This window comes from Oryctolagus cuniculus, chromosome 8 (assembly GCF_051225735.1).
Source record: "Oryctolagus cuniculus isolate XC-2025 breed Fujian yellow rabbit chromosome 8, ASM5122573v1, whole genome shotgun sequence".
Classification (NCBI taxonomy): Eukaryota; Metazoa; Chordata; class Mammalia; order Lagomorpha; family Leporidae; genus Oryctolagus; species Oryctolagus cuniculus.
Genome location: NC_142874.1, coordinates 105774400 through 105918578, shown reverse-complemented (window position 1 = coordinate 105918578; position 144179 = coordinate 105774400). Strand labels below are relative to the sequence as shown.

General features: G+C 41.0%; 1 protein-coding gene across 5 annotated transcripts; it reads right to left on the bottom strand.

Moving 5' to 3' along the window:
* Positions 1-44146: 44146 nt before the first annotated feature.
* Positions 44147-125995, bottom strand: GPRIN3 (GPRIN family member 3). 5 transcript variants are annotated; one of them, XM_051819568.3, is made up of 3 exons: positions 125577-125995; positions 117353-117414; positions 44147-53057 (listed from the first exon to the last, which is right to left on the bottom strand). In XM_051819568.3, exon 3 carries the CDS (start codon positions 52944-52946, stop codon positions 50658-50660), a length of 2289 nt encoding a protein of 762 aa, XP_051675528.3. In that variant the 5' UTR covers positions 52947-53057; positions 117353-117414; positions 125577-125995; the 3' UTR covers positions 44147-50657. The 5 variants fall into 5 exon arrangements, with proteins under 5 accessions (XP_051675528.3, XP_089158757.1, XP_008265829.3 ...); XM_089302631.1 differs by lacking the exon at positions 125577-125995 and adding an exon at positions 125327-125553; XM_008267607.5 differs by lacking the exon at positions 117353-117414.
* Between the last annotated feature and the right edge of the window lie 18184 nt (positions 125996-144179).

Here is a 144179-nt window from a genome sequence, read left to right as displayed (position 1 = left end):
TTGGCATGTTGTATTGATACCTTCGTTCATTTATGGCAGTTTTTTAAATTTTCATTTTGATTTCTTCTATGACCCACTGATCATTTAGGAGCATGTTTTTCAGTGTCCATGTGTTTGCATATTTTCTAGATTCCAGTGTTGGTAATTTCCAAAGATACATGGTATGATTCCAAATTTTTTTTTTAATTTGCTAAGACATGCTTTGGACTATCCTACAGAAAATTGTATACACTGTTGAAAAGGATGTGTATTTTGCAACTGTGGGGTGAAATGTTTGTAGATATCAGTCAGATCCATTTGGTCTAGTGTCAAACAGCTCTGCTGTTTCTTTGTTGATTTTCTGTGTAGTTGATCTGTCCATTGATGAAAGTGGGGTATTCAATTCCCCATTACTATTGTATTTGAGTCTATGTCTTCCTTTAGATCCATTAACATTTCTTTTAAAAAGCCAGGCACCCTGGCATTGGGTGCATATACATTCATTGTAGTCACAATTTCCTGCTGAATTGATTCCTTAATCATTACATGCTGCTATTCTTTGTCTGTTAACAGTTTTTGAGTTAATGTTTTTTGTCTATTATTAGGATTGCTGCTCCTGCTCTTTTTTGCATTCCATTAGCATGGAATAACTGTTTCCATCCTTTCACTTTCAGTCTGTGAGTATCTTTGCTGGTGAGATGTTTTGCTTGTAGGCAGTGAATAGTTGGGTCCATTTGGCCAGTCTGTATCTTTTAACTGGAGTGTTTAGGCCATTTACATTCAGAGTGACTATTGAAAAGTAATGTCTTTGCCCAGGAATTTTTCCATAAATATTTGTATTCTTTGCTTTGGATTTTCTTTGTACTTTCTCTGGAAGATTTTCTGCCTTTACATTCTTTCATAATGATGACTATCTTTCTGTGTTTGTGTGTGTAGCACATCCTTATGCATTATTTGTAAGGCTGGATGAGTGGTGACAAATTCTTTAATTTCTGTTTGTTATGGAAGGTCTTTATTTCACCTTCATTCATAAATGAGAACTTTGCAGGATACAGTATTCTGAGTTGCAAGTTTATTTTTTTTTAAGACTTGGACTATGTCTCTCCATTCTCCCCTAGCCTTTAGGGTTTCTGATGAGAAACCAGCTGTAAGTATAATTGGGGATCCTCTGAAAGTAACCTGGCATTTCTTTCATGAACATTTTAGAAACCTTTCTCTATGTTTTATTGTTGAAAGCTTGACTACAATGTGTGGTGGTGAAGATCTTTTCTGGTTATGTCTATTAGGAGTTCTATGTACTTCCTGTTCTTGGAGTTCTCTTGCTTTTTCCAAATTAGGGAAGTTTTCTGTTACTATATATAATTGAATAGGCCTTCTAATACATTCTTTCCAAACTTTCATGAACTCCTAAGATCCATTTGTTGGGTCATTTGATAGTATATCATAAATCTTAAATATTGTTTTTAATTTTGCTAATAAACTACAGACCAATACCACTGATGAACATAGATGTAAAAATCCTCAACAAAATACTTGCTAATTTATTCGAACAGCACATCAGAAAGATCATTCACCTGGACCAAGTGAGATTTATCCTTGGTATGCTGGGATGATTTAACTTGTACAAATCAATAATTGTGATATATCACATTAACAAAATAAGAATAAAAAGCATATTATTATCTCAGTAGAAATAGAGAAAGAATTTGATAAAATATAGCATCCTTTAATGATATAAACCTAAGCAAATTGGGTTTATAAGGAACATTCCTCAACACAATCAAGATAATTTATGTAAACCAACAGCCAGCATCATATTTAATGTGGAAACGTTTGAAGCATTTACAGTAAGATCTGGGACCACACAAGGATGCCCACTTTCACCATTGCTATTCAGTGTAGTCCTAGAAGTTTTAACCAGAGCCACTAGGCAAAAAAAGAATTCAAAGGGATACAAATTGGAAAGGATAAAAGTCAAATTATCCGTTTGCAGATGACATGATTCTATATATATCGGGGAACCAAAAGGCTCCACTAAGAGACTATTGGAACTCTTGAGAGAGTTTGGTAAAGTTGCAGGATATAAATTTAACACACAAAAATCAATAGACAATAGACAATGCCACAGCTGAGAAAGAACTAGCAAGGTCAGTCCCATTTACGATAACTACAGAAAATTAAATACCTTGGAATAAATTTATTCAGTGAGGTGAAGATCTGTATAAGTAAAATTAGAAAACACTAAAGAAACAGAAGAAGACACAAAACAGTGGAAATACCTTTCATGTCCATGGATTAGGAGAATTAATATAATCAAAATGTCCATTCTACCGAAAGCAATTTATAGATTCAGCGCAATCGCAATCAAAATACCAATGACATTTTTTTTTTTTTTTTTTTTTTTTTTTTTTTTTTTTTGACAGGCAGAGTGGACAGTGAGAGAGAGAGACAGAGAGAAAGGTCTTCCTTTGCCGTTGGTTCACCCTCCAATGGCTGCCGCGGCCAATGCACCGTGCTGATTCAATGGCAGGAGCCAGGTACTTCTCCTGGTCTCCCATGGGGTGCAGGGCCCAAGCACTTGGGCCATCCTCCACTGCACTCCCGGGCCATAGCAGAGAGCTGGCCTGGAAGAGGGGCAACCAGGACAGAATCCAGCGCCCCGACCGGGACTAGAACCCTGTGTGCCGGCGCTGCAAGGCGGAGGATTAGCCTAGTGAGCCGCAGCACCGGCCCAATGACATTCTTTTTAGATCTACAAAAACTGATGCTAAAATTCACGTGAAAACATAACAGACCCCAAATAACTAAAGCAATCTTAAGCAATAAAAACAAAGCATGAGGCATCAATATCATATTTAAAGACATACTACAGGGCAGTTATAATCAGAATAGCATGATACTGGCACAAAAACAGACACATAGGCCATGGAACCGAATAGAAACTCCAGAAATCAATCCTTGCATATACAACCAGCTAATCTTTTCTAAAGGAGCAAAATCAATCCCTGTGTAAAGTAAAATCCCTTTAACAAATGTTGCTGGGAAAATTGGATGTCCATATGCAGAAGTAAGAAACAGGACCCACACCTTATAGTTTATAGAAAAATCAACCCAAAATGGATCAAGATCTAAGTCTAAGATCTGATACCATTAAATTACTAGAAGAGTACATTGGGGAACCTCTGCAAGACCTTGCATATGCAAAGACTTTTTGGAAAAGACTCCAGAGGCACAGGCAATCAAAGCAAAATTGGAAAAATGTGAGTATATCAAGCTAAGAAGCTTTTGCACTATAAAGAAAACACTTAGCAAAATGAAAAGACAACTGACAGAATGGGAGAAAACGTTTGTGAACCATGTAACTGGTAAAGGATTAATATCCAGAATCTATAAGGATCTCAAGAAACTCAACAACAACTAAGCAAAAAATCCAGTTAAGAATTGGGCAAAGGACTTGAACAGATGTTTTTCAAAAAAGGAAATCCAAATGGCTAACAGACACATGAAAAAATGCTCAGGATCACTAGCCATCAGGGAAATGTAAATTAAAACCACAATGAGGTTTCGTCTCACCCCAGTTAGAATGGCTTTCATAAAGAAATCAACAAACAATAAATGCTAGTGAGAATGTTGGGAAAAAGTTACCCTAATCCACTGTTGGTGAGAATGTAAACTAGTACAGACATCGTGGATGGCAGTAAAGAGATACCTCAGAAAGCTGAAAATAGATATACCATATGACCCAACAATCCCACTTCTGGAAATTTACCCAAATGAAATGAAATCAGCATATGAGAGAGTTATCTGTATTCCCATGTTTATTGCAGCTCAATTCATAATAGGTATGATATGGAATCAACTCAGATGTCCAGCAACTGATAACTCGATAAATAAACTGCAATATATATATTCTATATATATATATATATATTCCATACTATATATAGTGTGGAATACTGTTCACCATAAAAAATGAAATCCTGTCTTTTGAAACAAAATGGATGCAAGTGGAAACCTTTGTACTTAGTGAAATAAGCCTGTCCCAAAATGAGAAATGCCATATTTTTTCTCTGATATGTGGTAACCAATGGAATATCAAAAAGTGTTATGTATATGAGTGAAATTGACATTTTGAGATTCAATGATCCTTCGCAGTCCTTGTTTCTACTGTTGAGGAACAGTGTTTTTTCTTCTTAGTATTTGTTGAACTCTTTAGTTAGTGTAGGGTTAAGCTTATGAGTATAAAAGAGAGAGGAGATCATTGTAAAATTAAAAAGAATGTGAAAGGAAGGAGGGGCAGGGGGGTGGGAGGGTCGGCTGGGAAGTGTCACTATGCTCATAAATCTGTATATATAATACATATGAAATTTGTTCACTTTTAACAAGTTAAAGATAGAACCTTAAGATTAACTGCAGTAACTTGGAGAAAATACTATTTTTAAACTTAATAAAATGTTTCCACAGATTCCCCCTAAAAAGTAATAACTACAACTACACATTTATAAGAATGAATTTATAGATACTCATATATGCTATGTAGAGACATCACCAATGACTTCCATTTCATCAACTGGAAAAAATACTTGTGTAAATTTACAAATCTGGGGCCAGCGCCGCGCCTCACTAGGCTAATCCTCTGCCTTGCGCTGCTGGCACACCGGGTTCTAGTCCCAGTGGGAGCGCCGGATTCTGTCCCAGTTGCCCCTCTTCCAGGCCAGCTCTCTGCTATGGCCCGGGAGTGCAGTGGAGGATGGCCCAAGTCCTTGGGCCCTGCACCTGCATGGAAGACCAGGAGAAGCACCTGGCTCCTGGCTTCACACCAGCGCGATGCGCCGGCCATAGCGTGCTGGCCACGGTGGCCATTGGAGGGTGAACCAACAGCAAAAGGAAGACTTTTCTCTCTGTCTCTCTCTCTCACTGTCCACTCTGCCTGTCCAAAAAAAAAAAAAAAAAATTACAAAGCTTAGCTGGTAAATAGGACTTGTAAGGAAATGCTTGTGTATTCATTTCCAATTTATTTAAAGGCAGAGAGAGAGAGAGAGAGAGAGACAGAGAAGGAGAAAGAATCAGAATGAGAATATCTTCCATCCACTGATTGACTCCCCAGATGCCACAGCCTCTGGGCTGGATCAGGTTGAAGCCAGGAGCCAGGAACTTTGTGTCTCCCATGTGGGTGGAGGAACTCAGGCACTTGAGTCATCAGTTGGGTACCTCCCAGGTTCATTATCAGGGAGCTGGAGCAGAAGCAGAGACAGGAGGACTTTTTTTTTTTTTTTTTTTTTTTTAGAGAAAATAATGTCAGCTGTTTGCCCTCCTCTCTGGTGGGAAACAAACTAAACAGTTTGCTGAATAGTATCCTGTGGCCATTAGCTGAGAGAATTGTAAATCTGGGGTTCTGAGCCCAGCAGTCATTCCTGTCCTTGGACAAGTCATTCAGTTATTGGTCTCCTTCTTTCACCTTCAGAATGATGGAAAATCATGCCTGTGGTTCAAATATGTTCTCTCTCACAAATATGCTGGTGGGCTGGAGTAAGCAAAGGTATTAAAAGGGCTGGCAATTTTATAACTTAAATGAAAGGCAACACTCTAATATTATACAGATTATTTTTCATAATTAGCTTAACAGCATTCCTTGGAAGCTGTAATTTCAATATACTGTACATTAACTAAAAAATAAACACCAGATGAGCCTGGGACAAGCACATCCTCAAGAGCAAATAAAACACTTACCTCCAAATCTCCCCTGCAATTAAGAATCCGCCATCTTACATTCAATCCTCTGATTAAAATGAAGTCCCTTTTATTAAGAAAAATTAACTTTTGTACAAGAGTGGCTTATGAGATGAATGGATCAAAGCCTGTAAGAGTAGATATTCTCATGGTCCCTGGTGTCAAGGCTTTGGAGAACAGCATTGCAATTATGGCACCAGTATCAGTGTAGGAAACAGACACCATGTAAATAAACAAAGCCAACCAGATCTTAGCCTGTTATCTTCTGAGAAATGATGGATAGATCTGTAAAAGATAATGCTCATCATCGTTAGTACGAGTGCTCTTCTTTCCTCAACATCTTGAGTAGGATTTGGGTCTAGAGAGAAGATAGAACTCTTTATGCAGAAACTTGTTCTTCCAGATCTTCTGTGCCAAGAGTCATGAATGGGACTGCTGTTTCTAGATCTTGGCCATTTTACCATTGGGAAGCTTAGGTCTAATTATAGCCTTAAAACTTCCCTTTTCTGTCAGCGACCTGATGTTCTGACTTACCATTGTTTATTAAACATCTTGGAACCTTGCTGACCTATCCACCTCACCTCCTGTAACTGAACATCCTGAAATATGTCTACATTATTACAGTGCTAAGCTTAGAGGGGCCCATTGCATTGCTGAATGCTGTGTTATTGCTGTCTTGGAGTTCTTAATTTATGAAGAATGTGTCTCCAGTTTTATTTTGCTCTGGGTGTTATGAATTATATATGTTCAGCACACAATTTCCTCTTTCTGAGGATGAAGGAAGACTAATTTCCCTTGTATTAAGGTTGCAAAGGAATCCTTGTCAGTAGAAATGTGAATGGATATCATATGTCACTTCCCATCTGAGATGATTGACAATAAATGTGTTGCTTCATGCTCTCTTTCTCCTCTCCCTTCATGGAGCATAAAGATCTCCAAGGTGGCAGATTTGTGAGGGGGAGTAGCCCTTGTTTGCTTGTGAGCCACTTTTAGAGGAGAGTCTTGAAAGAGAAACACCTCTCCTGTATTGGACTGATGAAAGTGACTGAAGCACTGCTCTTCCACCTTAAAACAAACCTAATGAAACCAAACCAACCCCCCAACAGACACTTCTCCCCTCACTCAAAAAAATCCCTTCTAGGATCTCAATTTCTGTATTTTTTTGGTAAGGCTTTTCTCTTTTGGTGATTGGCCTTTAAAAAGTTTTAAGTCTGCAAATCACAGTTGGTTTTGAAGAATGATCTTTTATCCATACCCTTTCCTCTTACTGCATTCTCTTAGGAAAATGGTAAGTCAGGAAAATCCCAGTGAAGTAGCACCTTGACAGTAGGGACTCCATTTTGAAGCACTTGAGACTGCATTCTGAGAAAGTAACCCCCACCGTGAGACTCTGGTTTGCAACCATGATCTCAAATAGTCGGACAATAGCAGTGCACTACATCACCCTTGGCAGAGCACAAAAACCCCCTAGCATGATTGCTCAAGCTTGAAAGTAGAAAGGTTGCATCTGGGTTAATGATAAAGATGTGATTTGTCTATGTCTTACACATAATTTGAATTAATGTCAAGATCATAAATGATAATTGTACGATTGTAACTGGTATTGTCAAGATTATGATGGATATTAATTTCACCTAGGTCTTAGGTTATGTTGACCCCAGTAACTATGTACTTTGGATTTTTTGTATTCTCTTTTGATCTTAGCAACCGTGTATAGCAACCGTGCATTCCCCCCCTCCCGATTTTGCGGTTTTTGCCTTTATAAACCCTATGCTGTAGTTCCTCGGGGCTGCTCTGTTCTGGTTTGATCAGAGAGCCCCAGCATGCTGAAAAAATAAAATAAAAAAACCCTTTGCAATTTGCATGAGAGAGGTCTTTTGGAGTCGTCCCTTGGGCAGTGGGCGTTCTCGACCTTAACACCAGCAAGCCACTTGCACTCTCCCATACCAGAATGACTGAGTGCTGTTAGACAATCACCTCCATCAACTCACTATGGGAAAACCTCATGATTTCCATTCTCAACTGGGCTTTATGCACTGTCTGAAAGTCCTGGGTTAGGTCCTCCCAGGGACCTCCAGAACTTCTCCCTGATTCCTCTTTCTCCACATCCTTCCTATCCAGGTTTAATCCTAGTGGAACCCTAACTTTCTTTCCAGTAAACGAAAATCTCTGTGAAAAATTTTTCTCTAACTTCCTTTAGCAATAAACTTTTAGACAATACTCAAGACAGTCATGGAGTAGAAGGCACACTTTTTCCCCTTTGTATTTTTCTCCTTTGTTTTTCTAAATTGCAAATTAAACTTGACTTCAGGTCCCTATTCACCACAGTTGTGCAAAATTCTGTTGTATCCTTGTTCTGAGGTTGTACAGGGACCCTGGGTGCTTGTCTGAGACATGGAAACACCCATCTGTTATTGTGCTATTGCTGCTTCTGAGTCCAGACTTAAACAGCAACCTGGAGAGTGGCAGCTCTATCACTTTGCTTATATTCTGCTGGTTCTTGCAGAGATGGCGCACATTTCTACCTGCCACCAGGTTCCCTGTTTGGCCCATTTTTCATTCTCCTCTGAATTTCAGCCATTTCCTGTTTTCACAGGCAGGGAGCCCTGATCTGACCTTCTCCAATGATGCACCCAAACCTCTATGCCTTTCTAGCTTAGGGAATTCCATATCCATCCCTTTGTTTAATGTTTCAACCTCTCCCGCTAATGTTTCTCTGCTGTCTTTTTACTACCCTAAGGGAATGTCCTATCATAATCCCTTCAGCAAGTCTCTATGTTCAAAAACACAAAATCCAAGGGGTAGTTCACCTTTAGGACACTTCTGCTTGTTATTGCCCCTTTGCAAGTATCCCTGAAGAAGTGAGTACAAGTGCCCTACCACCTCAGTGGAAAGAAAAATTTAGTGAGAAAAATCCAGGTTTATAAATTCACTGCGAGTTGGCTGCGCAGGTGTGGCTGGCCGTGCGCAGTTGCGGGCTATCGAAGGCCACTTTTGGGGTGATCACAGCCCTCGGGACCAGTCCGAGCCTTGGATCGAGATGATGTCAAACATCAACGTTGGGAGGGGCGGAGCCAAGATGGCGGAATAGTGAGGGCGCGCACCGATAGTCCGGGAAAATTTAGTTTAATAAAAGGGGAGTTACGGTAGCCGCAGAAAAAAGAACCAGGAAAAAATTGCACGGGAATCGTGAATCGGAGGACCTACTGGGAGAACAAGGTCGCCCACCGCGCGGAAGACAAGTCGTGGGACCGAGCCGCAGAAGCCCCAGTGCTCCAAGGGGAGTGCATGCCACACAGACAACAGCGGGGAGACTTGGGACGCTCAGGGCTCCGAGTCCACACATCGGCGCTGGAAGGGGAGGTGAGCTCAATAACCCGAGACATTGGTGGGGAAACGGGGGTCAGAATCTAGAGGGGGGCCAGAAAGTGCAGCAAACTCACTACCGGAAAGAAGGAAAAAAAAGCTTCGGGGTTTCTCTTCCCCCTAACCTAGCAAAGGTTACAAGACTGGGAGGCTAGAAGAATTCCCAAGAGACAAAGAGCAGGCCTGCTCTCTGGATTTACATATCAATGGGGGAGAGCTAAGGAACTGAGTCACTACAATTCAGTAGCCTAGGCAACCCAGTGGGAGTCCAGAGGAGCCAAAGACTGGAAGCTAAATACCATCAATTCTGCACAGCCATGCCCTGCGGTGTTACTTACCCCCTGAATAAATAAAATAAATAAATAAATAAAAAGAGAGAGATTTACCACGCATAACCTGAGGGTGTCACCTTTGCACACCCTTAACCTGGAAGAACCAGGCAGAGCTCTCAGGCCGCACCCATCTCAAGCCTCCAAGGCTCCTCCAACAGCAGGCAGTCCACTTAACACGGACACAGTATAAAAAAAAAAAAAAACGCACAGTGACGCAAGAAGAATTAACTATGCCGAGTAACAAACACAGAAATAGAGGGAGCAAGATCAACGATGACACTATGATGCCTCCAAATAAGCAAAACACCCCAAGCCAAGAGTATGAAGATGATGAGATAGAAGAAATGCAAGATACGGATTTCAAAAAATTTATGATAAGAACATTTAGAAGTTTTCAAAAGCAAATCCTTGAACTACAGAAATCCTTATTGGACAGGATTGAAAATCTCTCTCGTGAAAACGAAATTTTAAGGAAGAGTCAAAATGAAACTCAGAAACTAGTAGAACAGGAAAGTGTTATAGTGAAGAGAAATCAAAATGAAATGAAGAGCTCAATAGATCAAATGACAAACACATTAGAAAGCCTTAAAAACAGAATGGGTGAAGCAGAAGAGAGAATATCGGACTTAGAAGATAGAGCACAGGAAAACATACAGTCAAACCAAAGAAAAGAAGAGGAAATTAGAAACCTAAAAAATATTGTTGGGAATCTACAGGATACTATTAAAAAAAACAACATTCGCGTTCTAGGAGTTCCTGAAGGCATGGAGAGAGAGAAAGGATTGGAAGGCCTTTTTAGTGAGATACTAGCAGAGAACTTTCCAGGTTTGGAGAAGGACAGAGATATCCTAGTACAGGAAGCTCATAGAACCCCCAATAAACACGACCAAAAGAGATCCTCACCACGACACGTGGTAATTAAACTTACCACAGTGAAACATAAAGAAAAGATCCTAAAATGTGCAAGAGAGAAACGTCAGATTACTCTCAGAGGATCTCCAATCAGACTCACAGCTGACTTCTCATCAGAAACCCTACAAGCTAGGAGGGAATGGCGAGACATAGCACAGGTGCTAAGAGAGAAAAATTGCCAGCCCAGAATATTATATCCTGCCAAGCTCTCATTTGTGAATGAAGGTGAAATAAAGACCTTTCATAGCAAACAGAAATTGAAAGACTTTGTGGCCACTCGTCCGGCCCTACAAAATATACTTAAAGATGTGCTACACTCAGAAACACAGAAACACGGCCATCAATATGAAAGAAGGGAAAGAAAGAACACCTACCAGTAAAAGAGCATGGGAAGCTCAAAGCATATACTAGAAAATATTTCCGGGAAAATGGCAGGGCAAAGTCACTACGTATCAATAGTCACATTGAACATTAATGGTCTGAATTCTTCAGTTAAAAGACACCGTTTAGCTGACTGGCTCACAGAACACAACCCAACTATTTGTTGCCTACAAGAAACACATCTCTCTAACAAAGAGGCATGCAGACTGAAAGTGAAAGGTTGGAAAAAGATATTCCATGCCAACAGAAACCAAAAAAAAGCAGGTGTAGCCATATTAATATCAGACAAAATAAACTTTAATACAAAAACTGTTAAGAGAGACAAAGAGGGACACTATATAATGATTAAGGGTTCAATTCAACAGGAAGATGTAACTATTATAAATGTATATGCACCTAATTACAGGGCACCGGTCTATTTAAAAGATATGTTAAGGGACTTAAAGGGAGATTTAGATTCCAATACAATAGTACTGGGGGACTTCAATACTCCACTCTCAGAAATAGACAGATCATCCGGACAGAAGATCAACAAGGAAACAGCAGATTTAATTGACACTATTGCCCAAATGGATCTAACAGATATCTACAGAACTTTCAACCCTACATCTACAGACTTCACATTCTTCTCAGCAGCGCATGGAACCTTCTCTAGGATTGACCACATACTAGGCCATAAAGCAAGTCTCAGCAAATTTAAAAGAATTAGAATCATACCATGCAGCTTCTCAGACCACAGCGGGATGAAGCTGGAAATTAGCAACTCAGGAAACCCCAGAAAGTATGCAAACACATGGAGACTGAACAACATGCTCCTGAATGAACACTGGGTCATTCAAGAAATCAAAAGAGAAATCAAAAACTTTCTGGAAGTAAATGAAGACAACAACACAACATATCAAAACTTATGGGATACAGCAAAAGCAGTATTGAGAGGCAAATTTATAGCAATAGGTGCCTATACCAAGAAATTGGAAAGGTACCAAATAAATGAGCTTTCAGCGCACCTCAAGGACCTAGAAAAACTGCAGCAAACCAAACCCAAATCTAGTAGGAGAAGAGAAATAATTAAAACCAGAGAAGAAATTAACAGGATTGAATCCAAAAAAACATTACAAAAAATCAGCCAAGCGAGAAGCTGGTTTTTTGAAAAAATAAACAAAATTGACACCCCATTGGCCCAACTAACTAAAAAAAGAAGAGAAAAGACCCAAATCAATAAAATCAGAGATGAAAAAGGAAACGTAACAACAGACACCACAGAAATAAAAAGAATCATCAGAAATTACTACAAGGACCTGTATGCCAGCAAACAGGAAAACCTATCAGAAATGGATAGATTCCTGGACACATGCAATCTACCAAAATTGAACCATGAAGACATCGAAAACCTAAATAGACCCATAACTGAAACAGAAATTGAAACAGTAATAAAGGCCCTCCCAACAAAGAAAAGCCCAGGACCAGATGGATTCACTGCTGAATTCTACCAGACATTTAAAGAAGAACTAATCCCATTTCTTCTCAAACTATTCAGAACAATCGAAAAAGAGGGAATCCTCCCAAATTCTTTCTATGAAGCCAGCATCACCTTAATCCCTAAGCCAGAGAAAGATGCAGCACTGAAAGAAAATTACAGACCAATATCCCTGATGAACATAGACGCAAAAATCCTCAATAAAATTCTGGCCAATAGAATACAACAACACATCAGGAAAATCATCCACCCAGACCAAGTGGGATTCATCCCTGGTATGCAGGGATGGTTCAACATTCGCAAATCAATCAATGTGATTCACCACATTAACAGACTGCAGAAGAAAAACCATATGATTATCTCAATTGATGCAGAGAAAGCATTTGATAAAATTCAACACCCTTTCATGATGAAAACTCTAAGCAAATTGGGTATAGAAGGAACATTCCTCAATATAATCAAAGCAATTTATAAAAAACCCACAGCCAGCATCCTATTGAATGGGGAAAAATTGGAAGCATTTCCACTGAAATCTGGCACCAGGCAGGGATGCCCACTCTCACCACTGCTATTTAACATAGTTCTGGAAGTTTTAGCCAGAGCCATCAGACAAGAAAAAGAAATCAAAGGAATACAAATCAAGAAGGAAGAAGTCAAACTATCCCTCTTTGCAGACGATATGATTCTGTACTTAGAGGATCCAAAGAACTCTACTAAGAGACTATTGGAACTCATAGAGGAGTTTGGCAAAGTGGCAGGATATAAAATCAATGCACAAAAATCAACAGCCTTTGTATACACAAGCAATGCCATGACTGAGAAAGAGCTGCTAAGATCAATCCCATTCACAATAGCTACAAAAACAATCAAATACCTTGGAATAAACTTAACCAAGGACGTTAAAGATCTCTACGATGAAAATTACAAAACCTTAAAGAAAGAAATAGAAGAGGATACCAAAAAATGGAAAAATCTTCCATGCTCATGGATTGGAAGAATCAACATCATCAAAATGTCCATTCTCCCAAAAGCAATTTATAGATTCAATGCAATCCCAATCAAGATACCAAAGACATTCTTCGCAGATCTAGAAAAAATGATGCTGAAATTCATATGGAGGCACAAGAGACCTCGAATAGCTAAAGCAATCTTGTACAACAAAAACAAAGCCGGAGGCATCACAATACCAGACTTCAGGACATACTACAGGGCAGTTGTAATCAAAACAGCATGGTACTGGTACAGAAACAGATGGATAGACCAATGGAACAGAATTGAAACACCAGAAATCAACCCAAACATCTACAGCCAACTTATATTTGATCAAGGATCTAAAACTAATTCCTGGAGCAAGGACAGTCTATTCAATAAATGGTGCTGGGAAAACTGGATTTCCACGTGCAGAAGCATGAAGCAAGACCCCTACCTTACACCTTACACAAAAATTCACTCAACGTGGATTAAAGACCTAAATCTACGTCCTGACACCATTAAGTTATTAGAGAACATTGGAGAAACCCTTCAAGATATTGGCACAGGCAAAGAATTTCTGGAAAAGACCCGGGAGGCACAGACAGTCAAAGCCAAAATCAACTATTGGGATTGCATCAAATTGAGAAGTTTCTGTACTGCAAAAGAAACAGTCAGGAGAGTGAAGAGACAACCGACAGAATGGGAAAAAATATTTGCAAACTATGCAACAGATAAAGGGTTAATAACCAGAATCTACAAAGAGATCAAGAAACTCCACAAAAACAAAACCAACAACCCACTTAAGAGATGGGCCAAGGACTTCAATAGACATTTTTCAAAAGAGGAAATCCAAATGGCCAACAGGCACATGAAAAAATGTTCAAGGTCACTAGCAATCAGGGAAATGCAAATCAAAACCACAATGAGGTTTCACCTCACCCCGGTTAGAATGGCTCACATACAGAAATCTACCAACAACAGATGCTGGCGAGGATGTGGGGAAAAAGGGACACTAACCCACTGTTGGTGGGAATGCAAACTGGTCAAGCCACTATGGAAATCAGTCTGGAGATTCCTCAGAAACCTGAATATAACCCTACCGTTCGACCCAGCCATCCCACTCCTTGGAATTTACCCAAAGGAGTTTAAATTGATAAACAAAAAAGCGGTCTGCACCCTAATGTTTATTGCAGCACAATTCACAATAGCCAAGACCTGGAACCAACCTAAATGCCCATCAACGGTAGACTGGATAAAGAAATTATGGGATATGTATTCTTTAGAGTACTATACCGCAGTAAGAAACAACGAAATCCAGTCATTTGCAACAAAATGGAGGAATCTGGAACACATCATGCTGAGTGAAGTAAGCCAGTCCCAAAGGGACAAATACCATATGTTCTCCCTGATCGGTGACAACTGACTGAACACCAAAAAGGAAACCTCCTGAAGTGAAATGGACACTATGAGAAATGGTGACTTGATCAGCATAGCCCTGACTGCTAATGGACAACTTAATACATTATCCCTCATAGTATTTTTTTTTTGTCTGTTCTACTTAATATGACTGGTTTAATTCTGTAATTATCACACAGTTATTCTTAAGTGTTGAAAATTAACTGAAATGTGATCCCTGTTAAACATAAGAGTGGGAATAAGAGAGGGAAGAGATGTATAATTTGGGGCATGCTCGGGCTGACTTGCCCCAATTGGTAGAGTTGGAAACATACCAGGGGATTCCAATTCAATCCCATCAAGGTGGCATGTGCCAATGCCATCTCACTACTGCAAGTGATCAATTTCAGTTCACAATTGATCATAATGAAAGGACTAAGAGTCAAAGGGAGCACATAAACAAGTCTAGTATCTGCTAACACCAACCGATAGAATAAATAAAGGGGAGAGTGATCCAACATGGGAAGTGAGATACTCAGCAGACTCATAGAATGGCGGATGTCCTAAATAGCACTCTGGCCTCAGAATCAGCCCTAAAGGCACTCGGATCTGGCTGAAAAGCCCATGAGAGTATTTCAGGCATGGAAAGCCAAGACACTCTGGCAAAAAGATCTCTGTGAGTGAGATCCCAGTGGAAAGAACAGGTCTTCAAAGAGGGAGGTGCCTTTCTCTGAAGGGAGGAGAGAACCTCCACTTTGACTATGACCGTGTCTAAACAAGATAAGAGTCGGAGAACTCAAGGGGCTTCCATAGCCTTGGAAACTCATAACGGGTGCATAGGGAGATTACTGATGCCATAAACAGGAGTGTCAATTGGTAAAGTCAACAACAGGAGTCACTGTGCACTTACTCCTCATGTAGGATCTCTGTCCTTAACGTGCTGTACACTGAGGCTTAATGCTATAACGAGTACTCAAACAGTATATTTCATTTTGTGTTTCTATGGGGGTGCAAACGACTGAAATCTTTACTTAATGTACACTAAACTGATCTTCTGTAAAAAAAAAAAAAAAAAAAAAAAGAAAGAAATTATCAATTCCCAACTTGACTCTCACTGGGATTAAACATGACAATAGGTCTGATCTGATTTCATCATCATTTAAAAAAAATCATCTATTATTTTTCACTTTATGTTTCTGTGTGGGAGCAAACTGTTGAAATACTTACTTAAGGTATACTAAGCTGATCTTCTGTATATTAAGATAATCGAAAATGAATCTTGATGTGAATGGAAGGGGAGAGGGAGTGGGAAAGGGGAGGGTTGTGGGTGGGAGGGACGGTATGGGGGGAAGCCATTGTAACACATGAGTCGTACTTTGGAAATTTATATTCATTAAATAAAAGATTTAAAAAAAAAAAATAAATTCACTGCTACTTTTTTGCCACTCTTCATTGCATCTCCCTTCCTTATTTTCTTTTATTTTCAAGATAACATATCTTTAATTTACATTATCGTCAAAGGCTTAATGCTCCACTGAATAAAGAGTTCAACAGTAAAAAGGCTATATCTCAGCGGGAATATAGGCAAGAGCTATAAATAATAATCCAATGACAAAGTGTCAATTTTACTCATATTCAGTAAATTTTAAAATAATCACAGATCATTAGAAGTATAGTAGTATATCATTGTTAATCATTGGTTTGATAAAAGTATAAAACAAATTTTAATAAAGCTATATTTGCAGCAATATTGATATAGACAGACATTTCTTTCTTTTTTGTTTTATGATTTTTTTTTCTTTTTAAATTTTAACTCCCACATATAATAGAGAACATGTGGTATTTGTCTTTCCATGTCTGGCTTATTTCTCTCAATATGATGTCCTCTAGTTGAATCCATTTTGACACAAATCTTAGAATTTCATTCTTTTATTTTTGTAGCTGAATAATATTCAAATAATATGTATGCATGTATATGTATGCATATACATACATATGTATATATGCACAGTTTCTTCATCCATTCATCTAAAGATGGACACCTTGTTTGATTTCCATATTTTGGCTATTGTGAAGATTACTGCTATACAAAGGATGGGCAGGTATCTCTTTGATACAGTGTGTTCATTTCTTTTGTATATATACCTAGAAGTAGGATTGCTGGGTAATATAGCAACTCTATTTCTAGTTTCTGAGGAATCTCCATACTCTGGTCTATAGTAGTTTCACTAATTTACATTCCCACCAAGAGTGTATAAGGGCTTCCCATTATCTACATATCCCAACATTAGTTACTTCCTGTCTTCCTGATTTTAGTCATTCTGATGTAGGTGAGGTGATATATCATTGTGGTTTTCATCTGCATTTCCATGATGTTGAGATTTTTTCACATATTTATTGGTCATTTGTATTTCTTCTTATGAGAACTGTCTGTTGAAATCCTTTGCCCATTTCTTCACTGGATTTGTTAATTTTTTGCTGTTGAATTTTTTTGAGTTGCTGATGTATTTTGGATATTTATACTTTGTCAGATAGGTAGCTTGCAAGTGTTTTTCCCGCTCGTTGGATATCTCTTCATTCTGTTGATTGTTTCTTTCACTGTGCGGAAGCTTCTGAGTTTGATACAGTCCCATTTGGTTAGTTTAGCTTTTGTTTCCTGTACTTTGGGCATCTTTTACAAGAAGCCATCACTTATACCAATATCTTGAAGTATTTCTTTTGTATTTCTGTATTTTCTTCCACAAACTTCATAGTTTCAGGTCTTAAATTTAAGTCTTTGATCTATCTTGAATTGATTTTTGTATATGGTGAAAAGTAGGGATCTAATTTCATTCATATATATATATTATATATATATATAGTTCTGTCAGCACCATTTATTGAAGAGATTATCCTTTTTCTTTTTCTTTTTTAAAAGTTTTTTTAAATTATTTATTTGACAGAGTTACAGACAATGAGACGGATAGACAGAAAGGTCTTCCTTCCATTGGTTCACTCCCCAAATGGCTGCAATGGCTGGAGCTGTGCCTATCTGAAGCCAGGAGCCAGGTGCTTCTTCCCAATCTCCCATGTGGGTACAGGGACCCAAGGACTTGGGATATCCTCTACTGCTTTCCCAGACCACAGCAGAGAGCTGGATTGGAAGAGGAGCAACCGGGACTAGAACCGGCGCCCACATGTAATGCCAGTGGAGGATTAACCTGCTGTGCCACAGGGCTGGCCCCGATTATCCTTTTTCAATGTATGATCTGAGCTTTTTTTTCAAAAATCAGTTGGCTGTATATATGTGGATTATTTTATGGACTCTCTATTATGTTCCATTGATTGATGTGTAGCTTTTTATGCCACTAGTACCATCTATAATTACTATCACTTTGTAGTATGAGTTGGAGTGAGATATTGTGATGCCTCCAGCTTGATTTTATTTTTTGTTCAATATCTCTTTGGCTATTCACCATCTTTAGTGATTCCATATGAATTTTAGGATTTTTTTTCTAATTCTGTAAAGAATGTCATTGATACTGTGATAGGGACTGCACTGAATCTGTAGATTGCTTTAGGGAGTATAGCATCAAAAACCAGCCATGAAAAAAGCCATCATGGCTGTCTGGTCCAATCTGTTCTCCACATTCCAAGCAGATATGACTCCTGAAAGATTTCAGGGAAGAACAGCTCAGCTGAGATTGGTCACACCTCAGAGCAGGAGAGATAACAAGTTGTTTTTTAAAAAGTCCAAGCATGGTGGGTTGTTAGGAACATCAACCAGGCCAGAACATCAATGAATGTCTGTCTAGGGCACATCCTGATGTGAGACTTGCTTTGTTTACAATCCAGTATTGAAGTTGTGGGGCAGCCTGGCCCTTATCTGCTTGCCCATAGTATTGTTTGTCACTGACATAAAATCAAAGAACCAAGAGTTATACAGAACCAAATTGACTTGAATGGATAAGGGATTTTCCTCAGGGGATGCCCAGCAAGAATATCAAGGATCAGACCCCAGATATTTGGCCTGTGGGCATGTGATTTGTGGAGTAGCAAATTTGTGGCTTCAAATGTTACCCTAAATTACTGGGTGCTGCCATTGCTGAGAGTATAAATCAGCATGCCTACTGATCTCTCATTCTTTTGTCCCAGGGGACAAAATGTCCATATGGAGTGCTAAGAAGTTGTATTTGCAATGTATGTCTTTAGGATAAAAGAGGAAGCCATTTGCATCCCTAACTTTGAAGTACTTATTTGTTGCTCTAGAAGCAAGCTAAAGCAATAATAATCTTAAAAGAGTCTTAAAAAAGTCTTAAGAGTCCAAACCAATATTCTCAGCCATCCATAAACCTGTACAAACTGGCCTAATGCCATATATCCTCCTGAACACTTCACAGGCATCTCCAATTCACTGTGTTTAAACTGAGGGTATCACATTTCCTTCTAAACCTATTACTACTACTCCCTGCTCTGTCTCAGTAGGTATTGATCTTCATCCACTTGATCTTTCTTCCTCACTCACCACATTCGAACAATACAGAGGCCATCTAATGTGACTTCCTGAGCAGCTTTTAAGAGTCTCTCCCCAATGCCATTTCATGATTCTGCTCTTCAACAGGCCTCACTTGAATCTCTTCCTTGGTCTCCTGCCTACACTCAGTAGAGTAAGCTATCCATGATGAAAATCTGACCAGACTGTTTCCATGCCCCAGAGCTGCTGTGTGAAGGCAGCATGGTGACTTCTCCATGTGACTTCCTTGACTCTTCACCCACCACAGCCATTGTTTGTATTCTTGCAATCCTGGTACGTGTGCCCTATGCCTCCCACACAGTGAAGCTGTGTCTTGCATAATTCCTTTGCTCATGCTGTGTGTGTGTGTGTGTGTGTGTGTGTGTGTGGGGTGTATTTTCTTTCCATGCTCCTTTCACTTTCATTGTCTTCAGGTTGACTAGTTTCTATTTGTTCTTTGGAATGTTGGAACATTAAAAAGTCCTGACGCCTAGGGAAGACCTCAGGACAATTACAAGAGAACTTATGTGACCAGGGTCAGTATTTTTGAAGGTCTCCTTGTCACTTCCATGGTGGCGATGGCTGAGAATGCTGTTTCAGAGTCAGTTCAGTTGTCATCTCGCCACAAATTCCTTGCTGATCTGAAGTTCATTGTCTCTCCAGATTGAAGTGCACGTTTATGTTCCCCCAATGTTCTGTAGCATCTCTATTATTGCACATTCCACAATGCATTATAATGAGCTGTTTACAAGTTTTTGTTTCCAGAGGACATAAGCTCCTTTAGGGTAGAGACTGCAGTTTCACTGTAGCTTATATTTTCAGGATGTAGCTTAGTGGCTGGTAAATTCTAAATGTTCAACACTCCTTTATGGAAGAGTGAACCAATGAGAGAACAACTAAACTTATGCTAATAAACAATTTTGGAATAGTTGTGTAAAAGTAAATGAAACCGTCATCTTGTTCTACTCTAGCACTTTCTATTTTTTTGTAAGTTCCAAAGCACGTGGGTAAGAATAAAGTTGGAAAAAACAAAGATTGACTTGGAAATGAAGATGCTAACCCATGCTAGCACTGAGGCCTTTGAGCAAGATCCTCTAGAAGAGGTACTGAGAGCCCTAAGGATGTGGCAGGAGCCAGTGATCTGGCAGTGGGATGTAAATTCCTGCTTCATAAAGACATAAAGGAAAGGGGACTCTTCAGTATTCACCCAATAATTGTAGAAAAAAGGCCTGTTCTCCTATTTGGTGTTACATTGACAAGAAACTTTGATGCCTTTTGCCAGGTATGATACAGGTGTGTGTTTCTGAGATGTGAACGCACAGAAAAAGGGCAATGATAGTTTAGAGCAGACCATGGAGTAGATGAGAATGTCTGACACACATACAGATCTGAAAACTCATACTCTCAAACAGCTTCAATTCACCAACGTAATTTTGAATATCCACATTTCACATTTCTGTAAACTTGAACAACAAAGTCCTTGTGCTGAGAAACTCAGTTTGATAGTAATGGCAGTAATGGTAGTAATTTGATCAAACATTACTATCAAACTCAGTAATGTTTAGTAACAGAAATGAGTATTTTGAGCACTAACTATGTGCCAGGCTTTGTTTAAAGACTTTTGTAGGGAAATGTCATTTAATCTTCACAATAACTTATGTTTAACTTATTAACCTCACTTTTAAATTATTTATCTACTAGATCAAATTATTAAATTTAAATCAATTAAACAAAGAGAGCTACCATCCACTGGTTCCCTTTGCAAATGCCAGCAATGGCTAGGGTTGGGCTTGAACTGAAGCTGAGAGGCAGGAACTCAATCCAGGTCTCCCTCGTGGGTGGCAAGAACCCAACTACTAGAGCTATTATTGCTGCCTTCCTGAGGCTGCATCAGCAGGAATCGGCCATCAGGAGCAGGAGCCAGGAATCAAACCCAGTTACTCTAATACGGGATGCAGATGTCCCAACCTACAACTTAACCAGTGTACCAAGCACTCCCCCATCTCACTTTTTTAGATGAAGATACTAAGGCTCAGGGAGGGTAAATCATTTGACTAAGGTTGATAGAACTAGGATTTAAAATTACATTTTCCTGGGTCTAACCCATTCTGCTTTTTTTTTTATAAAGATTTATTTATTTATTTGAAATGCAGAGTTACAGAGAGGCAGAGGCAAAGAGAAAGAGAGAGAGAGAGAAGAAGAGAGAGAGAGGTCTTCCATCCGCTGGTTCATTCCCAAATTGGCCACAATGGCCAGAGCTGTGCCAATCCAAAGCCAGGAGCCAAGAGCTTCCTCCAGGTCTCCCATACGGGTGAAGGGGCCCAGGACTTGGGCCATCTTCCACGGCCTTCCTAGGCCATAGCAGGGAGCTGAATCGGAAATGGAGTACCTGGGACTCGAACCGGCGCCTATATGGGATGCTGGTACTGCAGGCGGTGGCTTTACCTGCTATGCCACAGTGCCAGCCCCTTGGCTTTTCTATAAATGTGATTAAACATGTACATCAGTGATAAAAGTTAGAAGGTGACATGTGCTATAACAAAACAAGGAGCTGGGACCAACATTGTGCCACAGTGGGTTAAGTCCTAACCTGGGATGTCAACATCCTGTGTTGAGTCCTGGCTGCTCTACTTCCAATTCAGCTCCCTGTTAATGCGCCTGGGAGAATAGCAGAAAAGGCCCAAGTACTTGGGCCTCTGAAACCATGTGGGAGACCTGGATGAAGCTCCTGGATCCTGGCTTCAGCTTGATCCAACCCCAGTGGTTGCGGCCATTTGGGGAGTGAACCCATGGATGGAAGATTTCTCTGTCTCTCCCACTCTTTTTGTAACTCTGCCTTTCAAATAAATAAATAAATCTTAGAAAAAAGAAAACAAAGAGCTATGGGAGGATATAACATTTGGCTTCTCGGTGGGGCTATAAAAGCAGGCAGATCTAGATAAGGAGCAGAATTTTTGTTGTTCTGATTAGTAGCTCTCCCGAAGATTGTCTCTGTAGTGTTTTCATTTGGAAATGTTTGGATATGTATGGAATCCAGTCATGTGCCTCCCCATAGCATGAAGGCAGGCAGAGCTGTGACAGTTACCAACAGGATAGAGGCAAACTCTCTGCCCTGCCTCTATTTGCCTAAAAGCCGAATGCAGGTTTACAAAGGCATAAAGTATCCTGCTCCCTTTCTACCAGAAAGATCAAGGCTGATCCCTGAAGACAGCTGTAGATCCTCAATGAGGGGAAGATGACCCCAGAGGAATTGATATCAATGGGCTTTACCAAGAAGTCTGCATCTGGATTTGTTTGTCTTTCCCCGTGCCGCAGGCTTCAGGGTTTCTCAGGCTCTGTATCTTGTCGCTTCTTGAAAACTTATTGCTCTTTGTTGAAGATGCTGCAAACACTGGAATTCCGAGCCACTTGGTTGAGAGCTCCTTATTCTCTGGGTGTCTCCCATGTATATATGAAATATACAGACTAATAAACTTCCGCTTGTTTCTCTCTTGTTAATCTGTGCATGGTAGCCAAAATCTGTCCTAATTACAACCTTGTTTTCTCCTAAACTTGCAAAAATATCTCAGAATTCTCGTGTATCCTTCATGGAGTTCCCTCTTGTGTTAATAATTTTCCCTCATCTTACATACCTCAGCAAAATGACCCAAACTAGGACATTAACATTGATACAATACTAGTCCTTAAAATACAGATTTTATTCAGATTTCCCTCCCAATAATGTCCTTTTTCTGTTTCTGCATTGAAGGAATAGAATTTTTAAAAAAGATATTTATTTGAAAGGCAAGGTGACAAAGACAGACGGAGAGAGAGAGAGAGAGAGAGAGAGAGAGAGAGAGAGAGAGAAACCTTCCATCCGCTGTTCACTCCCAGAATGGTCACCCTCACTGAAGCTAGGCCAGGCTGAAGCCAGGGGCCAGGAACTCTATCTGGGTCCCCAGCACGGGTGACAGGGGCTGCCTGCCACTGCTTTCCCAGGTACATTAACAGGGAGCTGGATTGGAAGTAAAGCATCTGGGACTCAAACTGGCACCCCAATATGAGATGCTGGTGTTGCAAGTGGCAGCTTAACTCACTGTACCGCAACACTTGCTCCCAAGGAATAGGATTTTCTCAGGAGAAGGTAGAAGATATTACAGGAAAACTGAAGTACCTGAGCTGTAAAATGCAGGGTCCAGGGTATCTAGATGATGAGCAGTCGTGGTTATTCAATCTAAATTCTTCTATTAGCAAGTGGAGAGTTCTCTGTTGCTGTTTTCCTTCCTGCCAGTCAGTGCCATTAGGCTGAACAGAAAGAGATAAAGAGAGAAATAATTCATTGTGCAGCCCTTGCTGCACTGCTGTGTTTTCCCACTGCACCAGCAGTAATAGAAAATTAGGCTGTGAGTGTTCCCGTGTTAATGCACTCTCAATGGCTTTTCTGCCTCCATCTGACAGTTCTGGCCTCATCACAACACATCACTGATCAGGGAAAAATATGTCAGTCTATGCTGTGTTTCTCTAAATAACTTTTTCATTTTGCAGAGTAGAACAAACCTATGGTAAGCTGCTCTACCGGAAAGGAAAAAAAAAAAAAAGACATTAAGTTCCTACTAGGCATTCTTTCTAAAAGGCTTTCAAAACAGCCTGTTACAAAAAAACCCATACACCTGTAAACCCCACACAGCAATAGCACCACTAGACAGGAATATGAAGAGTATCAATTAAGTCAGAAATATTTACTTGAGTCTATGGGAAAATGTAAAAGACAGAAAAAATGTGAACCTGGCCAAGTGCTATAAGATCCAAATTAATACTGTCTTGGAGGAAGAGCAAATATATTTGCAGGTTAATCTTCTTTGTTCTTATAGGATTTGATATGCTTCAGTCATGTTCATCTGGTTTTCCATCTTGCCCTGTAGAGAGATCAACTGTATCTATCTAATCTTAATCTACCATTTATTTCTCTATTTATATACCTATATATATATATATCATCTATAATCTCTCTATCCACTGTCTGTTTTTAAAAGATGAATCAAGAAAAATAGATAAGTTTTTTAAATTAATTTTTAATATATACTCGAGTAACTTAAAAACTTTATCTTTTTTGTGGTGAGAACACTTAAGACCTGTCTTAGCAAATTTCAAGAATAAAATATAGCTTTATTACGTATAGTCCTCATACAATACTTTAGATTTAGATCCCTAGAACTTACCCATCTTGTTATTGTAAGTTTGAGCAACATCCCTCTTCTCCCACCCTCCTGCCCCGCAACCACAGTTCTACTTCTTTTTTGTTTTTTATTTGATGAGTTTGAGTTCCTGAAGTTTCATATGTAAAGGAGATAATACAGAATTTATTTTTTTCTGATTGATTCTTTAACTAGAAGGGCTATCATCAGCTTTCTTTAACTTGACAATAGAAAGTGGATGTATTGTGACTTGAAGCAGTGCAGAGGCAGGGCTGCAAGCTGGATGCACCCATGTTACCACAGACAATGATGCAAAGGTCATTGGTTGTCACTGTTTGCCCTTGTTGGTGGGACTGCAAAGTAGCACATTTTTAGTGACATTACTCATAGCCACACTGTGGTTGTTTAAATTGGTAGGGATGATAATGAGAGTAATTTGTGGGTAATTAAGCTTCTTTTTTCCACCTGACAGTTATGCAAACCAGAAGGAGATGAACAGCATAGTCATGTGTTGCTTCAATTAAGAAACATTTCATGAGGACTTTGAGTATGTGGGTAGATGATTAAAATGTTAAAGAGGAAAAAGTTGAAATATGCTATGCTTAAAAATGGTTTTATTGAGATATAATTTAATACCATAAATTTATCTGTTTTAAATGTACAATTCAGTGACTTTAAGTATATTTACATTGTTGTGCCATCATCACCACAATCTATTTTTAGAACATTTACATCTCTCTAAAAAGAAGTGTGCCATTTACAGTCATTACCTATTCCCACCTCTAGCCCTAGGCAACCACTGATCTATTTTCTATTTGTATATATTTGCATTCTTAAGATTTTTCATGAAATAGAATAATAAGTGTTCTTTCATGTTTGGCTTCTTTCACTGATATTAATGCTTAGCATATATATCAAGACTTCATTCCTGGGGTCAGCATTGTACAGTAGTGGATTAAGCTACTGCCTACAGCACTGGCATCCTATATGGGTGCCAGTTCGAATCCTGGTTGCTCCACTTATGATTCAGCTGTTAATGTTGTGCCTGAGCGAGTGCTGACAGAGGAGTGCCACACACTGAAAAGTTTTAGAGTCCTTTATTGCCGGCGGCCAAGAGTGGGCTCATGCCCCAAAGAACTCTTAACTCCAAGGCCCAAAGCTACAGGGTTTATAAAGGCAAAAACCGCAAAATCGGGAGGGGAATACATGGTTGCTAAGATCAAGAGGGAGTACGTAGTTACTGGGGTCAAGCTAACCTAACACCTATGTGAAATTAATATCCATTATAATCTTGACAGTACCAGTTACAATCTTAACAATTATCAATTATAATCTTGACATTAATCCAATCATGGTTTTATTTATATGTAGGACATAGACAAATCACATCTTTATCATTAACCCAGGTGCAAGCTTTCTACTTTCAAGCTTGAGTGATCATGCTAGGGGGTTTCTGTGCTCTGCCAAGTGTGATGTAGTGCACTGCTATCGTCTGACTGTTTTAGATCATAGTTTCAGACTAGAGTCTCACAGTGGGGGAGGGGTTGCTTTCCCAGAATGGAGTCTCAAGCGCTCCAAAATGGAATCCCTACTGTCAAGGTGCTACTTCATTAATATGCCTGGGAAAGCAGTGGAGATGGCTCAAGTGCTTGGGCCCCTGTGCCCCTGTGGGAGACCTGGATGAAGCTCCTGGCTTCTGGCTTCGGCCTGGCCCAGTCCTGGCTGTTGTTGTCATTTGGGAACTGAACTAGCAGACAGAAGACTTCTCTCTGTGTCTCTTCTTCCCCCTCTCTCTGTAACTCTGCGTTTCAAATAAATAAAATAAATCTTAAAAGAAATAAAAGACAATTCCTTTTCATGGCTAAATAACTATCCATTCTATAGACATAACACATTTTGTTTACCTCTTCACCTGTTTGTAGACATTGAGTTATTTTTGAGCATTGTGAACAATGCTGCCATGAGTGTTTGGACACAGGTATTTATGTGGACACACGTGTTTTTATTTCTCTTGGGGAGATAGTTAAGAGTGGAATTGTTAGGTCATATGGTAGGCTAATGTAGATGTTTATCTTTTTTTTTTTTAAAAAAAAGATTTATTTTATGTATTTGAAAGGGAGAGTTACAGAGATAGAGAGATAGATAGATAGATAGATAGATAGAGATCTTCCAGGCATTGATTCACTCTCAAATGGCTGCAATGACTGGGGCTGTGCCAGGCCAAAACCAGGAACCAGGAGGTTCATCCAGGTCTCCTATGTGGGTGCAGGGGCCCAAGCACTTGGGCCATCCTCTGTTGCTTTCCCAGGCACATTAGCAGGGAGCTGGGTCAGAAGTGGAGCGTCTAGAGGCTCGAATCTGCACCCAAACAGGATGCCGGCATTGCAGGCAGCAGTTTAACCTGCTATGCCACAATGCTGGCGTAGATGTTTTTCTTTTTTTAAAGAAATGTGCAAGCTGTTTTTCAAAGTGGCTGCACCATTTTATATTCTCACCAACAATGGAAGAGATTTCAGTTTCTCTACATCTTTGGCAACACTTGTTGTTGCCTTTTTTTTTTTTTTAAGATTTTATTTATTTATTTGAGAGGTAGAGTTAGAGACACTGAGAGGAAGAAAGAGAGAGAGATTTTCCATCCACTGATTCACTCCCCAATTGGCTGCAACGGACAGAGCAGAGTCAATCCGAAGCCAGAAGCAGGAGCTTCCTCAGGGTCTCCTGCATGGGTACAAGGGCCCAAGTGCTTGGGCCATCTTCTATTGTTTTCCAGGCCACGGCAGAGAGCTGGATCAGAAGTAGAGCAGCTGGGACTTGAACCGGAGCCCATATGGGATGCTGGCGCCGCAGGCAGAGGATTGACCTACTGCGCCACAGCGCCAGCCCCTGTTGTTACCTTTTTTATTATGTCCATTTTAGTTGGAAAAGAATGTTATCTCATGGCTTTGACTTTCACTTCCCTAATGAATAATGATGAGCATCTTTTCACATGTTCCATTGGTTTATTGTGTAGGTTCTTTGATTGAATGTCTATTCATATACTTTGCTCATTTTTAATTGAGTTATTTGCTTGTTGTATGTCCCTGTTACCCCCTGGAAGGAAGCACTGCCTTAAATTTCAGTAACATTATTCCTTTACATTAAAAATTGTTATCATGTATCACTGAATAATGCATGATTTTTTTGCTTCTTTGACCTTTATTTAAAATGGATTCATACTGAATATAATCTTTAATAACAGAATCCCGACTATCCTAAATTCAGTTTTCATGGCAGGAAAAACTGACTGTTTTCCAATAGTACTAGGATAATTAAATCAGAAAGTTATTGTTAAGAAAAAAAGGTATAAATGAGAACATGTGGCTGCTTATTCTTATTTATTGGGAGATTTATTGGAGTTACTGTAAGCAGAGTATAAGGTTGGCAAAAGGATGTCCCTAGAGTTAATGAGCATTAACTATTGCACTAATATGATGTTAGAATGTACAGCCATTTGCTTTTAAGTAATCTTATCCTGATGGGATTTTTATTCTCAGTTTTTGAGAGTAATTTTTGTAGTTTTCTTGTCTCTTCCTGACTCTCAATCTGTTAATTACATCTCTTATACCTCTCACTGCTTTCAACATGCTAGATCCTATCTGACATGGATTTTGAAAACAGAAAATCTACAATTGTGATTAATATTAGAGTGAATAGACTCTGATTATGAGTTAGAGGGACTTCCTAGGGGGTGAGTTAATGAGTTTTAGTTCATGGAATTTATGACATTTATTTTAGTTATAGAGGCCTTTCTTTGTTTCCTTTGTTTTCAGCTTTTTTTCTGAACAGAAAGAGATGAACTTAAATTTTTAAAAATATTATTAAGAAATGCATGGGGCTGGCACTGTGGCATGGCAGATTAAGCTGCTGCCCACAGTGCCAGCATCCCATATGAGCTCCAGTTTGAGTTTTCCCTGCTGATGGCTTTGAGTTGTTCTGTTGTCTTATTGGTTAAGAATAAAATACTCTGGTTTAAAAATCAACTAAATGGGCATTTATCACAGTATGACATGAAATAAGATGATATCTCTAAGGTGCTCAATAACTTTTAGATATTATCATCAAAGGGCCTTATCAGTATCAAACTCTTAAATTACTCTTTGGTAATATCTGAAAATAGGAAAAATAAAGAAGTTTAGATAGTAAAGATTGTACTTCATAGATGAGATATATAATGATTGTTGGGATAAGAGAGGAAAGAACAGAATAAGTATTGGGTTGGTGGAGTTGGAAGGCGACTGGAAAAGCTAGATAAGGGAAAAAACAAATAAACAAACAAACAAGCAACAACAAAAAAGACCTCCACATTGCTGGTAGGGATAAGTTGAGAAAGTTCTGGAAGAGGGCTTCATCTTAACCCAGCTCAGACTTCATAGCTGTGTGTTTCAAGTTGATCATCATCAAGATTTTCTGTTACTTTTATTCCATTGAGCAAATCAGTTTACCAAGAGATCTGATGCTTCAGTGAATTAACTAATGCATGTGAGAATGAAGATGAGAAGGACTTTTCCCCCTTCTCTTTTCCAGAGAATGAAGAGAGCACAGGCTGAGGCTGCAGAGACTGTCAGAGGGTGAGGGCAAGTGAACCGTTAACCTGGCCAGGATCCCCAGCTTTGTCTAAGCTTCATGTAGAAAAGCCATTTTTTCCTCTTCTGTCCTGAGCAAGGCTTCCCTTAAGTGAATAGAACTACAGGGTTCATTAGCTCTAGGATCTTGTAGCATTAGAAGGTCAGGGAAAGCACTTCATGGGCTGGGCAGACATTCCCGGAAAGTGCCTGCAGCTGAGATGATGCTTTGCAGGCAGTAGACATCACACAGGAGACAAAAGGGGGGAGAATATGATAACATTGGCTTGTGGGCATTTTAGTAACTGTGCAGGGATATTCAGAGATACGATTAAGGAGGTAGTCGATAGCTACACAGATGAGTGTAATGAATCAGATATAGTTTCGTTTAAATAATGAAGTCTTTCAAATCCGCAGAGAGGTAAGAGCCCAAGATTTTTGAATTATGTATTTCATGTCCCCAAATACATGAATCTAGGATAAAAGTAATCAGAATTGTATATTTTGTTCTAATTATATAATTATGATTAAATTCCTTAGGAAGATGCTGTTTTAGTTAGCACATGCATTGTCATGCATGCAAAGGTCTGTTGAAAGCAGAGATCCTGTCTATTACCTGCTCCAATTTTTAGGGGTCTGGGAACTTTGAATTGGGACTAGTGATATAGTTTATCGTTCTCCATTCAGATATGTGAGGTCTAGAATGATAAGGCTGGCATCAGAACTCAGCTTTTTCCAACTCAGCGGTTTTTTCATTCCTGTATTCCATTTCTTGTAGTCATTTTATATTGCTAGCCCATAGCTATGGATTTTAAGATGATAACTCAGCAAATGTGGACAGTGATCAGAGGGTCGTACTGCAGTCATCTATGCTGGTAAGGCTGTTTTGCTCATCTTAGTTCTAGAGTTGGACATTTTGGATTTTGGGTGGAACCTGGAAAGACTGATGTCTCAGGCTTATGGCAGGCTGTCATCTGGGATAATTAATGGGGAGAGGAAAGATCAAGGGCTTACTTGCCACTACTTAGGAAGCCACAGTAGAGATCTAAGGAGAAGAGTGAGCTGGCATGGAAGTAACTTGGAGCAGGAAAAGTGGAGGTTGTAGCAACTACCCTAGTGAGAATGCAAGAATTGTCACTTTCGGCCTTTTGGCTAAGATCAAGTGGAGAATGCAAGGCCTTAGTGGGCAGGAGAAAGAGTGGATGGGGACTGGCCTCTGGGTGTGAGTAAGATTTCGGCTGTGAAATTCATGATGGACTTTAAGCCCCAAAGCCCTAAGCTAATGGTACTAAGAAGGTGGAAACTTAATCTAATTTTGGTGTTCTGTAGGTGGGTCTAGTCACTGGGCATGTACCTTACATGTTAATTCTTGTGAAAGGGTTGGTTATGAAGGCCTGAGTAGGGCCCAGCTGTTCTCTCTGCCTCTTGCCTTGCTTTGTACTCTTACCTCTAACCTGCACTCAGCTCCCACTTGCTTTGTGATACTCTGCCTTGGCTCTCTGCCAGCAAGAATGCCATCACCAGACCCCAAACCAACTAGGATGCCTGATGTTGGACTGTGAATCTCCAAAACTGTCGCTCCCCCTCTTCGTGGAGGAACGACACTAAGCCCTGCCTAGGTTTCCTATCCGAGTCACGGCACCATTATGTCGCTCCCCCTCTTCGTGGAGGAACGACACAGGACCCTGCGCTGTTCTTTCGTCTGCTCGGCCCTCCCCGGGTTTGCTGCTGGTTCTTCCCGGGTTGGCTACTATCCCTTCCACCTCCGTGGAAGGGCAGTTCCCCCTGGCCGCATTCCCCACTTCCGCAGGGGAGCGGCACACCGCCGGCCGGCTTTCTCGGGGGCTGCACGGGTTCCCTTAGATGTTCCTCTTAGATGTTCCTGGTGCATGCCGTCTCTCTCCTCCTTTATAGTCCTCCTCCGCCAATCCCAACTCGGCTGCCCACACGCCGAGTACGCTGCTCTCCTCCAATCAGGAGCAAGTCCTACAGTTTATTAGTTGAACTGGAGGCAGCTGTGCGGAAGCTGTTTACTTCTCTCCCAGCGCCATATTGTGGGAGAGCAGATGCATAGAATAAGTCTTAATTCCAGTAACTCAGTCTAGTCCGGGCTGCTCCCCACACAAAACCATGAGGTGAAGTAACCCTCCTTCCTTCATAAGTTGTTTGTCTTAGGTATTTTGTTGTAGTAACAAAAAGCTGACCATGATAGAGCCTGAGTCTCAGGCAGATCATGTAGGCCTTTCCAGCAGGGGGCAGTCACAGCTTGGGTTTTCCCAGGCAGTTGGTACTTTCATTCCTTGATCAAGGTCAAGGCTGACTAACTCTGGGTCCCCAGCTTAAGGCAGGCAGCTCCCTCTCTTTCGTAAAGGACTTTGATGGAGGTGTGGCTGCATTTTTTCATGTAGGGAACAGAACTGTAGTTCCATCCACATGGATTGTTTTTCCTAGCTTCCATGTTCTCAAATTTGATAATTTTGCTCCTTGGAATTCCTGTTCAGAATCTGATATGATGTAGACAAAGTCCTTTTTTTTTTTTAAAGATTTATTTTATTTATTTGAAAGACAGAATTATAGAGAGAGGTAGAGAGAGAGAGAGAGAGAGAGAGAGAGGTCTTCCATCCGCTGGTTCACTCCCCAGATGGCTGTAACGGCCGGAGCTGAGCTGATCCAAAGCCAGGAGCCAGGAGCTTCTTCTGGGTCTCCCATGTGGGTGCAGGGGCCCTAAGACTTGGGCCATCTTCTACTGCTATCCCAGGCCATAGCAGAGAGCTGGATTGGAAGAGGAGCAGCCAGGACTAGAACTGGCACCCATATGGGATGCAGGCGCTTCAGGCCAGGGCTTTAACCCGCTATGCCACAGCACCGGCCCTGAGACAAAGTCTTGATTGAAGTTGTAGTTGTTAACTAAAAGTTGCAAGAAAGAAAGAAATATTAATACTAAAGGTGGAAAATTTAAAATATTTAAGAGATTAAGATATAAATGAAGGAAAATGCCCCTCCCCCTGCATCAACTATTTAAGGGACTCCAAACACCTGGACAACATTTACTCTTCAAATAATGCTCTTGTTTGTGATTCTTGATATTTTATTAAAGTCCATGGTCTACAATTCTGTTTATTAGTTTTTAAAAATCAAATCTTTTTTAATTTTTTAATTTATTTACTTGTTTTTTTTGAGACAGAGAGGGGGATAACCTCTGTTCTTCATGATCCACATGTTTGCAACAGCTGGGTCTGAGACAGTAACACAATCTGCATCTCCTACATGAGTGGCAGGAACCCAGCTACCTGAGTTATCCCTTCTGCCTCCCAGGGTGAGCATTAGCAGGAAGCTGGGATCAGGAATGGAGCCAGGACTCGCTGGAAGCCAGGAACTCTGATGCAGAGCACAGGTATCCTAAGTGGTGTTTTACCTGCTAAGCCAAATGCCCAACCCTCTCTGTTAATTAACTTTGTTTTTAAAAATAAGAAATTAGAATGCTATGCCATTCTTAGTAACAACTAAGTTTTAGAAAATGATGTGACTTAAGTGATTTCAATTGCTATTTCTTTCTCTTCTTTTATTTGCATTTAGGATTCAAAGTTTATTTTTGCCAAATTATCCAAACCATTTTCCTGTTCTAAAAGGGAAGTTAACAAGAGGTTTACTTCCCAGTATCAGCCCAACCAAACAGTTTAACACACAAAGTCTTACATGTTACATTCTTTATTTGAATGTTGTACATTTCCTGCCATAATTTCTTGACTGATGTAAGGTTTCTAGTAACTTAGCAAAGTAAGTCTTTGGTTCCAAATTACAATATAAGTCAATCATAAACTCCAGCCTACAATCTATCTACTAATGGGAAATTCTTGATAATCTTGGTTTAAAGATTTAAAAGATGGTAGAATAAGTTTATTTATATCTGGCTGGATATAATATGCAGTTTTTATTTTTTAGTGGAACTACCTTGCCCATTTTTTCCAAAAGGACAAATAAAAGTATTGTCTTTATTCTTTAGCCTAGAGAGAAAGGTCCTTACATTGGTAAGGACTGGGTTTTTAAATAGCGCATGCTTTTCTGACTAGGTGATTGATACCCCTCTGAATGGGGTTTATGTTCCTTCTCCTTGAGCCTAGGCAGGGCTTGTGACATCTTTGCCTAATAGAGTATTTCAGAGGGAATGCTGTACAATTTTTAATGCAAAGTCATTCAAAAGGTGCTTCTGTCTCTATTGGAAGAGTATAGGAGTTGCATTACAGATACAGGGAGGGCCCAGGAATGGTGCTGATAGCTGCAAACTCCAACATTTCTCAGGTTCCACCTTATAGTTTCACCAGCATCTGAACTCAGGGGACTTTGATATTAAACCTCTTCATGTTACGTGGGGCAAAATAGAAAATCTATAGATCAAATGAATAATCAGATCATGAAATGAGGCCTGTTCCTCTCTAGTCCCTTTAACTTAACTAAGAATTTTCATTTTGACAACTTTCCAGTATCTCAAGAATAGAAATAGAAACTGCAAAAGAAAGTCCAGTCTCCAGTAATCTTGCCCATTTTCAGGGCTAAGACCTGCATTCAACTTAAGATAAGCATCATGAAAACAAACTGCACAAACAACCATGTAGCACAAGGCCAGAAAATGAATGCTGTTTCTCAAGAACTTGAAAGGATGCGTTAGAGATTTTTTGATTAATGGTAAAATTTCTTACTCATTCCTAGTGCTTCTTTGATGTTCACCAACAGCCAGCTAAGACAGGGACAAGGAGTCCGGTCTTTGATCAGCACTACTGACATGACTGGAATGTCCCACCACTGGAGCACATCGGAGATTTCTTCTGCCTCAAATCCTGACACCAAGTTCCTGATGGCTATGTGAGGACCCCCTCTCTAACCCCTTACTCTGTAATTCCTGGGTGGGGTGGGGGATACTGGGCACCTCAGGGTGGCATATATTAGAAAACCCCAAGCTGAACACAATAAGTAGACGCTCCTGTTTTACCCCAGGAAGCAGATCAATCACTCAGCTCTTCATTGTGGTGACTCATGACTTCTCCACTCAAGAATATCATGTGACTTACTGTTTCCATATTCATAAACATTGAGCACTAGTAAGCCATTTGTTTTCTCTCCCGACATCTGGCATTCTTTGTTATATTTGTGATCCAGGGATCACAAACACAATAAGTAAAACTGAAAGGAAACAATGAGTCTCAAAGGTTTCACCGGGGTGGGGGTGGGGCAGCACTCTTCAGAATTATCTGGGATTAGATGTTTGCTTTGTCAACTGCTGGCTCCAAATAAGATTTAAGGGTTCTGGATAATGAAGGTCCATCTCTCCCTGTATATGAGTATCATTTATACAATATATCATATATTTTATATGTGTATGTATCATACATAATATCTATTATTATTTTCAGTGTTCATTCATGCAATCATTTTTCATGATAGTATCCACTTAAAACTGTCACATCATAACTAATTATGTTTTTTTAAATGTATTATTAAAATTGACCCATGTGGTAGTATTACATGTCTAGTAACAAATTATCGTGACATTTTAGTACAGAAGACTAACAACAGAGGACTGAATACATGCTCACACATTCTGGGCCCTGTGCTTGCTTGTTCCCATTCTTTGTCTTCCTGACTGAACTCTAGAAACAAGGTCAGTCTCATGGACTCCTTTGGGCACTGATTTAGAGCTCTTTGTGGCCTTTTTTCAACTGTATGTTTAGTGGCTGACATACCTAGGCACCTATGGGGGGTAACCCCTAGGGTTGTTCATTTTCCAACACCTGCGTGTGGTTCTTGCATTGGCACAGGTACTTAATACATGTCTATGGAATGAAAGAATGCTTCTTCTTATGTCATTTTTCTGGAATTTATTTTGGATTCTAGGATTCTGATTCTGGCTGACATTTGACCTAGTTTGGAAAAATGTTCCCAATTATAGGCGAAGCTGATTATTACGCCCTGGAAAATCCTCAGAAGAAGATAGGATCTGTCTCTGATTTTCAATATTGAGAAGTTATCTGCCAAGTCATCTGTGTCAGTGCTTATTTCTTCATTATTTCTAATATTTCACCCAGAGCAGAAGTATTAATACATTGTGTCTGTGACTGTCTTTCTTTCTTTTTAAAAACAAGTTGTTAAAAATTTTTTATTCAGCTTTACTAAGATATAACTAACAAAGAAAAATTGTATATATTTAATAAGCTGTGCAATAAGGTGTCTCGATGTCCTTATACTTTGAGAAGTGCTTTACTACAATCAAATCTTGCATCTTCATCCTTGCCAGCCATGCTGACAGTTCCTCTTTCACTGTAACATACCTCCTTTGCAGATAGATACTATTCTCAAAACAAAATGATTGTATTGCTTATAAATTCATAATGGCTTTAGTGTCTTGGTCCACACAGTTGGTCAGAGTTACTAGGATTAATATCTTTAGATGAGGATTTCACTTTTAAAAGAAAAAGATAGTTATACCAGGCCTCAGTTCTTTCCTAAAGGAGGCTGGTGATAAAATTAAAAATTTATACATTCCAATGATTTTATTAATTATTTTCAAACATGCTCAAGGCTTATTCATATGTTTTATGAGTTGCATTTATAAAGCTCATAAAAATTTAACTTAATAATTAATTATTAAAACACTAGTGAAGGGAGAAACCCATTTCATTTGCTACAATCTCATTTGCTATAGGAGATGATAAAAAACTTTCAGTTAATTTGTGCCATCTTTTTTTTTCTTTCTCAAGCAAAGGACAAGTAATTTTATACAGTTTTGGTAAATATTTTCCTTTTTTTTTGCTGGCTTGGCATAAAATTAATTGTTGTTAATGTGAATATGAGATTTCATAGAGTATGAGTAAATATTTTGATACCTTAACCTGTTTTCTATTTTTCTTCCTGCCATTATTTACAGCATTTAGGGAAAATATAGTGGAGTGAACCTCATTCATCTTCTTGAAGTTGTTCTTGTTTTTATTATTATTATGTGAGGGGCAGAGAGACAGAGAGCTCCAGTCTGCTGGTTTACTCCACAAATGCCTCCAGTGGCAGAGGCTGGGCTGAGAATGCAGTCCAGGTCTCCCACAACCAGACAATTTGACTCACTACCTGCTGCCCTCCAGGGTGCTCATAGGCAGGAAGCTGGAATTGAGAGCCAGACTTGGGAATAGAATCTAGGTACTCCAGTACATAATGCAGAGGTCTTAACTGATAGGCCCAATACTCACCCCCTGTTCCAGTTTCATACATACTCTGACCCTGATTTGGGGAGATTTGTTACTTTATAAGTGATACCAAAAAATTCTCTAGTACCCTGAATTAATAAAACTCTGTAGTGGACAATAGGAGAATGAATTAGACCACAAGGAGAAAATCAGTTAATTTTATTTTAATGATATCAAACACTATCATCACTTTCTTGGGTCATCATCACATTGGTGTACAGTAAATCTGCTGTTGTAAACTAGTCAGGTGTCTGGATATTGACTGCCAGCTTGAGTGGGTTTGCATTTTGGCGACACCATTGTCTTGTGGTATGCACTTACTTTCTATGCATTTTGGTTTTCTTATCTGTGAGGGCATGATGATAATAAAAATGCTTACATAACATTAGGAATATTAAGTTCATGTGTGCAAGAAACTTAGAATAATGTTTAGTATGTAGTACACATTCAATATATCTTAGCCTTTATTAACACTAACAGCCTAGAAAACATGCTGTATACTATGTATTATCACATATGTAAGTTTGTAGGCAAAGGAGAAATATTATTATACCATTTTGTGAATGGGGAAAATGAGGCATATATATACCTGAAGACTTCTCATGACAATTTGGTTTCCATTTCATGCCAGTAATCTTCTCCTTTACTGAAAATGACACTTGATCATATAGGAAAGAAAACTTACGTGCATATGTGCTACATTATTTATATAAACAAATGCTTTGAAAATTTTATGCAGTATTATTCTTAAGGCAGGTTAAAATAATAAACCAACAGTATTGGAGGGATAAGAGACAAAAACGAAAGAAACCAGCCAGAGAGAAATGTCGGAAATCTTTCATTTTCTTGTTTATTGTAAGTTTGTCCTTGGCTTCTGCATCAGGCAAATTCTGGCAAGTAACAGTTTATTTTCAAATCAGATAATTGAGGGGAGTTTTTAGAAACAATTATTTATGAAGGCATTGGTAGATTTTAGGGCAATCACCTAGGCAAAGCGCTAGGATCCTGGGTCTTAGGACAGGTTGGGGTCAGGTATATCACTCCTACGCTGGATGAGGCTGGGACGGAAGGAGGAACCAAGCTCCAGTGTATTGGAGTCATCTGCCTAGTAGTAATTCTGGTTTCTTTGAGCTTGACACAGCCAACATGAGGCGCCTTGGTAGGAGGGCATCTGAGAAATAAATGCTCCAATCTTACTCTCCTTCCCACCTTCCATCTCCAGCCAGCATCTGTGATAGGTGAATGTACTGGGTAGAGGAGAGCAAAGGAGCCTGTTGAGCGTGCCAATGCAGGTCAGCCTCCATTCGCAGGGATAGGAAAAATAAACCGAAGAGTGTACAGAGAAGAGCAGATGAAAGATATCCAGTGTAGCATATTTTACAAGATTTTTATTTATATGAGGTGCACAGAGATACAGACACAGGCACAGACACCATGCTGCACATATGTACACACACACACACACACACACTCATGGGAGAGGAGAGAGAGAGAGAAAGAGAGAGAAGGAGATATCTTCCATCTGCTGTTCACTCCCCAAATGTTTGCAGTAGCTGAAGCTGAGTTGTATCAAAGCTGGGAACCAGGAATTCAATCAGGATATCCCATGAGAGTAGCTGAGATACAAGTACTGGAGCCATCACCTTCTACCTGCCAAGGTGTGTATTAGCAGAAATCTGGAACCAGAAGTGGAACCGGGACTCAAATCTAGGCACTCGGATATGGGATGCAGGTTTCTCAGGTAGCGTTTTTAGGCCACATGCTTGCCTCTAGTGTAATCAATTTACATTAGGTTCAATGTTAAATGACTTAAGTATTTACCCAAATGACTGCCAGATAGTTGAGCAGAATTGGTGCTTAAGAGGGAAGGGTTGTGTGTCCTACTTTGGGTGGCACACAAATGAGCAAGCCCTTGACTACAAAATTGATCTTTGGCAATTTTGACTCTCCAGTGGAGTGGAATGGCTGCCTCAGTGTTTTACTGCTGCATAACAATATCATCATAAACTTAATAATAATATTTATCAGCTAATTTCTCTAAGTCAGAAGTCTAGGTACAGGATGACTTGATTCCTGGCTCAGGGTTTTGATAACTGAAATCAAGATGTTGGTCAGGGCTGTGGTCTTAGTTGGTAGAGTTGTATGACTGGGTTCCTGTTTCCCTTTTAACTGTCAGCAGGGGACCACTTTCAACTGCTAGAGGGTATCTGCATTCCTGCAAATGTGACCTCCACAGTTCACAGAATAGATGCAGCAATCAGGTAAGTAATAGTGAAAAACTTGGTGACAAATGAGGGTTAACCCCTACCAGTGTTATAGACTTACATGGGGAAGGAAATCATGGTTTTGATCCTTTTCTCTCTGCTCTTAGAGAGCCTATTTCTGTCAAATAATCAGGTTGAAGATCAGGGAGGGAGAGGAACAAGATCTGGGACATTCGTAAGTTTCTGAGTGTTTCATGCTGTAGGTGTGGCAGGTGTTTACCTCCAACTTGCTGTAGTTGTTTTCTGTGTATTCTTGAGAGAACCCTCTTCCTATAGCTTCACATAAACTCACAAATCACCAGGGATCTCCAGCTTGCATCTCTTGACACAGGGGAAGTATTCTTTTGTGATTCTTGGATGTGAGACTTCTCATTGAGTCTCCTTAATTGGTAGGATCTCCTCCAGCAGCATTAAGCTGCAGGAATTAGAGATTTGTAAGTGAAATTGAACATATTTTCATATGCTTATGAAGATGATGCTTGCATACACCGTTTGACTAATCTTTTTGTTGTATTGCTCATCTATAAAACTGATTTGTAGGTGTTCTTCCTATTTCCAAGATTCTAATATTTTGTCAGGTGTATGCCTTCTCTTTTAATTTGCATATGGAATCTTTCATACTGTCTAAGTTTTAAATTTTAATGGAATCAAATTTACCAATTTCAACTTCCCTTTCCCATCCTTTTTGACTTGGCCATATTTTTATTAGTATTTAACTTCCTGCATTTACAATCTATTTGATGTGATAAAGTTAAACTTACTCCAAATCTTTTCCTAATTCTTAAAGATATGCCAGTTCTGAATGCTTAACTACATTGCCCTCATGCTTCAAACAGAAAAGGGAAATATGTTTAATTTTCAAAGATGTATTTGAGAGACACACAGAAAAGGAGAGCTCCTATCCACTGGTTCCCTCACCAAACACCCGCATTGGCCCCGCAGAGAGGCCAGCGCTGAGGTTGGAAACTCAGTGCAGGTGTCCCGTGTGGGTGGCAGGAATCCATTCACTTGAGCCCTCACTGCTGCCTTTCAGGATCTGTTTTAGCAGGATGCTAGATTTAGAGTCTGAACTGAGAATGGAACCTAGGTTCTCTGATGTCTTAATCATTTGGCTGAATGCCTACCCCCGGAAATACTTTTTTTTTTTTTTTTTTTGACAGGCAGAGTGGACAGTGAGAGAGAGACAGAGAGAAAGGTCTTCCTTTGCCGTTGGTTCACCCTCCAATGGTCACCGCGGCCGGCGCGCTGCAGCCGGTGCACCGCGCTGATCCGATGGCAGGAGCCAGGTGCTTCTCCTGGTCTCCCATGGGGTGCAGGGCCCAAGCACCTGGGCCATCCTCCACTGCACTCCCTGGCCACAGCAGAGGGCTGGCCTGGAAGAGGGGCAACCGGGACAGAATCCGGCTCCCCGACCGGGACTAGAACCCGGTGTGCCGGCGCCGCAAGGCGGAGGATTAGCCTAGTGAGCCGCGGCGCCAGCCCGGAAATACTTTTAAGGTCACATTTTATGTATTTTATAGTCATATCTAAGATCATTCTGAGTACTTGTCTAGATTCAGAAAAAGTTTAAATAATTAGAAGCAAATGGCAAAATTCCAGCCTTGTAAGTTCAAGCAAAGAATGCAAAACTCAAAAGAATAGGGGAAGAAACATGCCTTGCACATGTCATTTAATTGTCACAATGGTGTGAAGCAAGCAACGTTATTCTCAATTTAAAGATGAATACAGTGATTCTCAGAAAGATTAAATGACTTAGCCAAGGAGCTTAGTTTGATTCAAACCTGAGATTTGAACACAGGGTCTTTTGATTCTAAGCTATATCTCTTTGATCATCCAATGCATGTCTCAAATATTTGCCACTGGAAAAAATGTATGGGAAAACAGTGTGCATATATACAAAATATCTTCCAAAGTGGAGATGTATGTGGGAAGTGCCCAGTGGGTGATTGGGCGCATAGCTATTATTTTATTATTACTATTATTTTAGGCTAAAAGAATTTAGACAAACAAATATTTTACAGCCCTTTGAGAATTTTTATCTTGCTTTCAAGTGTGTATATCTTTGGCAATGACATTCTGCTTAGTTTTTTTTTTTTTTTTTTAAATGATAGGCTTAGGGTTTTGGGAAGTTTGATTGAGACATGTCAAGGGGCACTAAAATGAGGTGTAGGGAGATAGCATTCCCGAGATGTTGATACTCCCACTAGAAATCTCTACAAGCACTTTTAGTTTCCATCAGACAATCTGAATTTCAACGATGTTAGTCCTCTATATTTAGAAAAACCAGCTGCAGAACATTATTAAGATAGTTAGAAGGTCCAAACATTTTAGAATTATATAAACTAGCTCACTGATAGTCTCAAATATGTTAAGGAAAATTAAGTAATGTTGGCACTCATGAGTTGATTAATGTGTATGTGGTATGGTGTGAACATTTGTGTTCATCCAAAATTGATGTTAAAATCCTAACCCTAGGGTGAAGGCATTAAGAGGTGGTGGTGGGGAAGCCCTTGGGAGGTGATTAAGTTGTGAGAACAGAGGTTCCTATGAATGGGGTTAGCGCTCTTGGAAAAAAAACCCAAGAAAGGCCTTTCGCCCCTTCTACCACAGAGAGGACCTATTACAAAGCCACTGCCAGTGAGCCAGAAATTAGACCCTCATCAGATACCAAGCATGCCTTGATGTTGGACTTACCAGCTTCTGGAATTGTGAGAAATAAATTTCTGTTGTTTGTGTAAGTTATCAATTTATGTTTTGTTAAAGCAGTCCAGTGGTTCAAGGTGGTGTAGTAGGCTAGAAGTGATCCTATATGGTTTCAAAAAACAGCTCCTTTCTGAGAAACCAGAGATCTTTGAGTTCACAACTAGTCCAGTGAAGTCAGATTATGCTAAAAAAGCCTGTTCTTTTGTGAACTACTCAACCTAGATGATCTGGATGAGTGAGAACAGTTGGCTGTAAAAGGCACCTAAGGAGACAAACACCTGCTGGCAGGGCATAAACAGCTATCGCCTAAGACAAACTGGTCCAGCCCCCTGAGGACTGAGGCCTGACCTAATTCTCCATGAATGGAAATGCATGAGACTTAATTTTGCCAAGAACAAAGGTCAAGTTTATAAGAATTAGATAATGGCAGCTGCAGGGACCATTTAAGGCTGAATACACATGCACGGTAGTTAGAGCATGGCTTTTAGAAAGTTTGAAACACTTTTGGAAAATTCACAAAATCATTTTTTTGTTCTAGATTTTGGGATCATAATTATTTTACTTCTCTTTTACTGAAGTTCATCCAGGAACAAAAGACAGATTTAAGAAGCAAAAAGGTATCAAATTATAGTGTTAGTTTTATGAATGGCTAAACCAGATTGGAGGACCTGGCTGATTTCTATCTGATTCTAGGAATCTAAGACCGCAGGATGCCAATTCACCTACTCAGCAGTGGCGAGAGAGTATGGCATTGCACGGCAGACACCTGAATGCCATTTACAAGAAATAGCCAAGCCTGGACATGACACAGTCTAAATGCTTCATACCTTCACTCCTTGTCTGTATTTCCATGAAAGCTGAGCTTCCATCACCTTTAACAGCAAAAGAAAACACGTGCACACACAAGCATGCATGCACTCACATACATACACTGCTGTGCCATCTGGAGTCGTGCTTGGGTCCATGGGAATTCTATTTTAATGAAAGAAGAAAAGCTCTTTTATTCTGAACACTTACAGCTCCAAATGGAGATTCCTAACAGAAAGTGTCACATGGAAAATACTGATTCTTTACTCACCCAGGGCTGAAAGGACAATTGCAACAGCAGTGGCAACAGCAACAACAACAACAACAGAAAACAGGAAATTTTATTCTATATCACATTTATTATGGAACGTGAGATGCAAAAAAAAAATCATATTCTAAGGTTTTTGAAGGTAAAGTTGTCATCAGTTAAATTCCAGTACTTTAAACATCCATTCAAAATTCAAATCCAAAATGAATGTGGAAGCCTATGTAATTCTAAAATCTTTTAACTTGTATTATAACCTTTCACCTTTTTGCTAAGAAATGAAGTTTTATTGGTGAATATCTGGAAGATGGGATCTTTCTTAAATAAACAGTTTGTGATCTTTGTATGTGGACATAAAAAGGTGGAACTTTAGGTTCTAACATTGACATTTATAAGTGGACTTTTCATTTTGAATATTACCACTTCTTCAGTGATTTAACTTCACACTGCAATTTTGGTATATCTTAGCTGAGTATTTACATACAAATTATTTCATATTGACAGCTGTTAATTTTTCTGGTATCATTTCATTTAAATTAATACATGTCTTCCAAAATAATTACATAAATTTATCTTTTAAGCAACAATAAATATTGACAAACATCAGGATTTCAGATATGCTGCACTTATAATCAAGTATGTATTTAGTAGGTAAAAAAACACCAACAGCTATAGTTGTAGTTTTTTTTATACTTGGCTATAACTTTTATTTAACATATAAAGACAGCACATTGATTCTATAAAACATAAATATATATTTGAATACTATTCTTAACTTTCTACTGAGAAGTGGTTATATTAGTACTTTGCCAAATGGAATTCCTTTTCAAGGGGTGACTCTCATATTTCCATTCCTTTCATCAACCCAACACTCAGCAAAGATAATTTTTAGTGTCAAAGAACTAGGGTTAAATTGCTTTAGGTTTTAGGAACCTTTTTGATCCCTAATGACAAGATCGATTCACTGATTGGAACTGTGACAAAGTGATAAATCTTGCCCAGTGTGGAAATTTGCTGGCAACTCTCCTAACTTGGTCATCTCTTCTCCACATTGCCATTGTCATCAACAACAGTAATTTTTTATTTAAGTTCATCTTAAGGAACTCATAGCTGCTTTTATCCTACAACAGTATCTGGACTTTTTGTTTTCATTCTTGGTGTTGGGAGATACTTCTTTGCTGATCTCAAGAGAAGAATGCCTACAAAATTGTTTTCTACTTTTAGTGACTACATACTTTTTTGAAATCTAGGGATACATCTTCCAAAAAAAAAAAAAAAAAAAAAAGGAGAGAGAGACTTTAATCAGTCAGCACATGCAAATAAACACAATGATAAATGACCAAATAGAATTTCCATATATAAAAGTAGGTGCATAAGGAACAGCATTTATACTTCAAAATTGCTCAGGTACTAGCCTTAGTAAGGATTTTCAAAGCTCAGTGAACCTCAACTTTCCTAAGCAGGAAATCTGCTACCAGAGAGTAATACTACCTAATAGGGAGAATCTGTTCCAATGGTAATATTTGGATTATAGACTTATCATAGTTGTCACTTCAGTTTGTCATTTTAATTTTTGATTTACTTAAATATACTAGCGTGAATAAAATGTGCTTCTGTGTGCATGGATGTGGATAAGCTTTTATAGTTATGCTGGGTATTTTTTTATGTGTAGAAAATGAAGAAACATTTTGATTAGCCCTTTTGAGGCTTCTGAACAGCTTCTTCTTCCCTTTTTCCTGTAACTGCTTTGAGGATTTAGATAATTCATACAAGGTATGTACACAATCACACCCATAGTATGTACATCCTAGTCACACACGTAACACAGAGAGGATGTGTGAGGAATGCAAATCATCCTGGCGGTCAAAAAATTGACCTTACCTGTGCCTAATGGTGTGGTTAATTAGCCCTGGCAGATTTAATAACATGCCAATCTACTGATTACTATATTCAATCTTTGTGATAATTATGTTGTCTACTTTCATAGGTGATAAAAAGGTGAAGCAATAAACAGCCCTTTCTGACCTTCACAAATGAAAGGACAAATTCCATTACCGAACACACATGCAAACTTTTGTTAGCTTTATTCATTTTCATACATGTGCCTACCCGATGGCAGTAATTGGCCTTTACGTGGGTTACAGCATGTTGTTTTTTTCTACACATAAAAATAGAAAACCAATCACTCACAGACTGTATACACTTAGAGAATGCACTGACATACCACGATCAGATACAGTATTGTGCACAACATACTGCTCACACATTAGTACAGCAGAGATAAATACATGTAGGAATTCAGTCATTGTGAGTATATATTTTTCTTGAGTTTTCAGGTCACATGGAGTTTTCTCAACCTCAATAAAAGGTATCTCCAGATGCCCTTAACACAAAAATTAGTCTCTCCTTTCCTCAAAGGATTTAGGAGCTTGACTATAATACTGCAATCTCCTGATTCGCCAGCATCATTTAAGCCACAAACGAAAAATATTATAAAAATAATTAACTCAATGATGTGCTCTGAAACAAATGCTAAGGATCTAAACTACAATCATGAAGATACTGATTAGCATGGATAAGTCTTTTCTATTCATTCAAAATAGTTTACACACAGCCTGTACATGTTTTTTATTAACAGCAATGATATGAATCAGAAAAAAATTGCTTAACTGTTAAAAGTTTTTATAAGGCCAAACAATTTAACTTTTAAAGTAACAAATACTAGCAGTGATATAAAAAAAGCAAGCTATAATTTTCACCCTGGAAAGAAACTGATGAAATTTCATATTTAACAGATCAAGCATGAAGTCAGGATTTCTCTACCATTTAATTCTTTCTAACACACTTAAATCACTATGGTGCTCATCACAACCATCACCATGCTGGCTGATCAGTGTGTATTTTCCTGAAGTGAATAATATGTGATTTCAATTCCTGCAGTTTTGCAGCCAATTAATTTTGACTTGGAACCCCGAAAGACACCCGAAGAATTAGTATTTAGAAATACCCATCTGGAACATCATTTTCTGTAAGGCATTATTTGAGGCCCCTTTTGATACAAGTCCTCATGTTTTAGTAATTTTACATTTGGGAGCCCAGTATTCATCGTGAAGGCTGGTAATCCACTGGGTGGAATTAACTGAATTGCTTTCCTACATGCTAATGCCTCCAGTTCAACCAAGCTTTTTGTTGCTGTCTTGAGGAGTGAGCCAGCAAGACTTTAAGTGGCTCCTCTTCTGCCTTCACTAGCATGAACAGAGATGGTAACTGTATCTCTACTAATTCTCTCTGGTGTCATACGTCTTGACAGAGCTCTGAAACAAGGTTTCCAGCAGGAAAGCAGACATTCTGCCTTCACATTTATTCTGTGGGTTACAGTCAGTCTTCATAGAGCAAACCATAATTGTCTAATGGTGTGCCTGTTCTAGATGCACTTGCTGGTATAACTGCCTCTTTTTGGCACATTATTGCTTGGCTTTAATTTCAGATTCAACAGTCTTCATTCTCATGGTGAGTATCTGAGATATCTGGGTCTAAAAAATTTTGTAAATAACATCTTGTTGCACCATTCTGGCTCCCATAGTCAATTCACAGAGAAAGTCCTTTATAATTAACATCACTTCGATTTACCTAACAGCCAAAGGCAATATTTCAGAATATTTTGTTGTTTCTATCTACAACATATATACAGACACACTGGATTTATTCTGAGAGAGGTTAGTTGGTTGTGGCAAGTGAGTAATTTGGCTGGTGAATGTTCACAGTTAAAAGTAGCGGTAATGACCTCTGGCAGATGTCACTGGTAACTTGCGAGACAGAACTTTTCCACCTCAATCGATCTTTGTTTATGTCCTTGGTTATTGCAAACCAAGCTGATTTAATTTCTGTAGCAAGGAGAATTCTTTTTTTTTTTTTCCAGAGAGTAAAGTTCATGGAAATCTTTTTCAGTATTTGCAAGACTATATCACCCCCCCCACATCCCCTTCTGTAAAAATGTCTCAAACGATGTAAACATCCATTAGCCCATGTGTCTGCACAGATAACGTTTGTAATTACCCAGCCAGTTGCAGAATTTCAATAAGAAGGATATAGTTACAAGGATGGACAGGAGATTCAGCATATTGCCTGCTACTTGCCAGGTGGCAGCGGCTGACTCATATTTGGAGAGAATCAACCAAGAGGACCACACAGGACACCAAGAACACTGCTAACGGGAAACTGCACACTAAGACACCAAAGTAAAGTAGCAAGCACTGAAGCAGACCTGGGCAAGACTTTGGCTTCACCACACAGAAGGAACAGAGGCTGGGACAAGGTGGTCAGCTCACTTACCGGAGATACTTCTGACTTCACTGTATTTTTTATTATCACAAAGGGAAATTCACAGGCCTCATTTCTCAAACACTGCTTAGGACAAAGCAGGAGAGAGTCAACAGCCTCATCTCCATGGCAGCATTGGAGATAATTAGTTAATCAGGCAGGTGGAGGGCTACACAAGACTACAACTGCCTGTTTTCAATAAAAACACATGTACATATATGAAAACCTTATCCTAACATACTGTTTTTCTTTATAATGATTATGAAAAAGTAGAGAAAGGGTGAGGTGAATTTTGTGGTACTACGAGGGGACACTTTTTTTTTTTTTAAACACATGCACAGTATGTAGGAGGAAGGAATACAATAGTTTTTTTCCCAGGAAAACAATAATAGAATGGATACAGCAAAGGCTAAGAATTCACATTCACAGCACACCCATCTATAACCTCTGACAGCAAAATTGAAAATCACATCATATCCTATTCTTGGTGTGGTATATACAGATATTCCCAGAATGACATGAATTCTCAGAAGTGAGAGGAATAACATTAGGATAAGATAGGAATGGTGAAATCTCAATACTCTGGGATATAACCAAATGCCATTTTCCTCTTCTGCTTTCTATTTTTAGATGGCAAACTCTGAGTAAGAATCTGATTCCAAAATCCAACCTGGAGGGTATATATTACATATGCATATTCAGTCCAATTCATTTCATTGTTGCTGTTTATAATATTGAAAACATGGCATCTAAAACAGTGAATATCAGACAATTATCATAATTAAAAATCATCAAAGATCAAATGACATTCAACATAGTTGAACTTGTTAAGGTGGGAAAACATAGTAATGCATTTTATAAATATTTCATTTAGGATGCAAACAAAAGGTTTTTGGCTAAACGTGACTTAGTAAAATGTTCACCTTATGCCACTGATCCCCACACAGAGGTTAATCTGGATTTCACTGTATGTAAAATAGTTAGTTTGTAGCATCAAACACCGATAATCCAAAAGACACAATTAGAAAAGCACCCCTCAAAGTAAACACATGACAACTGAAGCTATGACATTCTTACAATAATAAAAACAGGTCAATCAATATTTAAAGAAAAATTCTAATGCTCACTTTGTATCTTGTCACTTCAATCATTGAATTATTTTCCAGCCAGAGTTCTAACTCACCTCTTTCATTACTAGTTTAAGAAATATTTCCATCTCTTGATTCAATAAACTATTTCCTCCATATATTTCAAAAACCCAAATAGGACCAAATTATATCCCAAAGATAAGGGCAGTAAGAAGCAGTATTCAATTCAAGGTGGATCATGCCAGGCCAAATAAGGAATATTAACTGAGTAAGGAAGGATGTTTTGCAACTTCTTTTGCTGAATGATGGATTCTACGGTGTCACAAGTAATAGATGGAAAGTCTAATGCTGTGCCACAAAGTGAAGTGAAGGAAGATTTTCAAATAAAGTTTTATTGCAAAAGGAAGTTAGGGTGGGTATTACAATGTAAAAGTACTGCTGTTTTGAATAGACTCTTCTCTTATTCAACCATTGACGATATATTTCTGTCACTGCTTCTAAAAGCTGTTAGTTCTCTAAGACCCAAGAAGTAACAAAACAAGAAAGATTTTGTAATCTGTTGCAATTTCTAAACTGTTGTAGAAGAATTTAGTTCTAGCACCCATGAAAATGAGTTAAAATTACTACATCAAATATTTTTTTCCTTCAAGTTTTCATGTGAGAGGCACAGCTACAATACCAAATTGAGCAGTTTTAATTTATTTAATGTGGGACAGATGCCTACAACTCTCTCAGGCCTCTGATTCATTTAACTATTTATAAATCATGTGGTTACTCTAAACTCATGAAAATAAATATTATTACGGGATACTGAATTCTTTCTTCTCTTTTATTTGAATGCAGGAACAGCCTGTTCTAGCCTTGTCACAGAAGAGGATTACCTGGGGGCCCACCCAGCAGGAGAGGGTACTGTTGACAGCTGCCACTGTGTACACAGGGTGCACGCTGTGTCCACACAGCATGTGTGCCAGTGTGGGAGGGAGGCAGCCAGTGAGGGAGCAGAGACAGGAGCAAAATCATGTCCTGGCAAAGACATGTGAGACGGGATGACATGAGCATGACTACAAACGGGTACCTGAAGCTGGCAGTGTGGGAGGAGAGATTGAGGTTGAATCTCTAGTCATCAGTTGCAGTTTGGTAATTTGATGGTAATTTCTACTTTAGATAGCTCTATTCTTAAGAGAGGTCAATGAGTAAGAAGTTGAAAACTGTGTCTTATTTAAAGATTCATTATTAAGTTCCAAACGTATCAACTGTAATTACTGTTCCTGGACTCTGGAAATGTTCTGAGTGTGATGCTACTTAGGCAGGTTCCATACACAGTCAAATCGGAAGGAATCAAAGGTTCTTTAAAATTTATTTTTGTTTTATTACTTTTGTTTCTTGCTAATTTATGTTGTATCTAGTTTGGCTGTCGTGTTCAAGTTTAGATATGATTTTCCCCCCATCCATTCAGAATCTGCATACTAGAATTAAAATTAAAAAAAGGCAAAACAGGTATTGTGAATTTACTGTACAAATGATATCTATGAGTCTGTGGGGAGGGAACACACCATCAGAAGCCCTCCTGGCTCATTAGGGGGGATGAGTTCAGAGAAGGCAACCGGTGCCTCCAACATCTAACAGCCTGATTTTCCAAATGCAAGATGGAGACCAGCGCTCTCCCAAAAGTCAGTGTGGGAAGCAAAGTCTTCCTAGGGCCCTGCTCATTCCCCATCTTTACCACGATTCTCAAGCTGCTGCTGGTCACTTCCAGGCCAAGGTCAGACCAGTGCCTGAGGGGACGCTCATGTGTCTTAGGGACACCCTCTTCTAGAGACATGTGAGAGCTGAGATCAAACAGGTGCCTGTGTTCTCAAGCAACACAGCCTACCTACCCAAACTCAAACCAGGTTTCTGTAAAGGTCTCTCTTTTACTTGGGTTTGAAGGATGATATATGATTGTGTTTCTCTTAACCAGTCCATTTGCGGAACAACCTTTTGAGTCCAGATGATAAACTTAATGTAATTAGATGAGATTAGTCTGCATACAAACCCTGAAAGGAAGTTTGTGTTCTATTTGGTGTCAACTACAGTTGCCATTAGAAGCTACTAGACCAAATCAAAAGCAAAACACATACTGCATCTTGTTTATCGGGGTCTAGATTAAACATATGGTTTTGTTACTCATGAGACTTTCCTGTATTAACACACAACAACAAACAGTGCTTGGTAAACTGCTATTTATAATTCTGAACCCAGACCTTAGTATTCTCAGTAGAATACAACTGACAAACACCTACACACATAAAATTTTGTATTGCCAGTAATTTAATGAGTCTTTTCAAGAATTCCGTCCCATGTACTTCTTTCCTCTAGGGTAAAAAAAAAAAAAAACAAACAAACGGGAATTTAATCTGGCCGGAATCACAGAGATGCACTGCTTTCAGCAAAGGACAATGTGTATCTGTGAATCCATGTCTGATGTAGGCAGTATTCATATTCAAAGGCTTAGCTAATTTTCCTACTGCAACTCTCTTGTATTTATTCACAGCTATAACAAGGTTTATAAAAAGGTATCTGCAGATATTTACAAATACTAATTCATATCTGGCATTTTACATATGTAAATGCTTTATTTAAGGTTAGCTGGCTTAGGAATTAGTCAAATTTGTTTCTTTTTTTACAGTATGGTTCTTATCACCTACTTAAATTTTGTGTGGTAAAAGCATTCTTATTATAATAGGGCTAGAACCGTTAGCAGTATTTTTTGCTAATAGTCTTTTTGCGACTTTTTAAATACAAAGCAGGGATTTTAATGGAAACAACATTGTATGATAAATTGAGGCAGTCGTACAAAAGGACACACGTATGATAATGCAGTTTCTACAAGCAACATCATAATAAAAAAAACGGATTTCCACTTTAGCTTGCAAATCCTCAGGGAAGCTTGCTTCTGGTCCTTTGCGTCCAGTTGAAACGACCTTTTCTTTACATGGTTCCAGTCACAGGACCCAAGGATTCTGAATCACAAATTCCTATAGTTCATTCTTGCTTTTTCTTCCTTGCCTCTCCAAAACCAAAAACCGGAAACCCCAACAACCCCACCCCCCTGCCCCCAGCAAAGTCAGAATTGGAGCAGAGGCTCAAGCACAATGGCCGTGTGGGCGGGCCTTCACATGGGCTCCCTTTCAATCTAACACAGAAGAGGGGGCGGGGCGAACACAGCAGTTGGGGCGTCGAAAGTTCTGCAGCAAGGACTGGAAAACACTGTGTTGCCTTCCTTTGAGCTTCTTATTTGAAGATGTATCTGAGGAAATGGATCTCCGGGCCTGGCCACTTTGCGTTTTGATTAATTTCTCGTGTTCCCTGATTTGCCTTTGCAAATGGTTCTGGATGGCGATTCCCAGGGACTCGGGGTCCAAGGAGGCACCGTACACCTCCCAGGTCATGCCCTGCTCATCCCACATGACGTCCCTGACGCGCTTGGACTGTTTCAGATGGGGCTTGGCGTCCGTGCCAAGCTGCTTCTTCTTCTCGCCTGGAGTGAATCCCACCTGCGCGGCCGCCGCCGTCACGTTCAGCTTCTGCTCCTTAAGGAACTCGCTGACCCGGCTGGCCCGGCGCGGGCTGGCCTTGACCGAGCGAGAAGGGGTCCTCTTGCCAGAGCCCGGGCTGGAGTCCCCCAGGGCGTCGGATGGCAGGCTCAGGCTGGTGGCTGTCTTGGTCTGTCTGTTTTCTTCCAAGGTGCTCTCCTGGTTCTTTCTAACAGGAGAGGGGGTGGGATTAGCAGGTGAGCCTGTGCCTCCACCTTCTTGAGTTTTAGGATTGAGCAGTAGAGTCTTGGCATCCGGGGTATCAGTATCTTGTTCTCTGCCTATCTGGGGAGACGCAGTCTTCTTTTCCCTTGCACCTCCTTGATCAGCAGGATCCAAGGTGCTGGACTGGTCGGCTTTGCCGGCCGGGACACAAGATTGGGAGAGTCTGCAGCCTGAGTCTGCTTTGTGGCCATCTGTGCTTTTTACTACACCCTCAGACATCTTGCTTTCAGAGTTCCCCAGTGCCTGGCGCGTTTCAGCTTGGCCTCCTACAAGGCCAGAAATCTGGTCAATGGGGCCAGCCTTCAGGGAGCCTGCGAGCTGGTTACAGGTTGGCTGTTCGCAGCTCTCTGGGCTCCTTCCTGCTGAACTCCCACCTTCTTTCCACGTATCCTGGGCATGGCTGGAGGCCACATTGACTGATGAGGTTTTAAGAACCTCGGTGGGTAGGCTCGCTGGTTTATGTGTTTGGATGTGCACCTGTGGCATGATGCCAGGGCACTGCCCGGATGGCTGGGGGGCTAACAATGGGTCAGAGAGCTCCAACCTGGGGCTTCCACTGCCATGGCCATGACAGACGACACGCAGCTGCTCTTGTTCCAAACGCTCTGCAGCAGGGATCTCCTTTAGGAATGCAGTGAGGATGCTGGGGCTGGTGGACACGGATCGGCTCTGGACAATCGCCACTGCCTGCACCTCGGCATCTTGCCGAGCTCTGCTGGGGACTTCCTTGAGCTCACTTTCAGCTTGGCTGGTCATTGTACTGGCTTCTTTGAACTTTGAACCCTGAGGCTGTGCAGGAAGCTGCACGGGCTCTGGGTTTGCAGGACGTGTGGATGCATCGCTGGTGAGGCGGGATGGTGGAGACGCCCCAGAAGGGATGCCTTGTGTGTCAGAGGCAGTGACAGAGGGCTGTTTGTTCTGGGGACATTCATCTTCTCTTGTGGGGCTTTCGCAAGACCTTGTCACAGAGTCCCGGGCGGCTTGGTCCCTTTTCCCTTCTGGTCCACCGACAAGAGGGGATGATCGGCTGGACGCCCTGGCTGCTGTCTCTGGAGTCTGCACTGTTGCCTGGATTGTTTCTTGAGAAGGAAAATCACAAGACACTTGATCTTTGCTGCTGCCACAGGTGTCCCCTGCAGCACAACTCGACGTCTCAGGTTGCTTTCCCTCGCAGGGTGTCTGTGATTTCACCAGGGGATGTTCAGGTACTGATGAGGGGCTGGTATTGGGCTGATCATGAAGGTTGGCTGGGTAGGTTGGCTGATTGACTGGAATTGCAAATGGTGTGTGTTTAGCATCCTCCTTTCCTGCTGCAAAACTCAGCGCTGGTGTGATGGGCTCACTGCTGCCTGGGAGCTGGGGGTGGCCAGGGGAGTTGGGTGTAAGAGGTGCTTTCCCCACCTCATTGAAAACACTGGGAGAAGACATATCTGGCTGGGTGGTCGCATGCTCACAGGCCTGCATCAGGGCCTCAGCAGCTGCACTGGGGCTGAGGTTTGCTTCTGAAGGGGCGCCTGAAAGGCTGTGGGCATTCTTGCACAGGAGAGATGGTTGCTGCTGAGGGCAGGGAGTTTGCAGCTCTGCCAGGGAGTCCTCTTTTCCAGCAGGTGCAAGCAGGGAAGATTTAGTCGGTCCCAGAGGGTCAGGTACAGTCCCCATGGAATTTCTCTCCAAGAATACTCCGGAGCTCTCCCTGGAGTAATGCTCCCCCTGGAAGCCGTCGGAGCTCAGAGTGAAGACAGCCAAGAAAGATTACCTTGAAGAACCAGCCTGTGGATCAAGAAAACAGTCCCATTAACATGGTGCATCATTTAACGACTGAAAACCACATCAAATCGTCGTTGTTATAAAATCTCATTAACACATGAAATCATTTCTTTCTGTATTTGTTGACATAAAAGTAGAGCTTGTGAATAAAACTTTTGAAAATATTTTAATTACACAAATATTATTTTGGTGCATGACTTCTTCTTGCTTATATCCTACTGCTGTCTAGCAGATAGGTTTAAAAATCGATTTATTTAGTTATTTTATTTAGGACAGAATGAGAGAGAGAGATAGAGATCTTCCATTTTTGTTGGTTCACCAGAAGTCTACAACAGCCAGGGCTGGGTCAGGCTGAAGCCAGCAGGTGCCCAAGTACTTGGGCCACCTTCTACTCTCTTTCAGGTGCCTTAGGACGAAGCTGGATTGGAAGTGGAGCAGCCAGAGTCAAACTAGCACTGTGCTATGGGATGCTGATGTTGCAAGTGGTGGCTTACCCTATTATACCACAATGCAGGCACCTAGTAGATGAGTTTTATTAATGTATCTGCCTAAGTTTGAGAGCTACCTCAAGATCATCTGTGTCATGTGATTTACCAGCTTTCAGGAAAATCTCATAAAATTTCTGTACTTAAATTAAAAAGTACTTTAATATGCCTCAACATATATGTGAAAGAAGATCTAGAAATAGATCCAAATATAAATGGAGATTTAATATATGACAAAGAGACATTTCAATTAAGTGGCAAAAGGATATGTTATTTAACAAAGGGTGCTTGTAAATTGTTTATTCATCTGGAAGAAAAGACAAGCAGACCTTTATCTTATACCAATTCAGAAAATAAAATCTAGATGGGTTCAGATGGATTAAAAGTTAAAATGTAAAATAAATAACTAAACAAAAATTCTGTAAGAAAATTAAGAGACCATAAAAATAACCTAAAAGCAGGGGTATAGACTTCTTTTGCCACGAAAATATAACAGGTGAAAGAGGAAAACATAAACATAGGTAACTAAATAAAATGTAAAGCTTTTACAAGACAAAAGATACATAAAAGATAGAAGAGATTTGAAAAAATGCAATCCTTGAGGGTAGGCCAAAAAACAAGGGAACAAAATAACCCTTTGGAAAAAATGAATATGAAAAGGGAGTTTACAGGAAAGGAAATCCAGATAACCAACAAACCCATGAGAAGATGATCAAATTCATTTGTAGTCAAACAAATGCAAATAAAGAAATAATGAGGTTTTACTTTACACCGATTGCACTTAAAAAACTAACTGAGAAAAAAAAGACCTAAAATAGTATAGTCTGGAGAGATTTAGTGAAGGCAAGTATTTCTATGAATTGTATGAACAAAGACTTATTGTTATGGCTGTCTTAGAAAAGCTTTTTAGTTTTTTAAAACTAAAAACACATGCGTTTGACTCAGTGGCACCAACTCTGTCAACAGGAATAAAAACTCCATCACATATATATAGAGTAATACATAGGCTTATTGAAGTATTATTTGTAAAGGCAAAAACTGGAAACAAACTGATCCCATGAGTGGAGAGAATCTCAGGATAGTGAGGTACCTCTGCCATTGAGTATTATGCAACCATTACAATAAGTATCTAATTAGGTGAGAGTTTTTCACGTGGGAGGGATTTACCCACAGTGTGGTTGAGTGAAAAGTACAACATACAGACAAGAGAACATATATTCTCATTTTTGCAAAACAATGCTTGAAATTAGTCCATGTGTATTCATACTCACAAGGTGCTTCCTGAAAAAGTGGTATTTAAGTATACTTTGATGCAAAAAAAATTGAAATCCATGTATACTTTTTTCACAATACACATTTTCCAAAAACTTTTTGAAGACTCCTTATATGCATGGATTTCATTTTTTACACAAAATAAACTAATGTGTTAATTTCATTCCCATAGACTTTTGAAAGTACATTTGTGTGTTCATTTATGATTACATGAATTCTAAAAATATAGGGCCGGTGTTGTGGTGTAGCAGATTAAGGCTGCACCTGTGATGCCAGCATCCCATATGGGTGTCAGTTCAAGACCTGGCTGCTCTACTTCTGATCCAGCTCCCTGCTAATGGGCCTGGGAAAACAGTGGAAGATGGGCCACGTGCTTGTGCCCCTGCACCCATGTGGGAGACAGGGAAGAAGCTCCTGGCTCCTAGCTCTTGGCTTTGGCCTGGCCCAGCCCTGACCATTGAGGCCATTTGAGAGTTAACTAGTGGATGGAAGATCTCTCTCTCTCTACCTCTTTGTGTAACTCTGCCTTTCAAAAAAAATTCCAAAAATATTCAGAACGAGGAATATCAGGTGTGTTGAATGGAGGGAGAGTGATGAATTGGAGTCAGGAAGGGGAGAATGGAAGTATCCAAAACTAGGGAAATGCTGAATTAAAAATTATATATATCTGATAAGATTTCGAATTGATACCCACATAAAATCATATGTGTGTTTTTGTAGAGAAGAGTGCGTAGACATCAGGTCATGTGGATCCAGCAATGGATCAGAAATTAGTGGACAACTGTGTTTTAACATTATCACTACGAGACTATGTGATCTCAGGCTCAATAACCTAGTCTTTCTGAAACCCAAGTTAACTCATGGCCAAATGGATTACATGATTTCTACAGACCCAACCAGCTCTACAATTCAAGGATCCTACTCCTTTAGTTGTGATGGGGAATGCCTCCAACAGTGCAATCTTAATTCACACTCTTAGGTGTCAAAAATCAGGGTAAAATCAAATCTGGTTGGGCCCAGATTTTGAAAACTACATAATTTTCTCTTTTGGCTCAATGTTATTTGACTGATCTATCATCATATGCAATTTAACAATAAATCAAACCTATTTTTTCTCCTAAATCATCTCTTCCTTCAATAGTGACATTAACAACTGAGTATTTTCCCCATCCCTGGGCTCTACTGCTTTCTGCTTATCCAAACCACTTTTCCAGGTTTCTTTCCCATTTCTGCCTTTCTTGAGCTTTCTATTGAAATCGCTTACTGTTCTTGAAGGCAATTTTGCCCTCCCCTATCTGTGTTTATTATACCTTTTCTCCTACTGCCTCTCCTTCTCCTCAAAAAGCCTACCCACTCTCCTAGACCCTCTTAAATCGCATTTCCTTTCTGGAGGACTTTAAAATGTTCCAATCATAAAGGCTTTCTCTGGTGTACAACTCCTACAGGTTGGTCATCTGTGCCTTTTATATTGTGATTTTCATGCTGCATGGCTTTTGTACCATGGTTTTTCATATAAATGCCTCATTTCTCCAAAAATCCTTTAAGCCCTAGGAGAGAAGGGAAGCAGCTTATTGATTCTTTCCTGTCCACTCCACAGGATACAGTGCAGGGTCTTGCCCATAAAAATTGTTAATTGATCCTGTCTCCCTCAAAATGGCCATAAAAAAGCCTTTGCCAAACGTTAAACCAATAGGCAATATTAGCCCACAGAGTGAAATATCTGTGAAAATGATCAAAAACAGTATTGTTAGAAGTAAGAAAATGGGGGTATCTCATTTGTTAAACTTTGCTATTGGTAGTCCAGGTTCAGACAATTAAAACCAAGAACACCAGACACCTGCTATGACAAACATAAAGCCAGAGCACAGAGTGTCTCCTGGGTTAGGAACAGACAGCTGGAGCCAAGAAACTTGGTTTGATAGGCAGGCCTGTATAATATGAGCAGCTCAAAGTTCAGCAACTGACAGTTAAAAGACTGACAAGAAGACAACTTTATAAAACTCTCAGAAGTCATTGCATTCACTTCCACGTCCTATATGCAGCTGATTGTGTGGGTTTAACTTTGAAAGGATGTTTCCTTTTGTTCGCTTGGTTAGTAGAGGCCAAATTATTCAATTAATCATCAATTCAGGATTCCAGGAAAAAAAGGCGCTGATCTCTTGGCTAACACTGTTGGACATCTCTGGAGTTACTAGCCGATAAAAAGATCCACACCACTCTCATCTGAAGCAACCTTACCTCCATACCCCTCCCCTGCCAGACAGTGGGAATCTGCATTTTAAAAGTGTAATTACTTGGTGGTTTTGACTGAGAAAAATATGTCTTTTTCATCAACTACAATCCATCATAAGATGAGTTAATAACTTTTAAAATGAGGCAGCAAACAGGAAGCCCCCTGACTCAAAGAATCCTATCTGCAGAGGTATGTTTATGCATGTGTGTATGCTGTGTAGTTTTGCATTCCCTCTTGGCTCTCTTTTCTTTCCTTTCTTTCGCTTTTGATTTGAAGAATTCTTTCCCTACATATCCAGATTTAGCCATTCTTGCTTCTGTTTAAAAATAAGAGGGTGCTCATTTGTAGATTGTGACAGCCAGGTGGTGCTGAGTGGGACTGGTCCCTCGATGAGTGGGACTTTCCAAGTGGCCCATGATCCAGTGGCCTGTGCCATGCATTAGTATTGCTTACCTTGGGTCCTGTGTGTAGCTGAGTGTGAGAGTCTTGCTCTAAGAGTTTCAACAAACTAGACTTCCTAACCCAATTTAGTCCTCTGAGGGCAGTTTGACCTTGTGTTCAAGAATATGAACCCTGGGGCAGACTCCCTGGATTCAAGTATCAGTTCCTCCACCCAGCTCTAGCTGTGTGTTCTTGGGCAAGTAACATAGTCTCTCAAAGCTCTGGCTTCATCTACAAATGGAAGATAAAGTATTGCTTCATTGTGTTGTCATTAGGAAGAGATTTAGCATTCAAGACAAACAGCAGCTTGGCACACAGTAAGAAGTGTTAGGTTCTTTTAAAGAAAAAATCTTAGTATTTAAGCTTTGATCCGTGTTAAAGGAAAATTATCCCGACATTTGTTAAAACAATAAAGAGGTCTTCATAAAACGATAAAGAGGTCTTCATTCAGGACTAGCATCATATGCGTGGAGACTACTGCAATAGGGGAGAGAGATTGGGCTAAAATCCAAACACAACAAAAATAAGTAGGCATTTTTAGCCAGGGAGTGGGTAGGGCAGGGTAAGAGAACACATCGTGAGTAGGGCATTCTTGCTAAACCTAACATGATTCTCACCGAAGGTAGGCCAGGGTGATCAAATATCAAGGATGGGGAATTCTGTCTGAACTGGCTTAGCAGAATTCTTGCTACCACAGACTCTGCAGGACAGACAGGAAGCTTAAGGTCAAGGCTGAGTTGAGCAAAGGGCTCAGAGAAACCCAATTAAAGTTTGCTCAAGCAGAGAATCTTTGTCATCTGCCCCAGAGAACAAGCATTTTCTTCTACGCTTTCTGTAGCACTGTGGATTCTTCCTGAGCTGGGTGTAAATCATACAGAAGCTAATGTTATCTCCATGCGAGTCTGTCTAAATTTAATGGGAACTGTATCCTTGATAGCAGATTTCTTTGACACTTCCATTCTTCAGATTTAAAGCCTTTTTCTGGCAACACAGCAAGACTGCATTATACACCTTTTACAGGGAGGGGAACTGAAACCCAGAGTTAAGGAACTCTGAAGGCTGATTTGCTATTGAACTGAATTCTATATATATATATATATATATGCACATATATATATATTTGACAGGCAGAGTGGACAGTGAGAGAGAGAGACAGAGAGAAAGGTCTTCCTTTTTTTCCGTTGGTTCACCCCCTAATGGCCGCTGCAGCAGGTGCACTGTGCTGATCTGAAGTCAGGAGCCAGGTGCTTCTCCTGGTCTCCCATGCAGGTGCAGGGCCCAAGCACTTGGGCCATCCTCCACTGCATTCTCGGGCCACAGCAGACAGCTGGACTGGAAGAGGAGCAACTGAGACAGAATCCGGTGCCCCAACTGGGACTAGAACCCGGTGTGCCAGTGCCGCAGGCGGAGGATTAGCCTATTGAGCTGTGGCGCTGGCTTGAACTGAATTCTAATCGATGTTCATGCCTAAGTCCTTCCTATGCAACTTCCTTCTTATCTGTAACTGCAGAAAGAAAATGGGAAGGAAAAATTAAATTTATCTGTCTATCATCATCATTATCATCACCTCTCTACCTACAGAGGATGACAGAGCCTTCCTTTTGCAAGTGGTCTGCAACTAGGAACAGCCTCGATAGCATTAACACCAACTACAGTGACATTCATAGCTGGTCACCTGATGAAAAGCCTGATTTGTTGGGAGCTGACACTGACACTGCTCATTTTTGAGAATAGTGGGTTCCACTACTATGCCACGCTGCCTATTTTCATAACAGACACCCACGCTTAATCATCCAGGCAGCAGGGAATCTCAGTCCTTTGTGACTTCCTCCAAAGCCGTGCTGGTGGGACGAGCTTAGGCAGAAAGAACAGAGAGAGGCTTGGCGGCCCGGCCAGCAGGATGCTGATGGATTGCAGGTCATGGCGGCAATCCTGCAGGCAGCAATTACCTCCGCCTACCTCTGAACTGCTTTGCTGCCAGGCCAAGGGCTCCAGAATGTCGTCACTTCTTAGTGATATTAGAGAAGTGCTGTAGGGACCTTGGAGAGCACCCCTGTCTCCAGCCATCTGACAGCAGCTTTCAGTCTTCAGATGGCTAATACCAAGTTTCTTACAAGACAGGCAAGAAGGAAGAGGTTAGTTCTCTTCCAGAAAACAGGGGCAAAAATGTCACCCAGCACCCTATTCAATCTGGTCTTTTCAAAGCAATGAGATCTCACTGCTCCTTTTAATCAAAATCTTGTTCCAAACCATTTGCAGGTGGAACCTGCTAGTTTTAAGGAAAGATGATGAAATCCCAGGCTGGAGGAGCAGTCCCTTCTTTCTTTAAAGAAATCATACCCTGACACTAATAGCTGCTTGACATCTACTTTTCACAGACACTAGCTGGGAAGTTGGCTCTTGCCTTTAAACCGCAGCTAAAGCAAATCAGAATGGCGGAAGATCAAAGAAAGCCACTTTGCTGAGTGCCACAGTGCCATGTGGACTTTCAACTATAGTGATTCCTTTAATAAAAGGCTCATGAGAAATGAGCTGCCTCTTTTTTCCATATCCAATTCCTCTTTTGTTTAACATTGTTCTAGAAAAATGAAACCATGTCCTATTATCTCATTGAATTCCACAGTACCCACACTGAACAAAAACTAACAGGTTAAAAAGGGGTTTTAAGAAGCACAAAGACCCCAAATAGGCTCCCTGTCTTGTCACCTGCAGTTGGAACAGATGGTTTCTAATTTCACAGCAGACAAGAATCAGCTGGCTTATTTATTGCTTCTTATATTCCAGGCACTGTGCGACGTGAGCTCCTTCAGGCCTCCATGAGGGTGGCCCCACCATGAGCTCCACTTGGCAGATCTGGAATCTAAGGTGAGGTCACGCAGTCAGGATGTGGTGCAGATCAAGTTTCTATCCAGACCTGAGGGTGTTCTCCAGTTTTACACAGGGGAGAGACAGGGATTTGAGAGGCAATCTCGATGATATGGGCAGGTGGCATCACCAGATCAGAGAAGTGACAGAAAATTCAAAAAAAGAGCAGTGGTACAGGCCCACGTTGCTTTCCAATCATATTCCCAACTCAAGTTAATAATGGTTCATTCAGCAAAACAGAAATTGCTGCTGTTCATAATGATTAATCCGCTTGGTGAGTTTTGGGCAATAGACTCACCTGAGAAGGTGATGGAACTGGAGGACCCTCTCTTTGGAAATACCCGTATGCTCATGCATGCCCATGGGCACACACAGAGCTCTGCAGATAATTTTAGGGCCTCATGACTGGTGAAGGGGAGGAAAAATTGCTTTCTCTGCTACTTTCTTGAGTTCTTTCCCTGGGGCCCTACAAATTGGACTGGCAAAAGGTGGATTATTAATTTATCAGTTGAAAAGGATCCAAATTTATTTAATACAAGGGTACTTAGAAAGTTTGTGCAGAGGTGGCTTTTACACACAATTGTTGTGATTGCTGCATGGGACACCCATAACCCATGTTGGAGTGCCTGGTTTGAGTCCTGGCTCTATTCCGGATTCTAGCTTCCTGCTAATACGCACCCTGGGAAGCAGCTGTTGATGACTCAAGTAGTGGGTCCATGATGCCCACGTGGGATACTCAGATTGAGTTTCCAGCTTCAGCCTGACTCCATCTGTCTGTCTCGTTGTCTTTCCAATGAATAAGAAATAAATGTAAAAAATATTTTTGAAAATGTTTGTGGAGAATGTAAATAAAAGATAAGTTTACTTTGGTGCAAAAAATTTGGAAACTCCACATAGCTTTTTCATAATATACATTTCCACATACTTTCTGAAGATTCCCTGATATGCACACATTTGAGCATATTGGCTATTTTAAGCTGAAAGAACTGGAGAAATGACATGTGCAGGAAGCACTCTCTGACTGCCTCCTTCTCCCCAGAAGCAGGTTCTAAGACCCTCATGTGAGAGTTCCCCTCCCTATACCTAGAAGAAATGAACATCCTTGTTTCTGTGGACTGGGCACTCTAAGTGGAATCTGAAAGAAAAAGCCCCACCGAGTTTCTCCCAGTTTACTACTCATGGCTCAAACCCTCTGTCCTAGTACATTTTCCCATGGCTTCATACTCTTCATCAAGCTTCACATAAACTAGCACTCAGGCTTAGGAGTGGGCATTTAGCCTAGCGGTAGAGGCCACTGATTCTTAACACTTCATAGAAAACAGAGTTATTATTACCAAGGCACCATATTTGGGGTAGTGTGCTTTGAACCCTGTGGCTGGCAACATTTGCAAGACTGCACATTAATATTCGTTTCTCTAAGGCATCAGAAAAAAATAATAAAGTAGACTTTACCTGCCCCAAAGAGTTGGTGTGAAGCTTCGATCAAATATGTTAAGCACTTAGCATAGTGCTTAGCATATAATAGATAAGCATTCATGAGTTATTATTTTTAGAAATCAGTTTTTGGTATAATTTAATCATGAAGGCAGCAGCTATGCAATATATTTCAGAGAGTCCATCTTAAAAGGCTCAACGTTTAAATCAGTTTATGTTCCCCCACACAGAAGCCAATAGACTGTCATTTGGAGAGGTAACACTTTGTTAACTTGACAATTAACACAATTATGAGCAATCCTCTTTTCGCATCAGGTGGGAGATGTAGACATTTGGGTCCCTTTTCAACAAAACTGAAGACTAGATTTTAGTAACCTTGAGAAATTAACTCCTGAACAGCTCAATTTTCCCACCTATGGAGATAATTCATGGTTGAATATCAAAGTTGCTGTTTAAAAATGCTTAAAGCTTTTTTTTTTTTAATTTGATCTTCTTGAGAAGAAGTGGTTAACATACTTAGGTTTTGTTATTGTTACAGTCTCTATTCAAGCTGACCCTTCTCATCTATTGGGCCTGCCTGACAGGTATTCAAATCTGAATGTCGTCCTCTTCTTTCTGAACTCAGCTTTGACAGACTTCCAAGGCAAGCTTATTTGAATTGCTAAGACAATGCAAAAGGATTTTGTGGCCACATGGTGGTTAAATAATAAGCTAATAGAGGTAAAGTAGGCAGTTCTGCATTTACATTTTTTTGCATTTGCATTTAAAAATTTTGTATTAGATACAATCAAAGCTGCCTCACATTCCAATTATCTGCAGGATATATTTAGCTTTAGGAACACGCCACTCAGTCTTTCAAACAAAGATTCTTGTCCTTGCCTCCCTTCTCCCTGACCTTGCTGTTCCTTCTGCCTTCTCCCCAGGCTACCACACTCCTCTCTCCTCTCAATCCCCAACCACTCCTGGCTCTCATTCAAACCAGGCTTCCACTCTACCACCTTTGCTTTTGGCAAAGGCATCTGCCAGTTGCACAGGTAGGCTGCTGAGTAGGAGACCCCTGCTACCTCGTAGAAGGCTGAAAGTGTTTTGGTGATTTCTGCTTTTAGTTCATGTCAGATCCCAGTGACAAGTCTGTCTTTCAGTCTTACACTTGGGTCTTTAATCATGCAAAACAATAGGAAAGTATCTGATGGCAGTATCTGCAGTGATGTGCAAGGGGAGCTGGCCTGGTGGACTCTTCCACACCAACAAAGAAACCTGGAATAGGTAAAGTGAGGGAGTAGATTCCTCAGAGCCTGGTGGTTTACACCTGCTACTGGGCTGTCCTTTTGCTGCTTACAACAAGGATGCTGTATCCTTGAGGATGAGTAGTTTCTTTACTGGGGTCAGGATCTTTGGGTTTTGTTTTTGAGCTGTGATTTGAAAGACAGAGAGGGAGAAACGGGGAGAGAGAGAGAGAGAACAAAAAATCTATCACTCACTTATAAACACCAAGTTCAGCATCATGAGTACATCAGTGTATTGCTTTTTGCCCTTGGGGAGATTTCAATCCATTTGAGAAGACAAGACAAATTCAATTAGAAGCCATAAGTGAGTAAGACAGTATATAATTAAGTGACCTTAATGCTGTAGTAATAAACTACACTTTGTTGATGTCCAAATCAGGGAAGAGGCCAATATTTCTAATTCAATTGACATTTCCTGGTGCAACTGTTCTGTAGGCTAGGAAAAATCGCCCATGTAAGGCTAAAGACAAAATAGACATTGGAAATTAAGAGGAAGGTGAAGCAAAGAGTCATAAAAATCATGGCCTTTGGTTAAGAATAAAACAACACCTTAAATCACACTGAGATAATCAACAAGAACTGTTTACCTAGACTCATTCATTTAATAAGTTGAGTGCCTTCTTTGTGCCAGGTATTCAGGATAAAAGCATAAATAGAATACAGTCATGTTTTTGAGGAGTTCACAGTTCCTGCAAATCACCAAGTAGAACAGAAGGGTTGTAAAACAAAGAAACAACAACCTGAAATGTAATTGATAAGCACAGAGGATTTTCCATTTTATTCAGTGTGGACTTCAGGTTAGAGGAAGTGAAGATTCCTAAGCTCTGTAAGAGGTCCTTAATATGCTCAAGAGGCAGCAGGTGTTTACCAAGGGTAAAGTTTTTCACCACACCACTGACACTCTGGACTAGTGGGGAAGGGAAGAAGTGGGGGACTGTCCTGTGCGAGGCAGGATATGTAGCAGTGTACTCAACCCATTAATGCCAACAGTTGCACCACTCCTTTGTGACAATCAAAAATGTCTGCATTCACTGCCTAATGTCTCCTGGAGGACAAAGTTGTCCCAGATTGGGAACCACTGATCTAGTCTGAGACACAAGAAGCATTTGAGAATGAACACCTGTGAACTTAAGTAAAAACAATCCTTCTAGCTCCATATGGCTTAACAATACCATTTTCTGTGTTCAAATGAAAGAGGGGGCTCTCACCCTCAAACTGTGAGACTGCAATTAGCACAGCTTCCAAAGAGAATAATTTGGCCATATTTGTCAAAACTACAAGGCCACACACACTCTTACTCAGCAATTCCATTTTAAGTACTAATGCTGTAAGTAAAATAAATACACGTGCTAATTAATAAATGTACAGATTATTCACTGCACAAAATAACAGAAGATTACAAGCAATTTAAATGTCCATTAAGAGACATTAAGAGGGGGACTAGTTACAAAAATGATAGCACTTCTATAATACTGAGCAATCATTTAATAATAAGGAAAGTTTTTATGAATTGACATGGAACAATCTACAAAATAGATTTTTAAGTAAGACACTAACAAGTAAAAAAAACAAAATCCTAACAATAATAATAATGAAAATAATTAAACTCAAGAGATGGGAAGTTTATTTAGTGTGCTACCACTGCATTATAAAGGAAAAAAAATGAATGTCTTTGCTTGTATATTTATAAACTATGTCTGCAAGGATAAATAAAGAATTGCTATCAGTGCAGGGGAACATGGTGCCTGGTGGATTGGATTAGTGCAAGAGTATTTATTTTATGCCCTTAGGTATGTTTTGCATTTTAAAAGGAAGGAACATTCACCTGTTCAAAAATAACAAAAAATTTAATAGCTGGTATCCCTCACTTAGGCAAGACAGTTCAAACAAGCCCCCTGAAGCTTGTCTATCAGCCATGCTGGATGGAACTGTGCTGGTCTATCCTTCAACACTCTTTTCCATCTGCTTTTTGCTGTGCAAAGGGGTCAGCCCAGCTAAGCAACTAGTTAAAGGAAACCATTATAAGGAAACCTTATCTCCCTTGATTATCTCCAAGCTCCAAGCTAGGCAATGCAAGTGTTTTTCAAAATCAGCATCTGAGAAATGCTTTTTGAAAGCGAAGGCTGTTAGGTCACAAAATAAAAGTTTACTTAAGTTATGTTTCCCAGACTCTCTGACTCCTGTTGAGTTCACCCCCCCCCCACCCTCTTTCCTATTCTTGGTAGCTCCAGCAGTGGGTCCTCAAGCCGCACATGCCTCAAACAATAAATCTAAAGCTATGCTCTATGAAATTAGGTTAAAACATCAATAAAAGTGACCAAAAGAAATTTCATGGTGTAAAGCCACCACAAAACACACCAAACACCAGAGTTAAAGGAAAGGTTTATTGTTGGGTGGGGGAGACCCGACAGGCCGGAGAAAGAGCGAGAGAGGGTGAAAGGGAGAGGAGGTTGAGAGAGAAGAGCGAGGTCAAGAGAGAGAGAGCACAAGGGGCGGAGCCAAGATGGCGGAATAGTGAGGGCGCGCACCGATAGTCCGGGAAAATTTAGTTTAATAAAAGGGGAGTTACGGTAGCCTCAGAAAAAAGAACCAGGAAAATATTGCAGAGGAAACTCTTCTGGATTGAGTGGCCGTGAATTGGAGGACCTACTGGGAGAACAAGGTCGCCCACTGCGCGGAAGCCGAGCCGCGGGACCGAGCCGCGGGATCGAGCTGCGCAAGCCGCAGGCTCTGCGTGCCAGTGCTCAAAGGGGAGTGCGTGCCACACAGACAACAGCGGGGAGACTTGGGATGTCCAGGGCTCCGAGTCCACACATCGGCGCTGGAAGGGGAGCGGACCTGCGTGGAGAGCGTGGGAGCCCACAGTTCGGGACACCAGCGGCAGACTCAACACACCAGCGCTGGAACGCGAGGTGAGCCGAACCTCAATAGCCCGAGACACCGGCAGGCAAGTGGAGAGAGGAGACTAGAGGGAACGACCCCCGGGGGGGGGGGGGAACTTCACCAGGCTAACTGGAAGAGAGAGAGAGGAAAAAAAAAAAAAGGTGACTGGTACGGACACGGGTTTCTCTCTCTCCGCTCACCTCTCAAGGGCGAGCAAGACAAAGAGCAGGCGCCATCTTGGACATACGTCATAAGCAGAGCGACCTCAGGTCTGCACCGGCCCTGAGCCTAGCAGGAAAACCTGACTCTGGGCAGGGCAAATTAACAGGAGATTAGGACCTAGTAAATTTGTGGTGCTACTGAACTGAGACTGTGAAAAAAGAGACGGTGGGGGAGAGAACTCACGGAATTCATGTGAGCACTCTCCAGAGACGCTACAATTCCATAACTTTGGCAACCCAGTGGGAGACTGAAAGAGAATTTGAGCCCACTCTGAGGGCCGAACAGATTCCCTGTGTGGTCCTTGGGAAAGAGCTTCTGATCTCTGGCTCCTGTGGGTATATCATTTGCCTGCTAACTACCTCCAACTTCGTTCAGCTGTGCAGAATAACTTCCCTTTTGAATCAAAAAAAAGAAAGAGAGAGAGAGAGAGAGGTTTACCATGCCTAACCTGGGAGTGTCACCTTTGGCACACCAAACAGAGCTCTCAGGCCAAACCCATCTCAAGCCCTAAGGCTCCATCAAAAACAGATAGTCCACTTAATCTAGAGTCATAGTATAACAAGAAAAAGCACCACAGTGAAGAAACCAAATATCTCCAATATGCCAAATAACAAACGCAAAAACCAAGGTAATAAAAACAAGGAAGTCACCATGAAGCCCTCAAATGAAAAAGACACCCCAATTCAAGATTATGAGGATGATGACATAGAAGAAATGCAAGAAGCAGATCTCAAAAAATTGATAAGAACATTAAGAAGTTCTCAAAAACAAATTCTTGAACTACAGAAATCCTTAATGGACAAGATAGAAAATCTCTCTTGTGAAAATGAAATATTAAGGAGGAATCAAAATGAAACGAAACAACTAGTACAACAGGAAACTGGGATAGTGACTGAAGTGAAGAATTCAATAGATCAAATGAAAAACACAATAGAGAGCCTTACAAACAGAATGGGTGAAGCAGAAGAGAGAATATTAGACTTAGAAGACAGAGAACAGGAAAGGATACAGTCAGACCAAAGAAAAGGAGAGGAAATTAGAAATCTAAAACATATTGTCGGGAATCTTCAGGATACTATTAAAAAACCCAACATTCGGGTTCTAGGAGTTCCTGAAGGCATGGAGAGGGAGAAAGGATTAGAAGGCCTTTTTAGTGAGATATTAGCAGAAAATTTCCCAGGTTTGGAGAAGGACAGAGAAATCCTAGTACAGGAAGCTCACAGAACCCCTAATAAACACGACCAAAAGAGATCCTCACCACGACACGTTGTAATTAAACTCTCCACAGTGAAACATAAAGAAAAGATCCTAAAATGTGCAAGAGAGAAACGTCAGATTACTCTCAGAGGATCTCCAATCAGACTCACAGCTGACTTCTCATCAGAAACTCTACAAGCTAGGAGGGAATGGCGAGATATAGCCCAGGTACTAAGAGAGAAAAACTGCCAGCCCAGAATATTATATCCTGCAAAGCTCTCATTTGTGAATGAAGGTGAAATAAAGACTTTTCATAGCAAACAGAAATTGAAAGAATTTGTTGCCACTCGTCCAGCCCTGCAAAAGATGCTTAAAGATGTGTTACACACAGAAACACAGAAACACGGTCATCAATATGAAAGAAGGTAAAGGAAGGAAACCAAGGAAGGAAACCTCACAGCAAAAGATCACAGGGAATTCAAAGCATATATTAGAACTTATCTTTGGCAAATGGCAGGGCAAAGTTACCACTTATCATTAGTCACATTGAACGTGAATGGCCTGAACTGTCCAGTTAAAAGACACCGATTGGCTGATTGGGTTAAGGAACAAAACCCATCTATTTGCTGCTTACAAGAAACACATCTTTCCAACAAAGATCCATACAGACTGAAAGTGAAAGGCTGGAAAAAGATATACCATGCCAACAAAAATGAAAAAAGAGCGGGCGTAGCCATCTTAATATCAGACACCATAAACTTTACCACAAAAACCATTAAGAGAGACAAAGAGGGACACTACATAATGATTAAGGGGTCAATTCAACAGGAAGATATAACAATTATCAATGTATATGCACCTAACTACAGGGCACCGGTTTATCTAAAAGATTTGTTAAGGGACTTAAAGGGAGACTTAGACCCCAATACAATAGTACTGGGGGACTTCAATACTCCACTCTCAGAAGTAGACAGATCAATAGGACAGAAGATCAACAAGGATACAGTAGATTTAAACGACACTATAGCCCAAATGGATCTAACAGATATATACAGAACTTTCAATTCTACAGCTAAAGATTTTACATTCTTCTCAGCAGTACATGGAACCTTCTCTAGGATTGACCACATACTAGGCCATAAAGCAAGTCTCAGCAAATTCAAAAGAATTAGAATCATACCATGAAGCTTCTCAGACCATAAAGCAATGAAGTTGGAAATTAGCAACTCAGGAATCCCTAGAGCATACGCAAACACATGGAGATTGAACAACATGCTCCTGAATGAACAATGGGTCATAGAAGAAATCAAAAGAGAAATCAAAAACTTTCTGGAAGTAAATGAGGATAACAGCACAACATACCAAAACTTATGGGACGCAGCAAAAGCAGTGTTAAGAGGAAAGTTTATATCAATAGGTGCCTACATCAAGAAATTGGAAAGGCACCAAATAGATGAGCTTTCAATTCACCTCAAGGATCTAGAAAACCTACAGCAAACCAGACCCAAATCTAGTAGGAGAAGAGAAATAATTAAAATCAGAGAAGAAATCAACAGGATTGAATCAAGAAAAACATTACAAAAAATCAGCCAAACGAGGAGCTGGTTTTTTGAAAAAATAAACAAAATTGACACCCCATTGGCCCAACTAACTAAAAAAAGAAGAGAAAAGACCCAAATCAATAAAATCAGAGATGAAAAAGGAAACGTAACAACAGACACCACAGAAATAAAAAGAATCATCAGAAATTACTACAAGGACTTGTATGCCAGCAAACAGGGAAACCTATCAGAAATGGATAGATTCCTGGACACATGCAACCTACCTAAATTGAACCAGGAAGACATCGAAAACCTAAACAGGCCCATAACTGAGACAGAAATTGAAACAGTAATAAAGGCCCTCCCAACAAAGAAAAGCCCAGGACCAGATGGATTCACTGCTGAATTCTACCAGACATTTAAAGAAGAAGTAACTCCAATTCTTCTCAAACTATTCAGAACAATTGAAGAAGAGGGAATCCTCCCAAATTCTTTCTATGAAGCCAGCATCACCTTAATTCCTAAGCCGGAAAAAGATGCAGCACTGAAAGAGAATTACAGACCAATATCCCTGATGAACATAGATGCAAAAATCCTCAAAAAAATTCTCGCCAATAGAATGCAACAACACATCAGAAAGATCATCCACCCAGACCAAGTGGGATTTATCCCTGGTATGCAGGGATGGTTTAATGTGCGCAAGACAATCAATGTGATACACCACATTAACAGACTGCAGAAGAAAAACCATATGATTATCTCAATAGATGCCGAGAAAGCATGTGATAAAATACAACACCCTTTCATGATGAAAACTCTAAGCAAACTGGGTTTGGAAGGAACATTCCTCAATACAATCAAAGCAATCTATGAAAAACCCACAGCCAACATCCTATTGAATGGGGAAAAGTTGGAAGCATTTCCACTGAGATCTGGGACCAGACAGGGATGTCCACTCTCACCACTGCTATTCAATATAGTTCTGGAGGTTCTAGCCAGAGCTATTAGGCAAGAAAAAGAAATTAAAGGGATACAAATTGGGAAGGAAGAACTCAAACTATCCCTCTTTGCAGATGACATGATCCTTTATTTAGGGGACCCAAAGAACTCTACTAAGAGACTATTGGAACTCATAGAAGATTTTGGCAAAGTAGCAGGGTATAAAATCAATGCACAAAAATCAACAGCCTTTGTATACACAGACAATGCCATGGCTGAGGAAGAACTTCTAAGATCAATCTCACTCACAATAGCTACAAAAACAATCAAATACCTTGGAATAAACTTAACCAAGGACATTAAAGATCTCTACGATGAAAATTACAAAACCTTAAAGAAAGAAATAGAAGAGGATACCAAAAAATGGAAAAATCTTCCATGCTCATGGATTGGAAGAATCAATATCATCAAAATGTCCATTCTCCCAGAAGCAATTTATAAATTCAATGCAATACCAATCAAGATACCGAAGACCTTCTTCTCAGATCTGGAAAAATTGGTGCTGAAATTTATATGGAGGCACAAGAGACCTCGAATAGCTAAAGCAATCTTGTACAACAAAAACAAAGCCGGAGGCATCACAATACCAGATTTCAGGACATACTACAGGGAAGTTGTAATCAAAACAGCATGGTACTGGTACAGAAACAGATGGATAGACCAATGGAACAGAACAGAAACACCAGAAATCAACCCAAACATCTACAGCCAACTTATATTTGATCAAGGATCTAAAACTAATTCCTGGAGCAAGGACAGTCTATTCAATAAATGGTGCTGGGAAAATTGGATTTTCACGTGCAGAATCATGAAGCAAGACCCCTACCTTACGCCTTACACAAAAATCCACTCAACATGGATTAAAGACCTCAATCTACGACCTGACACCATCAAGTTACTAGAGAACATTGGAGAAACCCTTCAAGATATTGGCACAGGCAAAGAGTTTCTGGAAAAGACCCGGGAGGCACAGGCAGTCAAAGCCAAAATTAACTATTGGGATTGCATCAAATTGAGAAGTTTCTGCACTGCAAAAGAAACAGTCAGGAGAGTGAAGAGACAACCGACAGAATGGGAAAAAATATTTGCAAACTATGCAACAGATAAAGGGTTAATAACCAGAATCTACAAAGAGATCAAGAAACTCCACAAAAACAAAACCAACAACCCAATTAAGAGATGGGCCAAGGACCTCAATAGACATTTTTCAAAAGAGGAAATCCAAATGGCCAACAGGCACATGAAAAAATGTTCAAGGTCATTAGCAATCAGGGAAATGCAAATCAAAACCACAATGAGGTTTCACTTCACCCCGGTTAGAATGGCTCACATTCAGAAATCTACCAACAACAGATGCTGGCGAGGATGTGGGGAAAAAGGGACACTAACCCACTGTTGGTGGGAATGCAAACTGGTCAAGCCACTATGGAAGTCAGTCTGGAGATTCCTCATAAACCTGAAGATAACCCTACCGTTCGACCCAGCCATCCCACTCCTTGGAATTTACCCAAAGGAATTTAAATTGGCAAACAAAAAAGCGGTCTGCAGCCTAATGTTTATTGCAGCTCAATTCACAATAGCTAAGACCTGGAACCGACCTAAATGCCCATCAACGGTAGACTGGATAAAGAAATTATGGAATATGTACTCTTTAGAATACTATACCGCAGTAAGAAACAACGAAATCCAGTCATTTGCAACAAAATGGAGGAATCTGGAACACATTATGCTGAGTGAAATAAGCCAGTCCCAAAGGGACAAATACCATATGTTCTCCCTGATCGGTGACAACTGACTGAACACCAAAAAGGAAACCTCCTGAAGTGAAATGGACACTATGGGAAACGGTGACTTGATCAGCATAGCCCTGACTGTTAATGAACAACTTAACACATTATCCCTCTTAGTAGTTTTTTTTGTCTGTTCTACTTAATATGACTGGTTTAATTCTGTAATTAATACACAGTATTCTTAAGTGTTAAAAATTAACTGAAATGTGATCCCTGTTAAACATTAGAGTGGGAATAAGAGAGGGAAGAGATGTATAATTTGGGACATGCTCAAGCTGACTTGCCCCAAATGATAGAGTTAAAAACATACCAGGGGATTCCAATTCAATCCCATCAAGGTGGCATGTACCAATGCCATCTCACTATTCCAAGTGATCAATTTCAGTTCACAATTGATCATAATGAAAGGACTAAGAGTCAAAGGGAGCACATAAACAAGTCTAGTACCTGCTAACACTAACCGATGGAATAAATAAAGGGGAGAGTGATCCAACATGGGAAGTGAGATACTCAGCAGACTCATAGAATGGCAGATGTCCTAAATAGCACTCTGGCCTCAGAATCAGCCCTAAAGGCATTCGGATCTGGCTGAAAAGCCCATGAGAGTATTTCAGGCATGGAAAGCCAAGACACTCTGGCAAAAGATCTCTGCGAGTGAGATCTCAGTGGAAAGAACAGGTCTTCAAAGAAGGAGGTACCTTTCTCTGAAGGGAGGAGAGAACCTCCACTTTGACTATGACCTTGTCTAAACAAGATAAGAATCGGAGAACTCAGAGGGCTTCCACAGCCTTGGAAACTCATGACTGGAGCATAGGGAGACTACTGATGCCATAGACAGGAGTGTCAATTGGTAAAGTCAACAACAGGAATCACTGTGCACTTACTCCTCATGTAGGATCTCTGTCCTTAATGTGCTGTGTATTGAGATTTAATGATATAACGAGTACTCAAACAATATATTTCACTTTGTGTTTCTATGGGGGTGCAAACTGTTGAAATCTTTACTTAATGTATACTAAACTGATCCTCTGTAAAAAAAAAAAAAAAAAAAAAAAAGAAATTATCAACTCCCAACTTGACTCTCACTGGGATTAAACATGACAATAGGTCTGATCTGATTTCATCATCAGTTAAAAAAATCATCTATTATTTTTCACTTTATGTTTCTGTGTGGGAGCAAACTGTTGAAATCCTTACTTAATGTATACTAAACTGATCTTCTGTATATTAAGATACTCGAAAATGAATCTTGATGTGAATGGAAGGGGAGAGGGAGTGGGAAAGGGGAGGGTTGTGGGTGGGAGGGACGGTATGTGGGGGAAGCCATTGTAATCCATAAATCGTACTTTGGAAATTTATATTCAATAAATAAAAGTTAAAAAAAATAAAAATAAAAAAAAAACTAAAAAAAAAAGAGAGAGAGAGAGAGCACACGTGTGGGGAAGCAGGCTGTTATACTCTTGCAAGGGGTAGGGAAGTGGGAGCAGTTAATCCTCTTGTTAGGGATGGGGTGGAGCTGACGCCTGTGATTGGGCCCTTTAGTCACCTGACATCTGGTGAGCCAGGCTGGGCTTAGGACTGAAGCTTATGTGCAATATGGCAATGGGGCCAGAGCCCAAGATGGTGTCTGGGGCTTAGATGGCACCACAGATAAGACCGCACCATTTTACTAATAATTGGTGTATTTCTGTCTACAAAGGGTTTTTAAAGTTTCATGGCAAATATGTATTATGAGAAAAACTCCGGGATTTCAAAATTATTTTAATCAAGATAAACTTATCCTGGAGTCGGTGTTTGGCCTAGAGGTTAAGATCCCTGTTAATCTGTCCATGTCCCGTGTCAGAACACCTGGGTTTGATACCTGGCTCCTGACTCCAGCTTCCTGCTGATCTAGAGGCTGGCAAGCAGCGGTGATTATTTAAGTACTTGGGTTCCTGTTACCCAGGAACCTGGGAAACCTGGATTTAGTTCCTAGCACCCAGCTTTGGTCCGGCCAAGTCTTGGCCATTGAGGGCATTTTGGTTTTGAATCAATGGATGGGCACACTCTCTCCATCTCTCTCATTCTGTTTCTGTCAAATAAATATAAAGTAAAAAAAATGTAAGTCTGGAGATTGGAAATTTCTAGTTCCATCCCTAGATTGGGTTGCTTCTTTGCAGACTTCTGAATAACTGATTTAATAACTCTTTTTGTTTAAAATACCTGGAGGAAAGGTAATGATAAATAAATGTATAGAAAAATAGCAAAAATGAAATAATATCCATTTAGATTTGTCTTCGCAACCTAGGGCATAGTTATAACTATATTTGTTCTTTGTATTTTTTTCTGGAATATTTAAGACTTTGTGATGAATTCACTAAGGTAACAGTGGCTAGGGTTAAAATATTGTTCTGGCTGGTGCTGTGGCTCAATAAACTAATCTTCCGCCTGCGGCGCCGGCACCTCGGGTTCTAGTCCCGGTCAGGGCGCCGGATTCTGTCCCGGTTGCTCCTCTTCCAGTCCAGCTCTCTGCTGTGGCCCAGGAGTGCAGTGGAGGATGGCCCAAGTGCTTGGGCCCTGCACCCTCATGGGAGACCAAGAGAAGCACCTGGCTCCTGGCTTTGCATCGGCAGTGCGCTGGCCGCAGTGGCCATTGGGGGGTGAACCAACGGCAAAGGAAGACCTTTCTCTGTCTGTCTCTCTCTCACACTGTCTACTCTGCCTGTCAAAAAAAAAAATGTTCCACTTCAAATAATATTGGAGCTAATGCTTATTTACTATCTTATTGCTGGACCAACTTTCTTGCCTCCCTTTCTCTCTTCCTCCCTACTACCTTTCCTGCTTACCACCTTTTTCTGTTGTTGTAAGCTAATATAATTTACCTGCCAGCATTTTATAATAGATTATAAGCAGAAAACAAATTTTCACACTGTTCTCATTCCTCATTTTGTAACAGTGTAATATATTTTATAGCTAAGCTTATCAGATGCAAACTTTTTAAGACATTTCTTAGGCAAAATGGATGTGCATGCAAAGTTGAAAACCACCACATTATGTAATACCACATTCAGAAAAATTAACATAACACCACATTTTTGCTTACTGAGTTGGCAAAGAGTAAAAATAATGTTCAGTGACTGTAAGAGTTGGGTGAGAGGAGCAGTCTCAGCCCTGCTTTGGTAGCACCAATTGACCAACAGATGAAGAATGTTACAGATATGTAGCCCATGAACTAATAACTCACCTCTGGGAATTAAGCCTAAGATAGTAAACCAAAAACCTGGTAAGGGAAGGGTTTAATGTACAATGGAGTACACTATAGGATTTTTCAGTAGAAGATCTCAAAATAATCTTCACCTAACCGACTAACCTTCCATTTCCAGTGATGGATTTACTGAGAAGGCCCATGACTAATGGAACTGTGAGCGGCTGGTGGATCCCTTTAGGGCTGGCCTGCCCAGGTCTGCTCCTATTATTTCCCTTGTGTGAAGATCAAGGATCAGTAGTTCTTCTAAAACTATGATGATGCCATTTGTTCTTATTATTGTCACTGTAGAATTTGACAACAGTTATATTACATAAAAAGGATTAGCAAGTGCAAAAGCGTTTTTGTTTCTTTGAAACTAAGTTGAATGCCTTAGGAAAAATTTGACAAAGATGAGTTGCAGAAAAAAATTAACAGTGAGACAGATGCAAAAGATAGGAAAATAATAGTAAACACTTAGCATTCTTTTTCTTCATTAGGATTGTTTTGCTTCACAGTAACACAGTTGAAGTAGGAAAATATTGAGGCTCAGTTACGAGTTTGTGTAAGAAAGACAATATACAATTCCAATCAGTGATTCCATTCTCAAGGAAAATACCTGGTCTTGCATCAAAAGGTGTATCAAAAGAAGGACCCAAATTCGAATGTTTTAAGTTGAAAGAAAAATCTTGAGTCTATATGTCTCCTTTTTATAATTTCTCATTTTTGATAAATTATGTTAATAAGTTGTGATGCTACAAGCTACAAAAATACGAGGTGATGGCAAAGAGTTCATAGAAAATACAAGTGAAAGATGAGTTTATCTTGGTGCAAAGAGTTTTGAAATCCAAGGGTCTTCAAAAAGTGCATGGAAGATGTGAATTATGAAGATTATGCATGGATTTCAATTTTTTTTGCACCAAAATAAATTTATATTTTTATTTTATTTTCCATGAATTTTTTGAAACATCAGGCATAATATGCAGAGAAAATACTAAAATATTAATGAGTTAGAATATGGTAAGGATATCTTTCAAAACTCTATTCTTCTGTGTTTTAAAAACCCTGGAAACAGACTTATTTTGATTGTGTGAAATGTATCCAAAATGTAAAGAAGAATAAGAATGGAGAAGCAAGTTACTACTAAATAGAAACCATTGTCTAAAGGTTTTCCATTTTTCTAATCCAGTTAAATCTTTGAGTTTCCTATTACTAAGAATATTTATAGTACCGCATTAGGAAGACTGTTCCTCTCCGCAGGTGAATTTTTTGGTTTAAGCTCAGTGCATTCTCTGGGTTTTCTGCTTTATGGCAGCTTTTTACTTTGTTTAAACCAATTCTACACTAGTCTCCCATATATAACTGGACACTACTGGTTGAGGAAGGTTGGTATGTTGCTATTGCATAGTATGAGGCCAGCTTTAGAAGATTGGCTGTCACCCTGACATGGAGGCACAGGATGGCCTGGGTTCAACAGTATTAAAGTGGTTTCATAAGGCTTATCATAGCTCCTCTATAATCTTTTCTATTTAGGCCCCAGGTGTTCTGTGGCTTCTGATTTAAACCATATAGATGCCAGTTGTTTCTCTTTTCCTTTTGACTTTAGGAAGTATTATCCCATCTTTCTGTTTTTGAAATTCTGCAGGTGAAAAATGTATTTGCATTGGACCTTGAATGATAGGAAAGATTTCAAATGTATATAGGAGGGAGTGCTTGAGGAAGTCAGATAAAGAAATTGATAGATACAGGGGAATACACCATTTATTCCAGGAAAGGAGGGCTGTTCTGAACTCTTCAGCCTAGTATACTCATATGCTGGGGTAACGTTAAAAATATTTATCTAGAAAACACCTAGATGGGCCTGGCTTGGATGTTATTTATAAAGCCATTGGCAGTGGTATGCAATTACACAAATTTATGATTATTGGGAGATAAAGGCTGACAAGTTAGATTGAGTGAGACTGGAATGCTTTAATGGCTTTGTTAACAAATCTGGCATTTTTGGGTAGGCAGTAGGAAACTACTAGACTTTTTCCAATGGGCCAGTGAAATCAGGAAGTTTACACAGGAAGCCATCTAAAGTTGCACAGATTATCAGGGAAGAATCTACAGGTGTGGAGATAAATTGATGTTATTGCCACACAAGAAGTAATGAGGAACCATCAGTATTGTTAGTAGGCATACAAAGAGAAAAGGGATATGAAAGTTGTGGAACTGACATTGGTAACCTTTACTGACTTGCGGCATGTAGCAAGCATGGGAGAGAATCAGGGGTGAGGCCAAGATTTCAAGCCAGAGTGATAGGGATAAAGTTGGAGAGACTGCAAAGATAATTCAAGCATGGAGAACAAAGCTAGACTAGTCCTGTGTGGGGTCATGGCAAGGGTGGGTGAATGCATGGATGAGGGACATTTAGCTACTGTTATCTCGGTTCTTCCTCCCCATGTTCCCAAAATCACTCCAAGTAAACATGAATTCTGATGGAAATAGTGCATTTACCATGGAGCCTCTCCTTCCAATTAGGCTGGTCCTGCAATTTCCTTCTGTGTAGAAATTCTGGAGCCACTACTAAGGTACCTCAGAGGTGAAAGATGGGAACAACAGGCCTACAAACCAATCATGTGGCAGATCTGGATCACATGGATGACTGTGTTCATCTTTTCCCCAAGTCCATAACCAGTGGCATCAGGCAGGTAGCTTGAAATTGGCCATGATGGGGATATTTGCACCATGGAAACTGTCAAACAATTGAGCAATTGGCTATGAAAGCAAGAACAGGAGTGAAGCTTTACTAAAGTCCTTGAGTTATTCTAAGATAAAGTTTAGGTCTATCAGTTGGAAGGAGAAGTATATATGATTTTGAGGGATGTTCAATATATAGACTGATCAAGGTGCACAGAAGTGGGAAGAGAGACTTTATCAGCACCCAGAAGGGATTTCTACACGTTTAGCTTAATCATTGGTTGCTTGAGGGGAGATTTTCAAAACAGTATTTAATGTTCTGCTACAAATTACGGTTTGTGTATGTGATTCATGTTTGTTTTTCTTCCTTTTGGAAGGATCCTGTTGGATGTCTTCTACAAATGGGATTAATATTTCATTTGAGTAATAATGAATTTCTCCAGCATCCTACTATGCTGAATGAGGGAAGCAATTACTATTAAAAAGATAAAATATTACTACCATAGTATATCACTAAATTTCTCTTCCAGGGCATCTGTTTGGAACTGGATCTGTGTTTCAATGTCTACCCTGCCCCCTTGACAAACCCCAAATGCCCAGTCTTTCTCCTATCTCCTCTAAACGGCTAGCGTGTTTTTGTTCACATTACTTTTATAACAAATCATTTCTAAGGCTTAATCTCTCAACTGTGAAATTTATTACAGAAACTGTTCACCTGAGCAAGCAGGACACAAGAGCTGTAATTATGTCTAAATGACATTTTGGTTGAATTAAGGTTAAGATATCCATTGTTTAGAACCACATTGATATTTTATATAGAACAGAATGTGGTTCTTCAAGGCTACTCAAGTGTTGAAAAAACTATACCTCATACCACAAGAATTCTCAAGAAAATGGTTAGCTATGCACAACAAAAGAATTTGATCTTTGCAATGTGGTTTGACACATAATTGGTACTCAACAATGTTTGTGGACAGAATGGAACGTTTTCCTATAGCAGCAAGGCTCCATGGCACCACATTTAAACCAAACACAGGCATAACCCTTTTATCAGGCTTTGTTTTGTGGGTACTGTGCTTTTTCAGCAGATGAAAGTTTGTGGCAACCCAGCATTCAGCGAGTTTATTGGCACTATTTTTCCAGGATCATGTGCTCACCTCAGGCCTCTGTGTCACATTTCAGTAATCATCAAAATATTTCGAATTTTTCATTATGATTTTGCCTGTGTGATCAGTGCCCCTCAGTGTTTCTGTTGTGATAGTTTTGGGAGTCATGCACTGTGCCCATGTAAGGCAGAGAGCGTAACTGATAAATATCATGTGTCTTGACCACAGTACTGATTGCTCATCCTCTTTGGGCCTCCCAATTTCCAGAGACACAAAATGTCCAAATCAGGCCAGTTAATAACCTTACAATGGCCTTCAAGGGAAAGTAGAGGGAAGAGTCACATGTCTCTCACTTCAATACAGGCCAGAAATGATTAAACTTCGTGAGAGGAAGGCATGTTAAAAGCTGAGACATTCTGAAAGGTAGGCCTCTTTGTGCCATACAACCAACTTACGAATGCAAAGGAAAAGTTCTTGAAGGGGTTCATAATGCTGCTCCATTGAATGCGGATGATAAGAAAGCAAAACAGTCTTATTACTGATATGGACACAGTGTTAGTGATCTGGAAAGAGGACCAAACCATCCATAGGATTTCCTTAAGCCAAAGCCTAACCTAAATATCTTCAATTCAATGAAAGCTGAGAGCCAAGGACACTGCTGAAGCAAAGTTTGAATCTTCGTAGACATTGGTTCATGAGGCTTAAAGAATGAAGCCATCTTCACAAGGTAAAAATGCAAAGTGAAGCAGCAAGTGATGATGTAGATGCTGCTGCAAGTTATCCAGAAGACTGAGCTAAGACAATGGATGAAGGTGGCTACACCAAACAACAGATTCTCAGTGCAGATGAGAAAACCTTCTTTTGGAAGAAGCTGCTGTCTAGGACTTTCATAGCTACAGCGGAGAAGTCAAAGTCTGGCTTCCAGGCTTGCTAGGACAGGCTGACTTTCTTGTTAGGGGCTCATGCAGTTGGTGGCTTCATGCTCATTTACATTTGAAAATCCTAGAATCCTTAAGAATTACATGAAATCCACTTTGGCTGTGCTCTATAAATGGGGAAAAAGTCTGGATGACAGCACATGTGTTTACAACATGGTTTATTGGGCATTTTTTAAAAAAAGATTTTACTTATTAATTTAGAGGTAGAGTTATAGACCAAGAGAGGGAGGGACAGAGAAGTCTTCCATCTCCTGGTTCACTCTCCAAATGGCCACAATGGTTAGAATTAGGCCAATCCAAAGATAAGAGCCAGGAGTTTCTTCCAGCTCTCCAATGATGGCCCAAGCAATTTGGCCATCTTCTACTGCTTTCCCAGGCCATTAGCAGACAGCTGTATCAGAAATGGAGCAGCCAGACTCCAATTTGTGCCCTTATGTGATACCAGTGCTGCAGGCAGAGACTTAGCTTACCATGTCACAGCACTGGCCTCTTACTGGGCATTTTAAGCCTACTATTGAGACCTATTGCTCAGGAAAAAATATTCTCAAAATCATACCACTCACTGACAATGCACCTGGTCATTCAAGAGCTCTGATGGAGATACCTGAAGGGAATAATGTTTTCATGCCTGCTAACACCACATCTAGGCTGCAAGCCACAGATCAAGGAATAATTCCAACTTTCAAATATTATTGTTTATGAAATATAGTGTATAAGGTTGCAGCTGCCATAGGTACTGACTTCTCTAATGGATCTGGGCAGAGGAAATTGAAAGCCTGGAAAGGATTTACTATTCTAGATGCCATTAAGAGTATTGTGATTCAGTGGAGGAGCTTAACATATCAACATTTACAGGAGTTGGTAGAAATTGATTCCAACCATCATGGATGCCTTTGTAGGGTCAAAGACTGCAGATGTGGTAGAAACAGCAGAACTAGAATTTAAAGTGGAGCCTGAACTAGAATTTAAAGTGGAGCCTGAAGAAGTGACCAAATTGCAGCAATCTCTTGCCAGAAGTTTAACAGACGAGGAGTTGTTCCTTACGGATGAGTAAAGAAAGTGGTTTTTTGAGATGAACTTCACTTCTGGTGAAGATGATGTGAACATGGTTGAAATGACAACGAAGGATTTAGAATATTCCATAAACTTAGTTGACAAAGGAGCAGCAGGATTTGAGAGGATTGAGTCCAATTCTGAAAGAAGTTCTACTGTGGGTAAAATGCTATCAAATAGCATTGCATGTTACAGATAAAGCTTCTGTGAAGGCAAGAGCCAATCCATGCATCAGACACCACTGCTGTCTCGTTTTAAGAAATTTCCATAGACACCCAGCCTTCAACGGCACTACCTGATCAGTCAGCAACAAGACTGGGTCCTCTGTCGCAGAAACATTACAACTCCCTGAACAAAGATGCAGTGATTGTTAGCTTCCTTTTAGCAAGGAAATATTTTAAATTAAAGTACATGTATTGCTTTCTGGACATAATGCTATTGTATATGAAACAGACTACACAGCAATGTAAACATAACATTTATATGCACTGGAAAACAAAATATTCATGCTTTATTGTGGTAGTTGCTTTATTGCAATGATCTGAAACAAAATCCATGGTATCTCTGAGGCATTCCTATATTCAAGGAACTAAGGAAGTAAATGTTGTATTCCTGTAAAATGTCATATTTACTTACCTATTCACTATCATGTATCCTGAGAATTATTCTTTTTTAAAAATTTATTTGAAAGGCAGAGTGACAGAGAGAGAGAGAAAGAGAGAGAGAGAGAGACCTTCCATCTGCTGGTTCACTCCCCAAATATCCACAATGGCTAGGGCTGGGCCCGGCTGAAGCCATTCTGGTCTCCTACATTGGAGGAAGGGCACAAGCACTTGGGCCATCATCTGCTGCCTTCCCAGGTACATCAGCAGAAAGCTGGATCAGAAGCAGAGCGACTGGGTCTCTGATGTGGGCAGTCAGCGTTGCAAGCAGTGACTTAACCTGGGGTGCCAAAATGATTGTCCTCACTGATTAATTATTTTAGTCAGCTTGAATAACTTTAATTCTCATTTTAAGAGAAAATATTTCTGAAGACCAATTAACTACCAAGCTGCTAAAACAGAATACATGGTGACCTTATAAAGTATAAAGTGAGGAAAGAGTATGGTAATTTCTTCACCATTAAAAGGGTAAAAAGAAGAGAGGAAGTAGATAAAAGGGCTTCCCTTTTGTATGGTAGTGGTGCTGCTCCTCAGTGATCAAGGAGTTAGATTAATATTGATGATTCCTGGGGTCCCTTAAAAATCTAGGGAGTGTGGCCAGTGCTGCGGCGCTATGGGTTAAGTCTGCTTCTAACCTGCTGCCATTCCACATGGGTATGCTGGTTCAAGTTCCAGCTGCTCTGCTTCTGATCTAGCTCCCTGCTAATGCAACTGGGAAAGCTGCAGAAAGATGGCCCAAGTTTTTGGGCCCTTGCACTCATCTGGGAGACATGGACAGAGTTTTAGGCTCCCAGCTTCGGCCGGGCCTATCCCAGCACATTGTGGCCAACACTCCCCCCCCCCCCCCGCCACTCTCTCTTCAAATAAGTAAGTAAATCTTTAAAAAACTAAAACCTGGTGATTAAATTAGCCCATTGCAATTTTATTTTATGCCAAGAAAACAATGATGAGTTAACTAAAAATTAAATAACTCAGAAAAGTTGTCAGACAAATGTAGTACCTCACTGTTTGGAAATGCAAATTATTCATCTATTTCTTATTCTGTCAAATGTATTCTTCCTTCGAAGGATCTTTAAAAAGTTCTTAGAAAATGCATAGTACAAAAAATATGATTTCAAAAGTCTTTTGCACAAAAATAAATGTATCTTTTAATTCCATTTTCCCATGAACTTGTAAAGTGCCCTTTATATACATTGCATGTAGTTGGTATATTTTACTTTTTTGCTTGCTATGGCATCCTTCCTATAAATTCATGCACCAGGATACACATAAGAGAAACAATAAGTAATTAGAAATATTTCTAAGTGAACCCAGAGGGAATTTCCTTTGCAGGTTTCATGGTTAGTCATACCAACGTGGCAGGCATCATTACTACAACACTTGTGAGACTGGGATTCATAAAAATAGAGGTTTTTTACATGCTCACTCACTCTCTGAGTAGTCAACTCAGACTTCCATTTCCCCTGAATATGAATTTTCTAATGACATCTTTAAAATTTAATATAAAATTTTATTTGATTTATTTTGAGGGGAGAGAAAGGAAAGAGAGAGAGAGAGAGAGAGAGAGAAAGCGTATCCATCTGTTGATTCACTCCCCAAGCCAACAGTCAAGGTTGGGTTATGCCAGGATGTGGCAACTCAATCCTGGTCTCCCATGTGGGTGGCAGGGACTCACTTACTTGGGACACTCCCTGCTGCCTCTAAGGGTCCCATTAGCAGGAAGCTGGAATCAGGAGCAGAGCAGGGATTCAAACTCGGACAATCCAACATAGATGTAGGTGTCCCAAATGGTATCTAACCCTCCGCAGTAGATGTCCTCCCCTCTAATTGTCTTAAAATGATTATGGTTAATGGACTTCTGGCTCAACTGAATATTTAGTATAACATAAGCTTTTTCTGTCAATGAGCTATGTGTGAGAATTTCAAGCTCTTTTTGACACCAGCCAGAGTAAAAAAAAAAATTTAAAAATTACATCACAACCCAGTATATACATTCATCTTCAACCACTTATCTATTTCACTAAAATCAAATGTTAATAAAAACAATCCTTCTGACAGTTTCTGTTTATTCCATTCCACTTAAAAATGCTGACTGACGCTTCCCAAGCTGATACCCACAGATTGGAAACAGCAACTTAACTCAGAGCTCCAGGTTAAGGAAGTAACTCTGTGTGCAGATTGGGCTGTCTGGTACCTAGCACAGAATCTAGAGCTTTAGAAACGCTGAAACAAGAAAGAAGGAGTGAATCATATTTTGGAGGTAGATAACTTATTTTTCTTAATTTAAAAAATGCTTGGTAAATTAAGGACATAGCACCTTACTTATGTCATCTGCAAATTTAATAAATTTGTTCTCAAGTTCCAAATCGACAATCTCAGCTATATCATTAATCTAATCATTACAAAAATTTGGATTTAAATCCACAAATTGTGCTTGAACCTTCTGAAGGTTATGTACATATCAAACCAGAATATTGCATTGATTGATGGAATTTTAAGAAGCTGGAAGAAAAGTTAATCTGGAGTAAAACAAATGTACAACAGTAGACCCATCATTCCCATCTCTGTAACTACTAAGATATATTCTCACTTTAGAAAACATACCTCATGATAATAGAAGCACTTTTTGATAGACCTTCTGTTCTAGGAAGCAAATCTGTGTGACATGCCCTGCAAATGACCTGTGTGTACAACATCTATGACTTGATATGTTATATGCGTCCTTTGCAAAAGGCATATCTTCTTCATTACTATTTCCAATTTCAGTTCAATTCAGTTCAACAAATCAAACACCAATAGTGTATCAAGTACTGAAATGAGCATGAGGACACAACATGAATAAACATGGACTCTGCTCTCAAGAAGCACATTATGAGGTAAGATAGACAGATGTCCAAACAAACAGTATTACAGAGTGGGAAAGGCAGAGAGGAGGATGAGACAAATGAGGGGATGGGGGTTCACCATGACTGACAAAGACCCTGCCCAGTGAGTGATGTCATTTCCTGCCCATTACAAGGAATCTAGCACATACAGCAGCACACCTAATAAGTGATTGGTGATTGAAGAGAAATTAATAAGAAATGCTTTGTAAATGTTTTTCTATGAAAGTGAAGCATACTTACATTTAATTTTGTTTGTTGACATGAAGTTGATTGATCTTTACTTATTAAAATGGAGCATGTTTATTTTTGCTTCTTATTAGTTGTAGGCTAACAGCAAGGAAGCTCTTGGTTTACTTCAAAGTTACCAAGCTATGGTATGTAGGTCTCTTGGGAGCTCAGCACTTCTTTCCAGGGAGTCCATGGGGTCAAAATTCTTTTACTGATAGTACTGAGAGGTCACTGCCTTCCTTATTATGCTGGCATTTGCACTGATGGTACAAAAGGGCAGTCACTTGATAGTTCAGTCATGTACCATGTCACAGCATCTTCAAGGACAGGCTGTGTATGACAGTGATCACGTAAGATTATAACAGAGCTGAAAAATATCCATCACCCAGTGATGTCGCTGTTGAATGTTGTACAACACATCACAGCTTATGGGAATACTGGTGGAAACCCACAGCATGCCCTGTTGTATAAAAGTACAGCACACACAATTATGTACAGTACATACCACTTGACACTCATTTGTTTATTTACAATACTATCCACTTCAATCACTATTTATGAGAATAAGCCTTCTATTTATAAAGAAAACGTTTCCTGTAAAACATTATGTGGTATTATGCTGGCAGCTCTCATACATCTCATGTTTGCCATGTCTCTTGATTGCATCAAGAGTCGTGTGGAGTGATTGACCTGTGCCATCTAGCTTTGTGAAAATGAACTCTAATGATGTGCATACAATGATGAAATCATTTGAATGATGCATGACAGTAATCATTGTGATTTTTCCAGTGTCTCTGGAAGTATTTCCCAAGGAAAATGTACAGGAAGGCAGTGGGGGACAATATATAGTATACCATTTTTTAGAAGATAAAAGACTTTGGGTGGATATTTGGTGAAGTGGTTAAAATGCCACTTGGGGTGCTGACATCCTCTAATCTCCACACTGTTTCTCATCCAGTTACCTACTGATGCTCTCCTTGGGAGGCAGTAGATGATGGCTCAAATACTTGAGTCCCTGACAAACTTACAGTTGACTTAGATTATGTTCTGAGCTCCTGGCTTGTAACTGTAGAGTGAACCAGCTGAAGAAAGATACCTCTCTCTGTATTGCTCTCTTCTGTCACTCTGCCTTTCAAATAAATTATAAATAATAACATATATATTTTTTAAAAAGACACAAGACTTGATCTTTGGGAGCATTAGCATCTTGATCTGGGCAACATGAAGCCTGGCTTTAATTAGTGGACCCCACACTTAGCCATACCTCAGAATGATCTGGAAAGCTTTTTAAAAATGACAGATTATTGTGGGTACCCCAAGTCTAAGGAGTCAATCTATCTGTTAATTAGGAACAGATCGATATAGAAGCCAGACAAGATGGAGGTGGGGTGTACATTCTATTTTGGGACTTTTGACGGTCTAGGTGGGCCTTTTGTCTGGTAAGTGAGCCATCACTCCTGCTAAAAGGACTTCCAATGTACAGAGTCAAAATTATTTTGAGAATGTTAATCTGACTCTGCTACAAATGTTCTGGGATATAATGCATGGCTGCAATAGTTTAACCTTGGAAAAATTATTTTAAGTGGGTATTATCCAACACCTGTTGTAGACATAATCTCAATAAAACACATGAAACCTCCAATTTTAAGCACTGTAGCTACCTGGTGAATGCAACTCCAGGTAATGGTAGGTTGGTTTCTCATGTGAGGGAGGAGGAGTTGGCTTCCTACATGAGAATGCCCTCTCAGAAACATATTTCTTGGGCTCACTTTCTCCCATCTGCCACACCATGCCTCTGTGTGCCCTTAATCCCAACTACCTGACTCAGCCTTTTGCTTAGATGGGAATTAGAAAGTGGCAGTGGCCAAGGCAACAGTGGTATAAGGGGCAAGTTGAAAAGCAGCTCATGAGGAATCAAGATCAGGAATTACTGTATCAGGTAGGGCCTGTGGCCTCCTGGGATGATGCTACAAGTGGGGAAGGATAGAAAGGGATTTATGTATGTCAGCATTTCTCTCTCTACCCCATATCTCTCCAGTGTTGCCTGCCTCCCACTAAGCTTCCATAGCTAAGATCAGCATTGAGATGGGTGAGTAAAGACCAAGTGGCTGCTGTCTTACCCTAGAAATGGTTAGCTATCATCACATCAATGAGTAGGTGTGGATGGCTGGCATTTGGTGCCAAATATGACCACCAAGGCAGAATGGGTATAGGTGCTGTAGATGTAGCCCAAGGAGCCCCTTCAGAAAACACTACATTCTTATAGATTCTGCACTTCCCAGTCAAGAACACCAGTGTGTGTGTATTCACAAGTGCACAGTGTGTGGTGTATGCACTTAACACATAGGGGTTGGGTGGGAGGCAATCACCTTAGGAATAAAGCAATTCCTTTTTTAGGAAGAGGGCTTGGTTACAAGACAGTGTTGGGCCTGGGATTTAAGGAATAGGACAAAATCTGGAGACACAATTTTCAAGTGAAATTTTAAATTTATTTATTTGAGAAGCAGAGCAAAAGAGACAGAAAAACAGAGAGAGCTACCCTTTGCTAGTTTATTCATCAGATGCCTTCAAAAGACTGAAACTGAGCCAGGATGAAACTGGGAGTCACCAACTCAAGCCAGGTCTCCTCCATTGGTGGCAGGGACCCAATTACATGAACCATCATCTAGTATCTCCCAGGATGTACTGGAATTGGGAGCCAAGCTGAGAAATGAACCCAGGTGCTCTGATGTGGGAAGTGAACATTTTAACTGCCATGTTAACTGCTAGGCTAAATGTTTGCTCCTGGATATCCAAATGTAGGTCTTCATTGATGAAGTATATAGCTTTGATAGTCTAGATTTTCTAAATAGTATCTTTCCTAGGTTTTTTGACCTTAGCTTAATGTGGGTATCTTAGAATCAGTAGGAATCAAAACAGAGAAAAAGACAAAAGGATAGCTTTCCTTTTCTTCAGAATGATTCCCCTGCAGTAAGATACGATTTGCTCTGGCAGTTCTGTGGCCTGGTTAATAAGATAATAATTGCATCCATTCTGGGAGGAAGAGCAGAACGTGCTCTCTTTCCTCATCACCATTTCCTACCAGCCCTTCAGAAGAAATGACTGTGCAACCCTTTCCTCAGTTGTAATTTTTTCCCCTTCCCTTAATGAAGTAGACCTTTGTCTGCCCCTTCAACCACGTTGCCAGCAATGACGAACTGTAATGCCGTCACTGAAATGCAATCTGGGATCCTGATCAGTCAGGTTAATATTTGCTGACACATTTCATGCAGAAAAATAAAACTCAATCTTCCCAACTGATCTTAATAGAGGATCCGTTTTATGTAGAGCTCTCAGTTTCAGAATGAATAATGTTTACAATTAACCCAGGCCAGGCAGACTTAATTTCAAGGAAAGGTTCTGTGAGTGTTACCTGCCTCCAGAGAAATGAGTTCCAGGAAATTCCTGCCTTAATTAGCAGAACAGGGACAAACAGTGAGCCCTTTCTCTGAGCTCAGAGATGTCTTGTTCCCCCACCACAGAGCAACTAATAACCTAACAATGGATTTTGACTATACCAACCATTCTTTCACAAATATCTACTGAGCACCTAGTGTGCATCAGGTATAATCATGTATAATCTTATTTTATATATCTTCTACTTACTATTTATTCTACATAATGTCTATGTAGTGATTTTTAAGTCCCTTTTGGAAAATTTATTTTAATAAAATTATGACTTTTGCTGATGATATCCTAAGCAGTCCTTCTTAATTATAGACCCCTATGATGAATTTGTAGTGCCCTAGTTACTGCTATTCTTACCTAGAGTTTGGATTTTTGCCTTTGTTTATTACTTATATATGCAGAAAGGCTAGCTGAAAAAGATGCTACCAAGAATTAGTTTTTTTTTTTCTTTTTAAAAAAGCTAGGTGTCTCTTACATGTTCGTCTGCAGAAAATACAGGTAACCTCTTACACATGAAAAATATAATCTCCTCTCACCCATCCATGAAAAGCAAAGAGAAGAAACAGAACTGTATTGGAAGGTAATATGAATGTATTAAAATAGGGGGGATGTAGAGATTATGATTGCTAGGCATGTTAGCATAGTCCCATGTTTCCCAGTCTCTTCCACATTACTCCCACAATGGAGTTCCAAGTTGATGGCATCATTTCTCCTACTCTTATTTGTGGCTGGGTGGTGTTCTCCCTGCTGAGAATCCAGCAGGAGATGAGTTCCTGCAACCCTTGCTGAAACTCACAATTAACATCCCCATATTAGTAAGGGGATGGGAAATGAAAGTTCATAAGGATTTGTGTCAAATACGCTGGTTTGAATGGACCTATGCATAATGGCTTTCATTTATAACACTTTTAATGCTTTTATTTTTCTTTTCAACAATTCATTGTGATACAGGAGCTACTCACATATCTTGGGAGAGGCCGTCAACCCAAGTAGAAAATTTTTCTCCTAAAATTACTAAAGTTTTTTTTTTTTTTTGGGGGGGGGTAGGGGGAGGGTTGCTGCTGCTGGTGGTATTACGGCTTCAGAAGAGTCCATCTCAACACCCTTTGGAGACGTGGCTGTGTTGTAAAAGTGGTTTGGCAATTTCAGATCCAAGCTCCAAAGGTGGCCAGGGTGGCCATCATTCCTTCCATCTGTGGGCTAAATTCATGTGAGAAGTGGCAGAATGGTCTATAAGTGGGAGTGAGGCTGATCCCAGGAGAAGGCATAGATGACCTGCAGGAACAAAACAAGCATCCCCAAGGGATGATTTGCAGCTGAGTGTGCCAGAGAAGGAACCAGGGCCCCTAGGACTCTTAAGGCCCCTAGGGAAAGCAAGCTTGTACACTTCCTGCCTTGCAACCATGTGAACTTCCTGTTCTGAGCCAAAGGTCACTCTCCATGGTTGCCTGCTCCTCAATCCACCCAACAGATGCACCATGTGCCTTTGCTCCCTATGTTCTGGGATTTTGTACAGTCAGTAGAAAATGCTGATGTTCAGACTACTTGTCAGCAATGAGGGCATGACTATATCTTGCCCTGTTAATTGACTGCTAGGCCACCTGACATGGACATGAGAATATTTTCCAACTCCATTTCCACCCTCTGCCCATGGTGACTGAGCTCCCTGGACCCATAGTCTGATTATCAATTGCTCATATCTTGACTCATAAAGCCCAGCCCTCAGCACCAGATCCCAGTTGGCATGCACTATAGTTGCTGATGACCTTGATGTGGATGAATCCAAATGACTTTCTGCCTCCATCTCAGTTGACCTTGTAGCAACACATGTGTGCTTATCTTGGCCTTCATGACCCACCTCTATGTGTCTTCCTCTGTCTTTCTACCCAGTTCATCTTGGGTAGCTCCTTCTCTTCAGCTTTAGATGTCAGAGCTTTGCAGGTGGATTCATTGGCCTTTTTCACTACCCTCTTCTGTTCTTGGGTGCTGTTACCTAATCTCACAGCTATATTACCCACTGTCTTAGTCTGTTTTCTGTTGCAATGACAACATATTTGAGTTGGAGTATTTCAGAAAGAAAAGACATTTACTTAGCTTATGGTTTTGGAGGCTGAAAGCCCAAGATTGGGTGACCTCATCGGTACAGCCTCTGATGAGGGCCTCAATGACATCATAGTGGTGAGTGCAAGTAGAAGAGATCAAACAGGGAGACCAGAAGCCAGAGGGATTCAGGGGCCAGGCTTTTTTTTTTTTTTTTTTTTTTTTTTTTTTTTTTGACAGGCAGAGTGGACAGTGAGAGAGAGAGACAGAGAGAAAGGTCTTCCTTTGCCGTTGGTTCACCCTCCAATGGCTGCCACGGCCAGCGCACCGCGCTGATTCAATGGTAGGAGCCAGGTACTTATCCTGGTCTCCCATGGGGTGCAGGGCCCAAGCACTCGGGCCATCCTCCACTGCACTCCTGGGCCACAGCAGAGAGCTGGCCTGGAAGAGGAGCAACCGGGACAGAATCCGGCGCCCCGACCGGGACTAGAACCCGGTGTGCCAGTGCCGCAAGGTGGAGGGTTAGCCTAGTGAGCCACGGCGTCGGCCAGGCTTGTACTTTTTCTAACAGTCTTCTCTCATAGAAACCTTACTGGGTCCCAAGAGAACCACATAAATCCCTTCTGATGGCAGCATCCCCGATGACCCAACTACTTCCCAACACTGCCACACTGGGGACCAAGCTTACAACACATGAACCTTTTTGGGACCCCCTCAAATAACATCCAAAGCAGGACCCTCCCCCCCATTGTCAGTTGTCATGCTGCAATACCACCATGTAACAGATTACGCAAAAACTCAGCATGAGACAGGAGAAAGTGAGGAAATGGAGACTCAGTGAGAATTAATTTCTTCGGGACATATTTGGTGTGGGTCTCCAAATCTGATTCCTGAGTCACTGCATTTTCCATTGTGCCATGAACTTAATAAGAAATGATCTATCATATCTGCCTCATTTCTATAGCCAATGTGGGCTTATCTCAAAATATTTCAAAATAATTTAAAGTTTTTAGTAACAATAATTATACATTTTTATGGGCTACAGTGTGATATTTCAATATGTATATAATCAGTGTTTCCCCTTTCTTGGTAGTAATGTCTTTTTTTGGTAGTAAATTATGGTTGTAGCTTTGGGACTCCTTTCTTCTATTTGCTCATAAGATATATAGTAAGTTATTGTGAACTATGGCTAAAAGAAAGTGTAGTATCAAAATAATTTGGAAAAGTCTCCTATGGAGCCAGCGGCCAACGTTGTAGTGCATTGGGTTAAGCTGCCACTTGTATGCCAGCATCTCATATAGGAGCACTGGTTCAAGTCCTGGTCACTCAAATTCCATTCCAGTTTCCAGCTAATGTGCTTTCAAAGGCAGTGAGTGACGCTACCATCTACCTGGGAGACTTGGGTGGAGTTCCCGGGTCCTGGTTTCAGAATGGCTTAGCCCTGGTTATTGCTGCAATTGCAGGAGTGAACCAACAGATAGAAGATCTCTGTCTCTCTCTGTCTCTGTCTCTGTCTCTGTCTCTCTCTCTAATACTCTCCTTTCCAAATAAAGAAATGAATAAGTAAATAAATAAATCTTAAAAAATAATCCTCTCCCATAATTTTTCCTCTAAAATTCCATACAAACATGCCATTTATGTCTCTTGTTAACCTCCTTTATTTGGCTCATGAGAGCTTTCATCCATTTGCCACAGCTATAATGGCATATTCAAATTCTCTTCTCTCCAAACTGTCATGAGTGATCAAATCTCTATGAAATTATTAATTTTATCTACATTTTCAAGTTCAATGTACTAAAATGTTGGTAATTTGGAACAAAGGAGGTGCCCATTAGGATTCTTTGGTGGCACACAGCAGCAAATGATTCTGGCTGACTTGCAGAGAACAGGAATTTATTAGAATAATAATAACCAACACTTAGAGCACTTACTTTGATTAGGCACCACTCTAAGCATGGAATACATTAATTCCTAGAATGCCCTATATGGTTGGTACTGTTTATTCACCGCACTTTATAGATGAGGAAATCAGGGCACAGAGAAGTTAAGTAACTTGTTCCACATCCCTCAGGATGTAGCCATACTCAGATTTGAACCTAAGTCTAGCAATGAGGACTCAGATTTTAAGCAGCCTAACAGGTAGTTAAAGCTTTGAGGCAAAACCTATGGAAGTGTGTTCAATAAGGGAAGAAACCAGGGCACTGGGATTGGGATAAACTTGAATCACTCCCATCCCCTAAGCCTTGGCAGACTTTAAAGGCTCCAGATCCAAAGTCCAGGGAGAGAGGCCCAATTAGTCCTTGAGGATGAGAGGGCAGGGCACCTTGACTGACAGCTCCACTAAGGCCAAACACAGAGGGGAAGAATCAATTCCCCAGTAGGAAACATGAAAGCTATAAAGAGGGGCACCTTCCGGAAGGGTGAGCAGCAAAACAATGCCCATCACGTTGAGCACGAGGGAAATGATTTTTATTCCATATTAACGAAAAACTTCACAAAGGTGGTTGTGTGAGAAGCCCCTCAACTGTCTTAAAAACATGTCCTCAGTAGACTCCTTAATTTGGAAGAGACCCTCTCCCTGCAAGCCCACCCAGCAGACCCTCATTTCTCCCCTTCAGTTGAATCACAGCATACCCCAATCTCCATCTTCAAGAAAAACTCTTTCCTAACCCACGCAATTACCGACTTCTGGATAGCTCTGCTTCAATCACAATTTGGCCTCTAGAAAAGACAACCTACCATCCCTTCCTGTACACCTGTACAGTCACTCCCAAATCCATCATCATCTCGCTCATTCCCTTGTAATTCTCATCATTGCAACTAAGCTGCCCTCATTAAGACCGCCATGACTTGACTTTGCTAAAACAAGTGAACCCTTTTTTTCTCCTTATGTTTGCTGTTGACTTCCCTGCAGCATCTGACTACGCTGCCTCTCTGGAAACTGGAGTCAGGAGCCTGAGGTGGGATATGAACCCAGGCCCTCTGAGACAGGATGCATTCATTTCAACCATTATGCCAAATCCCAGCCCCTACATTACTGCCCAGCAGTAGCCTTCTTAATGCTATTTTTTGGTTCCTTTTTTCCTCCTCATTTCATTTCTGGGACCTTCTGCTCATCTGTGTATGCTCAACCTGCAGGACCCAATTACTTGTATGTTCATAAATCTCAGACTCATCTCCAATCAGAACTTCTACTGATTTTCAAAATTGCAGCTTTTAGAAGTCTTACCGATAATTCAAAATATGTGCAAAATGCATCTCCTTCATCTCTATGTACATTCTCCTTAATTATCCCAGAAAATGTCTTTCAGTCCAGCTAGAAACTTCAACGCAGTTTGTATCTCTCCCTCTTTAGTCCTCAACATCTAACTAACCAGGAAGTCTTAGAGATCCTGTCTTTATAATGTCTCCTATATCTACCCACCTCCATTGGAGTCTCTCTACTGCTGTTGTGATGCAGATTCTTAGGCTCTTCTGCCAGGATTATTTCAAGGACTCAATCAAGAATCTCTTTGCCTCCAATCTATACCTTCTCCAATTCTCTCCACTGCTACCAGGGATATTTTTCTAAAATGCAAATACAATCATGTAACTCCCAGAATCAAAATCGTTCAATGGAACCTGCATATTTCTTTTATTTTTTTTTAAAGATTTATTTATTTATTTGAAAGGTAGAGTTACATGGAGGCAGAGGGAGGGAGAGAGAGAGGTCTTTTATCCATTGGTTCACTCCCTAGATGGCTGCAATGGCTGGAGCTGTGCCGATTCGAAGCCAGGAGCAAGGAGCTTCTTCCCACATGGGTGCAGGGGCCCAAGGACTTGAGCCATCTTCTGCTTTCCCAGGCCATAGCAGAGAGCTGGATTAGAAGTGGAGCAGCCGGGACTTGAACCAGCACCCATATGGGATGCGGGCACTCAGACGGAGGCTTTACCCACTATGCAACAGCACTGGCCCCGGAACATGCATGTTTCATGATGGAGTTCAAGTTCTGGAGCACACAAGTCTCTTTGCGATGAAGCTCTTATTACCTCTTCAGTCTCATGCCTCTTGTTAGGGCCTCCAGAGCCTTTCAATCCAATCACTGGGAAGGATCTCAGGATGCCAAAAAATGTCCATGCTGCTCAGCCTCCATCCATGCTGCTCCCAGGTTCTGCAGTGCCGTCTGTGCTGTGTTAATAGTATTCCTTAAAATTCAGGGCTACCTGGTGCCTCTGCCTGTGATCTTATTTGCAGGTAAAGTCTTTGTAGATATAAGCAAGTCAGGAAAAGGTCACGGTGGGTTAGAATGGGTCCTAAATTCGGATGACTGGTGTCTTATAAGAAGGAAATTTGGGCATAGATACAGACACCCAGGGAAGAAAATCAGGTGAAGAGTTAGACAGCCTGGAGTGATGCCTGACTATCCAAAGAGGCAAAGGCTCACCAGCAGTCCCCAGAGGCTGGTAGAGTGGCCCTCTTCCTCAGCACCACTGGAAGGAACCATCCCTGTCTACATTTTGACCACAGATAATGAGTCTTGGCTCGTTTTAAGCCACCAATTTGTGGTATTTTGTTACACAGCAGCTCCAGGGAACAAACACACTCTTCCTTCACTTTATTCCCTTGCTAACCTCAACTGGACTCAGCACCTTCTCTAGGAAGGTCCCATTGAATTTTCCTATTCCCAAGCATTCCCAGGGCTGATTTAGAAATTGTTCCTCTGTTCTCAGGTTGCATGTACGTACATCTCTGCTGCAATACATTATTGCTATGTTATCACTTTTGTTTTTTAATTTGCTTCTCCACTTGGAAGGTTCCAACAGAGCAGGCAGGGTACCTACCTAGTAGCCCCACTATTCTGCAAAGCATTGGCAAGAAAAAACAATGGAGTGCAGCTAAAATTCAGTAAATAATAGCATGTCGCAAAAGAAATGTGATTTTATTCCTTCAAATAGAGTATTACAAATCACTAAGTAGAGTAGATGTAGGTAAATGAGAAAAATGAGAACTTACATAAAGCCAATGATGTGTCATGAATTCCCAGCCAAATAACTTTAACAAGAGTTTGCATTTCTATTACTGAAGTGAATTTTATTCCCTAGCAATGATGAGAATTATGACCATGCTATCTCAAGTCATGAATTATTTGCTTTGAATTTTACTGCTTTGAAGAGTAGTTTGTAACTAATATAAGCAGCATATGAATATCTAAATAATAGAAATACCCATTGTAAACAATAGTATGACTAGAATCCAGGGACATTTATAGCATGTCTTGTTAGTTGAGTCATTGAGGAGTTAGGATCTTTCAGCTATTTCAGTGCTGTGCATCCCTTACTGGGATAAGCACATGGGTTTGTAAGAGCTCATTAAGAGGGCCGGCGCCGCGGCTCACTAGGCTAATCCTCCGCCTGCAGTGCTGGCACCCCAGGTTCTAGTCCCAGTCGGGGCTCTGGATTCTGTCCTGGCCGCTCCTCTTCCAGTCCAGCTCTCTGCTGTGGCCCGGGAAGGCAGTGGAGGATGGCCCAGGTCCTTGGGCCCTGCACCCGCATGGGAGACCAGGAGGAGGCACCTGGCTCCTGGCAATGTGCCGGCTGCAGCGGCCACTTGGGGGGTGAACCAACGGAAAAAGGAAGACCTTTCTTTCTGTCTCTCTCTCACTGTCCAGCTCTGCCTGTCAGAAAAAAAAAGAGCTCATTAAGAAAGGAGCAATCTAAAGTGTGGAAGTGAAGCCTGAGAAATTACTTGTCAGAAGTACGGGCACTTGACTCACCTCAACTGACCTCTGTGGCATGAGGTGGCTAAGTGAGCTAGCCTCCCCTTGGCTATAGAGGAATTATAAATCACAGTCTGGTCAAGTTCACCTAATAATGATCTAATAAACTGAAATTGGTTACTTTAATAGTTCGTTAATTTGCCATACATGCAATTTTATTACTCTCACATGGTGATGGGGGATTTCCTTTTTCTAAAAGTGATTATGAACATTGTGCACACACACTTGGGCCTAAGAAGGTCACTTTTATTAACATTAAGAGTTATATGTTTTGCTTGTAAAATCTAGTCTGATCAGTCTTGATCAGGTGAGACCTACATAAATAATTAGTTTATCTTAATCACTCAGTTATTGAATGATTTATCAAAGGACTTAAGTATTAAACATGAAACATCTCATTCTTTTGTGCTATCTCAACAATTTAAACATATATGAGGACCTTTAAGAAATTTGTAGAAAATGTATACTACAAAAAAACTATGCATGGATTTCAAAAAAAATTTGCTTATCTTTTCATTTCATTTTTCCATGAACCAGCGGTAGATATTAAAGGGCCACAAAGCTGCTCAAGACTCAATGCATGCCTTCAGAGGTTCACTTCTCCTAGGGGGAAAGGCAATTGCAGTGCCAGAGATGTATAACAGCACATGAGAAGAAGGGACCCATTGCAACCGGTGCCCTAATGCAAGATTTCCTGGGAACCAAGGGAGACTGCCGTGAAAATGGCAAGGAAAAAAACACCAGGAACCATGTAAGTCTCCAATAGACCATGGTTCATGTGCTGTGGGCTGAATGCCTCCTTTCTCACCTTCAGGAATCTCCTACATGGTTGGGGAGGCAGAAACATACAGGCAGACTGGAATGCAACCGAGTGAGCTGTTTCAGGGCCTTATGACAGCATTGTTGGTGCAGCTCAGAGAGGGGCCTCTCGGAGAGTGTAAACAAATGTGAGGCTGCCTTGGAAATGGAGCAAGAGTTTGCCATGGGAGCAGAGGGCGTTTCAGATGCACGTGAACAACGCATGAACAGATGTGCAGACAGCCTGTTGGGCGGAGTGGCAGAGAGCAGGGTGGGGGTGCAGTAATAAGGGGTTGGGCATTGCTGGAGCTCCAGTTGCAAGACAGCCATCTGTTAAAAGATGGGGTCATAGGGAGGTACAAAGTGAGGCCATAATGGGTCTGGCAGGTCTTCAGGCCAGGTCGCAGGCACTCACTGAGGGTGCAGTGTTGAGGTTGGAGGCAGAGGGGCCTTGCTGGTGAAGAAAGTAGGCGGTACCATGAGAATCTGAACAGTGGCAGCAGGAATTTGGGGAGGAAAGGGTGGATGTAGAAATCACAAAGAGGTCCAATCAGCCATGTCCTGTGATTGGCTGACCGTGGAGGAGGAGGAGGGAGCAGAAGAATTGGAGGTTTTGAGTGGAGGCAGAAAGGGAGCTGTGGTCAATGCTGGGGTGGATGTTTTCACAGGGCACCCCTGTAAGTGTGGGAGGTAGGGGACCCAGGCCACCCTGAGGAGGCTTCCGGGAAAGGTGTGCTGACCAGGATGACCCCTGACCCCGGATGGCAGAGAAAGGGACGGCCAGGTGAAGGAGGTCTCAGAAGCAAGTGAAATGGCAGGTACAGAGGTAAGGGGCTAGAAAGTACACATCAGAGAACTGCTGGCCATTCAGAATGACCAGTGTGCCTTACCATCTGGAAGCATTTCCTGCTGTGAGGCTGTGTTCCCTGCGCAGTGAGGAGCCCATCTTCAGGACCAAATTATTTGGATTAACTCTCAGTTTGTCACTTACTAGCTGTTTGCTCTCAGGCAGATGAGCTCTTCAGTCTAAGGCCTGTACCATTTGTCACATGGTGGGAACATCTGCCTCACTGGGTTGTGGTCCGGTCTCAGAATAGAGCTTGGCACACTCTGTTAGCTAGTTGTAGCAGCAATGGCATTAGTGATGACTGTACTAGAATGACTTGAGCTTTCTTACTAATATTCCAGGTCTAATTTCAGAGGTCCACCTCCCTTTTCTCATTTCAGCCACTCCATAATCACAGAATAACCAACAGATCATGGTCTACAACTTGACATCAAAAATCATTTTAATTGGCCAGCGCCGTGGCTCACTAGGCTAATCCTCCGCCTTGAGGCGCCGGCACACCGGGTTCTAGTCCCGGTCGGGGTGCCGGATTCTGTCCTGGTTGCCCCTCTTCCAGGCCAGCTCTCTGCTGTGGCCCGGGAGTGCAGTGGAGGATGGCCCAAGTGCTTGGGCCCTGCACCCCATGGGAGACCAGGATAAGTACCTGGCTCCTACCATCAGATCAGCGTGGTGCGCCGGCTGCAGCGGCCATTGGAGGGTGAACCAACAGCAAAGGAAGACCTTTCTCTCTGTCTCTCTCTCTCACTGTCCACTCTGCCTGTCAAAAATAAATAAAAATTTAAAAAATTATTTTATTCATGAAGGAGGGAGGAGAGAGCGAGAGAGAGAGCACTTCCATTTGTTGGTTCATACCCCAAATGCATGCAACAGCTGGGGCTTGGCTGGGGCCAATGTTGGGAACTCCATCCAGGTCTCCTCTACATATGTGGTGGGAACTCAATTACTTGTGCTCCTAGGGTGCATGTTAGCAGGAAGCAGGAGTGAGGAGCAGAGCTATGAATTGGACCCAGGCACTCTGATGTGAGATATGAATGTCTTAATTGTTAGGCTAAAAGCCTGCTCCTCATTCATGCTTTTTAGGATGTGACTCCAATTGCAATTGATTTCCATTTGCTGTGTGCATTTCTTTTTATACATGCATTCCCTATTTTTTTTTTTTTATTTTTTGTCATCAGTTCCAGGAGTTTCTGGGCTTCTAAGAATGAATGGAAAACAAACAAGCAAACAAATAAAATCAACTGAAAAAAAAAAAAAAGCCCGCTTAGCACTGATAGAAAAAATATGTGATTTCTCTCATTATAGTAAAGACATCAAGACACTGAAAATGAACCCAACAGTTAATTTTGCAAGGATTTAGAAGGCAGTGCTGGGCGTGCTGAGGAAAGTGCTATGGGGGTACAGGACAGCAAATCTCTTTTTTAAGATTTTTATTTATTTATTTAAGAGGTAGAGTTACAGACAGTGAAAGGGAGAGACAGAGAGAAAGGTCTTCCCTCCGTTGGTTCACTCTCCAGATGGCTGCAATGAGCAGAGCTGCGCCGATCTGAAGCCAGGAGTCAGGTGCCTCTTCCCGATCCCCCATGCGGGTACAGGCGCCCAAACACCTGGGCCATCCTCTACTGCTTTCCCGGGACAAAGCAGAGAGCTGGGTTGGAAGAGGAGCAGCCGGGACTAGAACCGGTGCCCCTATGGGATGCCAGCGCTGCAGGTGGAGGATTAACCTACCGCGCCAGGGAGCTGGCCCCAGCAAATCTTTTAATTACCAGTAAGGTGACCTCAAAAGGTTTTTAGGAGGTACTACTGGTAAAGAGTTTTAAAAGTATACATGTAATTTTATTTCTTTCATCCAGTGAAATTTGTATGCTACAGAAGTTTGCTTCCTGTGGTTAAGTCTAAACTGAACAATTGGACTGTGTGCTATTTCCCAGCACAAGGTCAAGATTGGAGTTGGATGGGGTAAAGAGCCTAAGCCAAGATTCTAAGTCAGCAAGGAACAGACTCAGTATGGTCTATATTTAAGGAACTCATGGGGAAGAGAGCTGGGGAAGGGTGAAAACGAGGTGAGGCTGGGATTCTCACTGGGAAACCCGGCCTTACGATCAAGTCCATCATGAACAGACTTTAGTGCCAGGTTGAGAAATTGGATTTAATTCCTCATATAACTTCAAAATTCTATGCCTTGAATTGAGTGAAAAATGAATGACTCCGGTAAATAAAACGTGGAATGAGGCCAGCGCTGTGGCTGGCTCAGTAGGCTAATCCTCGGTCTGCAGTGCCAAACACTCAGGGTTCAAGTCCCGGTTGGAGCGTCGGATTCTGTCCCGGTTGCTCCTCTTCCAGTTCAGCTCTCTGCTGTGGCCCGGGAACGCAGTGGAAGTGGCCCAAGCACTGCACCCGCATGGGAGAGCAGGAGGAAGCACCTGGCTTCTGGCTTCGGATTGGTGCAGCGCGCTGGCCGTAGCGGCCATTTGAGGGGTGAACCAACAAAAGGAAGACCTTTTTCTCTGTCTCTCTCTCACTGTCTAACTCTGCCTGTCAAAAAAACAAACAAACAAAAAAGAATGGAATGAAAGAGAAGAAAGTAATATTGGGTGTGTTTAGAAGGGTTCCTGAGTATTAGGAAAATCAGGATAAATCCCAAAGTTAAGGCTGATTCCATGATAATGACCTTGATTCTGACGGACTATCTGCTAACCTAGAAGACAATGTGCTCTGGTTTCAGTATCAGTCCAGTAAATCTATATCAAATGGTGACCAAAAAAGCTTTTGACAGTTTTCTTGGAATGCCCATGATTGTTCCTTCATCATTTGAACATAGAGAATGATGCATTATCAAGGACAAAGGCCCTTAAAGACCAGAATCCTGCTTTTTGCCCTTGACAGTCTTTCCCACTATAGCTGCAGATGTCCCTGAGCCATTTCTGCATTCTCACAGTGACTCCTTAATTGCACACATTTTTAAGGTGGCTGATGTGATCCTGGAAGTTTTTTTCCCCCTCTTTGCAAAGCAAACTGGCTCTTGCATAAATCAAAGCAGGATTATTCAGCTGCTTAGATCAAAATTAAGGAATAGTCAACATGACACGTAGAGATATGATGATTTTCTATGCTGTCCTAGAAACTTACTCCTAAGAAATTATGAAAGTGTGTATATCAAACCAATAGTTTAAAAATCTTTTTCATTTTCACTAATGATTTTCTGAATCAATTAGTTTGACTGAAATTCAGCTTTAATACATTCCACATGACAGCAGAGGGAAGCTGATGAAAGAGTTGTTCTCAACCTGTGTACCTTGATAGGATTCAACTTCGGCATGGTTGGGAGAATTCTGTTTTTCCATGCAAGGCACTCTCATGAGAGTTACCAGAAAAACAATACGCTCCCGTCAGAACAGTGTGCATCTCTTCTAAAACTGGGGGTGAACTGCATTTTACCCTTTAAAGGTCAGGGGATGTGATTATGCTGCAAATTTAGCCTATGATTTATCTCAAAAAAAAAGGCAGCATCACGTATAACCCTCACAAAGTCTGTTATTGGAAATGGAGACCAGACTCAAACCAAGCATTCTGATAGGGGATGCGGGGCTCCAGGAAGATTCTTTTTATTTATTATTATTTATTTACTTGATAGATAGAGTTAGACAGTGAGGGAGAGAGACAGAGAGAAAGGTCTTCCTTCCGTTGGTTCACTCCCCAAATGGCCGCTATGGCCAGTGCTGCGTCGGTCCGAAGCCAGGAGCCAGCTGCTTCCTTCCAGGAAGATTCTTACCCACTGGGTCAAATCCCTGCCTGAGCCCCTAGTTTTAAGCCTACTGTATATAAGATTTTGCACTTAGTGCTCTCTCTTACTTACTTTCCATTATAAGCCCACAAGGAAGGTGCTATATTTTCAATGTTATAATAAGGAAGCAATGCTATTCCTTATCCATTTTGAACTCCTGAGATGGTTTTTCAACACTGATCCTGAACTTTTCCATTGTAGACTTCCTTTTCCACTTTCAGATGGTCTCTTTGTAGCCTTAGAGCAAATTGATTCCTTCTCTGGTCCCTAAATATAAGTTTTACCCATAATTCTATTCTTCAGTCTTCTTTATTCCTGTCATTGGCAATCTTTCTGACTCCTATGAGATCTAGCAGTGCTGACGCTAACAGTTCTAATTCCAAGCATTTCCCTTTTCCTCAGGTTTTGGGTCCTTCTCCATTTTATGAGAGTACTTCAAAAAGTTCATAGATGGGGCCAGCACTGTGGTGTAGTAGGTTAAACCACCGCCTGCAGTGCCAGCATCCCATATGGGTGCTGGCTCTAGTCCAGGCCATTCCTCTTCTGATCCAACTCCTTGCTAATCTGCCTGGGAAAGCAGAGGAAAATGGCCCAAATCCTTGGGCTCCTGCACCCATGTGGGAGACCAGGATGAAGCTCCTGGCTCCTGGCTTCAGTCTGGCACAGCTCTGGCTGTTACGGCCATTTGGGAAGTGAACCAGAGGATGGAAGAGTTCTTGTTCTCTGTCTCTGCCTCTCCCTCTCTGTAATTCTGCCTTTCAAATAAATAATCTTAAAAAAAAAGTCCAGAGAAAAAATAGAATTAAGAGATACATTTATTTTGGTGCAAAGAAAATTGAAATTCATACATAATTTTTCTTATAAGGAATTCATGGAAAATGTGTATTATGAAAAACCTATGCATGAAGTTCAAAATTTTTTATACCATACTGAACTTATCTTTGAATTCCATTTACCATAAGTTTTTTGAGTACCTCTGCATAAGTGGGAGCCAGATATTTGACCTGCATGCCATGCTGATATTCCCAACACAATGTCCAACACTTGATTCAATATCATTCTGCCAAAACAACCTTTCCTTTGGACAGCTCTAAGTCTGTTGATGGCACCAAGGATCTCGCAGTCAAATCCTTGAGCCATTTGGCAGCTTTTGCCTCCTTACTGCCTACTGTCATGCAATCACCAATGCTTTTCACATCTCTGCCATAGATATTAGCGATTTTCTTCCTGATAGCTGGGACTCAAATAACCATACCTGCTAAATTTATGCAGCTCTTTAAATTATACAAAGCTCCCACAGGAATTATTTCTTATATTTTCTACATGAACTTCATGAACAAAAAAATGTTAGCTTCCGAAATATATGTGACTTGTCCCACAGTTTAGAAGCAAAGTTCAGACTTGATCCCAGGTCTCCTACTCCTATTCTCCAGATGCAATATTCCAATAGCTGCCTTCACCAAGTCCAGCTAGGGATGGTGGCCTCAGAAACAGTGTCCCTACTTTGCTCCAATACACCTTATGTAACACTAATAGTCATTCCTAAGAATCACTGTCAAATGACAGCTTCTAAAAACGCAGATCTGATCAAATCACTCTTACTTCAAACCCTCTGTGGCTCCTCAGATGGAAAAATGTTCAAATTACTTAAGCTGGAACCCTCCAGCTGGTTTCTAACACAATTCTGGAAGAATGCTGCTTTGCAAAAGCGTCCTTATCCTCCAGCCACATTGGACTGTCCCATTTCTCAAACATGATTGAAACATTGACCTGAACACCTCAGCTCAGGCCACAGCCCCCTGGAATGTGTTCTCTACCTTCAAAAATGCTATCTGTCCTTTCCTCCTTTCATGACTTAATTCCAAAGCACTGATGTATCCACAGACCAATATGAGGGACAGGAGAACAGCCAATGGGTAAGGCAGAAGGATCTATTTCTCAAAGAGCATAGGACCTACTGGAATCTTGAAGTTTTCAGACAAATGCTGCATTCTCCACAAATAATCCTTTCCTGAGAACCCTGGCAAAAAATGGGGAAACAGCTACAGTGCAGCGGGGAAACCGCCATTGCAGAATTTACCATAATCTGATTGGATTACAGTTATTGAGGCATATACCTTATCTCTCAAGCTAGGATTTAAACTCCATTGTTTGATAGAGATGCTAAGTAGCACAGTATAGTTCTCACAGCATGTAACACAGAACTTCTTATATAATAAGACTTCAAGGAATAATATTGGAATAAATAATTTCTCTCACAGGCTGTGAATATGATTGGGGAGAGAAGTGGTCCCATTCTCACACAGAGAGCAGCCAGCCCACACTACTCCCACACATGTTCAACAGACAGGGAACATTATTTTAGGCAACAGAATTATCAGCTGACAACCAAGGTCCCATGATACTTGCCTGTGTCCATTTAAAGAGAGTTTTGAGATGGGAACTAACCCAAGATTTCTGGACATCAGAGTGCAAATCTGTTCAGACTGCACATTTTTCTGTGTCAATAAACAAGAAACAGGATTAGTGTCTTCTCCATATGGCTGCCTTTTGGACCTCAGAACCAGGGGGCTTCAATGCTCTTGACCATGATTCTAGGCTGGATTTTTTTTTTAAGAATTGAAACTGAAACAATTTGTATACAGTTCTATCTGCTGTTTCTTGATGGATAGGTCTATGAGTTTTGGTAATGCCTAATGTATAACCACCAACATAATCAAGATATAGAAGACAGAGGGCTCTTGGCTTAATTTTTTTTGACTTTACAGATGGTGCAACGGTGATACACATTCAGTAGACACTATTCTCCACATTTTGAATTTGGATCTTTTCCCAGGCTAGCAATATGCAGTATGATCCTCTCTTGTGACGCTAGGAAGTGACAGCAGCCACAACCCCCAGTTAGCCCATGATCATGAGGGAAAACAGCCTACACTGTATAATGGGCTGTGTTGCTAAGCTAGGATGTTCACTATGGTGGATGTATTAAGAGTTTTTTCAGATTATGATATCTTCAGTTTACAATGGATTTATCAGAATGTATACTCGTTGTAAGTAAAAGAGTACTTGCAATCCCACAACCCCTAAATAAACTCCCTTTGATTACCTCTTTATAGTCAGATTCTTCCTCACCCTTAACACTGATCTCTTGTCCAGCTTTATAGTTCTGTTGACTCCATAATGTCATGTAAATATACAAGTATGCAGATGTTTGAGTCTGGCTCCTTTAATTAGCATAATTATATTTGAGATTCATTCCTGTGGTTCTGTGTACCAATAATTTATTCAATTTAACTACTGGGTAGTATTTTACTGCATGAATGTGACACTGTTTTTGCACTCATTTCTTAGTAAGTGACATTTGGGCTATTTCCTATTTTGGGTGATTATGAATACAGTCATTATTGATAGGTTTTTGTGTTAATACAGGTTTTCATTTCACTTAGTTAAATAGGAGTAAGCTTGCCAGGTCATATGATGAGAACATATAACATAATAAGAAACAGAAAATATTTCCCATGGGGCAGTGCCAGTCTGAATCCTCATCAGCAACATAGGAGAGTTCCAGTTCCTTCACATCCTTGCCAACATTCACTTGATATTGTCAAGGTTTTATGTTGGTTTTCTTGTTTTATTTTTGTCTTTGCCATTACAGATGAGTAATGTGCAATGGAATTTTCAAGCTTTATCTTTTTAGAACCAGAATATTTCCATTGCATATTAAGCCTACACTCAATGCTTCCTCCCCTCCCTTCACTTGTTTCTTTTTATTCTCTCTCCCCGTAGATTACAGATTTCTTTGTGGGTCAAGAATATGTTTTAGTCATCATTGTATATGTGATGCTGTTACTTCACCCCAACACAGGTATTTATAATAAAATGGTAAACAGTACATGCTACTTAAATAAAAGCTTCTAAATGATCAGATTAAATCAACACATACAGTGATACAATGAGTTCCAAGGCCAATCTAGTATTGCTTAATTTTATCAAGGGTGAAATATAAAAGAAATTTTTATAAAACTATGTACTTTCCTCCCTTTTTATGGATTTTCCCCATTTTATTTGATTTTATGGATATTTGTCTAAGGAAAAATTTTGGTTTTCATACTTTAGCAAGGAGTAAATTGAAGAATATAGTTGGGATGGTGAAATATTGACTAAAAGATTTCTTGCACTGTACTGAAGATAGGGTTGTCTTACTCATGCTTAAGTAAGACATTATCCCTTATTTATTTATTTATTTTATGAATTAGACTATTTACTTGCATTCCAGTGTGCTGAATTTAGGTGAGAGATAAAATGTTGTAACGGGGGAGGCAAGATGTGGGGAGATTGCTCTGTCAATATAATTTATCAATTAGGGAAAAAGAAGAGCTGGAGAGTCCCTGACAAAGACCCCAAGAATCCTGAAAATAGGTTGATTCTCACAAGAGCCAAGGGTCAGACTCCTATTCATTGCCAGAATCCAGGCTATAGCACCTGGTTGAACACTTCCACCATTGGTAAACTCATCACTGCATACTGCAACCAAAGCACTTTCAGGTTTTTCAAAAAATTCATGGAAAATGCATAGTGTGAAAAAATGATGCATGGGTTTCAAGATTTTTTTGCAGCAAAGTAAATTTGTCTTTTAATTCTTACTTTTATCATGAACTCTTTGGAGTCTCCTTTTATGTCCTTACAAGCAAGAGTCTCAAAACACAATAAACAAACAAAAAAAACATAAAAAAATACTGGGAAAGCAATTTCTTTCTATAAGAGCTTTTGCTTTGCTGTAATATTATATTATACAAAGTTTCTGTAGCACCTACGGAAATCTAAAAATGGAGTTTGGAATCTATTGTGGCAGAAAATATGTTCATCACTACATCACCCAGCCATGTGCCAAAGTTAATCTCACTCACTTTTATATTGCAAGATGATGTATCCTTTAGAGAGATGTACTCAGGGGCATATAAGACATGAATATTGAAACTTCTTTATAGCTACTTCTTCTGAAACTTTAGTTTTAAAAAAATTACTTATTTTTATTTGAAAGGCACAGTGACAGAGGCAGAGGTTTCCCATCCATGGATTCAGACCCCAAATGCCTTTATCAGCCATGGCAGGGCCAGGCCAAAGCCAGGGGCAGGAAATTCAGTCTGGGTCTTCCACATGGTTGGTAAAGATCCAAGTACTTCAACCACCATGTGCTGCCTCCCTGGGTGTGCATTAGCAGGAAACTGGACTCCACCTAGCTGCTCCAATATGGGTTACAGGTGTCTCAAGCAGTGTCCCAACTGCTATATCAAATGCGCAAGCCTGAAACTGCAATTTTTGAATGGATGTAAACCAACAAACTTATAACTTTATATAGGAGAAGGTTTGTGAGTCTACAGAAGACAATAGGAGAAGACTTCTTAAACATAATCCATGAGTGAAATGGATTCAGAATCTTTGAATAGAGAGGTTTCTTGTAGAACTCAAAACCAAGGGAGGGCTGGCACCGCGGCTCAATAGGCTAATCCGCCTGCGGTGCCAGCACACCGGGTTCTAGTCCCGGTCAGGGCGCCGGATTCTGTCCTGGTTGTCTCTCTTCCAGTCCAGCTCTCTGCTGTGGCCAGGGAGTGCAGTGGAGGATGGCCCGAGTGCTTGGGCCCTGCACCCCATGGGAGACCAGGAGAAGCACCTGGCTCCTGGCTTCGGATCAGAGCGATGCGCCGGCCGCAGCAGCCATTGGAGGGTGAACCAACGGCAAAAGGAGGACCTTTCTCTCTGTCTCTCTCTCTCTCTCTCACTGTCCACTCTGCCTGTCAAAAACAAACAAACAAACAAACAAACAAACAAGGGACTTCCTGCCCATGTTTTTGGTGGCCAGCTGCTGTGGTGGTTTTGTACCAGGGACCCATTTGATCAGGTGGAAACCCATCCCCAGAATTCCAGCTCCTAAAATGTTTTTTCATTATAGTTGGCTACGAGAAAAACTGACGTGAAATTTGGAGGGCAGAAGTGAAATAGCAACACCATGCACAGAAGGTTGGTGTAGAACCAGTGCTGGAGCCGACCTCCCTGGTTGATGTCAGCCAGGTAGCAGCCAGACTGCCAGACATTGGGCTCCCACCAGATCCCCTCTGTTGGCATCTGTACCCACCAGGTGCACAAACAGCTTTGCAGTGAAGACTGCCAGCTCCTTCTATGGTTATCTGGGTCTCTGAGATTGGAGAGGCATGACTCAAACAAAGAGTCTAGCTTTTGCTATGAGTTTCCATTTGCATTGCAGGTTCCAGTTTGTCCTATCTAAACTCTGCTTTAAATCCAGCTTTTCTTCCCAAAATCCAGCTCTGCTAACCTCCAGTGACACCAGATGCAGAGCTCCTCTCAATGTGTGAGGTCTAAAATGTATTCCTTATTCCATATCACCCTAGTGGTTCTGCTCCCTAAACAAGATTGCTTCCATTAAGTATTTCCTACTCAGAATAGGTACTTAGTTGCAAATATTCTTTTGTGCATGATTTTCAAAAATTTACAAACCTATACTGATTTGTTGTTCCCAAGAACATTGTTTTATTTAACCTTGTTCTTGAAGTTGGGATTTGTGATATGTTCTTTTGCCCAATTCCCCTTAAAACTAATGGGCTGGGAAATTGGGAGTTTGGTCCGTGACCAGAGACCAGAGAGAAACTAGCAAACGAATTGAACTTTAGTGTAATAATTAGAGTTAAAAGTCACCTGAGCTAACTGTTTCTACAGCTGTATGTTTCTAGAGCTGTATGTTCTAATGTGACACCTGGAAAGTTATACATTCTCATGATAAGATACAAACATTAAAATTTTGAAAATAATTTCCACTAATCAATTTTTACCACAATGTATATGCACTTAGGCTAAATGAATATTGCTCTCAGTATTTCAATATCTTAAATTCTGAATATTTTATTTAATATCTGAAGATTTTATGGCCCTTATAAGCAGGGATGCATCTTTTCATTTTTACATCTTCCCATGTTGGCACACAGACACATCTGTTTTAGACATCAACTGAACTAGGTAAAGAACACATTGCAGTTTCCTGTTTTTTTACAAAAAAGAAAAAAGCATCCTCTCATGTTTTTTCACTATTATATAGAAACTCGAGCAGGAAACCACAGCTATATCCTCTTCTCCACTACTCACCCATACTACTCGGTCTCATGAATTGCTGGCTAGCATAAGACAGATTTATAGATGCTTGTGACAACTTATCCTCACCATACACAGGTGCTCTAAAACAATTTTAGCAAGGTTTCTCAAAGCAAATTTTCCAGGAAAGATAATCATACTAATAGTCACACCTTAACCACTTGTTTGGGGGGGTCAATAGCAATAAGCACTATCGATACATGATTTTCCCCTCAAACTAGCTGATTAGAAAAAATTGCCAAGTATTAAAATTCCTCATTTGACTCAGAATTGTAAAAATTTCTCAACTGACAAAAGTTGTAATAACATCTACCCTAAATTCATGAAAGTACCAGCTCTTTTTTTTTGTACCCATATTCGAAATGGTTCATGAAGTAGATGCTTGTAGCTATGAGATGTAAAAACCCCTTTTTCCATTCCCCTGTATAATCTCATTCAGGATTTGTAGCAACACATTTACAAAGTTTTTAATCTGAACCTCAAACATGCATTTTATCATTGAAAGGACTTTCCACTGAACATACGGTAGTCATCCAGGAAGTACAAAGAAAAGGTTAATTACAGCAGAAGTCTAGGGGTCTCAAAGGCTGTTTTTTTTTTTTTTTTTAAGATTTTATTTATTTGAGAGTCAGTTACGGACAGAGAGAGGGAGAGAAAGAAAAAAAGGTCTTCCATCTGCTGGTTCACTCCCCAAATGGCAGCAACAACCAGAGCTGGGCTGAATCCCAGGCCATAGCAGAGAGCTGGATCGGAAGTGGAGCAGTGGGGACTCAAATCTGCACCCATATGGGAGGCTGGCGCCACAGGTGGACACTTAGCCCACGATGCCACAGCATCAGGCCCTTCTCAAGGGCTTTAACCTCAGTCTGAATCACTGACACATGTCCAGAGATGTCAGAGGTAAAGACCTCTGTAGCTTCCTTTCATGCCCACATGATAGGGGTACACACCAAGTACTAGGGCGTTTGTATTCTGAGTGCCTTCGTAACTGAATGAAGGCACAGTGCTAGTGATGGAAACAGAGATAAGAAGGTTTGGCTAACTTCTAAAACAGGCTATAGATACCTATAATCCAGGAAACATGCCCAAGAACAAGGAATAAAAATGTGACTTTAAATAAAAAATAGGAAGGAGGGCATTAGAGCTGAACTTGTTCATAGGGATTTTTGGAGCGATCATCTCATTTCTAGAGAAAATCTGAGCAGCCCTCGGCAATGATGGCATGACTTTTTGCTCCACTTTCACAGATTGTGACATTTTTGTATTACTTTCATGGTTATGTGCTTCTTATTCATTCTTTTAACTTTTTCATTACATGAACTTTAGGTGGCCCAACTGAAAATATTAGCCTAGTCCTTAGGGCCGGAGCCTTGCTCAATAGGCTAATCCTCTGCCTGTGGCGCCGGCACCCTGGGTTCTAGTCCTGGTCAGGGCGCCGGCTTCTGTCCCGGTTGCTCCTCTTCCAGTCCAGCTCTCTGCTGTGGCCTGGGAGTGCAGTGGAGGATGGCCCAAGTCCTTGGGTCCTGCACCCACATGGCAGACCGGGGGAAGCACCTGGCTCCTGGCTTTGGATCAGCGCGGTGCACCGGCCTCAGCAGCCATTGGAGGGTGAACCAATGGTAAAAGGAAGACCTTTAGGCCGGCGCCGTGGCTCACTAGGCTAATCCTCCACCTGGTGCTGGCACTCTGGGTTCTAGTCCCGGTTGGGGCGCCGGATTCTGTTCCCAGTTGCTCCTCTTCCAGTCCAGCTCTCTGCTGTGGCCCGGGAAGGCAGTGGAGGATGACCCAAGTGCTTGGCCCCTGCACCTGCATGGGAGACCAGGAGGAAGCACCTGGCTCCTGGCTTTGGATTGGTGCAGCACGCTGGCTGCAACGCACTGGCTATAGCGGCCACTTGGGAGGTGAACCAACGGAAAAAGGAAGACCTTTCTCTCTGTCTCTCTCTCTCACTGTCTAACTCTGCCTGTCAAAGAAAAAAAAAAAAAGAAAGAAAGAAAGAAAAGAAAAAGAAAAAAGAAAAAAGAAAAATGAGTGTTGTGAAAATCACTTGTTTGACATGGTGGTTATATATTTTTATAGCACATTATTTTTTAAAAATGTACTTATTTCTATATTAAAAGAAGTTCATATCTACCAAAATAAAAATAAATCTGTGCACCACCAAATACCATCTCACAGAACATTGCTGCAAATTTGTCTTCAATAAGCAGTGCTACTCCCTGGAACCAAGAATCCGAATTTTGAATTGTCACAAGATGCAGAGACATTCCAGACTGATGACAAGAGTCTGGGAGTAAGACTAGTATCTTAGGAGACTACTGTCGATTTTTTAAATTGAAAAAACTTAGCTCAGGTGTTTAGCTTAGTGGTTAAGATGTTTATGTCCCATATCAGAATGCCTAGTTTGAGTCTGGCACGGGTTCCTGACCCCAGCTTCTGTTAATGGTGAAACTGAGAGGCAGTGGTAATGATGCAAGCACCTGGGCTCTTGCCGCTCATGTTGGAGACCAAGATGGAGTGCCAGGCTCTGGTTTTAAGTCTGGCCCAACCTTGACCATTGTGGGCATTTGGGGAGTGAACCAGCAGATGAAAGTCTCCTCTCTCTCTCTTTCTTTCTCTGTTTTTTTTTTTTTTTTCCTGTCTTGATGCATCTCAAATAAACAAATTTTTAAAAATTTACAAAAAGGGGCCAGCGCTGTGGCTCACTTGGTTAATCCTCTGCCTGAGGCACCAGCATCCCATATGGGTGCCAGGTTCTAGTCCCGGTTGCTCCTCTTCCAGTCCAGCTCTCTGCTGTGGCCTGGGAAGGCAGTAGAGGATGGCCCAAGTGCTTGGGCGCCTGCACCCGCATCAGAGACCAGGAAGAAGCACCTGGCTCCTGGCTTCGGATCGGCATAGCTCCGGCCATGACAGCCACTTGGGGGGTGTACCAACAGAAAGAAGACCTTTCTCTTTGTCTCTCTCTCACTGTCTAACTCTATCTGTCAAATATATAAAAAAAATTAATTAAAAATTTACAAAAGGAAAAATAAATTGCTTATGAGGGAACTAAAAAATATAAGGCAGAAATTGTGGCTTTTTTTTTTTTTTACGATGAGTGAATTTTCATTTTCAAAAGGGACAGACATAGGTATGGCCATCAAGTCCTATGAAGAATCATTAACTCATAAGAACTGTAGTTTTAAGTAAGAATTTGACTCCAGTGGGCTTCCTGTGCATAGATTACCTTTTTCCCCCAGTCATTTTGCAACTAGGACACTTACTGTAAGCTACAACAAGGAATTGCTTAACTTTCATAAGTAAATGAATGTCTATGATTAACACATCAATCACGGAAACACTAGCTCTATAAATAGTTTCTAGGTCCAAAGTCCGCAGGCAGAGTTAAACAGACACATGCCTGGCTTCTCCGTGCCTGGTGTATGCCTCTGTGTGTTGCGTGCTCCTGCACGTGACTGTATGAAATATGTTTGGTTTTTCTTTTGAGAAACAAAGAAATGCTGTTTGCTGAACACATGTGTCACCTGGATGTTTTGTTAAAAAGTCCTGTTTGCCAATTTGCCTGTGTGGTGATTTCCAGTTTTAACTGAAAATGTCTGTCTTTAAAACTCACTCTGGTTAAAAAAAAAAAAAAGAAAAAAAAAAAAGAAAAGAGCCTTACTACTAATTCAGAAGCTTTCATATTTTTGTTTGTCTTTTTAGCACTGCAAAATGAAACCCAAGGCAGAAGAAAGCAGCCCGTGAAATCCTGCCTATTCCTCAATTTCTGACCCAGAGTTTATAACTTCTCTGAAATCACCCACACCTGGCAGGGGACTGCAGCATAGCAGGGTGGTGAGGCCCCGGCCTTGGAGGTTGGATGACCCTGAATTCAGAAACAGCGCAGTCAAGCACGTGTGAGACCGTGGAGCCGTCATTAAAACCACTTCCTCACCTCTAGAAGGAGGAAAAGGAAATTTCATAGATTTGTTTAAATGAGCAGGATGCCCAGGCAGGAAAACCTAAAGAAGGAAGCTCTGAGAGTTTGCAAATGCATTGTCCCTTGCCAGTACTCTGGAAAATAGCTGGATGAAGCTCAGTGTATTAGTGTTCTCCTATGCTGTAGGGCAAAGAGGAGGCCAAAGGGTTCTCCTTAGCCTCTTGCTCCCCCTGTCCTGTATTTTGCACTCTCTTTCCCCTTGTGTTTGGTTGGCCTTTCATTCTTTTCCACTCGGCAGCATTAGTTCTACAACCAAGGTGCCTTCTTCCTTCTCCTTTTTAGCTTTAATTATTTTTTGTCCTTAATATTTATTTACTTATTTTCATCTACTTGAATGAGTAACAGAGGGATAGAGACCTTCCGGTCTGTGGTTCACTCCCTGAATGGTCTCAAGAGCCAGGGCTAGGCCTGGTTAAAGCCAAGAGTCCAGAACTCTGTCTGGGTCTCCCACATGGGTTGCAGGGGCCCAAGCACCTGGGACATCATCCACTGCCTCCCAGGATGCATCAGCAGGAAGCCAGATCAGAAGCGGAGTGGCTGGCACTCTAACTTGGGATGTAGGCAAGCAGCGACTTAACCTACTGAGCCACAACAACACACCGCTCCCCTTTCTCTCATTTTCCCAATGTCGCTCCCCAGTGAATCGCAAGGCATGGGGGCTCCTTCCCCCGTCATGGTGAGTACACAGAGGTGGAATCACTTGTACTCCAGAGGTATGAATTGCCTCTGAAAGGAAGAACGATGAAGAGGGACGAGCACTTTCTTAGGGAACAAAAGATAGCCACAGGGCATGGGGTATTTCACAGAGCAGCCACAGAAACTGCCAGGTATTCCTGGTAACCAGGAAGGGGCTCATTCCCTAGTAATAATCTGGTTCAAGATCATCCCCCATGGGTGGACATGACCCCTGAAAGTCTAAGCAATGATTTAAAATAGGAGCCTTTAAATAGTCTTAAAGCACACCAGTGTACCGAAAACAATTTACAAGCAATGATAAAGTCCCTGTGACAGCAGTGATTTATTAAAGGAATAATTTAGAGCAATTTTCTCTAGTGTCAGTTATACCAATCTCGATAATAAAGTTATTTCTACAATAATGTCACTCTTACTCATCTCACTTGTATTTGTAGATGTTTTCATGACTAGGAACAGAAAGGAGGGCTGAAGTTACATTGGGGTTCTGGGGTGCTCACAAGGAAGAGACTTCCTAGAGCGTAAGGGAGCAGGCAGCAGCAGGCACTGGCAAGAGTTCTTGCCCCTACAACTGCTCCTCTGTCCCCACTGGGACCCATCGCATTTTCATTAGGACAAAGTTGGAAATATGTGCGTCTGTGTTGGGATTTTCTACAACATTAAGCAGCAAGTGTGGTACTGGGAAGACTTCCCCTAGTTTTCCACTTGGCTTTGCTGATAAGAAAGGAACCAGGTGTGGCAAGCAGGTGGTGAAGCTGAAGGGGAGAAACGGAAATGAAACTGGCTTGCGGGGGCCTACAGGAAGGAGGAGACAGGTAGGGGGAGCTTGGTTGAGGCAGAGGAGCAGCTCTGGCTGTTAGGGTACGAGGGGCATTCCCTGAGATGCTGAACAGGAGAAGAGCCCATTCTATTAATAATTTTAACTATTTCAGTGATCTGGGAGTTATTTAAGAGTTCAGGCTATGTTTCATTCAACACTGAATTCCTAGCACATAGCACAGGATTTAACATAAATGTTAAGTTGAAATCTTTACTTAGTATATACTAAGTTGATCTTCTGTATATAAAGATAATTGAAAATGAATTTTGATGTGAATGGGATGGGAGAGGGAGTGGGAGATGGGATGGTTGTGGGCGGGAGGGAGGTTATAGGGGGAAAAGTGCTATAATCCAAAAAGTTGTACTTTGGAAATTTATATTTATTAAATAAAAGTTAAAAAAAATTAAATGCTCAGTGCAGGTTTATTAAATGATCCATAGAATCTACCTTCCTTAAAACAGGGCATCCTGCCAATCCCATTCCACATTCTATATCTCATCTCCCAAAGAAATTCCTAATTCCAGTTGGAGGAGGGCTTTGATGTAGTTTGCAAAACAAAAGGGACTGATGTCCCTTGATCCAGTCCAGCTCAGGTTATGAACTTTTACCACTCCTCTCTGAGACTGTTAGCCTCACCACTCAAAAGCCACAAACCCCAGAGGGATGATCTTTAAAAAGATCCATCATTACAGTTTCACATGCCAGAATAACCACCAGAGGAATAGGAGGAGAAGAGTTTCTTCAAAGAGCATAGATGGTTCAGTGTAACTAGGTTTGCATCACATAAAAACCTGATAGGAAAAGGTAACTTTATCCTTAAAGATCTTTAACACCTAGGGTTTCTAATACATCATCAATACATGTCAGGTGACATAGTGCCCAACCCTTTAACACTGGGTCATCACTCCACAAGGAAATGTCACTCTCTCCAAAAGCAGCAGAGTTGCTGTAGCACTGTGTCCTCTGGTAGCTTCAATTGATGCTATTTTCAGCCCTGTCTTCTTGGAGTGAAGGTACTGAGGCACCGACACTTTAGGATTAATAATTAGATGAGAGGATGTTTTTAGAAGTAAAGTAGGAGGCATGATGAGGGGGTGGTACGCGGTGAAATGTGTGTGAGGAAGGAGAGCAGCAGAGGTTGAGAAAGAAAGAGCGATTTCAGAGAGAGTTTTCTATTGGAGATTTGCCTGGGTTTTCCATCTTCTCTCCGAGGGCATTTGTCTTCATTTGCAACCTCTGGCAGTCGCCTCATTGTTAGCCACCTTGAACAGAGCAGTTCCACATGATCGGTGGTCAGTCTGTGCGGTGATCTGACCAGCTCGAGATGGATTGCAAACACAGCCAAGTGCTGTCATTCAGTGAACATATTTCAGCTGCACAGATGCAGCCACAAAGTGGGATATGAGTCAATAGGACGCTTGACCATTGATCTCAGCTGCTGGAGCTACTAAATAGAATATATCAATACCTGATTGCCGGCGCCGTGGCTCAATAGGCTAATCCTCCACCTTGCGGCGCCGGCACACCGGGTTCTAGTCCCGGTTGGGGCGCCGGATTCTGTCCCAGTTGCCCCTCTTCCAGGCCAGCTCTCTGCTATGGCCAGGGAGTGCAGTGGAGGATGGCCCAGGTGCTTGGGCCCTGCACCCCATGGGAGACCAGGAAAAGCACCTGGATCCTGGCTCCTGCCATCAGATCAGTGCGGTGCGCCGGCTGCAGCGGCGGCCATTGGAGGGTGAACCAACGGCAAAGGAAGACCTTTCTCTCCCTGTCTCTCTCACTGTCCACTCTGCCTGTCAAAAAAAAAAAAAAAAAAAAAGAATATATCAATACTTGAAAGATTGGGATATGCTCTGAGTTTGCTGCAGGCTCTGCAAGTTTGGTGTCCATGTAAAAAGTTGCACACAGAACAAAAGTATGGTGCACTTAAAAATATGTAAAACAAAGGACAGCTGTCTGGCTGGCAGTTAAGTCACTGGGTAAGACACGCATCCCCCATCGGTGTGCCTGGGTTTAAGTCTCAGGTCTGCTGCTAACTCTAAGTTCTTGCTAATGTGCACCCTGGGAGGCAGCAGTAATGGCTCAAGGAATTGGGCTCCTGCCACCCACATGGGAGGAGACCTGGGTTGTGTTACTGGCTTGTAGCTTTGGCCCTGCCTAGCCAAAGACCTTTGTAAGCACTGGGTGAGAGAACTAGCAGATGGAACCTCTGTCTCTCAAAGGAAAACAAGACAACAACAACAACAAACCCACAAAATAAATAACTAAACAAACAAAGCTACATAAAACAATCCAATGCAAAATCTTAGGCACAGGTCTTTAAAGTTAAGAACACATAAATCACTGTTAAACTGTTAATATTTTTTCTTTGCCATGTTTATTATAGTAAAATGCAAGCAAACAAATAGACAAATGAAGGACCTCACTGTTCTCTTGCTCGCAGACAAGATCAACTACATTTGCAGGCATTAAACGTTCATGGAATATATATATGAAAACTTTGTAGACTCTCACTGTGCTTTATGGGAGTTAACTATATCCATAGAATGACTTCTCCACTTTATTTGGACATATCACTTTCATGGCATTCTGTACCTCGTACAGACTTCACAAACATGGTACCTACAGGTACCAGGTAGGCAAGACAGTGAAGTGAAGCTGTGGAGTACAAGCGTCCTCCAGGAAGCATCACTGTAAGAGAGACAACAGGGAGAAGAGGGGACTGTAGTGAAGTGAAGAGGTGGCATTTGCTGTTACTGAGCTCCAGCCCAGACAGTGTAAGTTGCCTTTACATTTAGGGTAGAACAAATTTTATGAATTTTTAAAAAGATTTTATTTATTTATTTGAGAGGTAGAGTTACAGAGAGTGAAAGAGAGAGAGAGAGAGAGACGGAGAGAAAGGTCTTCTGTCTGCTGGTTCACTCCCCAAATGGCCGCAATGGCTGGAGCTGCGCTGATCCGAAGCTAGGAGCCAGGAGCCTCTTTCCTGTCTCCCATGTGGGTGCAGGGCCCAAGCACTTGGACCATCCTCCACTGCTATCCCAGGCCACAGCAGAGAACTGGATTGGAAGAGGAGCAGCCAGGACTAGAACCGGTGTCCATATGGGATGCTGGTGCCATAGGCGGAGGATCAACCTACTGTGCCACAGCTCTGGCCCGAATTTTATGAATTTTAAATATTGGCTTAATAAATGTGGGACATGATTGTCCTGCCTATTTTTATATTCTGATCAGGTCCCAAACCTGAGGCCCATCCAGCCACAGTAACTGATGTGCACCAAGGGCTCTCAGATGCTCATGACAAAGCTGCCTTCTGCTCTGAGAATACATATGTGCAGACAAGAAATCATCCCCCATGAGAAAGGAGATTGCAAGTGCATTTTCACTTCCTTCATCAGAGTCAAGCCTCTGACCCTGGCATTGACGGATTGTTACTCTCTGACTGCATTCCGAACATGTTCGACATGAGAACAAGAAAAACCGTCCACGCCCATTTGTCATAAGCAATTTCACTCACCCAAGGATGCAGGGGAAAATGTACACTCATTACTAACCTTAGCTCTGCTTAAAATTCTTAGTAGCCATTAAAGTTCTAGTTGCTGCATTTTCACAGGCACTGTTTCAAGGAGAAATAATTTATAGGTGAATTCAAAGAAAGGCATGTTTAAAGAACAATACAACTAAGTATAAATTAAAAAAATCCATGTTGTGCACAAGAGAGTTTTGCACATGGGGCTTTAGGATCAGGAAGGGTTTTGTGAACTAAAGGAGCTTTGAACCATGTTTTAAGTGGGTTGAGCAACTCATTTAGAGTGATGGAATGAGCATTTCAAAATGATGTGATGGCAAGCACAAAGACCAAGCTCCAACAAAGTGGAGCCTGCGATGAACAAAATATCTTTTGCATTTTAAATAAAATTTTTTTTAAAAACATATCATGAAAAATTACATTCATATCACAGAACATAAAGGAAGAAAAATAAGAAATAACCCTTTACATTATATTTAGCATTTCTGTCCTACACAGCCATAATTCAGAATAAGAACCTGGAGGCGATGCAGAATTCTGAATCCCGATAATATTTGGCATATTGTACTTACCAAGGCAGACCCATAGGCACAGGCGGTGGACTGTAGGAAAATTTTCCACGACAATTCAAACAAAGTAGAGACGCTCCGATTACTCAGAAAATATAGTTTACACACTTTATTCCCTCAAGCATTTTGTTTAATCAAAATTGAAAGAACCTCCCATAAACACAGTACAGTTGTTCAAATTTTAGGTTATTTAGAAATCAATATCTCTTAAAAACTTTCAAGAATCTAACAATTGATTCTGTTTTTTTTTCCCACTGCCAAGGGCCATTTGAATGTTTACAACATCATTTGCGGGCCACACAAAATTATCAACTTAAGAATTAACCTGCCGTAGAATTACTGAATTTCAAGTCCTTCCTGAGTTTGCCTTGGCAGGCCCAGACCAAATGATTTCATGTGACGGGTAAGGCTGTTCCCCCACCCCCACCCCCAAGTATAGCATTTGCTTCTTCCCCATAAACTAGATCTAGCACTGTTTGCAATTCATGCTTAAAAGAGGATTCTCTGCAACTTTTTTCCCCAGCAAATTCGTTGATGCAAGTACTGTTTTTCAGGGGCTTTGGAGATTTCTGTCCAGCTGTCCCTTACTGAATTAGCATCACCAAGGTCCCTGGGGAGATGCCTGTGACTTTGAAGGTTTTTATTGCCAGCTTCCAAGGTTTTTCTCAGTTCTGCATGTGTTACAGGGCTGTGAATCCTAACCAAATCAATCTTCCCTAGCAGCAGCTAGGGTCTCCACTCTGTTTAGGGTCCAATTTTTAAATGGAATTTGGTGGGTGTGTAAGGCCAAGAAAAAGTCTTGTCTCAGATCAGCCACCCAATCTCCACAGTTTATCTACAACATCAGATTCTTGAGGACAGAGATGGAGGTCACTGCATTTGAAGCACAATTTAGAAAGGCTTTTACAAGGGGCTGGCATTGTGGGGCAGTGGGTTAAGCTGCCAGCTGTGGCCTGCTACATCAGGATCAGATATGAGTGCCTTTTTTTTTTTTTTTTTGACAGGCAGATTTAGACAGTGAGAGAGAAACAGGGAGAAAGGTCTTCTTTCTGTTGGTTCACCCCCCAAGTGGCCACCACGGCCAGCGCTGCACCAATCCGAAGCCAGGAACCAGGTGCTTCTCCCATGCGGGTGCAGGGCACAAGGACTTGGGCCATCCTCCACTGCCTTCCTGAGCCACAGCAGAGAGCTGGACTGGAAGAGGAGCAACCGGGACAGAACTGGCGCCCCAACCGGGACTAGAACCCAAGGTGCTGGCGCCGCAGGTGGAGGATTAGCCTACTGAGCCACAGTGCCGGCTATATGAGTGCCTTTTTGAGTCCTGGCTGCTCCACTTCTGATCCAGCTCCCTGCTGATGCACCTAGGAAAGTAGCAGATGATGGCCCAAGTACTTGGTCCCCTGCCATCCATGTGGAAGACCTTGATGGAGTTCCAGGCTCCTGGCCCATTCCTAGCCATTGTGGTCATTTGGGGAGTGAACCAACGGATGGGAGATCTCTCTCTCTGTCTCTCCTCTCTATTTTCCCACCTCTCCCTTTCAAATAAATAAATAAATAAATATTAAAGAAAAGGAAAGGCTTTAAAATGTTGACTCTCAATTTTGCACCTGCGCTGGGAGGAGACTCAGTGGGGAAGTAGAAAGAGGAGTGCTAGAGTCCATCGCAGCTCCAACCATGACCTGGGGCAAATTATTAACTTCCTTAGGATCCATCTACAACTATCTGATTTCCTTGTAAATAAAAGTGTAAATTAAGCAGTGGTTTCCAAGTCTGGCTACATGATTGCTAAATTCCACCTTCAGATCTGGATTCCGATTAGGATTCAAGAAGTAATTGCGTTTAACCTTCCAGCCAAGGGTCAGTTATTTCTGCCCAGTGATAATAATTTGGGCTCCCAATTAGACGATGAGCTTCAAAATAAAGCTGACAATCTAATTACAGACACGAAAAAACTAGAAAGCCATTGCTGTGTTGCCAACTTCAATGTGCCCAGTTAAAAAGTGTGAAAAATTTTCTCACTGGCATTCAAGACTGGAAGTAATTTAAATTGTAAGAGTACATGTATTTTCCCCATGAAATTTAATAAACGTCTTTTCAGTTTCAATGCATCCTCTAAACATTTATATTATTCCAAACTTGACTCTTTTGTAAAAATAAACAAGTTAGATGATCACAAATCTAAATACTCCCATGTGGAAAAGGAAGATGAAGGGAGGCCTCTCATCTTTGATAAAAAAGCAAATGTCCATATTTGATTGTACTCCAAATGAACTCATTCAAGCAGCTGAGTCAAATTTAGCTGGCATTGCTTTCTGGTTAGAGGTATCCCCATACATAAGAGGGTCTCCATATCGTAATATTGTGTTATTCTACAGGAAAGGTATCAAGAGCTGAAAGAAGTCCACCAAGAAAGTTCTCAGAAACACAAGTAAAATTTTTTCTTCTCTAACATGATCTCTTCAAAATAACTACTAGGCTACCACCAAACACAATGAACTGCACATGAACAGATGTAAATATTTTACTGAGTGGGGAGTTTGGCTTAGCTGTTAAGACATGGTTTGGGACACCTACATCCCTTATCCTAGTGCCTGCACTGGAGTCCTAGCTCCACTTCCAATTCCAGCTTCCTGCTAATGCACACACTAGAAGAAAGCAGGTGATAATTCAAGTACTTACGTCCCTGCCACCTATGTGGGAGACCTGAATTGAGTCTCTGGCTCTTAACATTTGCCTTGCCCAGCCCTGGCTGTTGTAAGCATTTGAAAAACAAACCATTGGGAGATCTCTGTTTCTCTGCTTTTTATATAAAATAAATGAGTAAAAATTTAAAAATAAAGATTTAGCCAGGATGATGGATGTGTCACAAAGCAAGGAAAATGAGAAAACATGGCAGATGCTGCCCTTCCTTCTGGGAGGATGGCTACAGCTGCTTTAGTTTATCTTCCAGAGCTGCCAGTGCTTCACACGGGGTGCTCGTGAGAGGAGGTGCACTGAAGAGACTGGAAGCTTTTGCTCAATGTATCACAACCAGCTGACCACTCTTGCCCCTGGGTGACAATGATTGTAGCTGTGTTCTGACTGTAGCTCACAAAATAATCATGCAGCAATGCGGTGTGTCCCATAATTGCAGTAGTTCAATCATCACATTCAATTGAATCAAGGCCCAACCAGTAGATTGTCTCAAAAGAAATAAAAAGCTGGCCGGAAATGACAGATTTACGATGTTATGGCCAATCTGGCTAGGTTTTCTGAAAGCAGCAGTAGTAGGAAATGAAATCCTAGATATAAAATAAGTAACAACTCAAAAGGAAAAAAATCAAATAAATGAATAGAACAGTGGTTACCACAAGTGTGTGCAGTGGGGGGAGGACACATGGGTACAGGGAGGAGTTGGGTAGGTTAAAGTATACGAAATAGCAGATCTGTAGGGTGAACAAGTCTAAAGATCTAATGTACCACATTATAAAGGTTATAATAGCATGCTGTATTAAGGATTTTTGCTAAATGAATGGATTATGGCTGGTTTTTTTCAGGTAGAGAAGAGTGAAAGAATGGGGGACTACAGGAATGATAGCTATATTAACTTTTTCCCATAGTAAAGATTTTGTTGTATATGTATCTCATAACATGTTGTACACCTTAAATATACACATTAATGAAAAATAATTAACAATTTGAGTAAGGTTGCAGTCTAAATAGAAACTCTAGTGCAATTTTCTTCCTCCAAATTGACGCCGAATTTTTTCTTTTCTAAATGATTTTTAAAAAAAAAAAAGAAATTTACTTTATTTATTTGAAAGACAAAGTTACAGAGACAGAGGGAGGGAGGGAGAGAGAGAGAGAGAGAGAGAGAATCAGAGAGAGAAAGAGAAAGAGAGAGAGAGAGATCGAGAGATCTTCCATCTGCTGGTTTATTCCCCAAATGGCTGCAACTACCCAGGCTGGGCCAGGCCAAAGCCTGAAGCTTGGAGCTTCTTCCAGATCTCCCATGCACGTGCAGGGGTCCAAGCACTTGGGCATCTTCTGCCACTTTCCTAGGCGCATTAGCAGGGAGCTGGATGGGAATTGGAACAGCCAGGACACAAATTGGCACCCATACAGGATGTTGGCATTGCAGGTGGCGACTCAACCCATAATGCCACAATGATGAGCTCATCTTTTCTAAATGATTCTTAAACAGATTTCAGAGACCTCCCCTCATTCATTGCTTTCTCCTGGATTGGGATCCCTTCCCGCACCAGCTGCCTTTCATAAACTAGCTCAAGTTCCATCTCCCCCTTAATCCCTTCCAGATAAATTAAGTCCCCAAGGTCTTGCTCTCTGATTTTATAGCCAGCGTCTTGCCTTTCTCAATAAGGCGATTTTGCTACTTACAATATTGCACAAAGGTGAGTACATCATACCTCTTTGTCACCTTTTGGCATTTTGCAAACTGGAAGCATCCCTTCTTTGTATCACTTCGAGCAAGAGCTTCTGGACTTTTTGGAACATGATGTAAGAGACACATTCCACATATCAGTCCAGTATACACATACATATAAACAAACATTGAAGAGCTCCATGCATAATACTAATTCATACTTTTTGGCTGTTTCCCCAATCTATTTTATTTTCATGAGTAAAACTGCTGATCAGACCACCTAGACTGACTTCGCAGTGCTTGGGACCTATAATTTGAAAAGTGCCATTCTAGAAGGGTACTTATTGATTATTTCCTGATCTCTTGTGACTATTTTTCCTATGGAAAAAATAATTTAAAAATTATATGTGGCCTCCAGGCTCTCCTTAGCCCATGTTTCTGATTTACTTGTTTGCCCACTCAAGTGTTCAGACTCTCACACATTTGCTTTGGGAGTCATCTGGGGCAATTAAGTGCTTGGAATACACATATTTTCCATCCCTTTTCCCTGATGTCCATGTCATAAAACAAGATTTCCTGAATTTCTAGAAAACTTAAATCGCCATTCTTTATTTTCCCATATGCCAAAATAAGTGTTAGACATTTCACGGATGAAGGCATTGAGGCACAGAGAATTATGATTTTTCTCCTCTTTAAGCAGGCTATTGGAAATGAAGATAACCATGGTTTGTAGGGATGTGAAAGATGGATATTCGAGGAATCTGAACCACACAGCCTCAGGATAGATGTGTCTACCTCACTTCTGCACGTCAAAGGGTCTGCTGGCCAGTTGAGGTAGCAGCTCTGGACTTGAGCTTGTGGGCACATTTGCCTCCCTCTCCATCCTCCAACCACCTCCATCTACTTGTTTTCCTGGGACTCCGCATATTTCGGTCCTGGTATCTGAAATGCCTTTTCGTGTCTCCTTCTCCTTCCTCTTATCCATCAGGGCACCGAGAAACTTTCCACGTCCTTGCCACCTCTGCAATCTGGCTTCCTCAGCACTCTGTCACAGCATTTAGCTAGCTGTTTCTATCCATCTCCTTCTAAAATATGTAGGCTGAGACTGTGCTGTTCAATCTTCCATTCCACAATCCAGGACCACATCTGGTTCAGGATAAATGCGCTTGGATGTTGAATGCATGAATGAACAAGTGAATGAGTGAATAAATGCATAAAAGAGGAGAAGCAGCTGCCACTGACAGAGCCTGCGTGTGAGCTGGGATGAGATTGTGTCCTCACTGTCTGAGGCTGGTACTTGATGCTTTTGTGATTCTGTGACCAATATTTTAGTGTTTCCCTGGCGGCTGCAGATTTGGTGACTGGAGAGTCACACAGGGAAGCATTGCTAAATCTAAATGCGTTTCTCTTAAGAGTATAAGAAGCATAATCGAGAAAATGTTGCAGGAACAAATACTGAAGCGCATCCAGCGAGTCTTTTGCAGTAATTAAAACACTCAAGTTTCAAAAGAGCCTGGTGGAATCCACCTCCCCTCCACTTGAGTCCAATCTGATTCATACAGTGCTTTTCTCCTCCACTTCCCCTGGGGCTGAGGCTCTTGTCATTTCTTCCCTAAGCATTTTCACAGAAGTCTAGTTAGTGATCGGATGAAGCCTCACCACACCACAACACAGCATACATGGCGCTCCATGGGCTCCTCTGCTCTGTTTCCAAAATAAATTCCAATCATATAGCATCTAGACTCACAAAAGCAAGGATTACATGTTTGTCTGTTTACCAATCAACCACCTAGTGCCCCACTAAAACACACACAAAGGTAAAACAATGTTCTTTGTGGCTCTATTTCAAAAGAACAGTCTCTAATGCAAACTCCTGCTATTTGGGGATAGCAACAGAGAAGATTTTCTTCTTTGTGCTATGACTCATGTATCTTTAGTCCCACAATTGTTTCTCAGGGCAGCCAATGGTGAGCACAATGGAAAAGAAAGACTAGTTTCTAACTGGGAAATAAGCACATTCGGGAGAAGTACACTCAAAGCATTATCAAAGTAAAATATGCATCAGCACCAACAAGAGCAAACAAAAACCCACGCAAGAGATGTGTAAATATTTCATGAAGCTAAGCCTTCATCAACTCCCTCTCTGAATCTTGCTGTGTTGTAAACACTTCAGCTTCTTCTAGTCCCACCATGACCCAGATTCCTTGCAAAAATAAAATAAAAACATGGACCAGCGAATCTTTAGCAGATGTATTGTAAAAAATATTTAAGTGGAGCAGATCCAAGTTCTGCTTGAACAGGAGAGAGAAGGAAGATGCCTTAATAAAAGCTGGCTGCTGCTTGGGTGACCACTCAGAGCCTCAGAGCCGTGTCTCTCGCCTCCCCCATCAAGCCCTCCCTCCCCTCCTCCCTCCTCAGTTGCCTTCTGGACAGTCACATCACCTTCACCTTGAACTGCTTACACCCGAAGCAGAGATTCCCCCAACCCAGGCCCCTCCAGGAGGCCCCTGAAGCCTGATCTGGATTCCCTGCCTCCCCACCACCTCAAATGCACTTCCCAGTGTGGGTCAAGGAGTCCTCCTTTTACCGCCTCTCCCAATGTCCATTGTTGCGTCTGAAATTTTGCCTACATCTTTGCCATCTGCCAGGGTGGTGTGAAGATCCACTTCTTACCTTTCTAAAACCCATCTCCACAGAACCACTCCTCGACCCCGGGCTCTATGCTGATTTAATGTCGCTCCAAAGTTCACCTCTAGACACCAAACAGGTCTCTGCAATGATTTCCCTGTAGCAACCTCTGCCCGCCCTTCCTCTGGCTACCTCGGGAAGAACTGTACATGGAACTGTGTCTATGTGTGTCCATAAACACGCACGCATATAAATGCATATCTATTATATCGTCCACAGGGTTTTGACCTTACAGGGAATAAGCATGGGGAAATGAGAAAAATCACACACACACACACACACACACACACACCCCTCCATTCGTCTATTCTCCCAGTTTGTGGACCCGACTGATTATAAATCCCTTCGCCAAAGAGCAGCAGGCTTCTTCCCCTTTTACCTTTACAGCCGGAGCGTCAGGGAGCAATGACCTTGCAGAGAAATCCATCACCTGCGAGCAAGTCCACCCCTCCTGGAGCGCAGGATGGGATGGGGACGCGAGCAACAGGCAAAGGATCCCCTGGCAAAACCGTGGGACCAAATCCCTCCCCATTGGCTCGGCGCACCCAGCCACGCTCGAGTCCCCGGGGCCGGCCGCGGGGCGGAGGTGGCGCGGGGGGCGTCTCCTCGCGCGGCCTCAGGTCGCCTACCTGCTCCCGCCCGCCTCTCGCCGGCGCCGCGGGGCCACCGCCTGCGCTGTGGCGGGGGCTTCCCGTCGCATCTCCCTGGCGCCAGCTCTCTGGGCGCCGCACCGCGGGCTCCGTAGGGCCGCGACCTGCGGTCCTGCTCAGGCGAGCAAGCTCTGGGAGATCAGCAACTGAAATTACTATGCAAAGAGCGGAGGCGGCGCGCGCCAGCGGGGCGGGGACGCGGCTGCCCCTTGCGCGCCGCTGCAGCCGCCGCCGCCGGGCGCTGGGCCAAATTGGAGGTGGGAGTTCACGTGTCCAGCGGCTCATCCGTCAGGCCCGGGCGGCGCCCATTTGTCCAGCGCTGCCCAGGCAGAGCCCTGGTACAGGGGGCTTGGGCTGGGCAGGCGGCGGCCCCGGCGGTAGCCGCTAGGGGACGCCGAGCCCCGCCCCTACGGAGCCCCCTCCCCCGCCTTCCCGGTCCCGGGAGGAAAGTGCGCCAGGTGGGACTGGCCAGGGTTCTGGCAGGTCTTGGTTCTGCTGCGAGGAGAGCAGCCAAGTCAAGGAGGGGCTTAAGGAAGGGCTGGGGAGCCAGAGCGACTCAGCCTGAATGCCTGCCCTTGCTCCCTCCCTCAGATCACCAGACTGCAAGGCCAAGTCTGATTCCAGCCCGTGGCTTCTAATGCAGCCACGTGCAGGGGCGAGCTGAAAAGAAGGAGCCCAACAAGCCGATGTTTCCCGTGGGGTGCGTACCCTGAGATGGCATTGCTGACAGCATGCCTGTCCTTTCGCAGCCCACAGTCCACCCCCACGGGCGTGAATGGCTTTGGAAATGGTTCCTGCTGAGAAGTGGTGAATGGACGTGTAGTAAGGTTAGCACTGGTGGGTGGTGCAAAATATACCATAACAAGAACTATTATTAACAGTATTTGTTGGCAGACACTATGCAAAATGCCTTTCTTGCAGCCTAATTGTCACAACAGCCCATGGAGGAGTTGCACTGAGAGGTGGTGGGTGTGGGTTGCATCCAGACATAGTGGACAGGGAAGCTTAAATGATTTAGACACATCGCTTGAGGCAGTCCTTTAGGAATCTGCATAGCTGGGATTCAAACCCCTCCAAACTCCGTCTTCTCAGCCAGGGCACAGGATTCTCCCGGGGAACTCAAATGCTAACTGTGAGTCTGTAGGACTGGGGTGGGCCTGAGTACATGCATTTCTTAAAAGTTCCCTGGTAAGGCCCATGCTGTTGGCCAAAACTCCACACTCTCCAAGCCACTAGCTCAGGGGTTTTAAATGTTTCTTCTTCGTTTGTCAGCTCCAGTGACTGCGTTAGGAAGGATGCTAAGGCTGTGTCTTGGCTCTTGTGCTGAAAGTGCTGCAAATTCCGTTAGCCATGTGCATTTTGGTTGATGACAGGAAGGTTGTGACAAGGGGCCTGGGTGGCCTTCCTAGCACTAGGCAACTTCTAGAGCATCTTTATGGTTGTGGGTGTGGTTATGGTGTGATATTTACAGCATCGGAGTGCTGAGAAGTACTTTGATTCCAGTCCTTCATCTCATAAAGAAAACTTTAAGCCACAATTTTACAGTTGATGCATATTTAGTGTGGAACACTTTGCAAAGTGCTCACGTGAATAATTCTATCCCTCTGCATCACAATGCTGCAAGGCAGGCACAATTTCACTGTACAGGGAAAGAAACTGAAGCAGAATGGTTTTCCTGAGATTATACAATTCCTACGCCTGGAGTTGGAGCTAGATGCTGCCAGTTATCTACTTCAGGGCTGTTTTGCTACCACAGCATTGTATTAATTTCTTGTGGCTGCTATAACAAATTGCTGGGAACCCCAAGATATTCTTTTTCACTTGTGAAAGTCAGAAGTCTGAAAATAGATATTTTAAGACTGAAGTAAAAGAGCAAGCCAGGGCTGTGCATCCCATCTGAAAGCTCTTCGGGGAAAATCTTCTTGCTTGTTTGGTCCAGCTTCTGGAGGCTTCTTGCACTCCTTGGCTTGTGAACACATCACCCCCATCTCTGCTTCTACTTATCATTGGTCTCCTGACTCTGATTCTGACCCTTCATCTTTCTTAGAAGGGCTCTTGTGATTACATTAGGCTTACCTACATCATCCAGAGTCACCTCCCCATCTCAGTATTCTGAAGATAATCGCATCTGCCGAGTTCCGTTTGCCATGTAAGGTAACATTTTCATAGGTCCTAGGGATTCAGCATTGGAGAGCCATAATTCTGCCAATTGAAACCATGCTTGATGTTTATTCTACAGTTCCTGTCATTCTTCATTTGTCCTTTTCTTCTGCTTGATTTCTATACTTGATCTTGGCCAAAAGGCAGAGAAGCGATCTGTTTGATTTCTCAGATGATGGGAAGTCTGCCAACTAGAAAGATTTGTATGAAGTCATACAAGAGATGATAATAACAAATGAGTAGAGGCAAGGTATACCCCTAGGTGATGAAAGGACACACTGGGTGATGGATGTGAAAAACACGTTAAACCATTGGAGTGGCTGCTGGTCTGATTGACACTGAGGTGATACTTAAGGGAAATCCCATGCACAATTTAAGACTATCATTTACAATACAGAAATTTTCAAAATTCTGCTGCTCAACAGTAGAAAGTCCCATAATAAATAAGGAGATTAAAAACTCACGCAACATTGAGTATACACCAAATTCCAAACAGAATGACAGTTTTCAGAGTGATAATAAACATTACACCAGTATATCAAACACAAATAATAAATATTATTGATGACCTTTAGGGTCAGGGCATTCCTAGAAAGACTCTCATCTAAACAAGTTTATCAGTTCACTGGGGAGAGAGAATTAATGAAAAAATAAATCATAAAGGATTTAAACCAAAGAAACAATGGAAGGACATAAGATAGTGTGTGATTATTTGCCAAGTGAATTAGATGAATGAAAAACTTTATTTGGAAGTTAGATTTATACAAGAGAGTGGAGGCAAAACTGGAAAGGTAGGTTGGAAGGCTGTGTGTGTGTATCTTAAATGTTGAGCTAAAGAGTTTAGACTTAATCCTCAATAATAACAATGGTAATAATATCTTATGTTCAGATAGTACCAAGTAACCTAGCAACTACATTTTTTTAAAAAGATTTATTTATTTATTTGAAAGAAAGAGTCAGAGAGAGAGAGAGAGTGCAAGAGAGAGCAAGAGAGCAAGAGCAAGAGCAAGAGCAAGAGAGAGAGAGAGAGAAAGATCTTCCATTTGCTGATTCACTCCCCAACTGGCCACAATGACTGGAGCTGCACCAATCTGAAGCCAGGAGCCAAGAGCTTCCTCCAGGTCTTGCACATGCGTCATCTTCTACTGCATTCCCAGGCCATAGCAGAGAGCTGGATTGGAGGTGGAGCACCCATATGGGATAACGGCACTGCAGGCAGTGGCTTTATTCGCTATGCCACAGTGCCAGCCCCATACTTTTTATATATTATTAGCCATTTTGCTTCTATTTCCCTCCAAATCAAGCAGGCCATTGTACATGTGTGTACACACACACACACACACACACAGGCCCTCTATATAAATTAGCAGATCCTCTCCATTCTCATCTGCTGTGCTTTCTATTCTCCTTACTTTGCTTTGTATTTTTCTGTCATATTTATGACTACAGCTTTATGTGGTACGTATTTTTTATAGTATGTCTACCTTCTGTGAGGTCAAGGACTTTGTCTCCGATGGTCCCTGTTGTATCTCTATTGCCTAAAACAGTTTCCAACACTTACTAAGTGCTCAGTCAGTATTTGTTGAATGAATCATTATTCACAATTAACAAACCAAAGAACCCAAATCCCAGCTGTTTAAATGAACTTTATATTTAAATGAACTTGCTGCCCTGGCTAGTAGGTGGTTTTACTCAGACTGTAACCCAGTGGCCAGTCCAATGACTTTTTGATACTGTATTTCCCTTTTCAGTGAAATTGTTAGTGAGACTTAAACAGGAGCAACAATGTATTTAAAATATATAAGAATTTGAGAATCTTCTCTAAATGTCACATCTTTCCTAAAAATTTCATCAGTTTAGCGAGATTGGCAAGAAGCATTGGCAAGACCAAGTTACCCACAGTGGATTCTGGAGTACTGCCATTGGCTCTACATTATTTGGCACTGAGTAATAGTGTAAGTTTGCTTTGTAATTGTTCTCAAGTTAATTCATGTGCCTGCCTTGACACTCTGTATTACAGGCTTTCTGGGCTCAAAGACCATAGTTCTTTTATCTCCTTACATAATGTCCAGTTCTGGGCTCCAAACAGACCCATCATTGCATGGATACAAGATGGCTGTCATCTCTCCAAAACTCATATCTCTGCAAACTGCACTCAAGACAGAGAGAAAAAGAGTCCTGGTGAAAAACAAGGGAATTTCTATTTTTGTTTTTCACAAAAGAAAAAAAAAATACTTCCAGAATTCTCTCCCACCTGCAAGTCGTAGGCCAGAATTTGGTTACCCTGTGACTCAGGGAAGCTGTGAAAGTGAGTACTTAGTGTGGAGAATTGGACTTGCTTTTTTTTGTCTAGACATCTTGTGTGCCCAAACTGAGTCTCTATTTGTAAGGGAGAAGGAAAGGAGGATGTAGGATAATGTCATAGCAATGTGTTTCATGGAGAATCCACAGAGAAACACTGAAATCACATTAAGGTCCACTGTGATGTTACCTAAGTGCCTTCAGATTTCTGGAAGAACATGGTAAGTCTGTTGTGAGGAAGGTTCCTGTTTTATTTTTCTCTCTCCCTCCCTCCCTTCCCTCCTTCCTTCCCTCCTTTTCTCCTTCCTTCCTCCTCCCTCCTTCCTTCTTTTCCTCTGTCCCTCCTTTCTTCCCTCTTTCTCTTGCTTCTCCTCCTCTTTTCCTCCATCTCTTCGTTTCTCTTTAAAACTCAATGCCTTTTTCTATTCCTTTGCATATTTAATGTTTTCTATTCCATTGCATATTCAATGCTTCCTATTCCATTCTATTCCATTGAATATTTAATCAGTGCACTATTGTCAAATGTTTAGATGATCGCCATCAGGAATACGCTTACCATGGGCTTGTTCAACTGATAGGATAATGGATGATGCTCAAATTGCTGCTTGTCCTACTACCTCATCTCATGCTGCTCTTAAACACACTTTGTGCAATAATAGTTTTTATAAAACACTAGTAAATTGTCCCACAACACCATGGATGTGTTTTGTGTGTGTGTGTTAGTACTCTATCCCATCCCTTCCTGCAATGCCCCTTCCTCATAGTATGGAATATCTTTTTTTGGGGTGTAAAAGGTACTAAAATTAGAATACCATGATGGTTTCATGACCTTGTGGATAAACTAAAAGTATTGAATCACAATAAACATGGGAGTACAGATTTTTTTAGCTGTACTGATTTCATCCTTTTTATGACTGAATAGCATTTCCTTGTGTATATGTACCACATTTTCTTTATTCATTCACCACTTGATAAACTCTTAGAATGCTTCTTTTTCTTGGCTATCATGATAATAAACAAGGGAGAGCAGCTGTCTCTTTGACATACTCATTTCATTTCCTGTGGATATATACCCAGTAGTGGGATTGTTGTATCATATGGTAGAGCTAGTTTTACATTTTTGAGGAAGGAACTACTATATGCTTTTCTAGGATGGCTGTCCTAGTGTACATTCCCATTAACAGTGTGAAAGAGCTCCCTTTTCTCAACAACCTTGTCCAGCACTTATTCTTTTGAATTTTTGATGATAGCTATTCTAACTGGAGTGAGGTGATGGTCATGGTGATTTTGATTTGCACATTTCTGATGGTTTGTGATGTTGTTCATCACTCTAATGTACCTGTTGGTCATTTGTACACCTTCTTTTGAGAAATGTCTGCTTAGTTCTATTGTCTATTGTATTAGTTAGATTTTTGTCACTACGAAGAAAAAGCTGAGAAAACCAACTTTTTTTTTTTTTTTTTACTTTTTGCCAGGCAGAGTTAGAGAGTGAGAGACAGAGAGAGTTATAGACAGTGAGAGAGAGACAGAGAGAAAGGTCTTCCTTCAGTGTGTTCACTCTCCAAATGGCCTCTATGGCCGGCGTGGCACCGATTCGAAGCCAGGAGCCGGGTACTTCCTCTGGGTCTTCCATGGAAGAGGAGCAACTGGGACTAGTAGCCGGTGCCCCAACTGGGACTAGAACCCTGGGGTGCTGGTGCTGCAGGCGGAGGATTAGCCAAGTGAGCCACAGCGTTGGCCAAAAACCAACTTTATAAAGAGGAAAGGTCTATGTAGTTCACAATTTTGAAGGTCCAAGTCCAAGATTGGGTGGTCCCATTGGTTTGTCTTCTCATGAAGATGGTGATAGAGAGGCGTGGGGTGTGGGTGCAGGAAGGATCACATGACAATCCAGGAAGCATAGAGACCATCTGGGCCCAGCTCAGGCTCTTATAACTATCCTCTTTGTTAGAACTACCATCCACAGGCATGCCTTCTGTGATCTAGGGACCTTTCATAAGGCTCATCACCTGAAAGCCATAATTGGATTGAGTTTCTACCTATCTAGTACATGAACTTATGACTTTGAGGTTTAAAGTCTTGCATGGGTTTGGAAGCCAAATATTGCTTAAACCATGGCATCCATTTTTTAATTGGATTGTTTTTGGTTCCATCTGGTTTTTCACTATTGAGTTGTATATTCTGGACATTAAATCCTTGTCAAATGTATTGTTTGAAAATATTGTCTCCCATTTTGTAGGTCATCTCTTCACTGTGTTAATTGTTTGCTTTGCTGTGCAGAGATTTTTTGGTTTAATGTGATCCCACTTGTCTATTTTTAAAATTTTTGTTTACGGTGCTTTATGGGTCTTATCCAAAAATTGCTTGTCCATTCCAATGTCCTGAAGTATTTCCTCGGTTCTCTTCTAGTAGTTCACAGTTTCAGATGTTCTGTTTAAATCTTTGATCCATTTTGAATTTTTTGTACATGGTGAGGAATAGTGATCTGGTTTCATACTTTTGCATGTGGATATCCAATTTCCCCAGCATTATTTATAGAAGAGGTTGTCCTTGCCCCAGTGTATGTTATTGGCACTTTTGTCAAAGATCAGTTGACTCTAGATATGTTGGTATACATCTAGGCTCTCTATTCTGTTCCATTGAACTTTATGTTGGTTTTTATGCCATTACCATACTATCTTATTACAGCTTTGCAATGTATTTTGAAGTTAGATAATGTAATGTCTCCTTTGTTCTTTTTGTGTAAGACTAGTTTGCCTTTTTTTGTGTGTGTGTGTGGCTTACCATGAAATTTAGGCATTTTTTTCTCATTCCATGCAGAATATAATTTGTACTTTGGTAGATATTCAATTGAATCTGTATGTTACTTTAAGCAGTATGAATTTTAACAATATTGTTTCTTCCAATCCATGAACACAGGATGTCTTTTCAGCTTTTTGAGCTCTCTTCATTTCTTCCATGGGTTTCATTGTAGTGATTTTTTTAACCTCATTTGTTTATTTATTTATTTTTTATTTTTATTTTATTTATTTATTTTTTGATAGGCAGAATGGACAGTGAGAGAGAGAGACAGAGAGAAAGGTATTCCTTTGCCGTTGGTTCACCCTCCAATGGCCGCCACGGCCAGCGCACCCGCGCTGATCCAATGGCAGGAGCCAGGTACTTATCCTGGTCCCCCATGGGGTACAGGGCCCAAGCACTTGGGCCATCCTCCACTGCACTCTGGCCACAGCAGAAAGCTGGCCTGGAAGAGGGGCAACCGGGACAGAATCCGGCACCCTGACAGGGACTAGAACCCGGTGTGCCGGCGCCTCAAGGCGGAGGATTAGCCTAGTGAGCCGCGGCGCCGGCCTGTTTATTTATTTTTATAGTTGCTTTAAATGGGATTGGCTTGTTGACTTTTTTTTTTCAAATGATTTGATATTGGTATATCAATCATCAAAATCAAAAAAATCAGTAGCACTGATTTTTCTATGTTAATTTTTTATCCTGCAAATTTGCTGAATTAATTAATAGTTTTTTTGGATGGAGTCTTTGGGATTTTCTATATATATAAGATAACGCCATCTTCAAACAGTGATAATTTCACATTTGCTCTTCCACATTTATTGCAACACTATTATCAGTAGCCAAGAAATGGGAATAACCTAAGTATTTATCAGCCTCTGAGCAGATAAAGAAAATATAATACATATAAACGAAGGAATATTACTCAGTCACCTAAATGGTGAAATCTCATGATTTTCAACAACATGGGTGGAACTGGAGGTCGTTATGCTAAGTGAAATAAACTAGGCATATAAAGAGAGATGCTGTATAATCTCATTCATGTGTGCAATCTACAAACAAGTTGATCTCTTAGAAGTAGAGAGTAGCATATTGGTTATCAGGGACTGGGGAGAGTTGGATGGAGAGAAGGAAGAAAAAGATTTGTTAGTGGTTACTAAATTCCAGTTAGAGTCAAAACATAATGTGATTTTCTATTGCTTACTAGGGTAATTTTAAACAATAATGTATAGTATATTTCAAAAAAGCTGAAAAGAGTTAGAATGTTTTCACCACAAAGGGATGATAAAAGTTTGAAGAGACAGATATACTTACTCTGATCTGAACAATATATAATGATATATGTATTGCAACATTGATTATTACTCCATAAGTACATACAATAGTTATATGTCTATTCTTAAAGACTTTCAAAAATTTTCCTTTGTACTGTATACTTTAAAGGGGTGAATTTTATGGCATATGAATTGTTTATCGATAAATCTCTTTGAAAAATTATTTGGACAACTAATTTAGTCTGATGGGATTATTTTTAAAGAATTCTTAGCTTGGGGCCAGCTTTGTGGTATAGGTTAAATCATTGCTTATGATGTTGTAACCCATATCAGAGTTCTAGTTCAAGTCCTGGCTGCTCCATTTGCAATCCAGCTCCCTGTTAATGTGCCTGGGAAAGCAGTGGAAGATATCCAAAGCACTGTGCCACTGCCACCCTCAAAGAGCTCCAGTCCTATGCCTTCAGCTTGGCCCAGCCATTTGGAGAGTGAACCAGAGAATGGAAGCTCTCTTTCTTTCTCTCTCTCTTTATTTCTGTCTTTGTCTCTCCCTCTCTTTGTGTCACTCTGCCTTTCAAATAAATAAAGTTTTTAAAGGAATCTTACCTCCCATTCTACTAAGGCTGAGCTTCACCAAGTAATCTTTTAATTTCTGATTCAGTCCATGGTGCTGTGATCCATGACACCTATTTGCCAAGTAGGTCAACCTACAGAAATAAATTGATACTCTAGTTTTTATTCCAAAAATTTTTCCAGTCCATACAATTTCCCTGGAGTTTTGTCACATTTGGGGTGAATTAATAGAATCGATCTTACCAAAACTCAAAGTTATACACTTGGCCTGTGTTAACCTCACACAGGTATGAGATCCTCAAGGGATTCTCCCAAAAATAGACAACCAGTCAGCAAGCTAACCTCTTGCTCTTTTCTTTTGACAGGTCCATCTATGATATGCAGAATGGAATATTATTTTTTCAACTGAGAGCTATAAAGATTTCCAGTAGGATTGTGAAGTATCATATCATAAAAGAAAAATACACCAGAAATAAATTAAAAGTAAGATATGGTTCTAGATTTTGTTTTTTGTAATGGATGTGAAAACATTGCAAGAGTAAATAGTGATTTGGCATTTGAAATCACAACTTTTTATGAATTAATGAATGAACTCTTGCATAAGCATAATATTTATGGATTAATATATATGTACAGATTTCCCTGGATTTGGTTGTATTTATCTACTTGTAATGAAATCACACAATTCAAGGAACATAACCTAAAGTATAGTCTATGTAAATGGTGCTTCCTAGGCTGGACAAAATGGAACGTTTCATTCATCCAATTGCTGTTCTAGAATAGAAGGGGAACCTGGAGTCACAAAGAAAAAAAATGTTTATGCCTTGTCCTTCCTGCTGTTTATTACCCAGAAAATATACATGTATATAGGGATATCTGAGGTTTAGATACAAAAACAATGTTTTATTGTCTATGAATTTAATTTAAAAAAATCAAGAGGCAAGAGTTTGGTTCAGTAATTAAGATGCTGTTGTGACATCTATATCCCATGTTTGAGTGCCTGGGTTGAGTCCCAGCTCTACTCTCTCTCTCTCTCTCTTTTTTTTTTTTGACAGGCAGAGTGGACAGTGAGAGAGAGAGACAGAGAGAAAGGTCTTCCTTTGCTGTTGGTTCACCCTCCAATGGCCGCCGCGGCCAGCGCGCTGCGGCCAGTGCACCGTGCTGATCCGATGGCAGGAGCCAGGTGCTTCTCCTGGTCTCCCATGGGGTGCAGGGCCCAAGTACTTGGGCCATCCTCCACTGCATTCCATGGCCACAGCAGAGAGCTGGCCTGGAAGAGGGGCAACCGGGACAGAATCCGGCGCCCAGACCGGGATTAGAACCTGGTGTGCCGGCGCCGCAAGGCGGAGGATTAGCCTAGTGAGCCGCGGCGCCGGCCCTCAGCTCTACTCTTGATTCCCACTCCCTGCTAATGCACACCCTGGGAGGCAGTAGGTGTTGACTCAATAGTTGTGTTCTTGCCACCCATGTGGGAGACCTGGATTGAGTTCTGGGCTCCTAACTTCAGCCTGGCCCAGTCCTGTGTGCTTTGAGCGTTTGAGGAGTGAACCAGTGGACAAATGATCTCTATTGTCTCTGCTCCCACTGCCTCCCTTCCTGGCCTTTCAAATAAAATGAAATTACAGAAAATTTTAAAAAAAACTTCAAAGAAATCTCCAAAAAATTGAATGATGTACTTTAAATGAATGAGTACATTGTATAGTATGTGAATTATAACTAATAAAACTATTAGAAAATATTACTAGGATCTTTGTCCTTAATGTGTTGTACTATGTGAATTAACTGTATAACTAGTACTCAAACAGTACTTTACACTTTATGTTTCTGTGTGGATGCAAATTGTTGAAATCTTTACTTAGTATATACTAAGTTGATCTTCTGTATATAAAGATAATTGAAAATGAATCTTGATGTGAATGGGATGGGAGAGGGAGTGGGAGATGGGATGGTTGTGGGTGGGAGGGAGGTTATTGGGGGGAAAAGCTGCTATAATTCAAAAGTTGTACTTTCGAAATTTATATTTATTAAATAAAAGAAAAAAAATATTACTTGAACAATGAATTTATCCTGATGGAATTCCTAACTCCTATTATATAAAGGACGAACTCACCAACTAAACTTGTAATCTCTAATCAGTTGAATGATTTATATTTGCCTAAATATTGCTAGATTTTCTGGAAACTATATATATGACAAATGACTGCAAAATGTCTTGTCTAGTCAACAAAAACATTTGATTTTCCTAATCATCTAATGGTCAATTTCAATTTGTTATTTAGAGAGTAACTTATTTGTATGATTTTCCATTTACTATAGAGAATTTACATGTTTCTTCATAAGACATTTGCAGAAGATGTAGGGTAAATCCTATCAGTGTGACGTGGGTTCCCCTCCGCCCACCACCAAATATCATTATAATTAGATCTGCCTTCTCTGATTATGGATTCAACAACAAAATGATTCAGAGCTTAAAATGGAGCAGTTTCACAGAAACAAATACTAAAATGTCTACAATTGCTTACAATAAGAGTATGTTTTCAATTCTGTAAAATGATGTAAAAACGATGTATATATCAGTTATTTAAGAAATCTGTACGTACTACAGCATACATATATGACCCAATGATTATAACAGTACTATATCACATCACTTACTTAAAAGAAATAGTTCAACTCTAATAGCAATTGCATTAATTTTACGTGACTCAAAGAACGATCTTGTTTGCATTTTTATGATTCAGAAGGAGTTGGGGTAAGGAGAGTATGGTCCTCTGGTTATGGCCCCTGCATCCCATATAGGAGTGTCTGGTTGGAGCCTGCCTCTGTTTCTGATCCAGCTTCCTGTTAACATGCACGTTGATGGCTCAAGTGCTTGACTCCCTGACACTCATGTGGGAGACCTAAATTGAATTTATGGCTTCTTTATTTGGCCTGCCCAGCCCTGGCTGTTGTGGTCAACTGGGGAGTGACCAGTGGATGGAAGATCTCTCTCTGTCTCTTTCTCTATCTCTGTCTCTCTCTCTATGTCTCTCTCTTTGGTTTTCAAGTGAATAAATTAAAAATGTAAAAGAATGCACAAAGAAAAGTAGGAGAATATTTTGCCAAATTCTTACTATCACTGCTTTAGGACGATTAGTGGATGGATTTTTTTCATTCAACTTTTCTGTCACAAGAGGAGGTCTTCAAAAACAGACCTTTGTTCAGATCCTTAACAGACATTTGTTGAGATTCTACAATATGGCAGACACTGAACTGGGCAATGAAGGCACCAGGTTGAATAAATCTTTGCTGGTCCTTTGGAGGGATGGCTGTGTAAGCAGTTGGTCTCCAAATAGCAAGAGCTATACATAAGATACCAGGTGGCACAGGGCAGCTGGAGTTTGGGGAAAAGAGGATGACTGAGATGAATGTTAAACCTATGATGGAGAGGAGATGTGGGTTGAGGAAATGGAATGAACAGGAGATATTTTAGAGTGAGGATGATCCTAACTGTGCTCAAGTATTATTTATTAGAAAGCAGAGCCATTAGAGTGTTCCCATATTTGATGTCATTGTTTCTGAAATACAGTTTAATTGGTAAAATGATGGCTGCTGACTGTTTTACTGCACATGAGTCAATGTTCTGGGTGCTGTAAATAGTAATTAGTGAAACCAACAAAAGTTCTTTTAGGAACTAATACTTTAATGTGGTATACAGTTAAACATTTAATAAATGTAACCAAGAGTAATCAATGTCATAAGGAAAAAAAGCAGAATAAGAGGATGGAGAGAGACAAAATGCTGTTTTAGATGAGGGAATATTAGCAAAATATTCTCTGAAGAGGTAGTTTTGTGCAGAGACCTAAATAATGTTAGGGGGCAAAGCGTGTTAATATCCAATGAGGGCCAGCATTCCAGATTCTAGGAACAGCCTGTACCAATGTTCTGAGGCTGCACCATAGCTTGTATCTTAGTCCATTTTGTGCTGCTATTATAAAGTACCTGAAGCTGGGTACTTTATAAAGAAGAGATATTTATTTAGCTCACAGTTTTGGTGGCTGAAAGTCCAGGATTGAGTGGCTCCGTCTGGCCAGCATCTGGTGAGGATCTTCTGTTTGCCCCATGACATGGGGGCATATGTGTGGCAAGACAGAGATGCCACATGGTGAGACAGGAAGCAAGGACCAGCAGGGCTCAGGGAGCTCTTTTATACAACCCACTGTTGAGGAAACTAACTGTGTCCTTAGAAAACTACATTAATCCTTTCCTTAGGTGGTGTCTCGATAATCTAATCACCTTCCACTAAGCCCCACCTCTTAAAGATCCACCATCTTTCAGCATTGTTACCTTGGGAACAAAGTCTCTGGCACATGAGGCTTTGGGCAGACAAACCATGTCTGAACCATAGCAACCTGGTATGTTTGCAGATCAGCAAAGAGGTCCTAATAACAAGCTCCCTAAGTGAGGGGAAGAATAGCAAAAGAGTTGGTAGAGAAAAATAGGAAATGAGTGAGGAGAAGTGCTCAGCTTTCATGGAGCCTTTATGCTGATCAAAATGGTTTCTTCTGTACGTCCCAGTTATGTATCCGTACTGTATTTCCCAGCAGTTGAGGTGCTCTCCATCACTTCCACACTGACTCGTATAAAAGTTCTGCATGATTCTAATGTCAGCTAGGCAGACACATAGGATACCACAGAGGATGCAAAGGCCCAGGGGAGTCCTGGGTCTCTGATAGCCACATGGAAGATGAATTCCTAACTTAGGATCCTCACATAAGCACAGAATGCAGTGAAATGTGCTAAGCCACCTGATCTGGGGGTTTGTTACAACAACCAGGGATCCTAACCAATAAAGTCTTATCACAGTGGGGGCTTGAAAAGTGGTGTCTAATGAACTTGATAATTGAGCTTGCTTTCTTTTGTAAAAATATAGATCCTCCATGTCCCCAATTTAGGAAAGCCTTCATGAAGCAAAGTGGCCATAGATCATTTGGAAAGTTTTCATTCTAAAGAGCAGATGGATAAGCACCCTGTTGTGTTTAATGACACGAACTTCAAGACTTGGAGTAAACATCAGCTGTAGCCTCCTCTTCAAGCCACCTTTACCTGGTTCTCTAAATCTCCTCCTAGTTCCAAGAAGAACAGCAGGAGGGATTTAAGGTATGGAAGAAGGAAAATATAGTGACTTATGGGACGGAATTGAAGTTGGAGCATGTCCTCAGAATTTACAAAAGATTATATGAGGGAGCAGGCATTTAGCCTAGCAGAGAAGACCTTGAATCCTACTTCAGAGAGACTTGGTCTGATGGCTGGTTCCAGCTCCTGGCTCCAGTTTTTTGACAATGATGATCCTGGGAGGAAGAGGGTGATGGCTCAATAACTGCTTCCTGTCACTCACCTGTCACCTGGGAGACCCAGATTGCAGTCCTGGCTTCAGCCTTTCCCTGGCCATTGCAAGAATTTGGGGAGTGAGCCAATGGGTGTGATCTGTCTCCCTCTCTCCTCTCATCTCTTAAACAAATGAGGAATTATAAAATTTTTAAGAGATGATATGAGAAAGGCACTTGTGTGTAGAAGAATTTGACTTATTAATGAATAAACTCACCCTAAAATTTGCACAAAACTTTCTCTGCATCTTCATTTTCTGGGGGCAAACATGTAGCTAAGATACGGTTGTATTTAAGTTTCCAAGGGTGTTTTTAGACATTCTTCTTTCTCCCTGTAAGAATGTTTACCTAGCTTCCTTTTAATCCTCCTGTTTTCCTGAAGTGCTAGGTTCTATTGTGAGCACTGGGTACTTCATTGTGTGCATGTGTCTTTTTTTAAGTTTTTAAGTTTCTGCTCTGTTCCTGGCACTGTTCTAGGAGCTGGGAATCCAAAACTCCCTGCTGTCATGGAGCACAGGAAAGAAAGTGAAATTTTATTATAGTATAACTTCAGTTTTTACTTCTTGTACCAATTTCCAGTTGCCATGGCAAGGAATTACCACACATTTGGTGGCTTAAAACATTACACATTTATCCTCTATGGTTTTGGAAGTCAGAAAGCTGAAATCAGAGTTATGGTGGTCAACAGCAGGGTTGGTTGCTTTTGGAGGACCCAGGGGGAGAATCTGCATCTTGTCCCTGACAACTTTCAGAGGTTACTGGTATACCTGGGCTTGTGGTCACATCACTCTTTTACTCTCTCAAAATTGTGAGCCCGCTTCCTGGGAAATTCTAAGAAATTCACCAGAAGGTGTTGTCATGCACTGCCATTTATTTGCAGCTGGTAAGGAGGACGTAGGACATCACTTCTAATGCCCTTTCTCCATGGGCAGAGGAAAAGATATTATGTATTTTAGGGATAAATGAATATATAGGAGGGGGAGTTGTCATTGCATGTGGGAGTGGATACAAATCCACAGAGGTGTGTTTAAGGTGTATTCCTATATCGTTTGCGTGTTTTGGTGATAAGGTTTAAGTTCTGTGGGGGGGCTGGGATCTTAGTATTAAAATGAAGCAAAGGGTGACCTACGATTACTTTTTGACCCATCTGTGCAGGCTTTGCTCTTTCAGCAAGGTCTGGACCAGTCCAGGGAGGTTGGTGATTGCATTTGTCCCTGGAAAATGACAGGAAATCTGAAAGTTTAGGGGAGCATCAGGTGCTTTTAGGATCTTAAAATAGGAATGAATCACAATGAAGACTTTTGAGCTGCCCAGGGCATTAGCTGGTAACAGCTCCAATCTCTACTTCTGCCATCAGATTCTCTTCTCTGTCTGACCTTCCTGCCTCCCTCTTATAAATGACCCTTGTGATTTTATCAGGCCCACCAGCATAATCCAAGATAATCTCCTCATCACAAGATCATTAACTTAATCACATCTGCAAATTCTCTTTTGCCAGGGAAGATTACGCATTCACAGATTCTTGGGGCTGAGAGTTTTGGGAGCAAGGGGGATCACATTTTCCCAAGGACCATAATTTTTAAATATTTAAAATCAAAGAATTTATTTCCTTTTTGGGAAAGCTGGCTGCAAGCTTTTCTGATTGAATCTGATACATGACAACAGTAGTTTCTTTTCCTTTCTCTACAAGGTAATTATGGAATATGGAAGACATTCTCTTTAAAGTGGACAATACATAGGGCTAGTGTTGTGGTGTAGAGGGTTAAGCTACCACATGCAGTGATGGCATCCCGTTTTGGAGCACCAGTCTCTGCTCCACTTCAGATCCAGCTCCCTGCTAGTGTGCCTGGGAAGACAGTGAAGGATGGCCCAAGAGCTTGGGCCCCTAACAACCACATGGGAGACCTGGATGGAGTTTCAGGCTCCTGGCTTTGGTCTGGCCCAGCCTCAGCTAACGTGGCCTTTTGGGAAATAGAGCAGCAGATAGAAGATTTCTTTCTCTCTGCTTCTCCCTCTCTGTCATTCCTGCCTTTCAAATAAATAAGCAAATCTTTAAAAATAAAGTAGATGATATGATTACTTAAAACATCAATATCCCCATGATATTTTTGCACTAAAATTTCATATCCCATTGCAATTTCCACCATTCCTCTAAAAGGAATAAGAATGACTTCAGTCTCTGTTTACATTTTAGCATTGACCTGTCTGGATGTTTTGTCACATTTCCAACCACATGATTCAGTACTCACCAAATCCTCCTCATTTTGCCATCATCCATTCACTGGTAACTTTCTCAATCTGTCCTTCTTTTTCAACTCACTGAATCATGAGATCAGGAGTGTGGTGCACAGACTAAGGAGATCTGAATGGAGGTACTTCATTGAGCCTCTGTTACTAGTTTGCTTATTCCAGACATCACAACCACCACATATGACAGACTGTGAATGCTTTAAGAGTGGAGCTTCTTTCTAGTCCACTTCCTTATCTGTGACATCAAATATCACACCTAGGAGTGCTCAGAAAACAATGAACATTTGTCATATTAAATAAAATATTTGTTAATATCAAGCCCATTGTTTTTGTCCTCATTAAATCTACCTTTCATTCTATTTTAGTCTGTCTTATGCATACATCCTCGTGTGAAACTGTGATCACTTATATCAGAGGTCAGCAAATCTGTCCAACTCCAGCTGCCACTTGCATCAGTAAATGAAGTTTATTAGGAACCCAGCAAAACTGAGTGGTAGTGACAGAGACTAAACCACAGGGCTAACATACTTACTGTGTCACCCTGTACATAAAATGTTTGTGAAGTGCTTATTTACAAGATAGTGCCCAATAAAGTAGTCATGTAGGATTTCTCACATTATTTTCCTAAGTATGGACACTTCTTCCTGATTCTTCCCCAGCTCAGCAGGCACTACCTCATTGTTGAGCTCCCCATAAGTCAGGAATAATGAATGTAAGCCCTGGAGGGCAGAAACTGAGTCATATTTACCTTGTGCCTTCAACTGAACTCAATAACTGGTGCTTCTTGGAGGTGTATTCTTCTCTAAAGATCTGATGAAAGATCTGTTTGTGATCATCTCTTGCTTTCCTGTAAGTATTTCATGTAGAACATAAAGTTCTTTGTAAGGTATTGTCCTGCATTTTAACACAGCCTCTGCATAAGTAGATGCTTCAGGGCTCATAAAAGGGGAGTCTTTGTATGCACAAAAATCTCAGAAATGGCATTATGGAAAACACAATCAGAAAATTACACACAGGAATAACAATGATATATCCACTGGTTTACTATACACTTTTAATGATTGAGAGTGTATTGTCTAGTGACAAAAAAATCAATATTAAGAAGAAACTGAAAATCTGTTTTCAAGAGTGGTTCTGTATGTTTCAACTTTTTATCTAAGACAGTAAAAATTATTACATGCTTATATAAAAATGAGTTCAGAACAACCAAGTGTAAGGATGTTAAGAAAAACATGCTGTATTCTACTCTGATCAAATGAGATAATTAACTCATAGAAGTTAACTATGAAATGGAAGCTTATAAAACATTGCTCTTTGAGGGCTTCTCAGAGTCTACCCATGTGAAAGGTTGGTCTCCTCATCCTCTGTGTTGTCAGTGGAGACGGACTTAATGAAGATGCACCGATTTCCTTCTCTGTGGTGGAGTGAGAAGGCCATGCCAAGATGGCCGCTGGCAAGTGAGCGTCAGTTACTCAGGAATGGCTTTGAAACCCACCTGGCAATGGAGCCTGCCTGGCAACAGGCTGTGATTGGTAGGGGCGTAGACTGCCCCTTGACCGGATTGGCTGGTCTTGGCTATTGAAGCTGTTGTACTAACTGAAATAAACGAGTCTGCAGGCTGCTTGCCTCAAGCCCGCTTTCACCCGACTCCTGGGGTCTGTGTGGTGACTCCATGCCTCTTGCCCCCACCACGCTCCTCCTCTCAGAAACAAATCCACTGCAACATTGTTAAGAAATCAACCGCAACACTTCTCTATTCCACTCATCTCATGATAAAAATCTCAGCTTTCACTGGGCTTCCTAAAATGTGAAGGGACCACGTTGATGTTAAATTTTAGGACTTTATGCATACATGGAAACCTTTGGGACATATG

What these genes read in the sequence shown, in the direction of transcription:
- GPRIN3 (XM_051819568.3), bottom strand. Translation starts at nt 52,946, where the DNA reads ATGGGGACTGTACCTGACCCTCTGGGACCGACTAAATCTTCCCTGCTT.